The following is a 144179-nucleotide window of genomic DNA, read 5'->3' on the forward strand; positions in this document are numbered from 1 at the left end:
TGATTTTGGCTCAGGTCATGATCTCAGGGTTGTGAGATCAAGCCCCACCCCGGGCTCCACACTGAGCACAGAGTCTGCTTAAGATTCTCTTCTCCCCTCCCAACCACTCTCTCCCTCTGTGGTGTGCATACGTGCACTCACACACGCGCTCTCTCTAAAAAAAAAATAAAAAATTTAAACATAAAAGAACTAAAGTAGCCAAAAAAATACAGACACGGGTTTGTATAATCTGAGAGATGGAAAGAAAAGAAATCTAAAAGTGATAGAAGAAAACAAGGAGGATTGCACCTGGGTGACTCAGTCGGTTGAGCGTTGGAAGTCTTGACTTTGGCTCAGGTCATGATCTTAGGGTCCTGGGATGAAGCCCCACATCGGGCTCCCCGCTCACTAGGGAGTCTTCTTGTTTTTTTCTCCCTCTGTCTCTACCCCTGCTCTCTCTCTCTCTTAAATAAATCTTGAAAAAAACAAAAGAAATACACAAACACGCCATAAAGTTACACATAAGTAGCAAAATTAAAAACATACTGATGATAATAACCATAATGTGTGAAGGGCTTCTGAACATAGAAAAGACAAATATAAAGTAAAAGTACTCGCATTTATGAATCAAATATGAATACACTAGCAAAAATATGACCATCCTCTTAGGTCAGCTTAAACATAAACATCTAGAGAATTTACCATCATTGGGGATTGGTAAATGCAGCATTTTTGTGTCTATTTAAAATGCCCATGACTGTCAACTTCCAAATCCCCGTCCTAATAATGCAGAAATACTCTTTCAGATTCAAGATGTATGAGAGAATGTGTGAGTGTGGAAGCATGTGTGGGTGTGTGAGAGAGATCGGGAGAGTATGTATCTAACTGCTAATGAATTTGCTCATGGTCTCTCTCCTCCACTGGAAGCAGGGACCCTGTTGTTCCATTCACACCCTGGTCCCCAGCACCAGGGATGGTTGGTGCCTGGCACATGGCAGTGTTCAAATATGTGAACGAGTGACTCTCAGGCAGATGCAAATTTTAAAAAACTGGGGTTATGTTCTTAACCTGTGATATGCATTGGGGTCAATGTATGAATGATACAGAAGGTCTGATTCATGATGATGTCCATGCCACTCCCACAGATGTAGTAAATTTCTGAAGTTGAAATACATAAAGCAAAAGTGGAAGAAGTTCAAGAATACGTTGTCTTAAGGAAAATGAGAGTGAGAACCTGGACTACACTGTTCTCAGTCTTTGACAGGTCAAATGAGAGGGACAAAAGGATCTTCAGGGGGGCGCCTGGGTGGCTCAGTGGGTTAAAGCCTTTGCCTTCGGCTCGGGTCATGGTCTCAGGGTCCTGGGATTGAACCCCGCGTTGGGCTCTCTGCTCAGCAGGGAGCCTGCTTCCCCCTCTCTCTCTGCCTGCCTCTCTGCCTACTTGTGGTCTCTGTCTGTCAAATAAATTAAAAAAAGAGAGAGAGAGAGAGAGAGAGAGAGAGAGCTTCAGAATCAGCAGACATCAGATTCTCGCCTCAGGACCTATGAAATTCCCCTGTTCCACACGGTGGGGCCTGTGATTACACAAAGTTTATTTTTAAAATGCAGGGCCTAGGGGTGCCTGGGTGACTCAGTGGGTTAAAGCCTCTGCCTTCAGCTCAGGTCGTGATCTCAGGGTCCTGGGATCGAGCCCCGCATCGGGCTCTCTGCTCGACGGAGAGCCTGCTTCCTCCTCTCTCTCTCTCTGCCTACTTGTGATCTTTGTCTGTCAAATAAATAAATAAAATCTTAAAAAAAAAAAAATTCAGGGCCTGGAAGTGAAACAAATAAGGCTTCCATCAAGGATTAACCTCTGCCAACAAGCAGTTCTGGGCTCCTTAAGAAGTTAAGAACATGAGAAGCATGGAGCCCCCAAACCTGGGAGAAGAGAAGGAAGTGTTTTGTGATTAGACAAGAAAGGATGAAAATAAATGAACTAACTATTCAATCAAAAACTGGAAAAAAAAAACAATAAAATAAAGTCAAGAAAAACACAAAAGGAGCTCCTGGACACCCAGTGAAAGGGCCACAGATTAGAGAAAAGAACTGGAGTAGAATTTTCCATGCAGGGAATGGTTCACCAGGAAAGATAAAAAGGACTTAAATTTTGACAATGCTAATCAAGAAACAGAAGAGAAAACGCTGGTGATTGGGGAAAGGGGGGATGAGTGGCATTTCCACACAGTCTTCGCCCTGTCCCTGCTCTGTCTGCAGGCCTGGCTCAGGGGCATCAGTAGGGAGAGAGAGCGCGGTCTGTGCTCTATCCTGGAAATTGAGAACATGCAAACTTGAGAGCTGTGGGTGGCCGTTTTCCAGAAGGGTGTGGAGGGAGCCGTTCTGCCCAGAGACTGCACCAGGTGTGGAGACTGTGGGGGAGAGACAGAAACAGATGGGCGGTCATGATGTGGCTCAGAGCGACCCCAGTCAGTGGCTACTTCCAGAGGCAGAACTGTTCCTCCCCATCCTTGTGCTCTCTGATCCCCACTCTGACCTTATGTCAGGATATAATTTACAAAAGATCCGATAGCACAACAACAATAAAAAGAACAAAGATTTTTTTTAACTCCCAATTAACGTAAGAACAAGGAAGATGCTAAAAGTGGTTCCAGGTGCATTTGAGGGACCAGGTATTTTAGGCAAATTTTAATAAAAGAATGAAGGTGGGATTGCAGGTTTAGACAGTTACCTGGTTAATTTCCTTCTGGGCCATGCCCAGACCACCTGCAGTGATTTTTTTCCCCACCAGCCAGTAATTATTTGTGTGTCTAACTGAGAAACATCTCTAAGTTCACATCTAACCCATGCAGAGCTATAAGAAAAGCTTGCCCGCCAAGGTCAACAGAAAGGCAGTCAGAGGTGTTAGCACTGCACTGCACTGAGCAGACCAGCAAACCCCTTTCATCCATTTTCAACTCTGGGGTAGCTTTTGTGGTGCTGAAAAAGAAATCTCCCCTTTAATCTTATCTGAGAGGAATTTGGGTGCTGGGAGCCTATAGGTCTGGCAGGACAGAAGGGGATCCAGCCGTCAGGGCAGCCAGGCACGGAAGACTGGGTGACCCCTGAACCCCCAGGCTGCCAAAGGAGCTCTGCGGGAAGGTTTTCGGACAGAGAGCAGTGGTTTCTAGTTCATCATAAATTACCCAAAGAAATTATCCCTTGACTCGTGTAGTTTGAAGTTGGCTTTGTCACGAGGGCCGGCTCAGAAGTATAGCTGACCCTTGAACAACACGGGGGTTAAGGGCTCTGACCCTCACGCAAGTGAATATCCGTGTATAACTTGTGACTCCCCCCAGAACCGAACTGCTAATTGCCTACTGTTGGCTGGAAGCCTTTACTGATGACACACAGTCGATTAACACACAGCGTGTGTGTTAGATGTATTATATACTATATTCTGACGATAAAGTCAGCTGCAGAAAAGAACATCATAGAGAAGAGAAAATACATTCACAGAACTGTATGGAAAAAAATCCGAGCCCAAGTGGACCCATGCTGTTCAAACCCGTGGTATTCGTTGTCCGAGGGACAACTGTGTACCTGTGCTCTCGAAGACCGCCCTGCGAGACCTCGCCGGCTCCAACACACGCACGGAAATGAGTTCTGCACATACGGCGGTCGCGATGTTACCGTGTCCCAGAGATCTTCATAATCACAGATGTTACCGTGACTTACGGAGAGAACAGGAATGCCATCTGCGAACTAGGAGCGATAATTTCTGGGAAAACAAACGAGAAAAAGATGCGTCTGTGTTTTCCGAGATGATCTCTGACCGTCACAGCCGGTGTGATGACATCGTGCACCACAGACACTGTCTCCGGGGAAACTGGGCATTCGGGGACGCTTGCAGTTATTAAAGCTGCTTAACAAACGAGCCCCAAATGCAGTGCTTAAAAGCAATGATGACTTACTCTTTCTCATATAGTTCCAGGGGTGGGCTGGGTGCAGCTGGGGGATTCTTCCATTGGTCTCACCTGGGGATGCTCACGTGATGGTAGTTCCCTGGCAGCTGGAGGGTTCCCGACGGTCTTCTTAGGCCTCTGAGGCCTCAGTGTTTGCTGTCAGTCAGAGCTCCGGTCCTGTGTCACTTGGGGGTCTAGGAATTTCTTGCTTCGCTGGCAAAAGGAGCCTCCCAAGAGTCGGAAGAGGAAACTTCAAGACATCTTCCCACCAAGCCTCAAACTGACTGCATTCCATTACCCAAATTTGCAAAGCCCGCCTACATCTCAAGGGTGAGAAAATAGGCCCCGCCTCTTGATGGGAGGAGCCAAACGTCATATTCAAAAGAAGGCGTGGCCTCAGAGAGGCAGGTGGATTCCCTGGGGGCCTTACCTGTCTCATCCACTCTAAGACCACACGGTAAAATTGCTGCTGTTCCTAAGGTTCAAAATGGAACAGGCATTAGGCACTTATGCTACTTACTTGATTCAGACAGGGCCACACATATGGGAGGATTTTAATAAACATCGACTGTACAGAACCAGACTGAATGAATGACCCCAAATGAGTGTTTCTTCTTGTTTTGTAACCTTCAGAACCTTACCTTTCACTGTCTCAATGGACCACAAGCCCTGGAAAAGGTATTTAAAGGAGTGGGTAAAACCCTTTGCGGAATTTTTCATTCTACTTAATTTTAACAAATAGTATATATCTCAGCTAATGAATATTTCAGTCTTTCACATATGAACCAAAAATGTAATTATGGATTTGATTTTCCCAGCATTTGCTGCCTGCAGTAGTCAGTGATCACAAATCGCATTAAATGAAAAGTGAACTCCATTATAGTATCTGCAAAATGGAGCTTAATAAGTTCTGTAATTATGGGGCAAATCTATGCAAATTGCAATTTTTATTAGGCAATTTTCCATCTTCATCTAGGCTCTAATAGTCTATTAGACTGGTGGCAGTTCAGTGCTTTTATTAAGGAAGTTCTTTAACTTCTTTTCTGTTTGGTTCCTTATAATGAAGAAATTGCATTTTGGGGTAAAATGGTCACAGGCCTGATTTACTTATCTTTTCATCTTACTACAAATAAGAAACTGAATTCTCTGTTAATTATTCAGCTAAAACTCTATAGAACCTATTTCTGCCCATCTTACATATAGACTAAGAACTTAAGAGAATTTTATGCAAAAAAACAAAAAAAAAACAAAAACCCAACTTACAGTCAAGGACTTTTCCACTTATTGTTCCATGTTGGGATGTTGGCCAAAAGAAAAGGAGTCAATTTCAAAATCTTACCAGGTCAGTTTTTCTTCCTTTTCATCACTAAAGGGGTGAAAGCTGATGATGATGAAGCTATAAATCCTTTTCTAAACTGGGAATTCAAAGTTGACACATAAAATTAACCATCATGCTACCCTTTTCTGTCCCACTTTATGGTTGTGCTATGATTTTATGATACATCAGGCCCAGTAATTCTATGTCTAACAAATCATCAGGTTTTACTGTCATATGTTTAAAAAATTTTTGCCGTATGTTTTACAATCACGATTTGATAAAAAGAAAATGGCCCTGTGTCACTAAGTGTTAGGAAAAAGCCTTGTGGAAGTTTTTTCCAGATGGCTTTGGTATTTCTATAGGCAGGATGAGGTAGCTTTGCTCCATGCACCGTCTGTGATTTACAGCTTGAACCTGGTCTAGAAACAGAGGATGTGGCGGATGGTGCCCCCAGTGGGTCACCCTCAATGCAGCAGAATTCACCTGACTGGGCACAGGGACATGCATACTTTTGGTTTACCTTTCAGAGGGCTTTGTGCCAGGGGCTGATATCTCTGTAGCACTTTAGGCCTTCGGTGTAACAATCTTGTTCAACAGATGACTTTGTATGCCTGGCATCACAGCCTTGCAGAAGGTGCCAACAACCTCTCCCTTGGTGGGGCAGGTGCTCCCAAGGAAATGGTGATCTGGGCTTCCTTGGGATCGGGGATGCAAGAGAATTACTTAATTCACCAGTATCCATATTCTTCCCTCTCATGAGCTACGTCTCTTGGCAGCTTTTATTTCCTCTTTCCTCTCCTGTTAAGATCATAGGGAACATTAATTTGTTAATTGAGACTTAACTGTGCATTAGTATCTTTGTCCAGTAATGCATTCACTATTTTTCAGATGGTCTAAAATTTCACCAAACATTTAAAAAGAGATAATACCAATTTTCAACAGTCTTTTTCAGAATAGAGAAGGAGTGGGAACACTTCGTAATTTGTCCTGTGAGGCCAGCATTAACTTAATATCAAAAGCAGTTGAGACATCACAATGCAGGAAAAATAAAGGCCAGCAGCTCTCATGCTTAGAGATGCAAAAATCCATAAAAAAGTTAGCAAATCAAATTCAGTGATAAATTAAAAAATATTACACACCACAAGCAAGTGGGGGTTATTCTAGGTATGCAAGGCTGGTTCTGTGTTTGAAAGTAAATCCATGTTATTTACCATATCAACAGTCTAAAGAAAAAAAAATCATGTGATCATGTTCACTGATGCAAAAAAAGCATTTGACAAAATCTAACACCCACTCATGATCAAAATTTTCAGCAAACTAGGAATAGAGGGAGAACTACACAACCTAATGAAAGACATCTATAAAAAAAAAAAAACCCTACAGATAATATGATATTTGTGACACTGGAGAGATTGGGCACTTTCCTTTTAAAACTGAGAATAAAGCAAGAAGTGATTTTTCCATCACTTCTATTCAACAGCATATTAGAAGTCCTAGCTAGGGTCACCTGGGTGGCGCAATTGGTTGAGCATCTGGCTTTGGCTCAGGTCATGATCCCGGGGTCCTGGGATTGAGCCCCATCTTGGGCTCCCTACTCAGCGAGGACCCTGCTTCTCCTTCTCCCTTTGCTCCCCCAGCTCATGCTGTCTCTCTCTGTGTCAAATAAATAAACAAAGTCTTTAAAAAAAAAAAAAAAAAGAAGTCCCAGCTAGTACTGTGACACCAAAACAAAGTATATAGATTGGAAAGGAAGATAGAAGATCATCTTTATTCACAGATGATATGATTGTCTATGTGAAAAATCCTACAGAATTTACAAAAAACAAAACAAAGCAACATAGACTTAACATACCATTTAGCAGTCATGCTCCCAGGTATCTATCTGACTGACTCAAAAACTTATGTTCACACCGAGACTTGTATACTAATATTTATAGCATTTGTAATCATAATCACCTAAAACAGGAAGCAAGCCAAAAGGAATACTCTTTTTAAAAATTTTTTCTTATTTTGTTATTTTGTTATTATTTATTTTTTTTTAAAAGATTTTATTTATTTATTTGACAGACAGAGATCATAAGTAGGCAGAGAGGCAGGCAGAGAGAGAAGGGGGAAGCAGGCTCCCTGCTGAGCAGAGAGCCCGATGCAGGGCTCGATCCCAGGACCCTGAGATCATGACCTGAGCCAAAGGCAGAGGCTTTAACCCACTGAGCCACCCAGGCGCCCCAAGTTATTTTTTATTTTTAAGTAGGTGCCATGTGTGGTGCCCGGATGTGGGGCTTGAACTCACAAGCCTGAGATCAAGACCCGTGCTGAGATCAGGAGTTGAATGCTTCACCGACTGTCCCTGACCCACGTGCCCCCGAATGGAATACTTTCTATTCACCAATACAAAGGAGGGGAGCATCAAGCCACACAAAGCTTCGGAGGAAAAGGCACAGACTATATGATCCCAGCTGGAGGATGTTCTGAAAAAGACAAAATGGTAAGAAAGGAGAGCAGGTCCATGGCTGCCGGGCTTTGAGCTGGGTTTGAACAGGCGAAGGGCAAGGGATGGTTGAGAGTGTCAGGGTGTACTGTGTGGCACTGTAATGGTGGAGGTGGGTATGTGACACTGTGCATTTGCTAAAAACCACCGGGTAAAGGTTTCTGTGTCCTTTGAAAGTTGAAAAGCACAGGTTTAGCATGACCCATTGTAAGGACCTATTTAGCCAGAGGCATCCATCCGTTAAACAAAAACCTTGTTTAACCCTTAAACTGTCCCTGCTCCCCTTTTCCCAGGGGACTTACTTAAAAACAAGTCTCGGGAACCAGCCCCAGGTACCAAAGCCCAGATACGAGGGTGGGTCCGGCCAGGTGGAGATATCCATCAGTGGGGGGTTGCATACTGTCTCCCTAGCTACCAAGGAGTATGGGTCCTGCCCTTTGGGAGCCTTTTGGGCACCAATTCTGACCAAGGTGATAGGCTGGTTCAAATGTCTACTATAGGGTAAATTGTAATTCAATTGGTCACTTATGTGTGGCCTAACATGATGGTGAAGTTTCCTCTGTGTGTTACAATCTCATTGGCCACCTGTGCGTGGCCAGGCCCAACCGCATGGCCTTTGCCCTTAAAAGCCAGTCTGTGAAACAGAGAAGGGTCGCCCTCTCTTGTAAGAGGTGCGTCCCTGAACGTTCAGTTTGATTCTTGATGCTTGGCGTGAAATAAAGTTTTGCTTGACCTTTGCTTTGTATCAGTCTTGCTACTTTAATCACGGACCCATTATTGGGGGACATATCACCATCCCCTCAGGGCCCTTCGCTCCTCTTTTGTGGCCCCGGGACAGAGGGAGAGTGGCTCTGCTCAGCAGTCGGCTATCACGTCCCTCTGATCTCTGCCACCACCACCCCCAGTGTGGGTCCCAGGCACATCACCGACAAGGACCCCCTCCGTCACTCTGTGTCTAAGCCATTGCGCGCTTCTTAGACCTCTGACACAGGGGGAAGCTGGTGGCCATGTAAGAAGTCCAGCAACTCGGGGACCACCTGTGGGAAAGCCCAAATCAGGCATGTGGAGGGGGCCCTCGGAGAGAGAGGCTCCCCACCAGCCCCTCGCTGTCGCAGCCATCCTGGCCTGGGGGCCAGATGTGGGAGTGAAGAAGCTCTCACGCTGAGCCAGCTGTGGACATCCCTTCTTGCAGCAGCGGAGCTGGAGAAACTGAGCTGAGCTCCATCAGCCCGCGGACTGGAAGACGTCATCATAAATTGTTGTTCTTTGCTCTTAAGCCTGCTGCAGATAACCAGGCCAGAGCTGCACGACTTTCCCTTGTTCTGGGGACTCCTGCTTCCCCTAAAGTTGCTTTGCGTCTCCCAGGGAGAAAAAGGCTGAAATATTGGAGAACAGTAGCAAAGATCTGCAGGCAGCCTTCCCAAGTCAAGGCAGACGGTCCCTCCAGCCCACTCCTCGTCCCCTCACCTGCTCTCCAGCAGTGAAGGAGTGAGCAGATCGGTCCTTGTCTGGGGCCGATAGCTTGTTCTTCCCCTCTCTTTCTCAGGGAAGAATGAAAACAGTGCTCAGGTTTAAAAAGCTGAAAATTAAAAATTAAACAGTGCTCAGGTTATTGGGAAAGAATGGTGATTACGTTCTGCTTTCTCAGGCAGGTGCAGTTAGAATCACCTGCTCAGTGAGGACCAGAAAGGAATCAGCACGCAGTTACATATTGATATTACAAAATCGGGGATGGGGAGTGCAGATTAAAAATGAATCTTTGAGGGATGCCTGGGTGGCTCAGTGGGTTAAGCCTCTGCCTTCAGCTCAGGTCATGATCTCGGGGTCCTGGGATCGAGCCCCACATCGGGCTCTCTGCTCGGCGGGGACCCTGCTTCCCCCACCCCACTTGCCTGTCTGCCTGCTTGTGATCTCTTTCTCTCTCTCTGTCAAATAAATAAATAAAACCTTAAAAAAAAAAAAAAGAATGCATCCTTGAGGGGCGCCTAGGTGGCTCAGTCAGTGAGGCATCTGCCTTTGGCTCAGGTCATGATATCTCTCTCTCTCCACACCTCCCACCCCCTGCTCGTGCTCTCTCTCTCAAAGAATAAATAAAAAGTCTTTTTTTAAAAAAAAATATTTATTTGACAGACAGATCACAAGTAGGCAGAGAGGCAGGCACAGAGAGAGAGAGGAGGAAGCAGGCTCCCTGCCGAGCAGAGAGCCCGATGTGGGACTTGATCCCAGGACCCTGAGATCATGACCTGAGCCGAAAGCAGAGGCTTAACCCACTGAGCCATGCAGGCGCCCAATAAATAAAAAGTCTTAAAGAAAAAAGATTGCACCCTTGAACAGGAATTAGATCAGACGACTGAAGAAACAATTAGATAAAACTTCCCCAGACCCTCAAGGGAATCCCACAAGGCACACATGCCCGTGAAGCACAAGTTCGAACAAGAGACAGAAAAATAGAAGAGTGTCAAACAACAGAAAGAGAAGGAAAGCAGGTGTCGGAGAATGAGTGGAGGGGAAAAAGCTTTAGAAAACGGAAACCACCTGTGAAGCATGTGGGGATGATATGAGTGTCCCTGCCCCAGAGATGTGGGGGAAACCTAGCGAGAGCAGGGGGCTCAGGCGGAGAAAGTGGGAGAGGGTGGTGGGTGTGAAGCTGGTTTGATGACGCAACACACCGCTCGTTTTCCCGAAAAGAACAGGACAGATGTGACCAAGCTACCTTGCAGATGAAATGGAAGGTCTTCTACACTACAAGGATTCTCTCCCGGTAATGAGACAAATCAGGATAAAGCCATCAGGCCCAGTACAAACACTGCAAGCATCAGGGCAGAGTAAGGTCAGCTTGGCTACAGACTTTCCTCCCAAACTCAAGTTGCCAAAAGATAATAGAACAGTTATTTGCAGAGGGTGGTGGTGGGGGGGGAGGGAAGCCCCCGAGCCAGGAACTCCCAAATGCTTCTTAAATTACATGCTTGAGTTGATGGAATACATATTAGAAGAAGGATCAAAATGAAGAAGTTATGAAGATGAGGAATGAAGGTTGTTGTGAGCTCGAATAGAAATAAACAAAATTATTAGGTTAAAATGACTGACAATCATGGCCATAAACCAGCATCTACTTATTAAAATGTTGTTATTTTTACATTAGGTGGCTTATGCAAGAAATCTAAAAGATCACAGAATTCCTGGCTGGTGCCCACAGAAGTAATGGAAGGGGAGAGAATGGGAAAGAATCCTGGCTTCTTCGCTTTTCCTATAAGGGGAATGTCTTGGTCTGTTAGGCTGTTAGAGCAAAATACCACAGACTGGGTGGTTTTAAAACAACAGACATTTTTTTTTTTTTTTTTTTTTGGTCACAGTTCTGGGGGCTGGAAATCAAGGTGAGGGTGCCAGCAAGGTTGGGTGAAGGCTCTCTTCTCCCCATGTCCTCACATGGTGGAAGGGGCTGGGGAGCCTCGGGGAGGTTCTTTGATAAGGACCCTAATACCGCTCTTTGGGGTTCCACCTTCTTGACCTAATCACCTCCCAAAGTTCTCATCTCCTAATACCATGACCCTCGGGGGTTAGGATTGCAACACGAATCCAGGAGGACATGTACCTTCATGCCTTCGCAGGAAGTCAAGAGATATTAGTTGATTTTTTTGGAAAAGATTTTATTTATTTATTTGACATGGAGATAGAGGAAGCAAGCACAAGCAGGGATGGGGGGCGGCAGAGGGAAAGGAAGAAGGACTGAGCAAGCAGAGGGCCCTACGTGGGGCTCGATCCCAGGAACCTGAGATCATGCCCTGAGCTGAAGGCAGAGGCTTAACCCTCTGAGCTACCCAGGCGCCCCAATAATAGTTGACTTGTAAAGCTAATAAAATGCTTTGATGCGTTTATACCAACCTCTTATTTTATTTTATTTTTTGAAGATTTTATTTATTTATTTGAGAGAGAGACAGTGAGAGAGAGCATGAGCGAGGAGAAGGTCAGAGGGAGAAGCAGACTCCCCATGGAGCTGGGAGCCTGATGCGGGACCCGATCCCGGGACTCCGGGATCATGACCTGAGCCGAAGGCAGTCATCCAACCAACTGAGCCACCCAGGCGTCCCCCAACCTCTTATTTTAGATGATCACAGAATTTAAGAAATCCTTTCCATGTAGGCATAAATAATGTAACATAATCACTTCCCCATCTTCATATGCATTTCTGCACGTGGACGGACTGATCTTGAGAGGGGTCAGTTGCCCCTGTCTGCTGCTGTCTCACCCTCTCTCCTGTGTTCCCTGTAGGTCTTCTTCACACATTTCAGTGCTATGTTATTTGGTGCATAAAAGTGCACGGTGGTTATCTTCACTGTGGGCTATAATCCTTATCATTGTGATTTGATCCTCTTACTCCTCTAGTGCTCTTTGCCTGTGAGTTAAATATCTGATAACCTTTTTGCCACACCTGTGCTTTCTTTTGTTTGCGTTTGCCCTGTATGTTTTCTCCCCCACTGTATGTTTTTATGTGCCCATTTGTTTTCAACTCTGTGCTATTCTTTACTTTGGAATGTGTCTCATACAAATAGCATAGAGCTGGATTTAGGTTTTTTTCTAAACTTAAAAAACTAAAAAACTTAAAAAAACTTTTAAAAAATCTTTTTAAAAGATTTTATTTATTTATTTGACAGAGAGAGATCACAAGTAGGCACAGAGGCAGGCAGAGAGAGAGGGGGAAGCAGGCTCCCTGCAGAGCAGAGGGGCTTGATCCTGGGACCCTGAGATCACGACCTGAGCCGAAGGCAGAGGCTTTAACCCACTGAGCCACCCAGGCGCCCCTGGATTTAGTTTTTAGACCCAATTTTGGATCTGTTTCACCTACCAGACTAATTTTTTGCCTTTTCATTTATCAGAAGAATCAACAAGACCAGAGGGACAAAGTAATGGTATAGAACAGACACATAATTTGGACCAAATATACGATAAAGGTAGCTTTTCAGGGCCATGCAGTTGAAAAGCCACTGTGTATGTAAAAAAATAAGTTGGATCCTCACCTTTTTTCTTAGCCAAAATAAATTCCAGACAGATTTTTAAAAATTGTAAGAAGCACTGACGAATGGCCAATAAATATAAAAGGATGTGTAATTATAGAAGTTAAAGAAATTCAGGGACCCCTGGGTGGCTCAGTGGGTTAAGCCTCTGCCTTCTGCTCAGGTTGTGATCTCAGGGTTCTGGGATCGAGTCCCGCTTCCTGCTCTCTGCTCAGTGGGGAGCCTGCTTCCTCCTCTCTCTCTCTGCCTGCCTCTCTGCCTACTTGTAATCTCTGTCAAATAAATAAAGTCTTTTAAAAAATAAATTCAAATGAAAGCAAGGAGATCATTTATTTGTAACCAATTATCAAGGAATAAAAAGACTTATTATAGCAAGTGCTGGCAAGGACACAAGGAATTGGGGTCCTCGGGTCCTGCTGTGGGGTTTGTGCTTTGGTACTGTGCTCAAGGTTAGTATTACGATACATTTTTTAAAGTACTGATGTATTCTATTTTTTTATTTATTTTTAAAAAATGATTTTATTTGGGGTGCTTGGGTGGCTCAGTGGGTCGAGACCTCTGCCTTCGGCTCGGGTCATGGTCCCAGGGTCCTGGGATCGAGCCCTGCATTGGGCTCTCTGCTCGGCGGGAAGCCTGCTTCCTCCTCCTCTCTCTCTCTGCCTGCCTCTCTGCCTGCTTGTGATCTCTGTCTGTCAAATAAATGAATAAATCTTTTAAAAAAAAGATTTTATTTATCAGAAGGGGAGAGAGTGAGAGCACAAGCAGGGGGAGCGGCAGGCAGAGAGAAAAGTGAGGAGCCCCACGTGGGGCTCAATCCCAGGACCCCAGGATCATAACCTGAACTGAAGGCAGACACTTAACTGACTGAGCCACCAGGTACCCCAAGTACTTACATATTTTAAAAGCATCAGTAACTTTTTAAAAGTAGAAAGCAATTTTACTTTTAGGATCATCCTCTTGACATAGTCAATCAAACTCAAAAGAACAAACTTTTCAAGCATTATCTGCACTAGCAAAAGCATTAGAAAAACGGAAAAGCATCAGTAGGGCACTGGTTAACTAGATTGTGGTATAGCTACCATTTAGATGGCAAGGGACAGAATTCCAGCTTGAAGAAACCTTAGAAGGAAAGGGTTCTCCAGCCTCTGGGCATCCTTCAGAGGGGCTGGAAATGGAGTACGAACGCTGCTAGGATTCCCTCACCCCACCTCCTCCTCGGTGCAGGCTGGCTCTGTCTTCTCTGGCTTGCTTCCCTTGGAGGAGAACGTGGGCTCAGCCAGCAACGAAGGGCTACGTGTGGGGCCATCCTCAAAAAAATACTTCCTGGTTTGGATCCAGAAGCTCCATTTCCAGGTCTACCCACGCCAGCGTGTACGACGTGTTTGCATGCATTTTCCCCTGCAGGCAGTACAGCAGTGCGGCAGGGTTCCCTGCGTGAGTGGAAGCTTTCTGACAGCCAAGGGCAGGCATGTTCCAGCAGCGCCCCAGCGGCCTGTGAGACCCCCTCTGCCAGAGGTGCAAGGGTCCGACTGACTCATCCCGGGTGAAAACAACAGCGGGAAAAAGCAGTAGGGAATGAATGGTGATTCCAGTGACACATCTGTTCCCTCTAAGGCTAAAATGTGCTTCTCGTAATAAACATCTTCCCCCTTCTAGGTTGCAAGTTTAACTTAGAATTTTTACTGTAGGGGCACCTGGGTGACTCAGTGGTTAGGGCCTCTGCCTTCGGCTCGGGTCATGATTTCAGGGTCCTGGGATTGAGTCCCGCGTCAGGCTCTCTGCTCAGCGGGGAGCCTGCCTTCTCCTCCCGTCTCTCTGCCTGCCTCTCTGCCTACTTGTGATCTGTCTGTCAAATAAATTTAAAAAGAAATCTTAAAAAAAAAAAAAGAATTTTTACTGTCATTTGAACCTTTAAAGGTGAAGATGTCCTGCAAAGGCCGGGCAGTATAATGGTTGGGAGAAAACTCTGGGGCCAGGCTTGATGCAGAACCCCATTCTAGCACGTACTTCCTAGGGGACCTTGAACACATGAATGGGTTGAATTTTTCTCATCTGAAAATGGGGTTTATAACAGTACCTTTGTCATAGGGGTGTAGTGAGGATTAAATCAATGACTCTGTGTACAGTGCTTTGAGGGCTTCGTGGCAAATTAATGATGCCATGTGAATGTTAAATGCAGTAAATACACTAGAGAGGGGGAAAAGGGTCAGGGCCTGAGAGCCCTACATTTCCCCCCTGCTGGAGGGTTTGTTGGTTGCCGTGAGCCTGTGACTGTTCTATCTTTATATACTGGGAGCGAAGCAATAACTTTGCAGGTTGGATAGAGAACCTGGTGTGTAGTTCCTGATTCTCTTGATGGAGACAATGAGTACTTTGACCCAATTTAGAAATTCCCGTGCACCACGCATAGGTTCTGGTCTTTAAGCCTGGTGATGCCATGACTGGACGGAGCGTTTGGATTCTTCCCCTTGGGGGCAGTCATGTATTGCTTGTTGGGAAGAATGGCGTTCTAAATACTTAGTGACAAGAAACTGTGAGGATCTTTAAGGACATTTGCCAATATTTCCTCTTCTCCCACTTTCCAGGTTCGCTGCAAGGGTGCACTTTGGCGCCCCCTGGTGGCCGGTTGGGGCCATGCGCCTATTGTGGCCAATGAGTTGTGAGCAGAAGAAACATGTATTGCTTACAGCCAGAGCATTTATTTATTAATTTTTTAAAATTTATTTATTTATTTGACAGAGGAGAGACACAGCGAGAGAGGGAACACCAGCATGGGGAGGAGGAGGGGGAGAAGCAGGTTTCCTGCTGAGCTGGGTGCCCAATGCAGGGCTTGATCCTAGGACCTTGGGATCATGACCTGAGCTGAAGGCAGCCACTTAACAACTGAGCCACCCAGGTTCTCCTAGGCCAGAGCACTTAATGATGGGTGTAAGCCCCTCAAAAACCATCTCAACCTTCTGTCAAAGTGACCAGACACATCCGTGCAGGCTGTGTTCCATCAACCAGTCTAGGAAGGAGGACAGCAGGATGGAAAGCCCTAGTCAACCTGCTGGTTATGTAACAAGAAGTGGAACTACTCATTCGTTGCTTTAAGTCCCTGAGATTGTAGAGTTGTTTGCTTCTGCAGCAGAATCAACTCTGTCCTGCAGACACAGAAATTGTGAAGGGGACATTGAACTTGTATAAAATTACCTTGCTCTCCATTACCCTGTTTGGGGGCCAAAACTCTTGCCAGAGCAGAATTAGCACCGGGCTGAATGCACCTGTGGTTACTCAGAAGGTGGGTCATGATTGATTGGTGGACATGTTTTTTTAGCATTTTTTTTTATGCTAGAGATTTGCTTCCATTAAACCTATAAGGTCTCTGCTTAGCTATTATTAGAACATAAATTTGGATAGAAGGCTTGGTGGTGTCAGGAATGTAAAAGTTGGTAACTTAGAGGCATTGCATTTTGAAGACATTTGGACAGCTCCCATTTGGGTCTTCCAGCAAAAGAGTCGCAAGAAGAGCTGGGGGGGAGAGCAAGAAAAGCAGGTGTGATGAGTCTAAAATGCTGCTGGTGTCTCCCCGAGGGGACCCCAGCCATCTCAGTATTTACATGATCAGTGTTGGAGGGGGACAGATGCTCTTAACACATCAATGTCCAATGACGGGTTTCTTAGAGACTAGAGAAGGAGCCCACTAAGTCATGGTGTAGTCAGTTGTTGGGTGTGGAGCAGGCCGAGTTCAAAGTCATCAATTTTCATCATGACGCCTCTCAGTTGCTCTCCACAATGTTCCTTTGCCTGCTATGTCCTACCTTCTTAAAGGCTTCATGGTGTAAATTGATGCTCTTCTTTGATGTTGATTTTTTTTTTTTTAAAGATTTTATTTATTTATTTGACAGAGAGAAATCACAAGTAGTCGGAGAGGCAGGCAGAGAGAGAGAGACACGGAAGCAGGCTCCCTGCTGAGCAGAGAGCCCGATGCGGGACTCGATCCCAGGACCCTGAGATCATGACCTGAGCCGAAGGCAGCGGCTTAACCCACTGAGCCACCCAGGCGCCCTTTGATGTTGATTTTTAATAAAGATGGTGTTCCCAAGAGCAGTGAAAGTTGGGAGAAGAAGCCGGAGGGGCGGCCTGATCAGACTCATATTTAGGAATGACTCCATGTTGTGGAGGATGGATGGTGGGCCCAGGAGTAGGTGTGGTGGGACTCTAGGGGAGAGGTGATAATAGCTTGGATTATTCGGTTGTGGCAAAGAGGGAGAAGTGGGCAGACACCAGAGATGCAGAGGCAGGAAAATGACTTCTGGGTGCATTGGCTCCTGGGAACAAGCATAGTCATAAGGTGTCTGACTTGAGCAACATTTGGAGGGAGGTGCTGGATGTAGTGAGTTGCATGAGACCCGTGAATGTGACCATATTTGGTCTTTGCAGTTATAATCAAGTTATGATTTTGAGACGGGATCCTCCTGGATTTTTCCAAGTCCTTCTAAAAGAAAAACAGAGGGAGATTTGAGACATGTACGGAGAAGAGCAGAAAGCCATGTGACAGTGGAAGGTATGCAGAGGCAAGCCAAGAACACCTGGAGCCATGTGCAGTGGGAAGATACAAGGAAGAACTCTCTCCTGGATCTAGCCTCCAGAGGGAGGCTTGATTTCAGACTTCTGTTCTCTGAAATATGTGAGAAAATAAATTCCCATTGTTTTGACCTACCAAGTTTGTGGTAATTTAGAGAACACTGAACAAGGAACAGGTTAATAGAGGAAATAATGAACTTGGTCTTGGAAGTGTTGAACTTGAACTGCCTTCGGGACATCATGGAAGCGATGTCAAATGGGCCAGTAGGTGCACAAGTCTGGGCTGGAGAAGTCGGTTTCTGAGTCATGTGCATTTAGATGGTACTGGAAGCGGGGCTGTGGAAGATCACCAAGGGATAGGAAAACACAGAGTGAGAAGGGACATCCTGGGAGGCCCTCAAGGCCCGAAGGACTCCAACATTTAAAGCGGTGAGGAGCAGAAAATATGCCTACACAAGAGCTAGAGAAGGGGAGGCCAGGGGAGTAAGAAGCGCCAGGCCTGCTCTGTCTTACAAAATAAGGGGAGAGGGCATTTCAGAAAGGATGCAGTGGTACCAGTGTTTAAAATGAAGAGAACATAGGATGAAAAGTGTTCACTAGACCCTAGGAAGTCTTGGTGACACCAGCAAGACTTGCTCTTTTAGTCAAGTAAGGCTGCCATCTTGGAGAGTATGGAAAGTAACAACTGGCAGCTCCTTGGGGGAGGGCATTTGGACCATTAAGTAAAGGAGTGAAATAGATAAATGTTGGCGACAGAGGAGGGCATTTGGACCATTAAGTAAAGGAGTGAAATAGATAAATGTTGGTGAAATAGATAAATGTGCCTCAAACCAAAATGTTGGTTTGAGTTTTGGTTAGTTTGTTTCTGTGAGACGAGTCATGAGGACACAGAAAGGCTGATAGAGAAGGTCCAGTTGAAAGGAGAGTCTGACTATGTTAGAAGAAGGGAGAACCTAGCATCCCGAGAAGAAGGATCAAGAGTGAAACCAAACTTCAGGGAAGGAAGGGCAGCTCCTGCTGCAGGAGGAGAGGACCGGAGGTTAGTGCGATGAATGAAGGGAAGATGAGAACGTTCTATTTTCTCGTTTGTGGGACCGGAAGTGGAGTGTGGGAGGCAGCCTCTAGGATGGCCCCCATGATGTCTCCTGGTGTTCGTGTGCTTGTCTAATTCCTCCCTTGAGTGTGGGCTGCACCTAGTGATTTGCCCTCACCAACGACAGTACAGCGGATAACGAGGACCACTTGGGACATTAGATAATTTATGAGGCCTGGAGGCGTGGAGGACTTTGTCCCCTGCATGTGCTTTTGAGGAAAGCCAGCGGCCACGTCGCCAGCTGTCCTGTGGAAAGGCTCACAAGGTGAAGAAGTGGGGGAGGCCTCTCGCCAGCAAGGAGCACAACATTGCTGACAACCACGGGGTCGAGTGTGGACGAGGACCCTACCCCAGAAGAGGTGGGCGACTGTGGACCCCAACCACTTGGCTGAAACCTAAAGAGACCTCGAGCCAGGGGCATCCAACTAATCCAGGCCTGGATTCCTGAACAGAAACTAGGAGATTATAGATGCTTTTTATGGGTTAGTCTCTCAGTTTTGGGGCAATTTGTGATACAGCCATAAATAACTAATACACGGTTTTATCTCCTGAGAGTGAGTGTAGGATGGGGGAGGGGGCTAGAAGTTTCAAAGGGGGAGATTTTGGGAGGTGCCCGGCTGGCTCAGTCAATAGAGTTTGCGACTCTTGATCTCAGGTTGTGAGTTTGAGCCCCATGTTGGGGGTGGAGTTTACTTAAAATAAAATAAAATAAAATAAAATTTTTTAAAGAGGGGAGATTTGAAATGGTCATTGTGCAAGGTGAGACAGAGTGTAACACAATAGGATTTCTGGGCTGCAGCAAGAGCCCCTATGAGCTTAGCAATTACAACTTTAGGGCAGAGCCATATGGCAGATATAATGGGTTACTATTATTAAATTTTTTTAAAGATTTTATTGATTTATGTGACAGAGATCACAAGTAGGCAGAGAGGCAGACAGAGAAAGAGAGAGGGAAGTAGGCTCCCCACTGAGCAGAGAGCCCGATGCAGGGCTCGATCCCAGAGCCCTGAGATCACGACCCAAGCTGAATGGAAACTTTCCTTATGTGCTGGCGGGTCGTGGGGAGTATAGCCCGCCTCCCCCCCTTAATCTTGCATGACATCTTCAGGGACATTTCTTCATTCTGCACATTCGCTGAGAACCTATTATGTGCCAGACCCTCTTTATCCCTCAACAAGTATGGTTGAGAGTCTAACTCTGCCAGGCATTCCAGACACGATTGCAGCACGTGGGGCACAGAAAATAAATGAGTAAACGGGATGGTAATGATGACTCAAAAGAAAAGCAAAGGGTGCTGACCCTGGGCAGGAGACCTGCGTCAGTGAGCAGGCACTGTCTGAGCAGATCTGGGTGTGGGGTGGGAAAGAGTCGTGCAGGTGAGTGTGAAGGGTCTGGCATGTGGAAATGCTCTCGGATGGGAGCGTGCATGGAATGTTCCGGGAGTGGCCAGTGCTCGGGGAAGTCAGGTTTCCTTTGTGCTAACAGCTTCAAAGCGCTTCAAAGTGGTCATGAAGTAAGAGGCAGGGCGGGGGGGGGGGGGGGGGGAAGTGTCTATTAATAATAGTAATAATAGTAGTAATAATAATAATCATAGATGGTTCGGCCACATCAGCGGTAAACACTGTATGCCATGGTGTAAAAAGAATAATCACACGAGCCAAACTCCCTTTTAAGAAGTGTCAAAATTGCGTTAATCACAGCAATAAATATTTATTAGGTGCTTAGTCCGTGTCTGGCACTATTCTAGGAGCTTTAAATTATTAACTAATTTAATCCTTTCCAAAACCTTATGGGATGAGACTATTGATTTAATCTGTTTGCAGTGCAGGAAACTGAGACACAGATAATGGGCCAAGGTCACACTGCTGGTAAGAGATGACGCTAGGCGGAAACCTTCATCACTGCGCTGCCTTCCTCCAAATCTCTTGGAATAACAGAAAATATTAGCAAATAATGTGCATTATAACTTAAGTTTAATGGAGTGCATGATAGATGTGAAGGGAAAATTAATTTCAAATATCCTTATGTAACAAGTACCATTAGGTTCTTGGCAGTCAGAAAAGAAAGCAGCTTAGGTTTTATAGACAACACACTGCGTGTTTTGGGTTAGAATTCCTAACATACCACATATACCGAGTTTGCATATTAACCTAAAATATTGGGCTATTAATAGGCTAAGGATTTATGCGGAAACCTCAGCTGCTAATATGCTGAATCCTTGAAAATATTGCCAATCTGGAAGAACTCAAACGGGGCACGGGTGGCGGTAATTCTTCATGTTTTATCGTTTTTGCTGTTATCTATCAAGTTCTCTGCATCGTATTCTCTTTATTAGTTTTGAGCTCAGTCTGTTCAAGACTGATTTTCATGTAATGAACCTTTAAAAAACAGCTTTACTTTTTATTTTTTATTTTTTTTAAGGTTTTATTTATTTATCTGACAGGCAGAGATCACAAGTAGGCAGAGAGGCAGGCAGAGAGAGAGAGAGGAGGAAGCAGGCTCCCTGCTGAGCAGAGAGCCCAATGCGGGGGTCGATCCCAGGACCCCGAGATCATGACCCAAGCTGAAGGCAGCGGCTTAACCCACTGAGCCACCCAGGCACCCCCAGGCTTTACTTTTTAGAGTGGTTTTAGGTTCACGGTGAAATTGAACAGAAAGCACAGCGATTTCCCACATGTCCCCCCTCCCCCGGTGGCTCCCACCCTAGCTTCCTCCACTGTCAGCGTCCCCCACGTTTGGTACAACCGGTGAGCCCGCACCACACGTCATCGTCACCCCAAGTCCACCGTTTGCGTCAGGGTTCAGTCTTGGGGTTGCGCATCTGTGAGTTTTGACAAATGTGGGATGACAAGCAGCCACCGTAACGTGCCCGCAGAGAACATCCTCTGCGTTCTGCCTACGCACCCTTCCTTCCTGCCTACTTTCTGGCAAACACCGGTCCTTTTACTCTTTCCATAATTCCACCTTTCCCAGAATGTCACATGGCTGGAATCCTACATCGGGTGGTCTTTTCAGGCTGGCTCTCTTCCCTGAGTCAGATGCAGGGCTGTTCCTCCACGTCCCTCCATGTCTTCTGTAGACTCCACAGCCCAGTGCTTTCCAGCACTGAATAAGAGTCTGTTACCTGGGTGGACCGCGCTGTATTTCTCTTGCCTGCTTCCAGGTTTTGGCAATGCTGAATAATGCTGCTCCAGAAGTCCCTGGGCAGGGTTTTGCGTGGGCATCCATGGTCAGCACATCTGGGTAACCCCCGGGGAGCACGTTCGCAGGGTCACATGGACTGTGACATAGAGAGCGAGGCCCACTTCTGAGGGACACCCCTGCTTTAGGAGCAGGATGCCGGTCTCCCCACCCTGCCTTCCCTGGTGTGGAACCTCTGCCACTTCAGCAGGGCCTGGAGTGGTTTGCGTGCCATCCCGAGGCAGAGCCTCCGCCCTCTTGGCCTCACTTGCCTTGAACTTGGCTTCCACAGCAGGCAGCTGGGGCTAGAGGGTGAGGCTTGCTGGGGAGCTGCCCCCTCCCGGAGAGACCCTGCAGCAGCTATGGGGAGCGGGGGAGCAGGAGCCCTGTGTTCTTGGCCACACCGGCCTGCAGTGGCCTTGGCCTTCCTGACCTGGGAGGCAAAAAGTGGGGAACAGGCTGTGGCTCCAATGCCAAGTTTCAATACATTTTCTCGAAGAAATGTGCCCTTAAGATAATTTCCTTAAGAGAGAGATCAGACTTTACGTGGTTGGTATTAAAAAAATAATCTTCCCATTGATGCTTGTTTCACTGAGGAGCAGGTCTGCAGAATTTCTCATGCTGCCACTGTTGGAGTGGAACTCTCTGGAGAGGCTTTTAAAATAATAAATTAAAGTATATCAAGACATTAATTCTTCGGGTACCTGGGTGGCTCAGTTGGTTAAGTGTCTGCCTTCAGCTCAGGTCATGATTCCCAGTCTGCTTCTCTCTCTCCCTCTGCCCATCCCCCTGCTTGTGCTCTCTCTCTCTCTCTCTCTGTCAAATAAATAAATAAAATCTTAAAAAAAAACAAACCCTAATTCTTAAAGTAAGGTAAATAAAACTATCTTTGTATCTCTATATCTATCTATCTAATCTATCAATTATCTATTGAGAGGGAAAAGAGAAATTCCTTTAAGGTTTACAATATGCATCTTTATACCTTCAAATAATACCATGTCACTTCAGGTGAACTAGAAAAACCTTACAACAGGTGGAGACATGGGTCTCTATGAAAACACCATGAGAAAGAGCAGGTAAGAGAACATGTTCTGACAGTGTAGGAAGACTACAACTAAACATAACAAGAAGGGGAAGAAAAGAAAAAGTCAAATATGATCCCTGATTGTTGGCCAGACGACAGGTGAGAACTAATATCTATCTTTAAAACTGAGGCACCACACAGTGAAAGTTCAATGAGTTTTTTTCATTTCTGCCTAATAAAGAGCACCAAAGGTACACATACAAAGGTAACCAGTGGAACCAAACACGAGTTTTCCTAAATATTAAAAAATAATTTTAGAGAGAAGTTGACATATCACATAACAAAACACAGTAAATATGCTACACACAGTAATTGTAACACAACAGGAGAAACAAACATCAATCAATAAATGTTAATTAGCTTAATTTGAGTAAACAGCTGTTAAAAAGAATGAATAAAATCTCTCTGAGAAGATACGGAATAACTTCTAGACTATACTGTTAAGCAAAAAAGAAAAGTGCAAAAGAATATATATTCATTTTGTGTAAGGAAAAATGGACAGTAAGAAAACATACACACATCTGCTGATTTATGAGAGAAGAAGCAAAGAAAGGATAAACCAGAAACTAAAAAAATGGCTTATGTACAGGGGAGCAGAGTGGGATGGAAGGGAAATGGAGGGACTGACTTGATTGTTTTGACTTTTAGAATCACATTAATGTTCTAAATTCTGAATAATTAGAATGACAACCATAGCGAAGTGGTGGAGGTAGAATTAATTCAAGTGATATTTGAACATAGTACTTGGAGTACATACCCCCACACCAAAAAAAAAAAAAAAAAAAAAAAGAAAAGAAAAAAAGAAAGAAGATATAATAGAAGAAATGCAAACAAATACTGAACTCTTTTGAGTAGGTTTGATTTTCACAGTGATTTAGAAGTATAGCAGTTCTGAAACTATTTTGTGTGACTTTCTTTTTAAAAAGGTTTTTTTAAAAAGATTTTATTTTTTTATTAACGTGACAGAGAGAGGGAGATCACAAGTAGGCAGAGAGACAGGCAGAGAGAGAGGGGGAAGCAGCCTCCCCGCTGAGCAGAGAGCCCGACGTGGGACTCGATCTCAGGACCCTGAGATCATGACCTGAGCCGAAGGCAGAGGCTTAACCCACTGAGCCACTCAGGTGCCCTAAAAAAGTTTTTAAAGTAATCTCTACACCTAATGTGGGGCTCAAATTCATGACCCTGAGATCAAGAGTCATATGCCCTCCCAACTGAGTCCCTATTTTGTGTGATTTTGAATTGATAGTATGGAGAGCCATAGTTCTCAGTGTGGAAATAGGGTGAAATAAAGATGGACTTTTTATTGAGAGAAGGCAAGGAAGAACATTGTGGAGTTGGATTGGAATTGGCTGTATCAGCACAAACTTATGTGTGTGCATATGTGTATGTGTACATGCATGTATGTATCCATGTAGACAGATATATATAAATTTTCTTGTGCTCACATGTGTATGTGTGTATGTGTGTGTGTGAATTTCCCCCCCAAAATCCTAGAAGCCCATGACACTTAATAGCAATGAGCACATCTAGCATCCAGATTCTGGTGTCTGAATAGTATTTCCCACTAGAATGACCAGGGCTCCTTGGAGAAATGGTTGATTTCAGGGCTGCGAGGAAATAGACAAAATAAGCATGGGAGGACGGGAGGACTTGTACCAGAAATGAGGGGGCATGTAAAACACACACACACACATACACACACGAGCCAGCTTGACAGACTCCCAGTATTCAAATCTGGAAGAACAGGAACATTGAAATAAAAAGATCAGTGATGGGTGGTAGATTTAGTAGGAGGACTAGGACTGATGAACAACAGGGTTTTTGATCTCAAAATACCCTTCCACACACTACTTACTACGGATCCTTTTGTAATTAATAACTATATAGTAAGCAATTGGGCAACACCTTAATTAAGTGATAAAAATCAGTATCACCTAAAAGGGAAAACATGGATTTCACACAACTCCAGATGGGATAGATAACCTGAGAAGGACAACATCGCTGTGTATTAGCAATGGATTTACCCCAAAGTATCTATCCATGACTGTATTAACATCTAAACAGACTGAACACTCCTATTAAAAGGAAAAAAAATGGTCAGAATGGAGATTCCCTCCAACTCTATGTTTATAAGAGGCACATCGTAACTATAGGAATATAGAAAAGTTCCAAGAAGGGTAGGAATATATATACCATGCAGACTACTGGTATGGCTCTGCCATTATCAGACAAAGCAAGCGAGCGCTATAAGCACTACGAAGACATTATGTATTTATTTTTATTTATTTATTTATTAAAGAAACGAATCTCTTTAACATGGCATTTCACAATGTTAAAGAGATTCGTCTCTTTCAAAGACTCTCTAAATTCATCTCTAAAGAGATTCCTCTCTTAATGCTGTTAAGTTACAGCAATTCTAAATCTAAATGTATCCAATAGCATTTTTTCAAGACATAGAAAGCAATTGAACAGGACCAAACCAAGAAATATATGAATCCTGGAAGGGGAGGTGAACCACGAGAGACTATGGACTCTGAAAAATAATCTGAGGGGTTTGAAGGGCCGGGGGGCGGGAGGTTGGGGGAACCAGGTGGTGGGTATTAGAGAGGGCACGGATTGCATGGAGCACTGGGTGTGGTGAAAAAACAATGAATACTGTTATGCTGAAAATAAATAAATAAATGAATGAATAAAAAAATAAAAGAAATATATGAATCCACAATCACAATAGAAGATTCCAATATGTTTCTCAACAACTGACAAGTCATAAAGAAATAATTATATATGTCAAAAATATGAACAAAATTAAACGTGGCTTAATTAGTAAATATTGGGGCAGTGCCCCCCCAATAATGACATAGTAGATATTCTATTGATATCTATATTGATATCCACTACTATGAAGTGGATATATAGGCTGTCAGTAGCGGCTTTTTTTTCCCGTTGACTTGAATGCCTGGACGATTTTGGAGTGGAGTTTTCATGGTCCTACAACCTTCTTGGGATGTGTAGGGGGTCAGTTTCTTCAGCTGGCAGCAGGAAAGGAAAGTTAGCTTGGCAGGCATCATGGTCCATGGTCCCATCCCGTTTCTCTCTCTGGGAGGAGTTGACTGACTGTAGTTCACTGAGTGTTTTTTAATCCAGTGAGCCTGATCTCAGCTGCACACTCCGACGCAATGAGCCTTTATGACACACACTGAGCGTCCACTGGGAGCTTGAAGATGAAAAATAAATAGCCCCTACCCTTACGAAGGTCACAGCACAGTGAGAAGGGTAGAAACCTCGATCATTAACTAGAATTTGGGGTGACAAGTGCCATGGGAACCCTGTGGAAAAGGTGTTATGTGAATAAAGACCATTAAAAAAATTTTTTTAAAGAGGTGTTATGTGAATAAAGACCATTAAAAAAATTTTTTTAAAGATTTTATTTATTCATTTGACAGACAGAGATCACAAGTAGGCAGAGAGGCAGGCAGAGAGAGAGGAGGAAGCAGACTCTCTGCTGAGCAGAGCGCCCGATGCGGGGCTCGATCCCTGGACCCTGGGATCATGACCTGAGCCGAAAGCAGAGGCTTTAACCCACTGAGCCACCCAGGTGCCCCTGCATAAAGACCATTTTAAAAAGATGTCTGCCGGGACGCCTGGGTGGCTCAGTTGGTTGGACGACTGCCTTCGGCTCAGGTCATGATCCTGGAGTCCCGGGATGGAGTACCGCATCGGGCTCCCAGCTCCATGGGGAGTCTGCTTCTCCCTCTGACCTTCTCCTCGCTCATGCTCTCTCTCTCACTGTCTCTCTCTCAAGTGAATAAATAAAATCTTTAAAAAAAAAAAAAGATGTCTGCCTCAGGAAATCCAGACTTGGGAGAACTCCCTGCCTTCACTAGAGTGTCTTCATCAGGGATCATTTGGTTATGAAGAGTGAACGCTCATGCTAGCTCAAGTCAAAGAAGTAACTTATTGGAAAGGTAACGGGGGTGCGTCATGGAAATCCAAGAAGAGTGAGTGCAGGTAGTATGTTAATACTAACTGCAGTGGAGTAGCGACGTGGGCAGAGAGACCCACTTCCTGGACACGCCATTGATCACGCATCTCAAATTTACCATGGCCGCCCCCTGACACTGTACTCCTGTTCCTGTAAAAGGCCCATTCCTCCTCAGTGTGTGAGGTCAGGAGAAGCGAAATTGTGGCATGACAACACACAGTCCTGAATCTCAGTGACTTAAAGCAACGGAGGCTTAATTTTTCAACTGCGTGTCAGATGCAAGGCGAAGGAAGCTCGGTTCCAAGCTGCCCTTATTCCAGGACCCGGGGAGAGAGAGAATCTTCAGGATTTGGGGCTGGCAGTTAAATGATCTGACCCAGAAGGGACACATCTCATTGGTCACTAGTTAGTCATAAGGCCACACTCAACCAAAAGGAGGACAGGAGGAAGAGAGAGCCAGAAATATTTGTTGAACCCCAATAATGACTACCACACCAGTCAGTCTTCTTCATCTCAAGAAAAGGCACTACCATCATATACCCTGTTACCCAAGTTTAAAAACATCTAAGTGTTACCCTTGATCTCTCTTTCCCTTATTCCCGATGTATAATCCACCAGCAAGTTCTATCAACCCTACTTCTCTTCATTCTCCACCACTACCGTTCTGCTCCCCAGACCGGAACCTTTCACGGGGAGGACGAAAATACCCCTGATTCCGGTCTTCCCACCTCCGATCTTACCCTCTGCACACCCAAGTCTCATTTCCACACTGCATCGGTGGTAGGCTGCATCTAGCCCCCAACCCCAGTATCCACTTCCTAATCTCCAAAACTTGTGGATAGGCCATGTTACTTGGGAGAAGGGTCTCTGCAAATCTGAGGAAGGCTACAAACCTGGAGACAGGGAGATCATCCCGTGTTGGCTGGTGGGTCCAGTCCTAATGCTGCACACGCCCTTCAAAGTGGAGAATGTTTCCCAGGCGTAGTCGTGAAGGTGTGGTGGAGAGAGGTGCAGCGGGGTGGGGACTCCGTGGGCTGTCGCTGGTCTGAGATGGAGGGGGCTGTGCACAAGGATCCCAGGGACACTTCTAGGAGCTAAGGCGGTGCGGGGGAGGGGGGGGTGTTCCTGGCTGGGAGCCGGCAAAGACATGAGAACTTTCATTCCACAAACACATAGAACTGAATTCTGCCCGCAACCTGAATCAGGCTGGAAGTGGACTCATCCCTAGAGCCCTCGGGGCGGGGGCGGGGAGGGGGGTAGGGGGTGGGGAGGGCATGGCGTGGGGTGGGGAGGAGGGTGGCGCTGCTGGCTTTCCTCCTCCTGAGACTCTGGGCAGAGAAAGAGCTGAGCTGTGCTGACTTCTGAGTACAAGACAGCGAGACAATAATGTTTTAAGCACGGGGGTTTTTAGTATTTGATAAGGCAGCATTAGAAAACAAACACAGGATCATTGACACATTTTTGGAAACATGAATTAGATAATGTCATTACTCTGCTCAAAATCCTCTAGTGGTTTTGTTTTTTTTTTTTTTTTTTTTTTTTGTTTTTTAAATCACATTTGGAGTAAAATTCAACCTGTTTACTGAGGCACATGTGGTCTGGCCTGTTCTTTCTCTCTCTCTCTCTCTTTTTTTTTTTAAATCAACATATAATGTATTCTTTGTTTCAGGGGTATAGGCCCCGTGTTCTTATTTCTGGCCCTCAGTTACTCCACGCTTCTCGCACCCACCAGCAGCCTCTCTTCCCTCCAATCTTACCCCAGATGTGTCCTGTCAGTCAAATCAGAGCCTAAATGCCTTTCTGAGCACTTAAAACCGAATAACCACGCGGTTATACACCATCACAGCCTGTTATTTTATTTCTCTTCAAACATTCGGCATTTTCTTACATGTTGATCTGTTGTCTGAATCCTCTGCTAAAATTGTAAGTTCAATGAGACTATGGACCTTGTCTGTCAGGTACACTGATAGACCAGTGCCCATAGGTCTCAAGAGATACTGAGTGAATGGATTCAGTCGGTGGGCTGTGAGATTAAGCCTCACCCAAAGGCCTAAAAAAAATGGTGAAATGCACTACCAGATCCTTTTATGATTTACCAGTTTGAGTTAGGTATTTTGCAACTCCCAACATGAAAATTCTTAATGGCTATATCCCTTGTTTTCTCTTATAGGAGGGTGTTTTTTTGTTTTTTTTTTTTGTTTGTTTTTTTTTTTTTTTTTAGCTCTAAAGCATGTCATCATAATATTTTTATTCAAGATAATGATAAATCTGTATTTATATCTGAGGCCTATATCCTTGTGTCCTATCCTTAGGTGTTCAGTAAGTTATCACAGAAGGAATCACTGACCCCAGTGATGACATAGGGAAGGCTGTGGTCATAAAGTTAATCCACCAGGCTCTTACACATACTCAGATTCTTTTTTTTTTTTTTTTAAAGGCTTGCTTATTTATTTATTTGAGAGAATCTGAAGGAGACTGTCTGCAGACTGTGGAGCCCGACACAGAGTTCAGTCTCACCACCCTGAGATCATGACCTGAATCGAAATCGAGAGTCGGATGCTTAACAGACTGAGCCACCAGATACTCAGATTCTGAAATATACTGCATTAAAAAAACAAAAACCCTGCCCACAAAGACAGCAAAATAACTGGGCAGCAGGTCCCCTATAATGGTCTTGTCTATTTGTACTATACCATTAATTATCAATAATCCCAAAGTACCTCCCTAGCTAGGGAGAATCTAGTGTGAGAGCAGGTGTTGCAAAAAAAAAAAATAATTAATGGCAGTGAATCTAAATGAGCACAATTTATGTAAATAATCTTAATAGCCATGATAAGAGAGATAATTGTTTACAGGTGTCATTTCCTGGGGAAGAAAATCCACCTTTTCTTGCAGGAGAAAGTGCTACTAGTTTCATTAAATGTATGAGCCCTAATTAGCACACTGCTGCTCTAAGTGCTGTGTTAGTCCTGAAATCATTTTCTTTATTCTTTTCTATCTTAAGCAGATCCATACACAGTCAGATACTTCTACTTTCTGTATATGTTTATCTTGGCAAAGCTTTGACATTTATCTTCACCAACAATAATGTCTTCCAAAACACATGCAATCAGCAGCCTTTCTTAGACTGTCCACGACTTTTTCTCCTCTCTCCTATACATACATGCAGAGAAAGACACAGCTCTCCTTGTGATGTAAATATATACCTGAAAGATTACTAAGAAGCTGGTTTCCTTATGAACTACTCTTGTTAATATCCTTCTAAGCCCATACAGGGTTTTAATCATTTTTTAAAGATCTTTTCTACAGCAAGAATAGTTCCCATAAAATTACTAAGGGCTCTTCAGTATCTGACTCATATAACTTTGCTCTTCAGAATATTCTCCTTGACATTCTAATTTTGATGATGACTGATGGCAATGATGATAATATCCTACGACTTCCACGTATTGTACTTACCATGTGCAAAGTACTGGGCCTCGTGTTTTAAATGTTCTCTTGTTTAATCCCCTCAATGGGGGGTCCCTGGGTGGCTCAGTCATTAAGCATCTGCCTTCCGCTCAGGTCATGATCCCGGGTCCTGGGATAGAGCCCTGAGTTGGGCTCCTACTCAGTGGAGAGCCTGCTTCTCCCTTTCCCTCTGCCTGCCACTCTGCTTACTTGTGCCCTCTCTGTCAAATAAATAAATAAGAAATCTTTAAAAAAATCCCCTCAGTGACTCCATAGATTATTATTGTGCTTCCATTTACAAAACAAGAAACTGAAGCTAAGTAGCTTGCCCAAAGTCATGTAGATCCATTGTCTTTCCTTCCCTTGTGGGACTTGAGTTACAACTCTAGGATAAAGGGACATGTTTCCATCTGTTCCCCCCAGGTCTTAGTCTGGATACCTTCTTCTAACCTATCATCCAGTTGATCAATTCTCTCTTCAGTTGTATCTAATTTGTGATTTAACCTGAGTTACTGAGTACTTCATTTATTACACTTTTTGGTTCTCGTTATTTCCGTGTTTTCTTTTTCATAGTTTTCAGTTCACCTAAATTCTCCATCTTGTCATTTAATGTCTTAAATATAAATAAGCACAGTTACTCTAAAGTCCATGTTTTACATTCTATTATCTGATTGGACTGTGGCTATTTCTATTTCAATTCTGTTTCAGTCTTTTTTTTTTTTATTGAGTGCTATACATTATATATTTGGAAATGTAGAGATACTTTGAGGCCATGGATTAGGTTATCATCCTTCATAGCAGATTTACGTTTGCTTTGGACAGGCAGTTAGGATAACAGCCTCTCCTCCTCAGATTAAGGTATAGCCTTTCTTGTGTCTCATTTCAGTGGCTAGGGAGGTTCACCATAATCTCTCCATGTTGACTGGACCACAACTCCAGTGTCTCCTCAGCACCGTGTAACCTCTGAAGCCCCTGTTCCGCTCTCTGCCATTTACCGGATATCCTCTGGTAAGCCACACACATGTGCTTAGTCAAAGACCCAAAGGGAACTTCTCAGGTTTCTTTCTCAGCAACACCCTCCTCTCTGGTGCCCTATCCCTCCAACTCCTACCAAATCCTAGCCACCCTAGCTATGAATTCCAATCCATTTCTTTCAGTAAGTCTGCCACTGTGTGAGCTCCATTTCCCTGTGCCATGGTTTCAAAGACTCCAAGGAGGAAGGGTAGGGTGAGATTGGGACTCTCCTTGTGTGCTTTCCTTCTCTTAAGGTTTATAGTCCTGGGTTAAGTGCTACCCAATAGTTTTGGCTAGACCCTGGTTTTCTTTTTAACCTATCAGTGGTAGGCAGTATCCTAAGATGGCCCCCAACTATCACCCCCTCATGAACATGCTCTGTATAATCCTCTCCACTTGGGTGTCAGTGGGCCCTGTGCGTAGGATGGTTATGATCATCATAATGTAATGATGATGTGGAAAAGGTGGACTTTCCACTCTGTGGAAAAGGTGAAGGGACTTTGTGGATGATATAATTCAGGTCCTAAGTCAGTAGGTTATTTTGAGTTAATGAAAATGGAAAATTATCATGGAGGGGCCTGACTCACTCAAGTGAAAAGCCTTAAAAGAGGAACTGGACCTTCCTGGAGAGATGCTCTCCTGCTGGCCTTGCAGAGGCAAACGGACATGTTGTAAAGTGTGAGTGGAGATGAGTGGCTTCCAGGAGATAAAGGGCTTCTGCAGCCACAAGTAATTTGATTCTGTGACTGATTTATTGTTTGCCTCAGAATTGTGTACATTAGTTCATATAATTCTTTTACCAGTTCTGATTCTAGTATTATGTCTTCTTTTACATCCTTAAATGATGTATTTTTGCCCTAAGTCAGATTTTTCCAGGTGTTTCTTTTAAAAAGAACTAGCTTTAAAACACCAGCTCTTTCTGGGATTTGTCCTTTCTACTATTTCCCTAGTTGGTTGATTTCAGTTCTTTTAAATTTTAATCTTCCTAGTTTCCTGATTTGTTGATTCTAATTTCTTTTTCATGATGAAAAATTCCAAACTAGCTTTAAACCAGAGCAACTCAATCTTGTTTGGCCTGTATGCCCCCCAAAACTCATTTTGATGTAAATAAACCCTGTCGTTATAATTCCATCTGCAAATATTTGAATAGAGGCATACCTCATTTTATTGCACTTTGTTTGCAGATATTGCTTTTTTTTTTTTTTTTTTTTTTTTAAACAAATTGAAGGTTTGTGGCAAGCCTGCACTGAGAAATTCTTTTGGCACATTTTTTTCAACAGCATTTGCTCACTTTGTGTCTCTATGTCACATTTTGATAATTCTTGCAATATTAAACTTTTATTACAAATATTTTTTCAAGATTTTATTTATTTGAGAAAGCAGACATGAGTGGGGGGAGGGGCAGATGGAGAAGCACACCACCCAGGCACCCCCCACCCCCACCCCAGTGAACAGGGAGCCCAACACTGGACTCCATCCCAGGACCCTGGGATCATGACCCGAGCTGAAGGCAGACACTTAACTGACTGAGCCACCCAGTGGCTTTATTATTGTTGTTGTTGTTGTTTTTAAGATTTTATTTATTTATTTGACAGACAGAGATCACACATAGGCAGAGAGGCAGAGAGAGAGGAAGGGAAGCTGGCTCCCTGCTGAGCAGAGGGCCTGACTTGGGGCTTGAACCCAGGACCCTGGGATCATGACCTGAGCTGAAGGCAGATGCTTAACTGACTGAGCCACCCAGGAGCCTTATTATATTTTTTATGATGACCTGTGATCAGTGATTAAAACTTGCTGAAAGCTCAGATGTACATTGCTTTTTTTTTTAACATAATACTTTTGCACACTTAGGACTACAGTATGATGTAAATTTAACATTTACATGCATGAGGAAACTAACAAAATCATCTGACTTACTTTATTGCAATGTTTGCTTTATTGTGGTGGTCTGGAACCCAGTCTACAATATCTCCAAGGTACGCCTATATAAATTCTAAAACAGGAGGACTTTAAAAAAATAATAAGTCTATATCACACCTAAGAATGTGTAATAATTCTTCAATATCGTCACTGTTCAAAGGGTTTACTAGAGTAGAGCTGGGGGACAGGCCAGAGCCAAGTTCAAGATGCCATCCTCCCAGAATACTCCTTGCTGTAATGGTTTGGTTTTCAAACACTAAGAAATACATTTTATGTGGCACCTCAGTTCAATCATGCCTACACGTATGACGAACTACGACTGCACAAAACAATACTTAGTTCCCCATATGGGCTGTCCCCTTCCCCTTCTCCTTTCCCTTTCTTTCTCCCAGTCTTCTTATGTTGGCTGCAACCCACTACACTGATTTCACATTACACTATAGTTCTATTATTTGCACTTCAAAAACCATACTATAAAGCCAACTTCTGAGTATTAAATTAGCTGAAAAAGTCTGAGATGAGTTTTGATGCCACTTTTGAAAGAAGGGGCAGAGAAACAGCATTTCGTCTTCTGTGTGCCTGGTGTCACATGCCAAACCATTCCCTGTTCAGTTCATTCCCATCCTGAGCCTTTCATTTATCTGTACTGTTTGTAACTCTTCCTATGCTAGAGACCATTTCAGCTCAAGAGCTTAAGAGCTTTCTAAGAGTCAGCACGAAATATCTGAGACCCCACAGCCAGTTTCTTCTATTTGGATGTACACTGGTCTCTCTGTTTCTGCTTGGAATTTCAGTATCTGCTTTGAACAATGTAACAGTCAAATACACTTATGTACAAGCTCTTACCAAAATGTGGACTACCACCCATCTTCCTGAATTACTGAAGACTGAGAATTAATCATCAAATAGAAACAACTCCAAAGGTGAAAACAAATAGCATTTACCTCTTTGAGGATAAATTCTGCTGATAGCAGCCTTCTCTTTAGAAATACAAACTATAATCTGAGGTTCAAGTGAAACAAGTAATGAGCTATCAAACCAAATTCCATGAAAAAATAAACTCCTACGCCATTAGCAAGTCCAGCCAAGACCTTGGCCTATCTATCTTGAAGGACTAGCCTCCACGTAGCATGTATTTAATACACTTTAGGAACTGGTTCCTTGGTTTCTGACCTTCAAAGAAAGGAAAGACACTCATCTTGTGTACTTTAAAAGAGCTTTATTTAGTATATAATCTCCGTACAGTTCAGTACAACAAACTATAAAAGCTCTTTGTAAGATTTTACCCAGAGGATGTTAAATACAGAAAGTCAATTGCCAGTTGCCACAAGAAAGCAAGCCGCTCTCACCTTGAAAGTTTTTTCCAACAACAGATAAGCACTCTCTTCTGGGCCAAAAGGTTGTCATATATAAAGCATTTGGGAGCATATTAACCAAGATACATGATCTGAGAATGTTTTAATGTCTTCCTATTAATTCCAAGGTTTAAATGAAATTTTAAAAATGGAGTATTTCTATGTTAACTCAGGTAGGTTTTTGCCAAAGATTAACTAAAATTGGTACATCTTAGACAAAGTTCCCGTGGAATCAGAATACACATTTTTAGTTAATTGTGAAGAAAAGATGCAGACCAGAGGAAGTATCTACATCTGCCCTCGCCCTACCTCACACACGCGCACACATGCACGCACATCCACACACACACCCCTAGCTGACCTCACAAAGTTCAAGAAAATAATCTCTAAGTGGACAACAGATGGCCTAGATAACACCTAATTATGCTCCTGGCTCATATATCTGAAATGAATCCCTATTTCTTAAGTCTGTAATAAAAGACTAACTGAAACCTTTCAACTGTAGTAGAAACTCTATTAGCCACTGTGATCACTATCAGTCATTTAATGAAATCATTTAATGAAGTAAGTAGATTCAAGTAGGGAATCATAACTTTAAATGTATAATTGTCCATTCATTTGCTAATCTTCTGCTGCGAAGCCAAGGTCTTTCCTTTGCAATGAGGGTTCAATGGTTCCAGTTCTATGCTTGCATAAATCCTACTAGTAATATGATGGTACATTTTAATACCTCTGGTCAGTCTAGATATTTTTAAAGGTGGAGTGAGTAGTTCAACCTATGAAGCAATCAAAGCTCAGAAATTTTCTTGAATTTTATGTTTTTCCAGTATTTTAGAATTTTCTCAACCACGCCTAATTTATTTAAAAGCAATTTTTAGTAGCCACTCAACCTTTATCAAACCTGACCAAAGCATTCCAGTTAATGTTCACAGAAACCGCTTTTTGCAGCCCTATTTCCTAGGTTTGTGTTGAACTGTGTCCTCACAACCAAGAGAACTGGCACAGAGCAGTTGGCACGGGCACAGAGCACACAGGAGGGAGCCCGGGCAGGAGGGGACACAGGGAGCGGCCTGGTCAGTCAGCTCACAGGAGGGAGGGAGACTGCGGGGAATGTGGTGAGTCATGTAAGCAGAGGACTGTTAAGAGCACTTATTGTACTTCGAGGTTCTTCTGAATGCTAACTCTGAAGCAAAATCAAGTGGTTATTCTAACCATAAAAAAACCCAAAACCAGCCACAATTTGAGGCTATTACCAAATATGACCACAGCCACAGAGATCTGTGTGGTGGGGAGCAAAGGCCCCGGGTGGTGCGCTCTGGCTTGGTGGCAGGCCAGGAGTCAGTCACTCTTCCTCTTTCCTCCCGTGGACTCCAACAAGAAGGTCATAAAAGAGAAACTGATGAGCACGAAGAATGTTTAACATGATTTGTTGACAGACCTGGTCATCAGAAAAGAAAAATGCTCTACATGGTCACAGTGTCTTGTAAAGAGTGTATGCATGGATTCTGTCTTGCAAGACTTTGTTGTTGTTGTTGTTGTTGTTTTTTTTTGGCACTTTATATTTTTCACTGAAGACTCAACACTCAATGTCTTGGCAACAGTGGCACCTAAACTAGGAGAGAAAGACTCCTGTGTGCCATCAAGGCGGAGATGATCAGCATACAAATTTAAGTACATGTTTCTTATACTGAGGCTCCGTATACTCAAATGCTTAGACTAGTGCATCTAGAAATAGTTGAAATAAAATGTAAATCTATCAAGAAGGTAATAGAGGACTTGAAAAACAAAACTATGTGGTCTAACATGTACCTTACATGTGCTTCATTTCAACTAAGAGTAAGGCACTCGCTGAAGGATAAACTGACCCATGCTGTCAGCCACACCAGGCATGCATCATTACTGGCTTAATTACAGTTTTAGCACTGATTAAAGTGTTTTATTATTGTATTATCCTAAACTGCAGTGGTCTCCAACCTTATTACAGGATACAGGAAAGACATAATTCAGGAGTTTCAGCTGTATAATCTAGTAACCTAGCCAGTGTCAATTTTTTTTTTTTAATTTAAATAAGTTTTGATAAAAAAGCCGAGTATCCTGGAGTCCAACATGACAGTGTAATATTTCTTTTTGAATACTGTTTATTAAGTAGTAACTGAATGTGAAATAATTTGAACATGTGATATATCTATTTTGATGTCTAGGGTAATACACTTCCCTACAGCTGCAAGGAGAAACCTTTACATCATTTCCAACTGGCAAGAACAGGGGAGAAAGTTAATTTCATTAGCCATCTTGATTTAATTAAATGTGCAATATGCTTTTATCAGCAACTTTTACATGTCCCCCCTCATTAGAAATTAATTATAAAAGCAATTATCAAAAAATTTTTGAACAGGTATACATGATCCTCTTTGTTGTCTACAAATAAGCATGACTTAGAGGCACTTGGTTACCTTTTAGTAAGAAAAGGAATCACACTACCCAGGTCCTCACAGTAAGATTGGAGACCACAAATCAAACTGGTATGAAAATGCTCTCTGCCAAAAATATTGTATTAGTGAATTAGTAAGATAGAACATTTTAAAAATATTCAGACTTTGCAAGGTTCTAGGCTGTAAAAAATACAAAGTTTAAAAACAAAAAGTTTAGAAAATATTGCAAACCCAGTAAATTTAAATGAGTAAGAAATGAAGAAAAATTTTCTTACTTGCAGGATAGGCTAGACAGTATCAATAGATTTTAAAATAACACTAAACAGTAACAAAATCTGCATGGCTACATCACATTTCTGCTCCTTTCATGACTTACAATAAGGAATTTGTCACACTTTTCTATATCCAGCATTAAAACATGCACCCGCATGCACGTACACACGTACACACACACACACAACACATATACTGAAGTGCTAAACTTTACATTTCAGACAGTACACAACAAAAAGTTTTAGATATATACAAAGACCCAACATGATTTAAAAAAAAAAATTAAAAGCATGACAGTTGGAAAACATAAAATTTTTAGGTGAAATAGGACGATAAGGAGCTTTTTAAAAAGCCACCCACTGGCCTTCACTAGTGAAACAACACTAAAGAATTTAATTATGCATCCCCTTAATTCGATTCTACCCTGTCTGAAGTCAATTAACAGTATTTCAATCCTGAACAGCTTCTGGATTTCTACTATGATGTGTGGCTGTTCAGGCCACCGTGGCCCACTTAGTGTTCTCCCTAGCAATGAGATTCTAGACCACTCCTAGGAAGTTGAGAACGTTTAGGCTAAAGAACATTAATGAAACAAGATAAAAAAGACAGAAGCTTGTGTAAGTAACTTTCAAGGACGGTAATGCTTGTGTAAACATCTCTACAACTTACTCATATCACAGCTTTGTGGTACAGGCTACAGGCTACCTAACGACATATGAAATGTTACTGCTGAGTTTCATTAGGATGGACTTCACGTATCAAAAATAGAGGCGGAACAGAGAGCTTGGTTACTTGTTTCTCGATAGCTTGTAAACGTGGAATGTTTTGTTCTGAAACACTCTGGTGAAGTATGCTGTGTAGGACGGCAGGTTCCTCTTTATCTCTTCACAGAAGCGAGGGTGTCCTGCAAGTTTCAAATCAGGATCGTTCTCTCCTGGGCCATCCATCATCTAAAGCCAAAACAAAACCAAATACAATTTGGGGGCAAAAATCATATTTATAGGAGTCAAGAGAAGTAGGAGTAGGTGTCGGGTTTCTTTGAGAGTGATATGTTAGGTGAACGTAAATTCTATTATTTCAATGTCGGTGGCTACTGAAAGATCATCGGGTCCACCTCTTCCCCTTGGGAAGTATAAATCAAAGCTCAGGAGGGGAGCTGGGTATCACAGGATGATCACCTTTAACGGCAAAGCTAGAAGTAGAACCTGGATCTCCTTGTTCTTAGGAACGTACCACACTGTTGCTCTCACAAAAATGAAGTACAGAGAAGAATGACTATGACCAGAAGAAGTCCTCCAACTCATTAGATGGCCTAGTTGGAAAAAATTTATACACGGATCAAAATTTAAATGCAGGTCTTTGGTCTGTTATACTCTGAACTGAAGATCATTAGGGACAGTTACTTTCCTTGGGCAAATATTTGAATCTCACGTTCTCGTTCCTCCAGGTTTACTGAGGCGTAACTGGTGAATCAGACTGTGCACAGTTAAGGGACACAACCTGATGGTCTGATACACGTATTCATGGTGAGATGATCACCACAGTCAAGTTGAGGAACACATCGTGCTGGTCAAAGGACACACCGGCAGTTATTGGCCAACTGAGTCCCGCGCCTCTAACGTACAGCACAGGGACGACAGGTAAGAGCCCTAGAACCACACGCTTGAAACTTGCCATGAGAGTAGATCTCAGGTGTTCTGAATCTCCAATTCTGTACAATCAACTGTTTTTGTTTTTTTGAGATTTAGGCCAGGTATATCATTTTTTTCCCATTCACTTTTTTAAAGTATCTGTCAGCTTTTATACCAAATAGTTACAGCACACGTCACCTCTTAAAGGGAGGAAATCTTCTGCTTGTGCTAATCTGAGAGCTGGCATAGCTCCAAGAACATTTTCCTCAGGAGGAGGAGGGAGAGATAGTTTGCTCTGCTCTGGAGTGGAGGCTTGGCTACAGAAAGCCATCTTTGTGGCATTGTGCCCGTGGACAAAGGAGACAATGACAGGAGCAGCGGCTGGAATGGAGCCCTGCTGTCCCAGTCCCACGCACGTGCCAGCCAAAACGCTGCTTTGGAGCGTAGGTTTTTAAAAGGTTGAGGTTTTGGTTTTCATTTTAACAGCAAAGCCTTAAAGAATGGGCTTTCTGCAGAACCTCGGGTCACAAATCAGCTAAAGACAGAGCTGCTCTATTTGACAGGAGGTTGGAGCCTGAAGCCCCCTCATCTGTCCCCTCACCAGCCCTCACGGCCGTCACTGAAGTGCCAGAGCCTGGAGTCCCACAGGGCGCGGTGAAGCTGGGTACTCGGTTCATTACCTCGTTCTGTCATGTACAGAGGTGCGGATCGGACCTCCATCTCCAGAAGCCCCACCCAGGACAAGGGGACAGGCTTACATGCCCATTGGCGATGTCCAGCAGGTCCCGCAGCCGGCAGCCTCGCTGGTGCCTTCGTTCGTAGCAGATGCTGTCTTCCAGAATGACGTAGTCAGCGCCAAAGGACCTCAGGAGGGCATGCACGTCCTCTGGGGACCTCTTCGCATAAATCTGATAAACCTGCAAGACGAGACAAGAGGGGAACAGGAAGAAATACCACTCAACTGCCAGGAAGCTACTGGAGGGGGATCTGACGTGGCAGCGTCCCACAGGGGTTGAGTCGAAGACCCAGACACTCTTCCCACGCGGCACCTCACTCATCCGCAGGCCTGCGGTGTGGGCTTGCCGGAAGAACGCGGCCATTACTCAGCCTTGCGAGAAGGAAGGGTGCTGAATGCATCTGGATTTAAACACTCAAGCGACAGGGATCTAGAACGTGTCACTGGGAGTTACCGATCGCAGGTGCCAACTTGAAGGCTGCTTCCCGGAGGAAAGCACGCGGTGGAGTAAGACACGCTCTCTACCTTTAAAAAGATCTTTGGACGAGAGGGGCCACTGGACATGATGGCACGGGCTGGGGTAACTACGCCTGTAAGGAGCGCCGGCCTGCGGCCACCGCAGCTGGGGAGAAGGACCACCAGAGGTCCGGGGCCAGGCTGCTCCCTGCTTGAGCAGCAGGAGGCCCCACACTTCTCTCTCTTGTCCTTCCTGGAGCGAGAGCAACTTGCGGCACGCAGCGGCGGTTCAGCGGGAGCGCGTCCTTCCTGCTCATCACCAGCGTCACATCCCTCGTGCGAAGACACAGATGGCGTGCGCCCCGCGTTCTGCGACTTGGCATGGGAAGAGGCTAGGTGTCTTAAGTGTGTGAGAGGTAGGGCTGCTGACTCCCTTCCCACACACTGATTTCTAATGACATGTCTGTGACTGAGGAGACAGGGCGCCGAGGGCCAGGGAGCTGCACGGATGGGTGCTCCGCCCTGCTGGGGAGGGGTCTGCCTCTGCTGCCAACATTGCGGGGCCCTCCTTGCCAGAGTTCAGCAGCGGCCTCATGCTGACAGTGTTCCTGGGACTTGAAGGTCACAGCCGCAGAAGGGCACCAGGACCTTCAGGATGTCAGTTTTGTGAGAGAACAACCCTGGGTCCCCAGACACAGGTGGGGTCCTGGAGGTGGTGGCGTGCAGGAGCCCTGTGACGTGCCCCGGCTTCTCCGCCCCTCCCCTGAGGCCCAGCCACACAGGCCACTTCCCCACTGAACTCTGGGTCTGGGAGCCAGGGACCCTCCCTGCTTCCTCCAACTAACCTGGGGTGATCTCAAGCACTTGCACCAACTGAAAAATTCCCATTTTAGTAGGAGTCTAGGTTCAGATATTCTCATAAAATCCAGGGGATTTAGTAAAAATCATGAGCTTTTAGGCTAGCTAAATCTCAGGCAAAAATAAGACTTTTCAGCAAATTTTCAGCTACTAAGATAGAAGTGATGGATAAAAAAACATTAAAAAGTTGGAAGCCACCGCTGGGAAGACTGAGGGAAACAGGTGGCCTCCTGCAGCGCTGACTGGAACGTGACTGGTGCCGTCTGTCCAGACAGTGACTTAGGACCGTCTGTCTCACTCAGAGACGGACGCCCATGCTCTCCGCCCCGGTACGTCCACCTCTGAGAACCTGATGTGCAGAGCGATACGTATGCACGTTTACCATCAGGAACATTGTTTATAAAATTGCCAACGACAGGCAAACAACCCCAACTGTTAAATAAAATATGCTACATCTGCATAACACAATTTCTGTAGGTTTAAAAACAAGAAAGCTGTTAATATACTGATCTGGAATGAGGGTAAAATACAAGAACCAAAAAAACCAAGATGCTGTGTGTGACTTGTCCATAAAGGGGTGGGGGAAGCATATGAATATGGGGTGTGTGTGTGTATGTGTGTGTACACATTTGTATACGCATAAAATCCCCATGGAAAGATATACAACAAACCAGTAATACTATCGTCTCCTGTGAGAGGAGCCAGCCACTGGCGGAGGGCTGGGGTGTAGACTTTTCACCAAGAAGACTTTGGTTTATTCTGAAGTTTGAACTGTGCGGCCGTATTACCAATTAATGCGCGCGTGCGCGTGCACACACACACACACACAAAATGGTCCAAAAAATAAGTGACCAGGGTGCCCTCACTCCTTTTCCTTCCCTCTCTGAGTCAAGAGCTGAGAGCTTTGCTCTCAAATATTCTTTCTGGTACTTTGCAAGCTGTTTTTCTTCTGTGATTCCTCTAACCAAGAGGAACGTATCTGGATGCCTCTAGTGGACGTGGGGCAGGGCAAACCCTAGACTCCGGAGCTGCCATCCCCGGGGGCTTCAGGTCCTACTCGCCCTGAGCAGCTACAAGGGAAGAAAGGCCGCCAGGCCCTCACCGCTTTGGTCCGCTCCCTCAGGCTGTTGTCTTCGTAGTGCGGGTGGTTGGTCAAGGTCCTTCCGGTGCACAGCTTGACTCCTGCCAGCAGCTGCATGCTCCCAGCAAACACGGCCTTCCGGGGAGTGTTAGAGCTGGAAGATTTCAAGAGTCTGAATTAACCTCCTGGCTAAGATCTCCTCACAACAACGAACACAACATCACACTCCCAGAACCATGGGGCTGCTGCTTCAGAAATGGCTGAGACTTCAGGGAAAATGCAGGAGGCCCCCTGGCATTTGCGCTCAAACTGTTTTACGGAACTTCTCCTATCTGTTTTTGACAACAGTTGGGAGACTTCTCATTCACTGTTTTGCTGGCTTTACTCTTAAAACAAATGGTCTTAAGATGTGGCCATCTCCTGGCTGGAAATCTTCCAGGCTAAATCCCATAATCTTGTCCTGCTCTGGCCCGCGAGGGGCAGATTCTGACAAAAAAGAATTTAGAAGACTTCGTGTTTTGTATTAAACTTAACGAAAGGGCTGCCAAGAGTGAAACAAATCAGAAGGCCAGAAACTGCAGCTGACTGTAAGTCAATTCCAACTTGTTTTTGTTTAAGACCACAAAAAAGATCACAGATATTATGAAAAATTACTTTCCAGGAAAAAAAAAATAGAATTCATAAAAAGAAAAGAACACAGAGGATTCTGAAAAAGCTAGTAATTTATTACTCAATACGGGGATATGCACAATTTCTGATGTGGAAACACAAGTATTTCCTTAGTCCCAGATGAATGCCTAAGGAACGCGGGTGCTCTCACATTATTAAATCATGACCTCGCTCGCCATGTGCCACCGAGCTGCAGCTCTCGGCATCCCTGTGGGATGTGAGGGACAAGGGTGGAGACTGAAGGAAAAGACTCCCTGGCTACAGTAAGAGCATTTTTCCTTCCCCCCCGGAAACGAAGAATCTTAGTAGTTGATTTTAATTCCATATTTTTGGGAACCTGGGAGTCCCTTTGCAAATGAACAAGGTGTCAGTTTATTGTGAAGGACATGTGTGCCCTTCTACAGATCCTCCTCGACACGGCGTGTCCTCAGAGGCCCCCTGAGAACACCATGGGCCACATGTGTTCTTCCAGTGCTAAGAGGATCCTTGGTCTGCCAGGGAGAGTTAAAAGATGGAGAGTTTTGAGAAGGAGTCTAACTGAACTTACTAAAACTCAACATGCTCTGTAGAAAGGCCATCCTCCTCAGCATTTTTGGAGATCAGGGCAGAAACTTACTGTGGCGCTACGTTTCTAAGAGAGGCCACCATCAAATTCCCCTATGGCACAAGGATGGTCATGTACATCGGCATAATGCTAAGACTATGGTATGACTGTCATCCAGCAATGGCCTTAGGGTGCCTATGGGTAAGATACCCTACAGTTCAAGTCACAAATAATATACTTGAAGACCTCAGGATCCTTTTTCTAACAATGACACTCTCAGTCAGCTGGATTTCAAGGAGCTTTCTCAATGATGACACAACTCACACCAGAGCCTAAGGTGTGGATTCTGAGAGAAAACAGTTTCCAGTGCGGTTGGCCGTGCTGGGTAGGTTGTGAGCATTCTAACTAGCAGACCCGGGTGAGCTCAAGAGCAAACGGATATTTACTCTGTCCTTTGAACTGGCAATTTACAGGGAATTCTTGACATCTGCCCCATGGAGTCAGGGGGACACGAGGGTTTCAATGACAACACGTGAAGGTGTAGTGCTCCTTAGCGGGAAGTTTTACAAATACTTAATTTAACTCAATGGGCACTTCCTAAACACTTGGTCTGGGCCGCCCTCATCAGCGCATGCCAGAACTGCCAAGGAGAGTTAGCGCGGGCAAATACTAATTCAAGAAAATGTCAACGTTTTCCCTTCTCCCACCCACAGTCTTTCGTTTTGTATGCTCCTAACTGGCTTAAATGATTCCACCACAATAAATAATGCGATAATGCCACATACTAAATAATGCCCCAAAGTGGCTGTCTTTGGGGCTCACTGGCCTGAACAGATGTAGACTGCCGGAAGGAGTGAAGCCTGGTCTCCCCGTCTGGCGGAGCATGCGGTAGCGGTGAAAGCTAACCGTGGCTGCGCTATCCTGGTTTCTACGGTCTATCTGCCTAGAGGGTCCCTCGCTGGCCTTTCTGCGCAAGTGATAAACCAGGCGGCTGAGCTGAGAGCAGCCATTCAGATCTTCAGACTGCCTTCGCATCCCCATTTTGGATTAGAACAGGAGTCCCCATCAGGGCGATGCACAGAGCTGTTTCTAGCATTTACCTGTTTTATAACTGCGGCGGACATGGATGACTACTGTCTATTCATGGCTCAAGACCAAGGTCTCATCTTCCTCCCTGACTCTGATCATACTACTTGGATGACTCACACAGTTCACAAAGTTTTCAAATGTCCAGAGTCCTGAACTGCTTGCTGGGGAGTCACAAAGTTATTCTTTATTCAGTCAAACCATAGCACTGATAGCCTACTGTGTGCTGGGCTCACTAGTGGGGCGCCTGGGTGGCTCAGTGGGTTAAAGCCTCTGCCTTTGCCTCAGGTCATGATCCCAGGATCCTGGGATCGAGCCCCGCATCGGGCTCTCTGCTCAGCAGGGAGCCTGCTTCCTCCTCTCTCTCTCTGCCTGCCTCTCTGCCTACTTGTGATCTCTGTCTGTCAAATAAATAAATAAAATCTTAAAAAAAAAAAAAGGCAGCTCACTAGCTAATAAGCAAGCAGAGCCTGACGCAGCTCCCACTATGGGCAAGCACTTCCAAATAAAGAAGGGTTAGTCTGGCATGTATTTACTAGTGCTTTCTGTGGGCCTTTAGCTATCCTGGAAACAAGACACACCAGACAAGGTCCAACCATGGCAAATCTTGCCTCTCTCCTCTGGGAGCTCTAAGAGCACCTGAGTGTCCCCTCCCCCACAGCGGGTGCAGACCCTGGGAGAGCTGGGTGATGGGTCCCATGGCTGCTGAGAGGCCTTGAGGGAAAAATGAAATAAGCTGTACTCATTTGCGATGTGTTTTAATGTTTGGCCTCATTCAAAGAGTCAGAAAGTTTAAAAGTAATGTGATCTGTTTCAACTGTTGGTTCAACAATCTTCTGGATTGTTACCAGTCTTTCCCTAAGGTCCTTGGTTTCATTTTAAAGTAGCAAAATACAAGTATCCTAATGCCTATAAAATGAACCAGAAAGAATACTTCTTTGAAAACTACTGACTTCCAAGCATAGCAGAGATGATGTTTATTCGCTTTCTTCTGCTGACTTCGTTTTATATGCTAGCCCCGTGCTAAATCTGGGACATTTCACTGCTACTTTAAATATTTAAGTTTACCCGTAAAGCAAATGCAAAGTAAAACAAACAAGCTAAGTGGAACAAAATGAAAAAAAATCACACATTTTCTGAACTTTAAGAAAACCCTAGATACACTATGTTTTATATTTTCTGTGGTAAACTTAGCAGGCAAAGGGGAAAGGCATCCTTTGTCCTTAACTTAAAATATGCAGTATGGCAGGTGTAATGCTGGCCAGTCTTCCTTCTCAGATACTTCCGCTCACACGGTCTGTGGTCTGTGTCTAAAATAGCTAATGTGCTTTTAACCACTGAATGACACTTCTCTATTATAGAAAAACAAAGCAATTTTTGCCAATGTTTGAACAAATGATGTATAAAATGAAAAGATAATTTGTTTTTATAGCTCTCTGCCAAGCTCTATAGCAGGCTGCCCAACCTGCAAACAATTTATTCTGTAAGAAATGTCACTAAATAATGACAAGGACTCACAGGTCAAACGGATTTACATTACATAATTTAAATGTCATTCCAGGAAGACCTGATGGCATTTCGAACAAATAATCTCATTTATTTTTGAAGCTCTAAGCTTCAACAAGTTAATTACTGTTGAACTAATGGGTAAACTGAGCATTATAATATAATGTGTGAACATTTGCTTTATCTACACTTCAAAAATTTATAGAATTATGCAAATACCACAAAATGATTCATTAAATATAAAAGAGGCTTATAGGCATTTAAGGTCTGAACTTAACCTTCATCATATTTAAAATATCCGGTAATTCCTTCTGTTTTGATAAAATGCTAAGGAAGTTTGGGCCATTTTCTTTGTCCTATTGAGAAAATATCGTATATGTGGGCTTCATCACTGAAGAGGCTGCTGCTAGTGAAAAATCTTCTAAAGCAAAAAAAAAAAAAAAAAAAAAAAAAAAAATCTTCTAAAGCCCTATAGTTAAAATGTCACATCTCAAAATATTCAAATCTGTTAGAAGTGTCTTAATTGCACAACGTCAGAGAAGAATTTCAGGAACCAAGTCTGAAACATTCAGAGGTCACAAAGGAACGAGGTATGAAGCCTGCCGTTGTGGAGTTTGGCCCCATGTGCTTCTTAGTCACACAGAAAGCCCAACAAGGCTCCGGGCTCACTGAAAGTGATACCAGAACGTGAAAAAAACAAAAACAAAAACAAACCCTCAAAATACCAAAAACCCAACATACCAGGTTTTTAGTCTTTGTATTTTGGAAACATCAGCAAAAAGGAGTTAATATGAACATGGGCAATCAAATCTGGGGGGAGCAACAGGCGACCTGCCAGGGAAGGTTCTGGGGCTGGCTGAGACAACATATCCTCACTGATTAACGAGGCACTGGATCTCAAAGTGTTCTTAATTTTATACTTAAATTTAAATCTCTACTCTAGGGGTGCCGGGGTGGCTTAGTCGGTTGAGTGTCTGACTCCTGATTTCAGCTCAGGTCATGATCTCAGGGTCAGGAGATGGAGCCCTGTGTCAGGCTCCACACCCAGCATGGAGCCTAGGATTCTCTCTCTCCTTCTGCCCCTCTTCCCACCTCTTTCTTTCCCTCTTAAAAAAAAAAAAAAAGGCCACCCATTTGCACGTTCATCATCATGTCCTATATATATATAGCTGGTGCTCAGTAATGAGCTGCTCTATTGTACTCATAAGTATATGAGCTCAGAGAGAACTCCATGTATCAAGGCATTCAATATTTTCACAGAAATCGAATCCCTCTGGGATGGCCCCTCTGCTGTTAAGAAGTGGTATCCTAAGAAGTGGTATCCGAATGCCCTTTATCTTCCACGGAGGACATCTGGTTAGCTGATAGAAAGTCATACCCGAGCCCCTCCAAAAGAAAAGAATGAAGTCTTGCTGAGATGATGGAACCTTTCAATTTACCCTCCAGCCCCGAGAAGCCCAAGTGAACAATGGGCAAGACCTAATCTCCCAATGGACGCTCAGGGTCCCTGGCGCACAAGAGCGATGTCTAAGGCAGGTGTTACAGTGGGTCTGCCCCAGTGCTAAGCACGCAAAGCAGAGGCTAGGACATGGTGGGTGAACTTCCTCCTAACGCTTCCTGAGGGAGGTGCCCTGCGCTGTCATGGACGGTCACTGGAGGTTCGCCTACAGTTTCTGCAGGTCACTGTTTCTCATCCTGACTCATCTTCAAGGGCAGCCATCCTGGGATGGAGGGTGCCTCCCTGCCCCCGTATGCGCTGGCCGAAGAGGGGCACGGCCAGTACCGAGGCGGCTGGCTGAGAACAGCAGCACACCGGGTGGAGAGGGGGAGGCACTCCTTCCTCACTGACAAGGCTGGGTCCCCACGGAAGGCCTGGGGGCTGCCCTGAGACAATGTCAGACTTTCAGACACATGCCACGTATCCTCAGGCCCGTTCTCCAGCCCAGCTCCACCCTACTCGTGTCACAGGCACATGTGACCGATAAAAGTACTAAGATGAAAGCTGAAGGTCATATTTTATATTTCAAAAGCAGAAGAAATCTGGGTGAGTAAAAAGAATATTAAATATATTCCCTTGTGTTTGGAATGGAAGGCGACAGACCAGAGCTGATTTAAATGTTGATTTAAACAAATACATTTTGTGTCTAAATAGACCCTATCCTGGCATATATTCATCATCACTTAGCTTATTTCGCGAACATGCCCAGCAGCTATATTTTGCAAAAACAATAATTTGGATTTGAAGAATTTTAAGAGGAAAACAAGCAGGAGTAGATCACAACAGAACCAACATTTTGGAACAATACAAAGCTTTCCAATTGCTGAGGATTTTTTAAAAAGTAAAAAGAAAATGTCTCCATACAGAGGGAGGACCACGTTAATGAGAGGAGAAAGCACAGAACAAAGATCGCTTTCCCAAATGAGAGAAATAGCAGACTAGCAGACAGTCTTCTTTATACCTGGGATATATCTCTCATCCACAATTTTTCAGAACCAGAAATGTCACTTTAAATAATCTTCTGTGAGGACAGGCATGGAAATAGAGGCTCTCTGGTGAGCACACCCAGGCCGACACTGTCAAACACAACCAGGGATCTGCTAGGATGTATGCTGACTGACACTACGACTCATTCCCCTACGACTGGGGAGTGGAGGTGGGCTGCTTACAGCAACGACTGAGGTAGATCTGCCAGAGCTGCCGGCTTTGGGATTCTACCAGAAAGCAGGTGCCCTGCACATTTGTATTGACAGTACAATTTCAAAACCAGAAAATATCAGCCTCACCTTCAGATGTATGTGTCATAAATTTCCAGCTGACTATAGTTAATGCAAAAGTAATTAGCTTTTCTTTATACGAATAACCCTCTTTCCCCATACACAATAAATACTGAAGGAATTATTTACTCTACAATTGTCTGCCATGATTTAAAGTTAAATAAATATATAAAGACAAAGCCTGCTTTGAAATCTCAGCACAGGAAATATATGAAAAATTATACTCCCTGCATCTAGTCAGAGCCAGTCCGACATTGGGACCAAATCCACGTATATATTTTAGACATAAATCTCTATAAAAGCCACGTATTGCACTCAAGAGACCCACACTATCAAACATTTACCATCTCTTAATACACACGCGGTGCTAAACTGTACCGGTTAGCCAACATCAGTCACGAGCAAGTGCCAATATGGCTGCTAAAATTCTAAGGGACGGAGACGGTACAGCAGATGCCTTCGGAGTCACATAAGATCTGTGACATCTATTTACATGTGAGGAATTACACTGCTGCTTTTTGGTTATAAAGCAGGGAGTACAGCAGTACGGGGCACAGGAATACTGCTCTGGGTAGAAAAGTTTCTTTGTGCTGGTGGGAGACCGGTCTCCCTAAACAGAGTTGGTCCTGACGCTGAATGCTGAGGCAAAGCAGCAGAGCGCAGGCACTGGTAAGACCCGATACAGTTCCAAACAACCATGACGTTCCAGAGGGAAGCCTTTGTAGTTTCAGTTTCCTTTAGCTCTAGGCTTGGGTAGTATGCTTAGTTAAAATGCAAGGTACAAGGAGCTAGTAGGACTCTAACTGTGGTTTACAGTGTCATTTTTACATGATTAGCAAGGAAGGAATACTTCCTTGGGTCAGTAATCACAGAAAATTGGGATGGTATTAAAATGAAAGAAATGATCAAGGTGAAATTGGCTGAGAGTATAAAGCTTTCCTTCCATTATCCTCCAGCTGTTTTCCTCTCCGTGTGGGTTTTCCCCCTTCTTTGTGAGACTGTGGTTAGAGAGAATATTTCTTGGATGGAAAGGAATTATTTCCAAATACAGAGTTTTAAAGAAAAACTTGAAAATGAATGTATCTTCACAATTAGATTCAGAAAAAAGGAAACACCAGGTGAGGTCTACAGTGACTCTTAAAAGGCACTTTACATTTTAAAGGTTAAAAAAAATCCTCTTACTTAATCCAGTTCATCAGCTCCACTGTGTCTGGATCATAGAATTCTCTCAACTCGGAGAGTTCATCCATCATTCCTGGCCAGAACTGAAATTAAAAACAAAACAAAAACAAAAACAAAATCCACCCCCGCACCCACAACTATCGCTAAGATTCAAACGAAAGAGGAGAAACTGCGTAGAACTTGGGAGCTACATGGATAGGACGACAGCAGCAGGAGAACGACCTCATTTCCACCATCCGCCCTCCTGGCATCAGGCGAGCCAAAGTCTGACACCAGTTCCCCAAATGGTCTTGAGCCCAAGCTGATCAGGGTGGGAGGGGTCCTCAACTTTTTAAAAAGAGCTTTTATTTTACTCTAGTGAAAATGCTGTCGTATGTGACGCTCAAATCTAGGCCAACGTTAATTTGGAGAGGACAGGAATGGCAGCCACCAGGAAGCTCACAGGGTGTCAGACACTAACTTCGGTCGTGCCATCTACCCTTCGAGACGGAAAGTGCCCTCCCAAGACAGCACGGCTGTGGAGCTGCGAACATGCTCTGGAACACAGAATCTCCTTCACCCCCACAGCTACCCAGGGAGAAAGTGGACCCAAAAGGCGCCATCTCTCCTGCTGTTCACTTTATTTTACTCTTCTGCAGATGCTGGCTCGGAGAGATGACTTGACCAGGTCACAAAGGGGCAGAGCTACCGCTAGAAACCTGACTCCACATCCAGCTCCCTCCTCACTGGGATTACAGCATCTGCACTGGAAATTTGGACAAATGCCCTGATGTGTTTTAATGTAACTGCGGGTACAATGGGAGAGAAGAGTATTGGAAAGTAGGACTCTCCAGGAAAATCTGGTGCACCTGAATATTCTATTTATGCCACTGTGGCCTCCTACTCAACTTGAGTTAGTTAAGGTGATGCAGAGAAAGTGTAAACGTCCCACTCCGAGCTCCACGGCTTTTCTAACATAACTGCCTGCTTAATTCAACAGTTAATTACATGTTCACTGCTGTATCAAATGATGATTGGCTAAGAAGCCTTGATCATCTATATACACCCTAGGGTGAACAGCAGAATTCCTATGTTGGAAGAAGGCCACTGACAATGGGTCTGTGCTTCATTAATGTGGAGAATGTAGTAACTGTACTTCAGAACCACTAAGTGGAACCAGAGTGGTACCCGACTGGTTGGGGGCTGGGCGCCAGCCCTGTCACTTTATCTTGTCATCTCATCTTCAGCCATTTTTAGTGCTCCTTCTCATCTTGTCCCCTGGGTATGTGAACAAGGAAAACTGCTGGTGACAGAAAACCAGGTATCAGCACTACCGGTTCCAAGTTTTAGAAGAGATGTAATCATAGTGATTCCATGATACCTATGTAATATTTCAGTTGTCCCTATTAATTTCGATAATCAACAGAATGCCAACTTTTTAATGATATGTCCTCATTCCTTTAGTATAAAACACATATCGAAATATATGAATTCAATGGGTATTGCATATTTTGCTAGCTTGGAAGTTGCTGCTGTTAATTCTGAAAATGTTCAAATCTAGTAACACTGTCTTATGATAAACTTTTTAAACATGATAAACGTGAAAATAAGTGTTGGATCACTAACTGTTCCTTCTAAATGGTATTTCAGCAATGCCAATAAGTTCATCAACACGAGGGTAGTAATTTTATTAAACTCCTGGTTTTAGAGTGAAGTGCATGCTTTTCCCTTTTAAAAAGGACTGTCCTAAAGAGACATACAGCAAAACTGCTAGGAACGAGAAAATCTGAACTCCTCATTACAATTGCTCCATGAACCTCAAAGTCAGGCTTTGAAATCCAGTTTATTTTACTTATAGGTAAATCTTCAACAGCTGTTTTCCAGTTTCCTCAGTTTCAGGGTACTTCTTAATATATGTAATACCTCTATTGTCTTTGTGATTTCACATTTTGAGAGGCTGGAATATCGAGACTGCTTTGTGTAGTGAAAGCTGGACTTTCTCCTGAAGTCCAGGCCTGAGGAGGATGGAGAAGGGCCGAGAAGAGCTGCGCTAATGCTAGGCTAATCTCTGGAGGGATTCTTCTGAGTTACTCTCTTACTCAAAGAATGTCTGTGTAGATTTCCTGGAAATGATGGGTTCTTTTGGTGCTATCACTTTTTTTTTTTTTTTTTTTTTTAATAGTAATGATTTTCAAGAGGGGTGGCTGGAGGGATTTGGCTCCATGCCAAGGGGAGGCTTCCCAATGTCTGGAGATTTTTGATTGTCAGGACTGGAGGGAGGTGCTGTTGGCAACAAGGGAGTAGAAAGCAGAGTTGTTGCTAAACATCCTGTAACACACAGGTCAGCTACGACAAGGAATTACCTAGCCAGAGTGTCAACAGCGCCAACGCGGAGAAGCCCAGTTCTCTGCATTAGCCCCACCTAGAGGGCCGAGGACACACACATTTCTGGACTCGACTCCCAGAGCTTCTGATTCAGGAGGTCTGGTTTGGAGTGGGACCCAAACATCTGTGTTTATGACAAGTTCCCAAGTGATGCTGACGCTGCTTCTCTGGGGACCACACTTTGGGAAACAGTGCTGTACCGTGTAGTTTATTTCTCCTACACTCTCCTTCCTCAATTTTACCAAGAACAAGAGACTTAAGTCCTCAAATAGCTGTAAAAAAAAAAAAATCAGTAAAATTCCAAATACATAGCTGACACTTAAGAACTCAGCCTACGCACAGAGTGACTGTAGGAAAGAGACCGTCATAGTGTGCGTACATCGTTAGCGGGAGCCAAGAAGCACAGTGAGCTCAATCTTTCCTGTGAGGAGGGTGTTTTGTCACTCAGAGGCAATGTGGAGAGGTCAAGCTACCTCCTTCGTTATTAAACATACACTCTGTTTAGTCTTTAGTCATTGCTTTCCAGAGCTTTGGAAGAAGTTTCATTTATTTACATGAGAGCTATAAAATTCCCAGAGGCCAGGTGGAAGAAATAACCTATTTCTATGTTTTCCAGTATTGGAGTTAGCACAGCGCTCTGCCTGCAACAGTAGATGCTTTGATAGATAGGAACACGATAGAGCATAAATTTTTGAAATATTTACAGTAGAATCATCCAATATAGTGATGAGCAAACATGATTTTTAGCCTAAAACGTTTGGCTTCAGATAAAATCTTATGTGAAAGTATAAGCAAATAAAACCAAACGCTGAGCTGCTCTAGCTGACCCTCTCCTTGGGTGAACCCCTGTAGCACCCCCTTCCCCCAGCCCAAGTGAGGGGCTATACACAGTAGAGTAGGACATCTATTGTTCTAACATAAAACCAAATTTGAAGGAAAAAATATGAACTTAAAAAAATACGTCAGATTTTTTAAAAAGAGGGTAAAAGCTCAACCAGATAGCAAGAGTCTGGGCTCCCTGCCCAGGTACAGATTCAAGCCTCTAAATTTCAAAGATGTGACAAAAGGATCACCAAATAGCCTGACTGGTGACTCCTTGTCTCTTGAGGAGCATTCTCAAAACGAAGCACAGTTAAAGTTATTTCAGAAATCAGTCACCTGAGAATACGAAGTTCATGATTTCCTACTCAAACTGAAGGACAGCTCATGAGGCTAATCTGGGACCATATATACCCAGCCTCTCACAAAGATGATTTTAAGCATCTAATGAAATATGTAGGTTAAAGTAAGATGCATTTTAGGATCTCTTACTCTCTATAAGGCGGGTAACAGGGAAAAATTATTTTTCTACTTTATTCACCTCAGCATAGGTCTGAAAACACCTTTCTTTTCAGAATTTGCATCAGCTTAATAGTAAGTCAGAATCAAAATTAATTAGAAAAATTAAACTGTAGTTGTTTTTGCTATAATATTTTTACTTGTTAAATACTATTTGGGAAACAGATCAGTTTTCTTATCAATGCCAAGTGCCTTCATGAGAAGCAAAGGAGGTATTTGTAACCTCTGCAAATCATTCCATTTGCCAATAACAGACAGAGTACACTGAGTCAAAGCAATTATTCCGCTAGATTAATGATGGAAAGAATGAGGAAAATCAGTCTTACCTTGTAGCACAGATACAGCAGTATTAATATCGGTACTGAATATCGCATTATACATATCTATATAAGAAAGACATTATTTAGATCACAGGTATTTTTGCCTTACAGTTTTGCTTTGTAAACACATAACTTCTTTCTTTTTAAAACAACAAAAATGTCCTTTAATGGAGCATGAGGCTCCAATTTGCCCAACAACTAAGTCAATGTTAGGGTCCGATCACTCATGAGATACTCATAGCTTCTACCATATTGCCGCCTGTGAATATTTAGGGGAGAACAACTCAAAACTACATATTGTCATATTGTCATAACTGTACTTATTGTCATAACTGTACACTTATATATGCTCTAAGTATAATTTATAATGATAATAATAGTGATAGCTCCGGATAATGGGGTTATTGATGAGTTTTAATTTTCCTTGTATGCTTACAGTACTTCCAAATTCAGTATAATGAGCATATCTAAGTTACGGTTTGGGAAAAAAACAAATGATTTAAAAAATAAAATTAAGATTCAGAATAAAATTATTTAAAAAATAACTCCTTACAAAATCATAAGGTGTCAGGGCACCTGGATGGCTCGGTTGGTTAAGTGTCCGATTCTTGATTTCGGCTCAGGTCATGATCTCAGGGCGGTGAGCTTGGGCCCTGCGTTGGGCTCTGCCCGGGGCATGGAGTCTGCTTAAGATTCTCTCTCTCCCTCTCCTTTTGCCCCTCCCCCTTCCCCTGCTTGCACTGGGCCCCCCCAAAATAAAATAAAATAAAAAATCATAATGTGTCAGTTATCTATTTTCAGCAGTCTCTGTTTCATCAGACTGGGGAACAGGCAACTACTGAAAACAATAGGAACTGGCATGAAAGAAATCCTAAAACTCATAAAAATGAAAATGAAATAGCAAAGGGACAGCACTGACCCTCTTTGGGTTATAAAGACGGATCGACCTCAGGAGTAACTCCCATATCTCGGGGCTGCATAAGCCAAACGATGCGAACACACACATGTGTGACGTCCAGAGGTACTTCATTCTGGAAAGACAGAGACAGGAGAGGTGGACCCATGCCAACTGTGGACAGACCCGCAGTGTGACGCAGCTGTGCCGTCTGTGGGAGGAAAGTCTGACTGAGGCTGTGTGGGGACCGTCTGCCGAAGGGTTAGTTATGAATTTCATTGCCTTTTGAGAAAATCATATAAGTAAAAATGGAGGATTATTAGTAATGAGGAAAAGACTGGTTACTAATAATATTTAATACTAGAGAAGATGGTAAACAAGGATCTTTTTATGGGAACCATAATTATCAGTGAAGAGGACTGTGAGTACCTAAGCTGCATTGCTAAAGCATGTCAGGTAAAGAGTGATCGAACAAAAAAAATCAATCCAGCAAACAGGTAAAAAAAAAATACCTCATTGTACTCAATGCCAAGAATCCAAACAGAATGGTATGTATTAGGTTGTAAGCGGTTTCTGGTTTCAGGAGGATCGTGCACTTCCCCATCTGACCCGGGGGTTGTTGGCTTGTAGAATCACTGAATAAAACAGCACACATACAAAATTGAAGCTGGATACATCATTTTAAGTTAGTTAAATCTTTTTTAAAGATACCAGAAACTTATGCCTTCATGTATTTAGAAATGTGTTACTGCTCTAAGATAAAACGAATCAACATATATCAAAATTCTGAATTTGTGAGGATAAAACTGTTATAATGCATTAATAACTAGAATACAACAAATTTCATTTTGAGTAAAAATTTAGAATGCTTTAACCCTTTAAATTAAAAGGAAGTAGAAAAAATTCTTTTGGGATCACTTAAATTACAAGATTTCTTTAGAGATATTTCATGAGTTACTAGCATTTTACAAGTTTTTACAAATAAGAAAAGAGAAAAACAAATCCATAAACATGGAAATCAGTTCCCTTCTGAACAAATGATCACATTTTAGCCAACCAATACCCATTAAAGATCTCTAACATGATTTTTTTAATCAAATTTGGCTACATTAGAATAATTAACCCAGAAAATGAATAATAATTCTTTATCATGTCAACACTCAATTCATATTCTATTTTCCATTAATGCCACTGCTTTTTTCAGGTGGTTTCTTTGAATTAGGACCCACGGCTTTCACGCTGCATTTCATCAATGTCTCTTTAAATTATTTTCAATCAATACAAGTGCCCTCCACTTGGAGGTCGTTTTTTGGCAGAAGGAAATGTATCATTTGTCCTGTAACTACTCCCACCTTCTGGATTTGGCTGATTGTCTCCTTGTGGAGGTGTTGAATACATTTCTCTATTCCCATGCTCCTTATAAACTTGAAATTAGATCTAGAGGTTAATTATTAGAGCCAAGTTCATTTATTGTGGCAAGAACACTGCACGGGGGATATGCTGTACTCTAAACTCATCACACTGGGGAAGAGCGCACTGTCCTATCTCATTGTCTGAACCTTAGAGACTCTGAGATGGGCGAGTGAGTTCGGCCATTGTACCTTCTGCTGTCAAGGGGATACGGAAACAGCAGGAAGGGCTGCCAGTTTAATATAAAACCAGTACCTTTACAAGGCCCCACTTACCCTTCATAAAATCCAATAGACCTGGGTATGTATGATGCTTTCAGGCTACTAGAGAACTCTTCTTTCCTAGAAATCCTTTCACCACCCTACATTCCCATGAAAATCAAACTGATATACTCGGGGAATTTTCACCACTGGTAATAACCTTTACTTAGATGTTCTATATCACAACCCAAACTCTGGCTTCTATGTTGCTACTGAAAGAGTGCTCCAGACAAGGAGAACATATGTTCTCATCTCCCCTTGATACCTGAGAGAATTTTGCAACACCTCTCCCCATCTCCCCCGCCAAGCTGGAAAGCTCGAATCAGTCCCGTGAACAGAGCCCCTGAGTTAATCCCCTCACCGTCCTACCCTTTACACAAATGCAGATGTGTCGGGTAAACATAGTAGTATCATCCTTCCTAGTACTAAAATGATAGAAATACTCTGGATACTTGGCATTGATAAAATATCCTTAAAATGACTTAACAGTTATTTAATATTAAGATACTATAATTCTTACATCACTTTAATGAGCTTTACTTTAATGCTTTTCTTGTAATAAGGTTCTGATACCCCTACCTGGTAGATGAGGATGCTCTAAAATCTTTACCTACAATCATACAGCAAGTCGGCTTGCAGAGACGGCTCATAGATTCACACTGAGCACGGCAGACATTTTCACAAAAGACTGCAGGCCAACTGAACTTCCTGCTTTGCATGCAGTCTAGAGTCCTGTCGACACCTGGCGTGTCTGGAATAATATTAAATTACACTGTCTAGAATAATTTCCATCTATTTTCACAGGGCTAAATTTTATCTTGGGCAAGATATTGGGCTAAGAACACTTCTGAAAGATACTAAAATAGGTTATAGTCAATGAAGTATTTTCATGGTTCAATGTGGCTTCACTCTTAATAATCATAAAACATCTCAACTGATCTGGACTCGTGCTAATGCCCTTTCCCAGCACAGCTCTCTGGTGGCTGCGAATCACAGCTCACCAGCACCTTAATTGGCAAGATAACTACAGAGAAAAGGGCTTCCTTCTGAGCTTCATTAAGTTTTCACAAATGACAGTAGCTTCAATTTCTTACACTTAATTTTCTTTCAATTTAACATGGGTAGTAAATGCAAAAACCTCCATCAGCTTTGTAGCCAGGTATTCTACAAGCTTTAAAAAAGTCTTTATACTCCCTCACTCTTTCTTTTAGCAGATGAGTAGACATGTTCAGCCTTTTAGACACAGTCAATTATTACTGAAGACTTTGGCAGATGCTAACAGTTACAGTCCACTCCCCTTTTACAAGCCCCTGAGCAAGATGCAACAAAACACACAAGAGTTAACTCTTGATATTTCATGAGCAATAACAAAGGCAGCTAGAAGAAAGGTAGAAAAACAACAGGAAATTAATAACGAGAACAAAGCAGAGACTCTGAGTCAGTAACAACACCAGCGAATGACAGCTAAAATCTACAAAATATTCTAGGAGAGAGGCAGCATTCTAAGTACTATTATTTTAACTTATTTACTCCCCACAAAACCCCGCAGAGTAAGTCCCCTGGGTATCCCCATTCCATAATAAGGGCAAGAGAGAACTGCTCAAAGAGGACCTTGTTCCCAGACCAGTCTCTACTGCATTGCCTTTTTGCTGTCTCTTATCTGGTCAACCCTTACATACTCGTGTGGGGTCCACTCTAATCTGATTATGATCCCCCTTTGAGCTGAACCATACTACCCTGTCTGAGGTCTGATATTTTGAACTTCAACTTTTTTCTGCCATTTTTCTCCAACACAGATCAAGTTCATTAAAGCATGGGAGAGGTTGCTGAAACATGCCGTACCTGAGATTATGGAAGGCAACAGCTAAGGCTGCCATCACTGTGATGGACAGAACAAATATGTAAGCATAAAAGAGGAGAGTATCTGAAAGCCTTCCGAAGGTATTGAAAGGTAAGAGGCCAAACGCTTCTTCACACAGGTATAGATTTGCATCAAAATCTCTAGGGAACAAACGAAAAGAAAGCAAAGTATTAAATTCAGTACAAGACAAGTAAACTACACTTTTTTCCTCAAAATGAACCTGGATTTTATAGTTGAAGGCATAATGATAACTTAAGTTTTAAAGTCCCTGCTGATTCGATATAAAAAAGCAAACATAAATTTTAAATTCAGTCATACCTTGTTGCTCCAAACCCAAATTTTGCCTTCAGAAATTTAAATATGTGTTCGTCTGACTTCAGATCAAGAATTTTCTATCAGGGAGGGAGAAAATGAAAATTGTTATGAGTGCCTTATGCATGGTTTCCTGATAATTTCCCACTGAATACACATATTCAGTGTCCAGTTTCACAGGATTGTGTGCACATGTGTTTATAAAATCAGCAAATATTCTCAATAGTTGTTAGAAGTGAGGGATTCTTTTTTTTAAAGACTGTATTTATTTGACAGAGAGACATAGCAAGAGAGAGGGAACACAAGTAGGGGAGTGGAAGAGGGAGAAGCAGGCTTCTTGCTGAGCAGAGAGCTCAATGCAGGGCTCTATCCCAGGACCCTGGGATCATGACCTGAGCTGAAGGCAGAGGCCTAACCCACTGAGCCACCCAGGTATCCCAGAAGTGAGGAATTCTAACAGGAGAACTTTCAAGCTCCCTCTGTTCCTTTTGTTCTTTTTTGTAAAGCAGAATCATTTTTTCAAACCATCTTAACGTGTTAGTTCAACATGTAAAATAGATAAAAGATGAGCTTCTTTGGTCTCAGGGAGAGGGAGAGGGCTGAAGCCCGGCAGAGTACAAATGTTTTGATCAGAAAACCAGTAATATGATGATCTAAAACCTCAAACAAATACAGAGCCCACAGGGCCTGTCTGGCTTAGGGGTTTCTGACTGCAGACACAACTGACAGAAGACTCAGCCACACAAAGACAATGGAGGCCCCCGTGGTGGCCTCCGCGGGAACTGACAAATGCCAGTGCACATCATTAGTGATTATAACTCATATAATTTTATTTTTACTATATGGCTTATAAAAATCCATCGGCCATAGATGGATAAAGAAGTTTTTTACCCATAGATGGGTAAAGATGGGTTTAAAAAACCCATAGATGGGTTTTTTTTTTACCATAGATGGGTAAAGAAGTTTTTCCTTCTGTCAGAAGGAAAATGAAGATAGAAAAGAAAAGATGAATCTGAGAAGTGAGGTTAGTACCTAAAATATATTCGCTAGAGATGAGCCACAAATTTGGGCTTACACATTAAACTAGCAAATGCAGATGGAGATAAAAGCACAGGTTCTAAGATTAAAACAAACCAATTGCTCAAAAGAGATCCTAACACTCCTAGAACTGAGACTGAAGAGAAATTTTCCCCATGGCTACAGTAAAAACAGCAGGAGTCTTAAAGAAGATTTTTTCTAATTCCTCTCATTGTACATAGTTGGCAAGACATCAAGTACAATTCAATAGATGTTATTCTTCGGGAAGTCAAGAATCAATGGTCTGGGCAGGCAGCTCTCTCCTGACTTAATCCAGGCACAGATCACTGAGTATCTAGAGTGGGGGAATGGATGAACTGCGTATCTTTCAGCCAATCCTTCAGAAATGCTGATTGCTCTGCACAAATAAGCTTTTGATAAGTACTGAACTCTGGGGTTTAAGAACAGAGTGACAAGGACCCAGAGTGGAAGTGTTTAATGCGGCTGGATGAGTAAGAGTCTTTGATAGTCAACAGACAGGAAGAGGGACTGCCATTCTCCTATGGAAGAGAAGGAGTCTGTCATGTACATGCAGATGTCTCCTGTCCTGAAACCAGCCTTCTAGGAGGGGCAGAATCATCTTAATAAATCACTGTGCTTCGGATAGTACAGTTAGTTTATTTATCTCCTTTTTCTCAAAGTAAGCTTCACACTAAATGTGGGGCTCAAACTGACGACCCTGAGACCAAAAGTCGCATGCTTCACCAATTGAGCCAGCCAGATGCCCTGCCAGTTTATTTAATTTGACCCAATAAAAAATCACGTCATCTGTTTTTGGTACCACAGTGCAAGAAAATGCTCTCTTCAAAAGCAGAATTTTTTAAATTTAGAGAAACACTTAATGCTTTTAAAGTTGAGCTTTTACAAAAAGTTTAATAACTCAGAAAGTGAGTTCAAGCTAGGACATATTATTATTTTTTTTTTTTAAAGATTTTATTTATTTATTTGACAGACAGAGATCACAAGTACGCAGAGAGGCAGGCAGAGAGAGAGAGAGAGAGAGAGGGAAGCAGGCTTCCTGCAGAGCAAGGAGCCCGATGTGGGGCTCGATCCCAGGACGCTGAGATCATGACCCGAGCCGAAGGCAGCAGCCCAAACCACTGAGCCACCCAGGCGCCCCCAAGCTAGGACATATTAAAGAGTGAATTGGGATGCCTGGGTGGCTCAGTTGGTTAAAGAGTGAATAGGGGCGCCTGTGGCTTAGTCTATTAAGCTTTGGCTCAGGACATAATCTCAAGGTCATTGGATCAAGTCCCATGTCAGGCTCTGTGCTCAGCGGGGAATACGCTTCTCCCTCTCCCTCTGCTCCTACCCACCTCCACTCATGCTCCCTCTCTTAAATAAATGGATAAAAAAAATCTTTAACAAAGAGTAAACAGAAGTCAGTGACTAAAATCAAGAAAACAACAGTTATGAAACAAAGTTAAAGCTGAGCTTGTTACAAGTAAAACTGGAAATTCTGTAGTAATGTAAATTAAAGGTCATTTTATTAACTTACCTTAATAATATTGTTGAGGAAAAGTGTCAAACATAAAACTGCAAATAAATGTAACAACAGTTTCCCAAGCCTATTTAGGAAGTTTCCAGTCTTCAGATTTTTCTAGAAATTAAAACAGTTGAGTTTTAATCCTTACGTTACTTCATAAACATTTAAGATGAGATTACTTCAGGATTTAAAACATTAGATCATGCAACATAGAGAATATATGTGGAAAATAGAACCTAATTTTTATGAGGTTACAATGTCTTAATATTTGTACATTTCTAACATAAGAGTAAATGAATTCCTTAATAAAAAGCTTCCAGGAGCACCTGGGTGGCTCAGTCAGTTAAGCTGCTGCCTTTGGCCCAGGTCATGATCCCAGGGTTCTGGGACTGAGCCCCGCATGGGCTCCTTGCTCAGCCGGGAGCCTGCTTCCTCCTCTCCTCTCCACTTGAGCTCTCTCTCTCCCTATCTCTGTCTTTCTGTCTCTCAAATAAATAAATAAGATCTTAAAAAAAATAAAGTGCCTCCTTAATTATTTCACTTAAAAAAATTAATAATAATAAGCTTCCTAAGATCAGAAAACTGTCCTTGTCTTTCTTTCTCTTTTTAAGACCTTTGCAACCAGAGTATGGAGTCTGCCAGAAGGTACTCAAGATACACTGAATGAACAAATCTTGCGATCACTGACCCATTAATTCATGTAGCACAGACACAGCCATAACCCAATTAAAGACCTATCTGTATAAAAAAGGGTAAATTGTGCTCTTTGATATATAATGGTTTTCTTACAACCCTTAGATAACTTTACAGATTATCAAATATAATATCTAATGAGTTAAATTGCATGATGTTTATTTATAATTAAAGTTAGGATGAATGAGAACTACTGTTTCAGATAATCAACTAAAGCCTGTTTAAAAGTCATTGTGACAGCTTGGCCATGACAGCTCTCACTCCAAAGAGAAAGGATTTATTCTTCCCAAAGCAGAAAGTAAAACAGCTTCTTGATATAAAAGTGGTTATGAGAAATGTTTCTCATATGCTCATGAGAAAGAAAGCAGGCTTTATGACACTATATGAAGAGAAACAACGGACTCTTAATTAAATCCCATGTAACTTTAAGAAATCTGAATTACTGAATAAAGCCAAAAGATCAGGCCAATGTTTTCAAACGTGACACCCTAGGAAAGGTCCCCATACTTCTAAATTTAAGTCCTGTGATTCTCGAGATTCTGAGTGAATTTTAATTCACTTACAAACCAACAGCATGATACGGATGGGGTGAAGAGCCGCGCGGCTCCATCACTAATACGGTGCTGCCAACTTAAAAGACACCGCGACGAACACCCTCCCCCCCCAAGCAATAGCTTCTTCTTACTCTTGAATTCATACACAATAAAATTTAAAGATTTTTGCTCTTTTATTTCAACTTTCTATCAATGGCATTCAAATAAACATCTTTGGCTAATCCCTGAACTAAGATTCCAATTCTCTAAGAAAAGAAACATGTCAAAACGAAGGGATGGCACAGCAGAAAGCTACAAAACAGAAATGCTTTCCCATGCATGTTTAAAAGACACCTAAAAAATGACCTCAGTGCTTTTCAGAGGGAATGTGGTCAGACATTTTCCTTTGTGTGCTGTATGAAAATAAGGCCCAACTACCCACAGAATTTAAAAAAAAAAAAAAGGACACAAATATGTCCTACCTGAAGTTTTCTTGCAATTAATACTGAAAGGTTGAAACTGATAAGCAGCGATCCGAGAATCATAGAATTAAAAAACTGGAGGATGCAGACCAGGAGCAAGCCTGTCACCTGGATGCCATACAGCCACGTCGCCTGCAACAAGGGAGATGAGATGGTGAACTAAATACATGGGTTTATCAAGAGACCAGCACATGCTGACACGCTGGCTGGATACATTTCGAATCACAAACAACACAGGGGGCTTCAAGCAGTTCAGTCTAAAAGCAAGTCCCCCAAACCGAATCATTTACATCCTGTATTTATCTTTGAATTATACAGAACTTAAAATCTTGTAGTATTAATTAAGAAGAGAACAAACGGATAATAGGAAGTACAGGTAGCAAACAATGGCATAAACATATTCTGGAAACGGGCAAATGCAATCTGCAGCCTTCCATTTTCTCCAGAATTCTTTTATAGTTACTGTCTACAGTACTTCTTCATATTCTGTGATTTCTGAATGTTCCGCACTGCAGGCCTGTGTCCTTTATTGCTGCATTTCCTGTGTGTGTGCTGACTTAGATTAGATGGACAATTCCTCCCAGAGTGAGGCCTTTGACTCCCTGCCTCCTGGGTCTGGAGCGGGCAGCATAGTGCCGAGGTCAAGAACGTAAGCCCTGAGGTCACCGGCACCTGTGCTAGCTATAGCGCTGATTCTGATGCAAACCAGCTGTGGGGCCTTGACAGGCTGGCTGGGGTTCATGCAGAACAGGGGTGATGACACCTTCTTCAGAGCTGCCGTATCAGCCTGGCATAAGGACTGGATGCAGTGATGTTTTAAAATGCCTAGCACATAATGAGCTCTCACTAAAGACAGCTCTTGGTGTAGAAGAACTGCTGACAGGTTGATATTGACAGATGCAAAACTCAACCAACTTCAACACAGAAAATATGCCACAAAGAAAAAATGACAGCCTCTAATAAACAGCTGATACATTTTTTCCTTTTTAAAAGATTTATATATTTACTCGAGAGAGAGAGAGAACACAGGAGTGTTAAGCGAGGGGTCTGGGGAGAGGGTGAGGGAGAGAGAGAATCCCAGGCAGACTCTCCACTGAGCGCGGAGGTGGCTCGATCTCAAGACCCCGGGACCATGACTTGAGCCAAAATCAAGCATTGGACACCTAACTGAATGAGCCACCCAGGTGCCCCAAGACTTGATACTTCCTCTCCTCTTTGAAATTGGACAATTCCATACTCTTATTCGCTTATGAAATATTCTGCTCCTATCAGCAAATCAGATTTCCTCATAGTTTTGTTTTCTTCGCCTCAAAGGAAACAAATCTCTTTCTAGCACCTAAAGGCCTGGCCTGCCACAGTTCAGTGCTTTTGGTTGGTGTTAACAGAAACTTGGAATTTAGGATTCTAAAGATACAATACTTTATTGTAGGAGACTTAGAAAATCCAGGAAAACATAAAAAGAAATAGTAATTGATGGAAAGGTGGGCTCTAAAATCAAAATCTAACACCATTACCTACAGAAATAATATTGATTTCATAGTGGTGTGTGATATTTCATGTAACATTTTACTTATTTCACATTACATTGTATCATTTTCTCACGTCAAGGACTATTCTGTGAAAACTTAATTTTAAATGGCTACGTAACATTCTACTAGATGCCATGATTTGTCTGCCAGTGGCTCATTTGTTTCCAGCTTCTTATTATTGTTGAAATTAATGTTACGAACATCTTCTTAAAAAAATTCTCAGATCATGGTATCTGGTTACACTCATCTACCCTTATCTGCCAGGGATGTGTTCCCAGAGCCCCAGTGGATGTCTGAAACCATGGAGAGTACTGAGCCCTGTACACAGCATACGTATCTACGACACAGTTTCATTTATAAATGAGGCACGGTAAGAGACTAACAACAATAACCAATAATAGAACAATTATAGCCATATACTGTACAAAGTTTATGTGAAGGTGGTCTCTCTCAAAATATCTCTTATACTGGACACCCTTCTTGTGATGATGGGACATGGTAAAAGAGCCAGGTGAGGAGACGGAGGTGGGTGCGAGAGGCGTGGGGACAGTGTTGGGCTACTACCGACGGTCTGTCAGAAGGCGGATTATCTGCTGCTCACCGGGGTTGACTGCACAGAACTGGAGCCGCAGATGAGGTGAGGGTGGGGTGGGGACTACTGTCACTCCTTAACTCATTCCTTGTTGTACCCTAGCACCCACGACAACACCCACTAAAACAGTGTCACCTGATAAATATGGGAGGAACAAATGACAGATTCCTAGAAGTACAATTACTGGTTAGTGAAGACACTGCTTTTTTTTTTTAATACATTCATTGAGATATAATTCATATAGCACAAAATTTACCTATCTAAATTCATGATTTTAGTGTTAACAGAGTTGTGCAAATATCACCAGAATCTAATTTTAAGATATCTTCATCATCTCTGCAACATCCCGCCGGCTGATGGGCACTGGGCGGGTTCCACTTTCTGGCCACTATGAATCATGCTGCTACAAACATCCATGTACAAATTCTTACATGGCTATGTTTTCATTTTTCGTGGGTGTGTACGTGGCAGTGGAATTGCTGGATCACATGGTAACTCTATGTTTAACACGTGAGGAGATGCTAAATTGTTTTCCAAACTGGCTGTGCCATTCTGTAGTCCCACCAGCAATATATGAGAGCTCCAAAGTCTTCACCTCCTTGCCAACATTTGTTATCATCTGTCTTTGCTGTTGTTTTTAGAGTTTAGCCATCTGAGTTCGGGGTGGGGGGTGTGTGTGGGGGAAGGTAATGGTATCTTATTTTGGTTTTGTGTTTCCCTAATGAGTAATGAGGCTGAGCATCTTTTCATGTGCTTGTTGGACATTTGCATTTGTTCTCTGGAGACATGCCTATCCAATCATCTGCCCATATTTTATTGTTGAGAGAGTTGTAAGAGTTCTTTATATATTCTGGAACTGCCTTATCAGATATAGGATTTGCAAATATTCTCTCCAATTTTGTGAGTTGTCTTTTCACATTGATGGTATATTTTGAAGCACAAAAGTTTTAAATTTTGATGAAGTCCAACTCATTTATTTTTAATTTAGTCATTTGTGCTTTTGGTTCTGGAACCTTATAAAAAGGATTGGTCTACTCCAAGGTCATGAAAAATTATTCCTGTCTTCTAAATGTTTTATAGTTAAAAAATTAATGTTTTATAGTTTTAGCTCTTACAACTAAATCTCTGATCTATTTTGAGTTAATTATTGTGTATGGTGAGAGAGAGGAGTCCAACTTCATTCTTTCACATGTAGCTATCTAGTTATCCCAGCACCATTTGTTGAAAAGATTATTCTTTCTCCATAATTATCTTGGCACCCTTGCTGAAAATCAAATTGACTGTTTATTTCTGAAGATTTATTTCTGGTCTCTCAATTTTATTCCATTGATTTGTGTCCATCCTTCTACTAGTATCACACTGTCTTGATTACTATAGCTTGGAAGTAAGTTCTGAAGTTGGAAAGTGTGAGTCTTCCAACTTTATTCCTCTTTTTCATGATTGTTTCAGCTATTCTGGGTCCCTTGAGTTTCCACGTGAATTTTAAGATCAGCTTGTCAAGTTCTGCAAAAAATTCACCTGGGATTCTGAGAGGAAGCGTGTTGAATCTGTACAATAATTTACCATAATTTGCCATCTTAAACAACAGTGAGTCTTCCAATCCATAAATATGCAATCTTTCCAATTTATGTGGGTCTTTAAAACTTTCAGTGTTTTGTAGTTTAGAGTATAAACATAAGCACTTCTTTTGTTCAGTTTATTCCTAAGTGTTGGATTCTTTTTGATGTTTTTCCTTCTAGGAACTATTTTTTGCTTTCCTATTGGGTGTAAATATTTTTCTTACTGATTTGTAGGACCTCTTTAAGGATAACAAATCACTCATGAATACATCTTAAAAAGATAAAACAATTTTTTGTCTGCCTTTCTGAAGGATGGTCTTTCTTGGTGTTGCCCGTTCCTTTTATATCAAGTAGGCATAATTCTAGAGAAAAGAACAGTTAAGTCACAACAAGATCACATAGTTCTTATAAATGTAATGATATCCTAGGTTCGTAAGAAACATTGTTGGTAAACAGCCAGAATGTAAAATTGAGCAGTACTGTGTATTAGAAAGTCTAGATTATCAGTGGTAGATCTGATGTTTGACAGTAGCTCAGCTTCTTGATTCTGTAAGTTCCTATCTTTTGTGAAATCTGGGACGTTTTCAAATATTCCTTTGAAAAGTACATTTTTTAAAATCATTTTTTAAAATTAATTTATTTTCAGAAAAACAGTATTCATTATTTTTTCACCACACCCAGTGCTCCATGCAATCCATGCCCTCCATAATACCCACCACCTGGTACCCCAACCTCCCACACACCCGCCACTTCAAACCCCTCAGAAAAGTACTTTTTCAAATACATTTTTCAGCCTCATGCTCTTTCTCTCCTTTAGGGATTCTGATTGTAAGAATATATTAGAGTTTTTGTTTAGTACTACAGGTCCCTGAGGCTCTGTCTCTCCCCGCCCCCCTGCCCAGCTATTTTCTCTTGTTCAAATGAGGTAATTTCTAACTTGTTCTAGCTTCCAGTTCACTGGCTCTTTTTTCTGGCCACTCCATTCTCCTGCTGAGCCCATCTACTGGGGTTTTAATTGTCATTATTAGAGATTTTCAGCTCTAAAATTTCCGTTTGCTCCTTATTTTTCTATTTTTCCTTTGTTTCAAGTGTGTCTGTAATTGCTCGATGAAAATTTGTTATGGCTGCTTTAAATACCTCTTCAGGTAATGCAAGTTCTGTGTGTGTCGGGTGTTGGCATCTGTTGACTGTCTCTTTTCACTCAAGAGAGATTTTGCTTGTTCTTAGTATAAGAAGTAATCTTCAATTGCATTGTACTATGTCATGGGGCTCTGGATCTTTTAAAATCTCTGTGTCGGCAGGTCTCCTCTGAGCCCACACTAGTGCTATGCCAGTGGGGGAAGAAGGAGGCTGCTTTCTTATTTCCAGATGGGGTTAGAAGTCTAGGTTTTTCTCTTGGCCTCCATTGACTTTTGGGAGACAGGGGAGAAGGGGGTTCCATTGCTGGGACACAGGGAAAGTTCAGGCTCCCTACGAGGCTCTGGCTGAGAAGGGAAGGAACGCCTCATTAAACTGCACTTCCCGTGGCCTTCACTGACACTGTGTGTGTGTGGGGGGGGGGGCGGGTGGAAGGGAGAGAGGGAGGCTTGTTACTTCTGAATGGTGGTTAAAAGCCCGGTTCCCCGTTGATCTCTTCTGACACCATCCTGTCCCGAAGGGGATGGGATATCTCACGACCCCTGGATGAGGGCCGAAGGTTCTCCATGCGGCCTGCACTGATGCTTCTGGGAGAAGGCAGCCTTCGGACACAGCCCTGGCAGAAAGCGAGTGGCCTGCTGCAGCTGGTGAGGGTGGAAGTGTGGCTTCCCCGCCGGCCTTTTGCTGATGGACGTGGGAGTGAAGCTGCAGCTCTTTCTGTGCTGTTTGGCTGAAATACTGCAGTTATGACCAAACGTTTCCTTTCTTGCTAGAGAAACACTGCCTCCCTTTTCCCGATCCTTTTGGCTTTTCTTGGGGCTTCTGCCTGACTTCATTGGTGTCTCCTGGTTGCTGACTTTTCCAGCACCTACTCTGGGATATTTGAGGCAGAAAGAAAATCCTAGGGCCTCACTGCCGCATCCTTCCTGTAGCTGCCAGGGCTCTAAGCAGCCTATTTTCATTCCTTCCCCACCCCAAGTCATCTTCTGTGCGTTTTATATACACTGTCCAGGGCTTTTAGTTGCACTAAGTGGGAGGAACTAGGACAAGTGCATTCCCTCCGTCTGGTCTGGAACCAAATGGGGTACTCTAAAATTTCCTCTTATGTGTCTTGCTGTTTTCACAACAGGTTAATAAAACTTCATTAGCCTTCATATTCTTTAATGGAGCCAAAGTATATGACTTCTACCATCTACTATTCTCTCTATATTTAAATGGCCTAGACACATTCCTGAGTGAAACCTGAGCTTTTTTTTTTTTTTAAGATTTTTTATTTATTTGACATACAGAGATCACAAGTAGGCAGAGAGGCAGGCAGAGAGAGAGAGAGAGGAGGAAGCAGGCTCCCTGGCTGAGCAGAGAGCCCGATGCGGGGCTCAATCCCAGGACCCTGGGATCATGACCTGAGCCGAAGGCAGAGGCCCCAACCCACTGAGCCACCCAGGCGCCCCGAAACCTGAGCTTTTGATGGTAAGAGATTTTCCATTCTCCAGGAAAAGATGAAATGTACCAAAGAGGATACAGCTTCTTGTCAGCACATTGGACTCTGAATATGCATTACCTTTCTCTATACCAACTATTCTGACTTTCCCATCTGACGTGATCAGAGGTCAGTGATTCCAGTTTATGAAGAGAACAAAGGCCCCAAGAAGTTACATCACTTTAAAGACCTAGCTATTTTCATACTCAGTAGTGGCAGCTTGGTTGTACAACTCAGGATTCTTTCATTACTGTGCCGCTCCTCCTCCAATTCTGATACCTACAGCTACTACCACTAACATCAACATAGTTTCAACTATGAAAGTTTAACGAAGTAAAGAACTAAATATGATGTAAATTACCTGTACTCTTCTTTAGGTTTGTGGTGTGTGTGCCAAAACAGTATCTTTTATTGTTTTCTATTTTAAAAGAAAACGGTAAAAGTAATCCATGAAAAAGTCAAAAGAGTTGAAGGACAACAGGAACTTAGAACATCAAGCTCATCAATCACGGTCAGGTGACTGCTAATATTTTGATGTCTATCTTCTCGGAAACCTTTCTCACTTTTTCTGTATGTGTTTTATTTTTATTTTTTTAAAAGATTGTATTTATTTATTTGAGAGGTAGAGAGAGAGCACAAGCAGGGAAGAAGCAGAGGGAGAAGGATAAGCAGACTCCATCCTGAGGGCAGAGCCCAGTGCAAGGCATGATCCCACGACCCCGAGATCATGGCCTGAGCCGAAATCAAGAGTTGGCCACTTAACCGACAGAGCCACCCAAGTGCCTCATATGTATTTTATTTTAAAAAAGAGAGGGGGAAAATAATGGTCACATGATACTGTTATACTGCTGTACCATATTTACTTCACAATACTCCACTGCTACTGACTAAGGTTGTTTCCAGCCAGCTTTTTTTTATTACAGTAAATGAACTAAAAACTAAAATAAACCTGTTTGATTACTTCCTTAGTCTAAATTTCTAGAGATGAGAGTGTCAGTGAAAGGGAAAACACATTTCTAGGCTTTTCTGTGAAATTACACTGCAGAAAAACTTTATACAGTTGTTTTCAAAATGGCACAACATATTTATTTTTTTATGTGACAACATACAGAGTTCCTTTGAAAGTGCTTGCTAGAAAGGGGGGAAATGCGCTATTACATACAAAGAGAGAAAGGGAGACCAACTGGCTCAGGAGAGCAGGCCGTGGAGAAACGCAGCTTACACGTCACCATGACCAAAGTCCAAAGGGTTACAAAACAGGAAAAGCCAATATGAACAGACTCCACTTCATTTGTGCATGAGGATTTCTGAGGCACCCGGAGCTCTGTTACCATTATTTAGTATTATATATATGACTGACTGACACACACACACACACACACACACACACACACACACACTCTTTCCTCTGCTCTATCTACTTGCTTTCCTCCCTGTATTTTACCGTCATATCCTCCCCCAACACACCATCCAAATTCTACTCTTCTCATTTGTGGCCCAGCTCAAGTCTCCCACCTTTGTGAAACCTTTCTAGCCTACAAAGAACCTTCTTTGACTTCTAGTGCTTCTTATTACTACAGATTAACCTCTCTAGACATATAGACCTTTAACTGTTAGCTGCCCAAATGTTTACTTCCCATCAGCACACACACGACATCTCCTACAGGTGGCGAGTCTCTGTCATGCCTCTCCAGTCCCTGGGAAGAGGGACAAGGAATACTTGCTGTCAGTCTTTCCTGTTTCCTAATTCAGACTCAGCCAGTCTCTAAAGATTGCTGCATCTCTCTCTCTTTTTTTAATAAAGATTTTTATTTATTTATTTGACAGATAGAGATCACAAGCAGGCAGAGAGGCAGGCAGAGAGAGAGGCAGGGAAGAAGGCTCCCTGCTGAGCAGAGAGCCCGATGCGGGGCTTGATCCCAGGACCCTGGGATCATGACCTGAGCCAAAGGCAGAGGCTTTAACCCACTGAGTCACCCAGGCGCCCTTGCTGCATCAATTTTGAAAGGAATAAATGTATGCAACTCTTTAATATTACACTATCTTGCCTCCTTAGAATTAGAAATAATATTTTATGATATTGGGAAATACTTAAGTTACTGTTACTTTAGAATAGTAACAATGAAGAACTTTTAAAACATCCACAATACATTAAAAAACATTTCTGCACATGAGAAACACCTTGCCATAAAGTGACAGCAGCACACACGGGTGTCACACACTGTGAGACAAACAACAGCTTCCTTAAAATGGCACCGTCCCATGTGTGGCCTCTGGACAAGCAATAGGGATTCCCATCTCAAGCCTGATAGATGTTATTATGAAAATTTTATGAAGTACCAAAGAAAGGTGTACTATTCCCATTGATTTCCTTGAAGGACAAAGGCAGTACACAGTAAGACATTTTACAAGAGCTAGCTTGTATTTTAAAATTTAAGACAGCTCTGTAAAGGACAACTGATCTAAGACATTTCTGTTTAAGATAAACCCATCTTTTAATGTAGAATAAACAGAATAAAAGTTAAGATGGCCAAACTAGGCTGCACAGGTTACTCCACTTCAATTGACCCCAGTGTATGTACACTGTAACTCAGAAGCAGCTTCGACCTGACTGTTAAGCATGTGCACATTCTGAACCCCCCGCCCCACCGTGTGACGGAAACCGCTAAAGAGCGCTGCCTTGAACAAGAGAAAAGGGCGCGGCTTACCTTCACGGCTGGCAGCATGTCCAAGGAGTCCAGCGTGAACAGCACTAATGCCTGCATCAGCATCATAAATTGATTAAATTGCCATGTCAGACTAAAGAGAAAAGTTGATATGAAAATGGCAAGAAGTGTCAGCCTCTGTAAAAAGAAAACCTTCATGTAATTTCCATGTCTCTAGTCGTAAAGAGCCCTGCAGACAAGTTCCCTCAAGGGCAGCTAATATCTCTACAAACCAAACAGAGAGACCATGAACTGCTGCTCTGAAAACCCCTGCATTTGTTATTGAAGCTCTAACTATCCTAAGGTGACACCGGGCACATAAATATGCACGTAAGGTGTGTCTACTCTGCAGCACCTGGGAGCTGAGGATGCGCCAAGTCACATCTCCAGGGCCGTGGCTTAAGGATTCTGACAGTTCTGCAGAAATTGTGTGTGGCTTCACTGCAACTATTTGAGGACAGGTAATGTAGAGTACGTTTTTAACATCAAAAATGAAAACATTTTCTTTGCAAAGTAGGAAAGAGCTCAGAAAAGGAAAACTTCATTTAACTCAAGTTTAAAAAACTGGTCATGGAGTAAGAATGACTCACACGCGACGGGACACCACGCACATCACATTCTCTGAAACTTCTTCAACAAAACTGGAGAAATTAAAAAAATATATAAAGTACCATAAAAACTTACCTCAGAGAGAGGCTGTAAGTTTGGTCGCAGAAAATACGTGATTGCCGCTATCTGAATTGCAAAGAATGGCAGAGCCCAATTCTCCCTCAGCGGGATGGTAAACTCGACTCTTGTGGTATCTATTCTGCACAGAGAAAACACAAATGGCCACAGGAATAATTTTTACTGTAATTACCTAAAAAGATTTCCTAAAGTGAAAGACGTAGGGCATTAAACACTTACGATTCTGGTTGTTACTTCTCAGCTGTTATGATTTGTCCTTACCGTCAGCGTCCCTGTACCGTCAAGTGGCACTAAGAAAATTTAAGAACACCGTTCACAGGAACACAGCTAGCTAAGGGGTAGAACTGGGCTCCAAGCCATGGCAGGGTGACGCCAAAACCCAGAAATATACACTCATGCCTCACTGCTTTGAACTTTTATTTCCCTCGAAGTTCGTTAGTGCAAATTTGGCGGCGTGTCTCATTCTCCCTCTATTTCTTTGGTGTTTAAATCTGAATCTTAAATTTGTCAGTGGGAATAATTTGTAAAAGCTTCTTGTCCCTCTGGAATGTGAACCACCAGATGGTAAGTATAGCTAAGTTTCCACCTTTGTACACCCAGAACCAAGAAGCATCCCTGCACGGACTAGGCATACAGCAAATGTCTTCTCTCTCCTCCTGATAGAACAACAAATTTGACTTTCAATTACCCTTAGCAAGAATACTACGTTAAAATGTTAAGAGGTAGCATAACAGTGTTTTCAAGCTGTGTTTGAATTCTGATGGAGAATAATCTGGAGCGTGTGTGTGTGTGTATAACGTATGTGTGTGTATGTATATATGTGTATATACACGTATATATATACATGTGTATATACATACACATATACACATACACAACTTAACCTATTAAGCTTTAATTTCCTCATCTCTCTGGAGCACCTGGGTGGCTCAGTGGGTTAAGCTCAGGTCATGATCTCAGGGTCCTGGGATGGAGCCCCTCAGCGGGATCCCTGCTCAGCGAGGAGTCTGTTTCTCCCTTTCCCCTTGCCCCTCCCTGCTGTTTACATTTGCTTTCTCTCAAATAAATAAATAAAATCTTGTATTAAAAAAAATTCATCATCTCTAAAATGATCATAGTATCTGTCCTGTAGGATGGTTAAAAGAATATAGATAAAGCATTTTGTGAAGTGGTTAACATAAAATAAGCACTCAATAAGGTTATAAAAAGAAGTAATTTGCTTAGGATTATAAAATAAAATCAATATTAGAACTTGGCGCTGAAGTTTGAAAACTCCTACTGAATACTGGTGTTGCTACTGCAGGTCAAGCAATAATTTGTGTATCTTGACTACGTTTTTTTTAAAAAATGCTACTTCGGGTGTCTGGGTGGTTCAGTTGGTTAAACGTCTGCCTTTGGCTCAGGTCACAATCCCAGGGTTCTGGGTTCAAGCCCTGTGTTGAGCTCTTTGCTCAGTGGGCAGCCTGTTTCTCCTCCCTCTGCCCTTCCCCCTCTTGTGTTCTCTCTCTCTCTCAAATAAATCAATAAAATCTTTTAAAAAAATGCTTTCATGGGGCGCCTGGGTGGCTCAGTGGGTTGAGGCCTCTACCTTTGGCTCAGGTCGTGGTCTCAGGGTCCTGGGATCAAGCCCCGAGTCAGGTTCTCTGCTCGGCAGGGAGCCTGCTTCCCCCTTCTCTCTCTCTGCCTGCCTCTCTGCCTTCTTGTGATCTCTATCTGTCAAATAAATAAATTTTTAAAAAATCTTAAAAAAAAAACAAAAATAAAAAATGCTTTCATGCTCTGGTATCTAGAATAACAGATATTAACTAAATAATATAAGAACTTGCTTACATTTGTACAGTGCTTAATGCTTTGCTAGTTATAAGCCACTAAAACCCTATCAAGATTGATAGTAAAGATACTATTAAACGTCTTTAAGAGAGGAGGTAGGTGGCCAGAGAAATAATGATCACACATCCAACTGGTAATAGGACTAGACTTATCACGATGATTCTCTTGACCTGTCATTTAATGTTCTCTTCCTCAGCTGGAAATATATATCTAAGTAGGACTTTCTACCTTGCTAGATAAGACAAGTAAACACCACTAGGGAAACCAAAGAGAAAATACTCCCATACAAACCAGTGTGGCTGAGTAACTTCCTCTGACCTGGAAATCAAGTACCTTTGTTTTCACTTCCATCTTAGGAAGGGAGAAGGGATACTGATTGCAACTTACCTATTGGTGACGTACCAGAATGCTGCTAGAAGCCCCGACAGCCACGTCCCACTAAGGAGCCAGCTGGTTGTGTACAGGGCCGTGACATAGATCGCCTGCAGTCCAAACAAGGTGTAAATATAAAAATAAACTGGCTCTAAATATTTCTGGAAAAAGGAACAATAAAAAATATTTGTTATGGAACCCTCATTAGATTTTCATTGTCACTTAAAAAATACGACAGCTGGCTGGCTCAGTCACTAAGAAGGTGTGACTCTTAATCCAGGGCCGAGAGTTAAAGCCCCACCTTGGATGGGGGGCCTACTTACCCAAACAAACAAACAAACAAACAAAACGAAACCAAAAATTATGAGAGTGGAAATTTAATATTCAGCAACTGGATATTAATTACAAGCACTAAGCCTACATCAGTCCTTTCTGGGCAAAAGTGTGCTGGCGGCCTTTCTTCTCACTAGCAGAGTGGGAGAGGGAAGGAAGGCCTGGAGGACTCTGGCTTCATTCTTTAGACAAGCTACACATCTAACTGTGTCCACATGAAGTGGTCACTGTGATTGGCTAATTTCCAATTTTTTAATTTAAAGATAAGGGACAAGTGATTACATGCTTCTCAATGAAAATATATATCAGCTTCTAGACTGCATGCATGATTATTAGCCAGGGTGCATCTATATGTAAAAATAAAAAAATCTTATAAAAACATATATGAAGAGCAAAGTTCACACCATATCTGGAGAAAATTAGGATTTTTGTTGCTTTCCTACCATGCCAGTGGAAAATCAGATTACATATGTGAAAGTCGCAATTTAAAACAGCAGATTTTGACTTTTGTGTGGTATCAACAATTCAATGTCACAGAACACAACATACCTGTATTGGTAGGACTCTATATAAAATACTGAGAAAAACTTCTTGGTAAATATTCATTCGTTGAAGAAGGTTAATTGTCCTCATAGACTCAGTTTTGTTATCATATATTAAGCCATGAAAACCTAAGGTTGGTATTTGAAAGATCAGGAAAAAAGAATTACAATCATAAATTATAAATTACTCAAGACTTTTCCTAGATTCTTTAGTGTGTGTGTGTGCCAGAGAATGTGCTAGGCGTTGGGGATGTGATAGCAAACAAAAACCACCCTCCCACCCTCAAGCAGCTTGCTGTATATTAGAGGGACATTCACATGTTTACTTGAATACAGGTAAACTATAACTTGTGTGAGGACAATAACAGCAAAAAAACCCCATAGGTTCTTTTACAGAAATTTAGGCCAGGAGGATTTTATACCCTCACTCTGCCCTTCCTGCCATGAGACCTATAGTACTTCTTTGGGGACTATAAGCAGCCTATGGGTTTGGCCATTGACTTGCTGTGACCAATGCCATGTGAGAGGATGTGACGTCTTTTCAGAAAAGATGACACGTGTCTCCACCAGCAATGTGGCTATTTACCTTTGTCATGACAACAGCAGGTTCCAAATAGGGGCGGGATAATAAAAGTAAGAAATAAACCCGTTGTTATAGAGTTTCGTGGCTACACTGAGGTTATTTGCTGCTGTAACCAAGCTAACTGATTCACAGAATGTTCGAAGAGATGGTTCACAGAAGAGAACATGCATACAGTCCCAATACATATGAAAAGATGCTCAACCTTGCACCTACAGAAAGTGCAAATTAGAACTATGCTGAGATACCATTTCTCACCTACCAGCTTGGAAGAAAATTAAGAAGTCTGACAACATCCTCTATTTTATAGTCCTTATGAAATTAACAGATTCAGGTAATGCTCACTGATGGTGCTAACCCATTAGGTGCAAGACTAACTGAGAACTTATTAACAGACCAGTCTCAACCCTACAAGAGATCGTACCCGTCAAGTGCCCCCACCTCTGTCGGACAAATGAATTGTGTTTTCAACAAAAAAATTACAAGAAAAGAAGATAGAAGAAAATCTATAGATTAAAAGAAACAGAGAGGGCTTTGGCTGGCTCAGTCAGTACAGCAAGCAACTCTTGATCTTGGAGTTGGGAGTTCGAGCCCCATGTGGGTGTAGAAATTACTTAAAAATAAAATCTAAAAAAAAAAGAGAGAGAGACAGAGCAAATGATTGCAATGCTTGGACTTTATCTGAATCTCAAAAACTATATTAAAACTCTGGAAGACAATCATAAAAATGAGGAACACTGACTAGATATTTGACAGTAAGAGATCTCCTAATTGTGCTTTAAATGTGATAATAGCAATGTGGTTATATTTAGAAAAGGGGCTGCCATCCTTTACATAAATATACTGGTATGTCTACAAATGCAGAAATATGCTGTCTTGGGAGTTTCTCCAAAATCATTCGGTTTGAAAACGGGGTATAGAGAGGGGACAGGATAGGTTAGAAGTTGGTAACTGTGGAAGCTGGTGAGAGACATATGAAAATGTCCAGAGAATTCTCTACCCTTTTATATGTTTGAAATTTTCTAGAAGGAAGATCTTAACAAACGACTTAGAGGAAATGAAACAGATGAAGCACTGAGATAATAATGGTGATAATTCGAAAGAAAATACCCGAATGAGATTTCTCATCTTTAAGAGCAGTGTTTCTCAACTTTAACACTACTTGTATTTTGACATTTGAGGCTTGATAATTCCTTGTTGCTGAGACATTGTAGGATGGTTAGCAACATCCCTCCCCTCTGCCCATTCTAGTAGCACAATCGTCCCCAACCCACCCCAGCTGGGATGACCCACAACGCATCTCGATGTTTCAGGTGTCCCCGAGAGAGACAACTGTTCCTCAGTAAGACCCACTGCTTTAGAGGATGCTAAAGAAGCAAATCACAATTTTGAGAACTCACGGACTCACTGTTCTCAGTAGTTATGTTCCATAAAGTTGCAGTGAACACTGAATTAGCAGGGTTATGTTCTTATGAGCCTCTGGTCATGCATTTTCATCAACTGATCAACACATGGCCTTGATTTATGTGTTTCTGTTTAAAGACACCTTCTTCAATATATATGAGCGATTCATTAACACTGAACACATGCCAATAGCACTAATGCATGCCTGAACAGAGCTTATCTAACACGCATGTTTTCTCTGTATGCCCTCTTCACGGCCTGCTGCTGTACTTGGGAACTCCAGACAGCACGTTAGCACTATGCCAGGGGCCATTTCAAACCACAGAATCACCAAAAAACCCCAGAAAAATGCAAAAAGCATGGCCCTAAGTAGACTGTGAAAAGGACACTGCAGAAGGAGAGCTGAAAGGAGACAGCAGTCATCACCTCATTCCACCTCGGCTGGGAACATGCAAGCCAGGTGACTAAGTGTTCTCGCTGCTCTGCACATGCCCGTGAATGCCTGCCAGAGCCCCATAAGTGTGGATTCTGGGGTTACAAAGAGGTTCGAGTAAGTGAATTTGCAAATATGGACTCCATGAATAACAAGGATCAACTGCATAGGGAAAGAAAATCAACACCTAACCTGCCTTTGTTGTATAAACTGGACCTCAGGGTCATCAAACAGTTGATGAGAAAAAGGCTTCTTAAATAACAGAGTTCCAGCTAACAAACACAAGGGGAATGCAGAAGGTCACATTTGTAACTACTGAAATGACAGATATAGGCAATAAGCATCAATGGCTGCTAAAACCATTAAGTGAAAGGCTGATGGGTAATAACCTTATTATGGGGGATCCTGGCTATCTACACAGGAACCAACTGACTGATACTTCGGGCGCAAAAAGAAAGACAACCAACATTTCATACATCACCCATGAAGGATTCTTGCCAAAAATGTATCCAAATCCAAGCAAAGCCCAGCAAAGGACACGGTGAGTAGGAGAGTTCCCTTCCGGGGCTTCAATGAGTAATAGTGGCTGAGCTGTAAACCACTCACCAACAGCGAAAATGTAGAAAAATGGTAATTGCAAAATAAAGGACCGAATGGGGACACCGGGGACAAGAAGGACCCCTGTACTTCTGGTCTTCTCACCAAAATGCCTCGCCTCCTGTTTTTAGACAATACTCCTTTCACTTGCAAAGACCTCTTCCAAAATGACTATGGGAAAAAAAAAAAACCCAGGAGCAAAACCAAGAAATTGCAAACAGATGAGTTTTGGGACGGAGTAGAGCTGAGCAGAGGAGAGTTATGTTAGGTATTACAGAACTCCTTCCAGAGCCAAACACTGGTTACTTGAGCAGGGAAAAAGTACATGAGTTTAAGTTAAAAAAAAAAAAAAGCACGCAAGTTCTAGAAAGCATTTATAAAATGCTTTAGTGCACAAGTAGGTTTGGCTGAAATACTGCAAAGGAAGGAGGAGATCCCCATAAAGCTATTAGTTGTAATTACCTTGCATGAGGGTTGGAGCCTGTAGCATTTGCTTGTAGTAGGAGTAATACAGCCCACATTCTGTTCTGAATGAGATTTCTCGCTCCACTTCCTGAAATAAAGTTAGGTCTACTGGGTTTACATGACCTAGTTTTTTGTTTTTTGTTTAAATTCTATTGTTATGGCAGAAACAGGATCCAAAACTACAACTTAAAAGGAAAAAAAATAAACCTTTCAAAATATAGTCTTAAGAAATCTTGGCAAACCAAAACAATAGAAGACTGGTAAATGTTGAAGCTGGGTGGGAGTTACAGGAGTTTATTATATGAGTCTTTCTACTTTTGTGACTGTTTAAAACTTTCCATTAACAAACCATTTTACAAAATAGAGATAACTAGTTCCATTTACACTGACGTGTCACAGTTACCATTTTTCTTTTATTTCACACAAATTAAAACTTAAAAAACACACGACCAATCTTATGGAATACTAGGGAGAATCAAAATAGGCACAGTATAAAAAAACCTCCCAAATGAAAAGAACTATAATTTCATTAGACACCTACCTAAAAGCTAACAATATTATATAATATTAATAACTTCCTATTTATTCTCAGAATATAAGATAGCCTGAATAAAAAGGGGCAGACCTTTTACATGTGAATTTTAGTTTGCCAAGTGTCACCCTGGTGGAAAGATGCTCATGTAGGCAAATACATACAATAGTAAACTGCTTTTAAATAAGTATTCAATTTTAGAAGAACTGAAAATTGAAAGTGACAGCTATTAGTCAATTTGGTTGTAAGATGCTTTTATAAAATGTGAAATTTAAATCATTAACAAACTCTGGAGGCAACTGGTGGTAAGGATGGGATGGGGAAGACATTCTGGAAAAATCATATTAATATTCTTAGATACTGTATTTCACATACTTACATATATATCTAGATCTCTCTCTCTCCACCATAATAGTATAAACGAAAGAAAATGGTAATTTGTCGTTACAGACCCTTTTACACCAGTGTCTAAGAAGTCAGGTCCTAGAATCTGGCACACATGGTCTAAAGCGTATTTCCATCTCTGTTTTTCCTACCATAGCAGATCCCGATTCCACAAACCCAACCTTAACAGTGGAGGATGCTAAACATGAAACATGGCGTGTTCTAACGAATCAGCTTCTTTGAACACACCTTTGGTTTTCTTCCCCTACCTCCGACGACTTTTCAACTGTAATAAACATTTCATGAAAAGAACCACTCATGCTACTTATCTTCAGGCCTGAAATTATTTCATGTATCTCTTCTACCCTTTAAATATTTCTCCTGTTGTCTGAAAAACTATTATAAATTGATTCATGAATAAAGCATTGAAGAAGTACTCAGTTACCTGAGTACATCCAATTACTGACCTTGAGAAACAAACTTATGTTTTACCCTTGTTCACTCTTTTTTAAAAAACTGGGAGGGAGGGGCAGAGTAGCAAATCTTATATAATGAGCTTCCTTCCATAGAAAACAGGTTCATCTCGGGGAAAGCAAACATGGAAAAAAGGCCCAGTCAGATTCTGAAATTTACTTTCATTAGCACACTTGCTCTATAAAAAGGACAATATACAATGATGGCGCTCTCTTAGCTTTTGCCTATGCTACTGATTTGTATCTCTTTCACAGCAGTAAAGGCAATTCTTAGCAGTCATATCAACATTCATCTTTAATTTTTGAGAAAAACTGTTCTATTGCTTTTCTTAACAGAAAACTAGACTGGTATCACTTGTTTCTATAATATTCACACTCCTACTTGGTCAAGGAGCCACCGAGGCTGTGAATTAATGTTAACTGAGCAAATGTTAGCTTTTGTTCATGCAAGTAAGGGAAAAACAAAAAACAAAAAACCATTAAGTCTAATTACATTCCTTTTCTTCTCCCCAGCTGCTTCATGTGTTCAGAGTACGGCTGTCTTCAATGGAATATTCTAATGTCAAACCGATATCCCCAAATCAAACTGGAGAGGCAGATCAATCATTTACATGAAGGGGGCTTCATAGCCAACACGGTTCTAAGGATAAAAGAAGACTGACCTTATAAAGATGGGGCGGAAAAAAAGAAAAAACCCCACTGCTCACAGTACAAAGGTAGAAAGCTTTTGTGCTCCACCCCTCTCTTTATATATACCCAGAATGTATAAAGAACTGAGGGGGTCCTAATTAGTAAAAAAGCATTCAAACATGATTAATTGGTAATCTTGGCACCAGCTGTATGGAACCAAATGCTAGACTTTATTAGACAGACACTTGCAAGTTTTACATCTGCTTCATGCTAAGAGAACATCTGCTTTACTCATTCAAACACTTTTCCAGTTTTACAGCAATTTATACTTTGCCTGCCGGATTGTGCTAGTGAAAATGTACACCAAGAGAAGCTACCCTCTGAAGAATGCAAAATGAACAAATACTTCATATTTTAATTTGCATCGGTTCCACAGGGAAAGCAATGTCGGGAGAATGAAAGGATCTTTTCTGAAGACAATGACAGAAAGAAATAGAAAGATGAAAGCACTGTATTTTTAAGGAACCGTACAGCTAACACCATTTAAGTAGTAGTTTATATTGTAATTTAACAAAAGTATTCAAAGGAAAAGCATTAAAAAATGTTCATACTTAATCTGAATTCCCTAGAAATACTCGAAATGTAACAACCCCTTTTAGACAAATGACACCAAATCTGCCAAAGGAAACCTCTCGTTAGTTTTTTAAAAATCTCGTGAAAGTAACTTTTGTTTACAGAAACTGCACCCAAAATGACGAGGCCGCTGGTAGTGGGGAAGCCAGGGAAAGATGAACTTCATACAAGTCATCTGTTTCAGAATTAGATAACAAATCATCTCACCAAGAAATAGTAGCTCACGATAAAGACAGCTGTTCTTGAAGTTTTGCACTGGGAATCATGCCCTTAGCAAATATATTTATGGCACATACATGGTTGATGGTCTGGTTCGATTCCTGTCCATCTGTTGGAATGGAACAATTCCTGCCCTGGAATTGATGAATGCCTTGATGTGTGATAGCTGCCAAGCAGGGTGTGGGAGGTTAGATGGCTGCTGTGGGGACCAGCACCCGCGGGGCTCGCACAGAAGCCACCACCAAGTCCTCGGGAGCACCTGAAGTCACCGCTTCGCGGACTTGCCCTGATTAGTCTAAAGAGCCCTTGCTGAGCAGGTGCATTCATTCAGTGGGAAAAGTAGCAAATTCTGTAGTATCAAGCCAATATGACAGAAAGAGTGGAAAATACCAGTCTAAGAAAGGATTGTACAAACTTGGTAAAAATTGAGTGACAGGAGTGCTTTTTTAGCCAAATGAGAATGATCTTTCCTTATCACTCAACATTTATTTGCTGGGAGAAACCAAGGTATAAAACCTCAGTCCTTGATCCCGAGAGGTTTATGTCTCCATGAGGAAAGAATAATGCATTTTTTAAAAAGGAAAATGACAGCTCAAGGAAGGGTATCAATTAGAGAGAAGGAAGAGCCTTTTGCCTGAACTATTAACCCAACCCCCATCACATTCTGTGTTTCTCATCAGTCTCTTTTTTGCTCTATCTTCCTCATTCATTCATTCATTCAACAAACAGCTACTGACCAACAAGTGACAAGCATTCACCTGTTGAGAAATTCAGCTGGGAACAAAAGGGGACACAAATATCTGTCTTCACAGGATTTTTAATCTAGAGCAGAGGGAAGCATTTCCTTGCTTAGTAAACAAGTCCAGTATAAGAAGTAAAGCAGAGAAGGGGGTGGCTAGGGCGGGGCGGTGCTGTGGTCCTGCAGATGCATGAGGAAGGCCGCACCCGTGAAGGGACAATTGCAGAGATGAGGTGAGGCGGTGAGCCATGTGCAGAAGACCCTGCCAACCAGGCAGGACAGCCAAATACACCTTGAAGAATAATGAGGAAGGCAGTGTGGTCTGAGTTGGAGGGAGGAAGGAAGGTCAGGGGCGGCAGTGCAGAGCGGTCTGAGAGGTGACGTGGGGTCAAACACCCGGTCCTGGCAGGTGACAAGGACTCTAAGCTTGCACTCTGAGCTAGGTGTGTGTGAGGGGAGCTGGGAGGGGGGAGGTCAGGAGGGGAGTGTCAGACATGCTGAGCTGGACTGCGAAGGATTCTGAGTGGGGAGGGAGCTGCTGTAATGAATCCAGGTGGGGATAAAGGTTGTGGGAGGTGATTACATTCTAGATAGATACTGTCAAAGGAAACCTGATAGGACTTCCTGAGGCTGTAAGGTGGGACTTGAGAACCAGGACTGTGCGAGGGCAGAAGCCCAAGCCCCTGAGGGAGGAAGCTGCAAATTACAGAGAGGGAGATACCAGGAGAAACACGTGAGGGCAGGGACGGTCATGTGGCTGATGTTGCACCTGTTGAGTCTGAAATGCCCACCGGACATCCAAACTCAGGTGGCCAAGTCAGAAGCTGTACATGCAAGTCTGGAGTTCAGGGGAGAGGTCTGAGCAGGGACAGACGTTTGGGAGCCATCAGCACAGAGATGTATGTAAAGCTATGGATAAGACTGTTCTTAGAAATGAGAGCGGACGGAAAAACAGAGCCAAGTCCTGGGTTCCCTGCCAACAAGAAGTCAGAAGGCTGAGGAGGAGCCTGTCAAGGAGCCAAACGATCAGCTGGAGAGGTAGGAGGAGATCCGGGAGAACCCGTGTCCCAGAGCCAGGAAAACTGCTGAAAGCCCAAGGAAAACGAGGACTGAGACAGGACCACTAAACCGAACAGCCTGGAGGGCCACAGTGGCTTGAACCAGAATCTTTCAAGAGCAGGGCCAAGGCCGAAGCCTGACTGGAGTGGGTTCAAGAGAGACAGCGGGAGGAGAGGAACAGAGACCACGGGCTCACAGATTTGTGGGGGAGGCTGGGTGTGAAGATGAGCAGGAACGGTGGGGCAGCAGCTGGAAGAGAAAGTGGGGCTCCAACAGCCTCCCTCACTCCCCGCATGGGAGAAGGCAGGAGAGACCTGACAGCTGGAGTGAGGGAATCCAGGAGAGGCGAGGGAGAGGGCCTTACACCTGTGTGGGGACAAGTCCGCATCCAGGGACGACATCCGGGCAGAGGCGGGGTGGAAGCATGTGGAAGGTCTTTTCAGCTCGCCTCTCCTTTCTCAGCTGGGAACACGCTACCTCCGAACATGCAGGCCGGCATACTGGGTGTTTGCGGCTGAAGGACTCCCTGACCTCCCCCTTGTCTCTTGTGAAAGCGGTACCCCTTGTCCCTGGAGGAAAGAACATCCTTATCTCCAGAGACGGAGGGACAGGGCAGGCGTCTGAACCAACAGGCCTTCCTATAAGTTCGCCTTGGTTCACTACCCCTATCTCATACCTTTTGGTCCTATTATATCTTTTCCATGACTTCCTACTCTTAGTCAAATCGAGCATAAAAATGCTCAGGTTTAACCCTTTCTTCAGGTCTTCATTTCCTTATGAAGGTGCTAGTGTCACGTAGAACTTGTATTAAGTGAATCTGGCTGCTCTTCTCTTGTTAGTCTGTCTTTTGTCAGTTCAGTGAACAGGACCCCAGCCAGAGTACCTAGGAGGGCAGGGGGCCCCCCTCGACAGTGAAACAGGAAGCAATGCAACAGCTGACAGTCAAGTACTGGGGGAGAAAGGAGGGAAGAAAAAGTTCATCATCCCAGGAGAGCTTGGGGGTGGGGAGTACATGGACAAAGGAAGTGGAAGAGGACCGCCAGGGAACTTTTTAAAAAGGCACATTTGAGGTTTTCCTTCCTTATTAATTTCAATTTGAGAAATTTAAAAAATATTTTGGTATCTCTATATTTAATTTTGGATTCAGTCCCAGCTACTTACTGAGTTTTCCTACTGCTCGTAATAATTTTTCAGATTGGGGCGCCCGCGTGGCTCAGTGGGTTAAAGCCTCTGCCTTCGGCTCCCCTCATGATCCCAGGGTCCTGGGATCGAGCCCCGCATCGGGCTCTCTGCTCGGCAGGGAGCCTGCCCCCCCCCCAACCTCTCTGCCTGCTTCTCTGCCTACTTGTGATCTCTGTCTGTCAAATAAATAAATAAAATCTTTAAAAAAATTTTTTCAAGATTATTCTCTTGTGGTTTCCAGGTATATAATGACACAATCTGCAAATAATGTCACCTTCTTCCCACCTGTTGGTATTTTTTATTTCTCATGTTTCTGTTGCTGGCCCCTCCAAAGAAATGTTAAACAGTATGAACAGATCGCTTTGGCTTGGAATATGCTTCAATGTCATGATGCCACCAGACACACGTGCTGACTTAATTAAAATGAAAAATTTCGTTTCTCAGTTCCTCAACACACTTGGCTAATGGCTAGAGTATTAATTCAGCACGAAGAACTTTTCATTATTATACGAAATATATATCTACTAGATAGCACTGTTCTAGTGTTTCCCTAATGGGTAAGGTCTTAGCATTTGGTCTGAGATGTACGCATGCTATATTAAAAAAAAAAAATGCATCTATTTTCTTAAGTTTTACTGAGCTAGAATTCGAATACTATATACTTCACCCATTTACAGTATACAATTCAATGGCTTTGCATCCCTAGCATCAATTTTAGACTATTTCACTGCCCCTAAAAAGAAACACCAAATCCCTGGCTGTCACTCTGCAAATCCCTCACGCCTTCCTAATCTAATTTCTGTCTCTTTAGATTGGTTATCCTGGACATTTCGTTTTAATGAAATGATACAATACGTGCTTTGTGCCTGATTTCTTTCATTTAGCATGTTTTCAAGGCTCCTCTACTGTATTATTAATTCACTAAAAAATTGCCAAACAATATTCCATTCCATGAATATGCCACATTTTACTTATCCATTCATCCATTAGTGGACATTAGATTTGTGTCCTCTTTTTGGCTATTATGAAAAATGCTGCCATGAATATTCATGTACCAGTTTTTGTGGGGACATATTTTCATTTTTCTTGGGTATTTTCTTTGGAGTGGAATTGCTGAATTGTACAATAACTACGTTTCACTGTCTGAGGGCCTGCCAGACCCTTTACGAAAGCGTTTGCACCATTTTACATTCCCCCCAGCATTGTAGAAGGGTTCCAATTTCTCCACGCCCTTGTCAACACTTATTACATGTCTTCTTATTAAAGCCCTGCTAGTGGATGTGAGGTGTTACCTCATTGTGGCTTTGATTAGAATTTTCCTGACAGGCTAATGATGTTGAGAATCTTTTCATGAGCTTTTTGCCCATTTGTAGATCATCTCTGGAAAAATGTCTATTTCAAGTTCTATGCTCATTAAAAAAATTGAACTCTATTTTTACTATTGAGTTATTATGGTTCTTTGTAGATTGCAGACTCAAATCTCTTACCAGGAATATGATTTGTAAATATTTTCTCCTATTCTAAGTGGAGTCTTTTTGTTTTCTTGACCATATGCCTGGAGCACAAAACTTTCTAATTTTGAAGAGGTCCAATATAATTATTTTTCCTCTAGCACAAGCTTTGGGTGTTGTATCCAGGATGGCTTAGCCTAACCCAAGGCCATGATAATTTATTCATGCCTTTTTTTTTTTTTAGAAGTTTCATAGTTACTTTTAAGTCTCTGATCCACTTTGAGTTAATCTGTGTGTATGTAGGAGGAAGGGGCCCAATTTCCTTGTTTTGCTCATGAATATCTAATTGTCCCCAGGTCATTTGTTGCAGACTATTCTTTCTTCATTTAATTATCTTGGTATCTTTGTTGAAAATCAACTGACCAGAAATGTAAGGGTTTATTTCTGGACTCTCAATTCTGTTTCATCTCTCTTCCTGCCAGTGCTCACTGTCCCGATTACTGTACTCTTAGAATAAGTTTTGAAATCAGGGAGTGTAAGTCCTTCAACTTTGTTCTTCTTTTTCAAAACTGCTTTGGCTATTCTGGGTCCTTTCAGTTTCCATATAAATTTTAGGATCAGCTTGTCAATTTCTGCAAAAACATCCACCTGGGATTTTGAGAGCGATCATTTTGAATCTGGACACCAACTCCATCTTAACCAGACTGTCTTCCAATTCATGAACATGATTTTAGCTTTAGACTTGTTTTGCTCAATTTATTCTTAAGTACCGTATTCTTTAGTTGCTATTGTAAAATGAAGCTATTTTCTTTCTTTTTAAAGAGGTTTTATTTGAGATGATGCTATTTTCTTAATTTCATTTTTGGCCTGCTCATTGCTACTGCATATGAATACAATCCGTTTTTGTGTATCAATCTTGTATCCTGCAACCCTGATAAACCGACTTATTAGTTCTAATAGTTCTTTTTGGTGAATTCTATGTAGAAGATAATATTATTATAAACAGAGACAGTTTTACTTCTTCCTTTCCAATTTGGAGGCCTTTTGTTTTATTTTATTGCCTAATTTCCCTGACTAGGACCTCTAGTATAATGTTGAATAGAAGTAGCTAGAACAGACATCTTTGTCTTGTTCCTAATATGAGGGGAAAGCTTTCAATTTATCACCAGTGTGATTTTTGGCAGATGCCCTTTAGGAGGCTGAAGTTCTCTTCTATTTCCAGTCTGCTATGGAGAGTTGTTAAATTCTACCAAATGCTTTTTCTATGTTTTTTGAGACAATCATATGATTTTTGTCTTTTATTCCAGTGATGTAATGGGCTCATCTGGTCTATTCTTAATTTGAAGTTACATATGTTACAAGGAAATAATAGATTTTTTCAAATACCTTTTTTTTTTTTTTTTGCATCTTGTCAAGTTCTGAGATAGCAAACAAGTATATTACTAGATTTCCAAACAATTTCCTTTAGTTTCTTGGCATAAAAATGACTTTTTCGTGGTGCATTTTATTTCTGATATGCAACTAGATTCTCTTGATATTAATTAGAATTTTTGGTTCAAGATACGTAAGTGGGATTAGTCTCTGAGCTTTGTTTTTTTAATTATTATCTAGATTATATACAATTGATTCTCACTATTTGCAGATTTCTGGTTCGCCCATCTGCCTACTAGCTAAAATTTGTAACCACCAAATTGACAGCATTAACACTTGCTGTGTTTTTGCAGTAAGGTGCAGACCAGTGAAAGTGTGCTCTGCCTCTTGCTCCAGCTCTCAGACAGAAACGATCAGAAGAGGAATACAGTAAGGGGCAGTGAGTGCAAACGGTGACCGCAGCTATGAGCCCTCATGGATGGAGCTGGAATCCAGCTCTGGTACCTGTTAGTGGGGTAGCCCTGGCAAGTCATTTGACCCTCCAGAACCTCATTCTCTCTTTTATAAAATAAAGAAAATAGAAACTACCAGGAAGTGCTTTTAGAATTTAAGACCTATGTGTGTGTCTCACTCACACACACACAACACATTTCCCCAGGAGCAATGGTTCAGTATTCTCTTACTCAGCATTCTCAGTGACTCTTAGAACGGAACTGCTGGGGATTAAGGAAAGCTGACTGTGGTTATATTCTGATCCTCAGTCTCAGTGTGTTACATCTGATTTATAAAAATAATTTGGAAGTTTTCTTTCTCTTTGGTGTTCTAAAATGGCTGAAATAGTACTGGAATATTTTATTTGGTAAAACTCCTCCATAAAATCAACGGGGTTGGCTGTTTGGGGAGGTGTAGGACGGGTAGCTCATTACCAAGTTTTCTCTGCTACACCTGTAAAAATAATAATATGTTTTGGGGCCCGTTTTGGTAATTTATATTCCAGAAAATCATGTTTCATCCATTCATCTAATTTGCACTGAATCAAAAAGAACAGACTTTTGGTGCTTTCCTATTTCATGGTCTACGGTTATTTCTCTGCTGCCACATTTCATGATCTCTGTAATTACTTGTCTGTTATTTCTTAATTTGGGTACTTGTACTTCCTACCTACCTCATCCTTATCCTTATTTTTCACTCCCCAAATAACCATTCATTATTTTCCTATTTCCCAATTGATCAATTTCTCCTTTTACTTTTATCCTTCCTTCTATTTCTAGATTTTTACTTTCCAACTTCATAAGCGGAATACTTTTGTTTGTTTATTCATTTTTATTTCCTAATATAATATTTAAAGCTACAAATTCTTCTGAATACTGCTTTAGCTGTATTCCCTAGTCCTGAAATACGGTTTTTGTCACCTTCTAGATTTCATTTATAATTTCTGTAAATTCAGTTTTAATTTCCTGTGACCAAAATGTTAGGAAATATTTTTAGATTTCTAGAAAGTGACTTTTTCTTTTTAGTTATCTTGTTTTTATTTAAATGAATGAATGAATGAAAAGAGTATAATGTTGAATCTGTGACCATTATCCCCAGAGTCAAGAAGAAGCCAAGACTATGCACTATCATACTGCGATAAGGAAATAATGCCTATAGTTTTGGATCTGAGATTTTCTCTATGGCTTAACATATCAACATTTTAGTTAATGCTCTGTGGATATTTGAAAAAAAAAATACATTCTGTCTTTAGATATTTATAGATTAAAACCCTTATTATTGGGGCACCTGGGTGGCTCAGTGGGTTAAGCCACTGCCTTCGGCTCGGGTCATAATCTCAGGGTCCTGGGATCAAGTCCCGCATCAGGCTCTCTGCTCAGCAGGGAGCCTGCTTCCCTCTCTCTCTCTCTCTCTCTGCCTGCCTCTCTGCCTACTGTGATCTCTCTCTGTCAAATAAATAAATAAAATCTTTAAAAAAAACCAAAACCCTTATTATTTTCCCTAGGCCTTCTATATTCTTATTTTTGACCACTTGCTTTTTATGAACTGAGAAAGAATTAAAACCCAGCATTAATGTGTTTCTCTGTTTCTTCTTGTATTTCCGGTGCTTTTTGCTTTATAAATATTGGTAAGTTATCTGATACATGGATAGTCCTATCTGTGGCTGGCATCTTCATCACTGAAAAACTGCCCTTCTTCACTTCATTTAACACTTTCTGTCTAAGACTTTCTTTCCCCCTTATGGGGAAATAGTTCAACAAATCCTTATCTACCTTTGGTCTAATCCTTCTAAGGAACTCTGTTCTGTGAGAATCTTATGAATATAGTAAGTGATTTGGATTTTGCTTTATGATACAGTTTTTATCAAGTGAATAAAGCAGACAGACTTATACAAAAATATTTTGGCATATTTGTGTTAATACATGTTGTATCAGATTTTTTTGTTACTCTTTAGAACAAATCCTTTATGATATGGTCTGTGTCTGAGGGGTGTGTGTGTGTGTGTGTGTGTCTTTTAATTTGGAAGGTTTGTTTTTGTTCTAGGAGCTACCTTTATAAATTTGAAGGATAACTTAATTCTCTATTTCTACGGATAGTATCTATTGTGTTCCTATATAACAAGTAATGATAATCTGATGAAATTTATAGTTCTTCCCTGCCCCATTTTACTTGATATTTTTCTTAGAATTTTCTTTTACAAAAACACTATACATCTATCTCTTGACTATTTAAAGAAGGCTCCACACCCAGTATGGAGCCCAACATGGGGCTTGAACTCGCCACCCTGAGATCAGGACCCGAGATGAGATCAAGAGCTGAACATTTAGCTGCTTGAGCCACCCACGTGCTTCTGGACTTCTCATTTTGAAATGAAACCTGACTTCTATTAAAAAAAAAAAAAAAGATGGATTCCTCCACCATCTTCTACCTTTTCTTTTCTTTCCTCTTCTAACTCATTATTACATTGTTATTCTGTTACTGTTTCATAGTTATAACACTGCTAGGTGTTACACGTTGTTTCCATCATATTATTTTGTTCTACAACTATTTAGTGCTAGTTCCACAGTTAAATATGTTTGCACCTCAAGGCAGTCTTTCTGCCATGGTTTTTGCCTTTTCTCTCTCAGCTGGATAAAGTTTTCTCTCTACCAGTTTCTTCAGGTGTTCTTAAAAAAATATATTTCTCAGAATCAGGGCAATTTGTATAATGCTTTTATACATGATAGAATGACTGGATTAAAATATATAAAGCACGGGGCGCCTTGGTGGCTCACTGGGTTGGGACCTCTGCCTTCGGCTAGGGTCATGGTCCCGGGGTCCTGGGATCGAGCCCCGCATCGGGCTCTCTGCTCGGAGGGGAGTCTGCTTCCCCCTCTCTCTGTCTCTGCCTGCTTCGCTGCCCGCTTGTGATCTCTCTCTGTCAAATAAATAAAATCTTAAAAAAAAAAAAAGGGGGATAAACAATACGGAGTTTCCTCAAAAAATTTAAAATATATATATATAAATAAAGCACATTCGCTTATGTGAGTCTTGCGTGGGATCATTCCAGGCCTTTAAGCATTAAATGTTACCATGGAAAAGTTGGAAGCCACACTGACTTCTCTTGCAGGTAAAGGGATCTTTTGTTAGGATGTCCAGGGGTTTCTTACTATTGAAGCCCAGCAATTTCACAGAACTATATCCTGCTAATGACTTTTCTAGGCCAAGTTTTCCTGGGGCCCATTGTGCCCTGTCAATTTGTAGATTCAAATCATCTTTCATTTTTCAAAGGTTTTCTTGAATTACGTCTTTAAACACGATTCTCCCTTGTTTCACTGCTTTGGTTCTCTTCTGTTGGGACAAATTATGCATGTTTGCTGTTGTCTTACTCAGATTCTCTCCACTATTTTAACTGTATTAATTTCATTTTGTTTTCTTTTCTTTCTTCTTTTTTTTTTTTTTTTTAAGATTTTATTTATTTATTTGACAGACAGATCACAAGTAGGCAGAGAGGCAGGCGAGAGAGAGAAGGAAGCAGGCTCCAGGCTGAGCAGAGAGCCCGATGCGGGGCTAAATTCCAGGACCCTGAGATCATGACCTGCACCAAAGGCAGAGGCTTAACCCACTGAGCCACCCAGGCGTCCCCATTTTGTTTTCTTTTATCAGGGCAACCAATTCCTATTCTGTGCCTTCTGCAGACTCTAATCTTGTGTGTTTTGCTTCCAAGATTGTTGTGATTTCTGTTATGGTTTTATCTTTTAATTCGACTTCTTGCCTAAGTTCTGCCAGCTCATCTTTCATTTCCTCTTGTTACCTTCCTGTAAGTCCTTGAGGACGGTCTATACCTTCTTACAGTCCTGCTTTGAATTCATCTTCCACGGTGGTAAATGCTTATTATGTTAGTTTTTAATGTGAGTACCTTTTTTAGTTTGGTCAGTTTTCAGACCTTTGCTAGGAATTGTTTCTGGTGACTATTCTTCATCTTATCATCTGTTCCTGTTTTTCTCTTCCTTCTCTTCTTGCAGCTTCACTGTACAGATCCTGTGCTAGTTCCTTTCTGGTTGTGAGCCATTTCTTAACTTGGCCAGTTCTTATCAAACCAGCAGGAAGTTTATGTGGGGGACAGGCCGGGGCCACCGGTCAGGCCAGCAAGAATTCTCCTTGTGATACGGCGTTGTTTACAAGAGCGAGGCCTTTATTCTTTTCCTCATTTTAGCCAACCAAGATTGGCAGCCTCAGAGCTATTCAACACACAGTTTTCTCTCCTTATCCTGGTCTTCTTAAACAGTACTTTTACAAAAATGGCTTGTCCCTGTGATCACTGCCTTTGGCCTGCCTAGCTTACTTCTCTTTCATACCGGAAGATCTCCAGGAAAGCTCCCACCATTACCGCTCGCATCCGGCCCCCTGGTTCTCCTTCAGAGACCTCAGTCTCAGCCCTCAGGGTGTGCCGGCAGCCTCGGAGAAGTGGGCTTTGGTGACTTCCTCTGACACCTGCAGCTCTGAGAGTCCTCTCCCGGTACCTTTCCACGCTCCTCTGAGTTTCACTGGGTTTGGTGGCCCTCCCTCACACACTGGTCTAGATCATAGGCCTTTCTTAGTTTCATCAAGGATAGAAAATGCCTATCTGCTTTTCAGTTTCCTTAACTGCTTTGAGGTAATTCTAAAAAGGTGAAGGAACCGACATCTTTACACTACCACTTTGAAACAAGAAGTAATGAGCAATTTGAGGGGTTTAACTGCACCATTAGGAACAATCTACCCCAAATCAGGGAGCATAGAAATAAGAAAATAACTAAGAGTATTAAATATAAAAAAATATTAAATTATATAAACATAATAATCGTGCAAGTTCATATACATATGTAACTTTATATATGGGAAAAGCATATGATGTAACATCAGATAAATCTGTTTATTAGAAGTATACTGGAGGGGCATCTGGGTGGCTCAGTCAATTAAGCATCTGACTTATTTCAGCTCAGGTTTTGATCTCAGAGTCATGAGTCATAAATATGTGAAATATATGCAAATACAGGATGAAGCATGGAAGAGAAATACAAAAACTGGGTTTTGTTAAGGGTTATGAATACTGAGTAATGTTTTTGATTTAAAGTTTTTGTTGTCACGGTATAGTTTGTAAGAAGTAACACAACACGTGTTCAAAAAATAAAAAGAGTCACACTATATATATTTTTACGCTAGCATCTACTAAACACAAGTCACTAAAAAAGCACTGACTAGCTCCCTACTTGCCAGGACTAACTATATCCTATCTCTGAAGGCAAGTTCCAAAAGCTGTGTCCCTCTGCTCTAGTTCCCGCCCAGATCTTTTATAGCAGCTGTTGTCCCCATCTCCCCTCTCTCTTCCTTATAATGCTTCCCTCACCTGTACAGGTCAAGCCAGTCTAAACAGATCACTGTTACTCCGCGCTGATGATGGGCTGGGCACCGTAAGGGTAGACAGCAAGTAAGAGCATTGGCTTTGAACCCTTTTAGTGTGTTTTGTTTATAAGAAAGGGCAGCAGAAAAGCACATTGCATTTAAAGGTCAATTTAGAGTTAAAAGGTTTGGGCTTTGCAGACAGTCAGATTAAATAAAATGTTTAAATTTTACCTATAACAGTGCTAAGCACACAGCAGACATTTAATAAGAGGGGGAGGGCACCTGAGTGGCTCAGTTGGTTAAGTGTCTGCCTTTGGCTCAGGTCATGATTTTGGGGTCCTGGGATGGAGCCCCGCATCAGGCTCCCTGCTCAGCAGGGAATCCGTTTCTCCCTCTTCCTTTGCCCTTAACCCTACCTCATGCTCTGTCTCTTGATCTCTCTCGCTCTCAAATAAAAATAAATCTTAAAAAAAATAATAAAATTATAAAAGAAATAATGAAATCTCAACATTTGCAATGACGTGGAAGGAGCTAGAGAGTGTAACAGTGAGCAAAATAAGTCAGTCAGAGAAAGACAAATACCCTATGATTTCAGTCATATGAATTTAAGAAACAAAACAAATGATCATGGGGGGAAAGAGGCAAACCAAGAAACGGACTCTTAACTGTAGAGAACAAACTGGCAGTGGCTGGGGGTTTGGGGAAGTAGGCGACAGGGATTAAGGAGGGCGCTTATTGTGACAAGCACTGGGTGACATATAAAAGTGATGAATCACTCAACTGTACACCTGAAACTAATATTACACTGTATGTCAACTGGAATTTAAATAAAAACTAAAAATAAACTAAAAAATATTGTAAGAAAGGATAGTATATATACATTTTCCACGACCATTTAAACCAACATCTTCAACTTTCCAGTTGTTCTTTGGTCCAGAGTTCCCACATTCAAATACTAACATTGTTAGGATTAGTAACTAACATTTAAAGCATCATTCTGAATGCATAAACTCAATGTGTGATTTGTTTCTTTTAGAAACAATGTTTTTACTCTCTGAATAATTACAACTAATTCAAAGTGTTCAGAGAGAATCAAAGTATTTTCATAAAAAATAACCTAGCAATTTTGGTAAGTTATAACCCATAAGGATAAAAAGAAAACAGCTTTACACTTCTCAAATATTCCCATAATCCACCAATATGAAAATGGTATAAATTAAGGAGTAAATTTCCGAAGGCGTATACTCTGAAAACGAGCTTTCCCTTTGGCTGAGTAATGTCTCTGATCGCTAATGGCTATCATTTTCATTGGTTTATTCACAGAAAATGTATACACATTTTAAAACTAAATAAAATGTAAAATTTAGTTCCTCAGCTGCAGTAGCCACATTTCAAGTGTTTAACAGCTACATTTGGCTAGTGGTTGCTGCACTGAACGGTGCAGAAATAGATCATTTCCTTCACTGCAGAAAGTTTCTTGGACAGCACTGGGTTTACATAATCTAAGAGGAAAGATAAACCAAGTGCCTATGCAGAGGTATCATCAGGTCTGAGAAGTAGTTGAAACATCTGAGGACTCCTCTTATGATGGGGGGGGGGAATTCTGTGCTACAAGCTATTGCTTGAATAAAGAGAAAAAAATGCCACAAGACTGAGCTCAATTGTACGTTTCAGGGGACGGGGGTGTTGGTGGAAAGAAACCTGTTAGATTCGAGGATGTTCCTGTTTTATAGCTGCTCCCAGATGGTATCTGAGGCACAGACAGAAACTAGCCTCGGGTCTCTTTCTCACTCTGAACACTCCTCAAACATTCTTGCCCACACAACTACAAGCTGGTAATATGAAAATGTCCATTTCCAACACAGATGGGTCTCCTGCCTCCAGATCCATGAATCCAGCTCCCTTTACTCCATCTCTCTCCTTGGACTGTTTCAAAAGTGACTCATAACGTATCCAAACAAGGATGTATCATTTGCTGTCTCGCTGTCCCCTGCAAAGAATTTGGCTGGCCTCTGTCCCCAGTTCTTGGGAAGTAGCCAGTAAATCTGCAAATTTCCCAAGTGAGAACAGTGTCTTTGTTCATGGTGGGTTCCTCAGGACGACATCTGACGACTCTGTTCTAAGGAGATGACTCAGGATGGGGGCTGACCAAGCCAGAAAGACCAGCTGTGTGATTAGAGGATTGGGGCTTGGAGCCAGCTGATATTGGCCCAACCCCCAGGAGGAGAGCGGGATTAGAGCTTGAATTCAACACTGTGGCCAAGGACTCCATCAATCATACCTACATAATGGAAGTCCAGTCAAAGCTCTGGACACAGGAGCTCAGGTAAGCTTCCTTGCTTGGCAAAACTCAACACATTATACCTCTCAATGTGCCTGGAAGACAATGTGTCCTAACCCCACAGGGAAAGGACAACGGAAAGCCCGAGTTTGGGATCCTTTTTCAATGATCTCTGCCTTTGGCTGGTTCTGATTTATATCCATCATAATAAAACTGTAATAAATGTAAGGCTCTCTTGAGTTCTGTGAGGCATTTTAGTGAATTACTGAACCTGAGAGGGGTGGGTATCCCCAAATTAATAGTCTACTTGTGGTCAGAAGTGAGGGTAGTCTGAGGACCCCCAAACCTTTCAGTGGTCGTCGAAAGTGAGGGCAGTTTTGTGGCAGACTCTGTGCCCTTAACTTGTCAAGTTCAGCTTAACTCTAGGTAGGTGGTGACAGAAGTTCTTTTGCACTCCAGATCTGTTCCTCCCACAGGGTTCATTATCACAGTGAACAGCATACCCACCCATCTATTTGGCTGCTAATGGCAGAAAGCAGATGATCACCGACGATTCTTCCTTCTCAATCACCAACCACATAAATGATGAATTGCTACACCCTTTCTGAGTTCTGACTCTGTCCACTTCTCTCCAACAGGATCCGGTCTTTGCTTCTCTGGTTCCATTCTCCTCTTTGCTCATAAAATTCTGGCCCCATGTGCCTTCTCTCTGATACTAAACTTGACCAGTTTCATCCTACCCGAGGGCCTTTTCACTTGTTGTTCCCTCTGCTTTTGACTGGTTCCTAGGATTTAAGTGTTGATGTAGGTCTTATCTTCAAAATTATCTGCTTTCCCTCCCAGTTTCATAACTATGTCCCACATAACTATGTCACCCACTCCCAATAACTATGTCATCACCAGCCTGTCTGGTTTCCCCTACAATACCATTTTTTGTTAGTTTCTTTTTCCCCTCTCCCCATCAGAATTAGGTTCCTCATCGGATTCAAAGGCTATACTCTCAGGGCCTAGTTCCATGTCTAGTGCACAGAAAACATGCATTTACTGACATTCAGATAGTAATGAATCCACTGAATTGGATTTTCTTGGCGGTTTCCTCTCACTTTAGTGCTATCCTCCTCAAACCCACTCTTCATACTGTAGCTGGAGCCATCTTTCCCAAACAAGATGATGACACTGCTGTTCCTTTGTGACATGGCCTCTGTTTACCACCCCAGTACATTCTCTCCCCATGTGCTCCCTAGCCAGGCTGAACTGCTGCCAGCACCTGAATGCTCTCAATGCTCTTGCTTCTCAAAGTTCCTGTACATGTCCCTTCTCTAGGACTTTCGTCTTTCCTCCCTAGTTTGTCTGGTTAACCCTTCTCATCCTTCAGGTCTCCTTAACCATTACTTCCCTGACCTTCCACAACTGGGGCAGGCTCCCCCTGCTCTGTGCTCCCACAATACTCTATCCTACTCCAACAATGTACTGATTTTGGATGGGCTGTCACGGTCTGCCTACTTGCCTATACTCTCAAGAGCATAAACTCTCTGAAGGCAGGGGCCTGGCTTCAGTTGGCAGTATTGCTACAGCTGACCACGGTGCTGGCTGGCAAACCACAGGTGCTCAACACATCTTACAGAATTAACATGTTACACTGGAGCATCTGCTGGCAAATTCATTAGTCTTTGTTACTCTTGCCATGTTCTCTACTGTGTTTAGATCAGTGCTACTACAGAAGCGGTGCTCAATAAATACTAGGTAAAAGTATAATGCCTTCTTTAACCTGGAGAGATTTCAGAGACAGATTAAGGGTGCTCAAGTTTCGTAATGATGGAGGTGTATTTATTTAAGGTTATTAGCAAGGCCACTTAAAAACTCTGAGGAGCTAAAATTACAATTTGAAAATAAGTTATGTGATCCCTTTCAACATCTTGTCCCTACTACAGAGCTACTAGCACTTAACTTCAGCCATATGCCCACACAAGTATATTTCAGTCTTTATTCAAAATACTTGTGTGGATAAAAAAGTATTATATTGTGTAGTTCTAAGAAATCTACTTGTAAGCACTCCATTTTAAAGAAATAAAGGTGAGTAAAATATTTCTTCACAAGAAAAACTCCCCACTATCCCGGAAGGAGAATTACTTTTTGTACCATGATAATTTGTATGAAGGTATACACACACATACACATACACCTATACAGTAATATGACAGGTTTTAAAAATAAACATACTAGAAGTTATTCCTATAAATTAAATTTGTCATTCAAAGTAGTCTCCTTTGGAGACTCATTCCAACAATGGAATCAAAGCTCAACATATTTTGGAAAGCTCTTTGAGAACTATTTTAGATTCTGCAAAGACTTTTTTGAATATCCAGACAGATGATAAATATTTGACCTTTTCAAAGTGAATTTTACCTTTACCAGCAACTAGGCATTAGAAGCCATAGTAAAAAAGGTCAAAGAGCACAACATTTTGGATCAAAAACAAAAGATATTTAGATGAAAAATACTGTGCTCGCTTTAGCAGCACATATACTGGATGAAAAATACTGGCAATGTGTAAATTTCCTTGCATAAGTGATACACTGGTTCTGAAAACAATGACAAATTAAAAGATACTTAGAAATGTTTAAAAAGGGAACAAAGAGAACAAGGATTGGGGTTTAAGATGGCACAGACCCTCCTGAGAACGCGATGAAAATTACGGCTCCTTTCCTCAGAAAAATATGGGCTCCCCTGTCCTCTCACCACTGCATTTATGCTTAGAAAGGTATGAAACACTGAGGTCATCTATGGCCCTATGGTTTGGAGCACTCGCTTTTGATTTCTCTTCTATTTTACTGTACCCAATAGAAAAAAAAAGTTTCTACTGTGACCCCATTTGTACATACATATATATATAACAGATTAAATATTATGTATATCTATTAATTATATAACAGTATAAAATTAATAGTTACATAAATAATTCTCAGCCCTAGTGTATTTGTCATAGTACTCTCTTGCATCTTTCTTTAACTAGAAAAACATTACTCATGATTTGACTGGGCCAATTTCACAATGTACAGGTTGAAAAAACACTGGTTTAGAGTAACCACCGTGTAACTGGAGAAAGTTAATGAAACTGAGAAAAATCACTGATGACAAAAACTCTGATGCCCTTTTAAACTAACGAAGTCTCTTTACGCTAGAGTCAAGCTTTTTAAGAGATTAGATTCTTTATGGCAAAGCTGCGTTATTTTGGTCATTCATGTACATGGTAAACTACTGGAGACACTGACGAGTAAACCACACAGGGATCATAGGAAACTCATACCTTAATATTAGAAAACCACAAATCGTTCTCATGTAAAGTGGCCAGGTAGACAGACGTTAAAAGTCCGATGCAAAGGGCAATGGTTCCACCAACCGTGAATGACAGAAGCTTCCACAACCTTCTAATGGTATAACCTTTTAGAAAAACAAAACGAACAGTGAAGTCAGTAAAGAATGCAGCATTGACTAGTTCTACTTCAGCCTAGCAGGTATGCTAAGCTCCGCTGCCTGTCGCTGCCGCCGAAGCTTCCCCTATTCCCAGCAGACACTTAGGGGTTCCTTTCTGTGATTCAGGAGACCTGTTTTCATACTTTATCGCAGTTTTTACCTAACTCTATCTAACTGTTCACTTGTCCATTTTGCCAGATAGCATGAGTTTTCAGAGGACAAGCACCTTATCTTATTCATCTTAATAACTAGGGTCTCTGTCTGGCATAGCTTAATAACTATAATTTACCTATGAAATTTGGAGGAGTAAATGGGTTACATGTCTAGGATATAAAAAGTCTTTGAGACAGTCTACAGATAATTTGTGGTTTATTCATTAAAAACTACCAAAAACCTTGACAACTTAAAATCCAAAAACCCATCAGGGGAGAAAAATCCATTACAACTCAAGTTAGAGGACACTTAAACTAGGAAAATATATTTATAGCACATATAAGAAAGTTTAAGTAACCTGAATACGAGATGGACACTTTCAGGATTTAAAAAATGAGTATTTCAATTGGAAACAGATTAAACATATGAGTAGGCAAAGCACAAAAGAAAAAATGGCCAATAATAGACAAGAATATTCACATTCCTCAGTATTAAAGAAATGCGAATCAGGGCACCTGAGTGGCTCAGTAGCTTGAGCCTCTGATTTTCAGCTCAGGTTATAATCCTAGGGTTTTGAGACTGAGCCCTGCATTGGGCTCTGTGCTGGCCCCTGAGCCTGCTTCTCTTTCCCCCTCTCCCTCTGACCCCCTCACTCCCTGGCCCACATTCTCTTTCTCTCTAAAAAAAAAAACAGAAAAAAGAAAGAAAGAAAGGAAGAAAGAAAGAAATGCGTATCAAAACGATAAGCTGTAACTTTTTAGATGCTGGTCAATTTGATAGCTTAAAAATGCTAACCCTGTTTTAATAAGGGTACAAAAAAGAGTATTTTTCTTCTTCTTCTTCTTTTTTTTTTTCCCAGTATGGAATGCTTCACAAATTTGCGTGTCATCCTTGTGCAGGGGCCATGCTAATCTTCTCTGTATTGTTCCAATTTTAATATACGTGCTGCCGAAGTGAGCACCAAAAGAGTATTTTTTTTCTTTTTTTAAAAAAAATTTATTTATTTATTTATTTATTTATTTGACAGAGAGAGAGAGATCACAAGTAGGCAGAGAAGCAGGCAGAGAGAGAGAGAGAGAGAGAGGGAAGCAGGCTCCCTGCCGAGAAGACAGCCCGATTCGGGACTCGATTCCAGGACCCCTGAGATCATGACCTGAGCCGAAGGCAAGGGTTTAACCCACTGAGTAACCCAGGTGTCCCCAAAAGAGTATTTTTCAAACATAGCTGGTGGGAAAGTAACTTGGTAACTCTCTGGAATGCAATAAGGCAATAACTAGTAAAAAAAACTACCAAAATGAGAATACAATTTGACCAATAATTTGAAATCCAGGCATATACAATGTTTGTATACAAACAAATGTTTGGCCACAGTATATTTCTTATAGTTCTGTTTATCTAAGTAAAAGGTTAAAAAACATCTAAACACTCAACAATGAATGAGTTAAATAAACTATGCTATGGCCACACAATGACGATGTTGGTAACATTTTAAACTACATTGACTGACTTAAGATATGTTCGTAACATAAAAGAAGAAATGTAGCAAGTTATAAAACAGCTAGGATCTCAATTTTGTAAAACCACATATGAATGCTTGCATTTATATCCCTGCAGAGACATTCGGACAGCAAGATCAAATTTCATGGGTGGCATTCTCAGGATCAATTTGTTTGTGGGAGGATTTTCTTTTCTCTTTTCTTTTCTTTTTTTGCTTTTCTTTAGTTTTCAGGGTTTTTTTCCTGACACAAATAAATACTGCTTCAATAAAATGAAGAATCCTCAAAATTATGTTTTATTTTATTTTTTTAAAGGATTTTATTTACTTATTTGACAGAGAGAGATCACAAGTAAGCAGAGAGCCTGGCAGAGAGAGGAGGAAGCAGGCTCCCTGCTGAGCAGAGAGCCCGATGTGGGGTTTGATCCCAGGACACTGGGATCATGACCTGAGCCGAAGGCAGAGGCTTTAACCCACTGAGCCACCCAGGTGCCCCTCAAAATTATGTTTTAATATAAAAAAGAGAACTTGGGGCAGTCAGTTAAGCATCTGCCTTCAGCTCAGGTCATGACTCCAGAGTTCTAGTATCTAGACCTGAGTCGACTCCCTGCTCAGCAGCAGGCCTGCTTCTCCCTCTCCTCCTCCCTGCTCATTCTCGTGCGCACTCTCTCCCAAATTAAAAAAAAAAAAAAAAAAAAGAAATAAAGAAAAAAAGAAAAACAACTTTAAAAAATAAATAAAATAATAAACAAAAAAGCAAACTTGAAGTAACATTGTTTAAGCCTTAAAAAGTATGCTGTCTTGTCCAAAATTGCTAATAGCAGAGTTGGATGGAATGACTTCTCGATATAGATTAATTTTATTTTATAAAACTGTTCCCTCAAATTACTTTACTAGTTCTGGCTGATAAGAATGAACATAGCTGCCATTAATATAAATTCTGTCAGATATCCAAAATGGTTGACAGACATGGAATTCTTCATGCTTATTTTTAAAAACCTTGAGCATGCTTAGTTAAGAAAGCAAATATGGAGTCAGGAAGTTGGTAATTAATATCACTTGATGTACAGCTTAGAATCTTCAGCATTATATAAACAACTCACCCAATTTTGACTGTCCACCCTCCCAAAACCAAAGGAGAAAATTTCAGGAATTCATATAAAGAATAAAAAGAAGTTTGATTCATTTTCAATACCTTCATGAAATGAGAAAGTCTCCCAAGGTAAGGCTGTGCAGAGCGAACAGCACACACAAACCAGAAAATTTAGAAACAGACTAAAATCTGAACCGTGGGGGAAAGTATTACTTTAGGAAATCAAAGATTGGCAAAACCAGAACCTACTGAACAGAAAGCTGAGAAACAATGGGTTTTAATCAGAGCTCTTTCACCTTGTATCTGATAATAACTATAAAGCCGGTATTATAAAAGTACAATCAAATCATTTGTCGAACTAAAACATCAGGGTATTAGAACAAGTCTCCCCAACTGTCAGGTCTCACCAAATTCTTATTCTATCGGAGAGTGATATTTTAATATGCAGAAAATAAAAGCAATCCCAAATGGTGCTTTAATTTAAATCACCTACCAGATGGCAATTTATTTCCCAACTTCACATTTGCTTCTTGTGCTGCATAATCCTCAGAAACTTCTGTGGTTTTCACTCCTTTTCTTTGCCTGATGGATATCATGGTGTCAAAGACTTACATGCATTGTTCTTCCAACCACTCCTACAAACGACAGAAAAGTAAACTGCCTGTCCGTATGCCAGTACCCTCTCCCCAACACACCCTGTGCTCATCTGTGCTTAAGTGACTTGAAGCCTTATCCCTGGCTTAGCATGCCCTCCCACTTTCCCATCAAATCTTAACCAGCCTTCAAAGTTACTGTCAAGACACAACACCAATATTTACTTAATACATGCTGTCAAGAGTTAAGAATACAGGTGGGCATCCTAGACCAGCCCCTGCCCTTCTTGCAAGAAGGCTTCCTGGCTGTGCCTGTGCCAGCTGCTGCTGCTGCTGCTGTTGTCTCCATCCTGAGCCACTGCAGTTACCTTGCAATTGGTCACCTAATTATGCAGTTTTAGATTATGTCCTACAGTTCCCTACCACGCGAGGAGGCATTCAGTAGTAAATTTGTTGAGAGCCGGATTCCGAAGAAGTGACATATTGTTTGGTCTCAGGTACCTGAATTTTAATACCGGTGTTCTTTAAAAACAATTCACACTGGAAGCTTTAGGAACACGCCTCAGTGGTGATGGCAGCGGGGGTGTGCCAATCAGGGCAGCTGCTATCCCAGGGAGCAAAAGTGGGAGTAAAGGCAGGGTGCAGAAGCCTGGTTTGGAAGCAGCGAGTGGGAGGCGAGGGAGTGGTGGCAGTGAGTAAGCTGGCTACAGTCCTCCGGAACATCTTGCTTCCCTCTTCTGAATAATGAACAGCGTTTTACTAATTACTACGAAATATGACCAGATGCCGGGCACCATTGTTTGGGCAGTTTACCAATTCCTAAAGGTAAACAACTTGCTTTATAGAAGGAACCAACCAACCAACCAACCAACCAAAATCATACAATTTATTCGTTCGTTCATTCATACAAAAAAAAAAAAAAAAAAAGTGAGACGCAAAAACAGTTAAGTACACACAATGAAAATGGAGAACCTGGAGCGGCGAGGGAGGAAAAAAGAGTGTAGGCAGAAAGTCGTACTGGGGTCGATGGGCTCGTTTCCCACTCTATCCTGGAATCCTGCCCTTTCTAAGGGCTCGGGAAGGAGTTGTAAATATCCCAGAGCCGATACACTCTAACAAGTTAAGACAGAAGGGCCACAGACACTGACGCGCCAACTCGGGGTCGGGCAACCGCGATAACCGCACGAACTACGAAACAAAAGTTTCCCCACCCAAGGAAAGGGAATGCCATCTCCAGCACGGGAACGGAGAGAGAAGCGACGCTTGCCCTCCACTCCGAAGGGCCAGCGCGCGGGGAGCGTCCCGGGCGCTGCAGGGCACGTCCCCCAGCTTCCCGCCGCACCCCAGCCCACAGCACCGGGTGTCCCCAGCAGACGCCGAGGGGCCGGCGGCGGCCGCCCAAGTTCGCTCCGGCTGGGCACCGTGGCGCGGCCGCGGCCGCCGGCACCGACCAGGCCCGCGAGGCCGGAGCGAGAAGTGGCCCGCGAACGCGGCCCCGCCCTCTGCAAACTTCCTCACTCCCGCCCCGCCGCCCCCGGCCCCGCAGTTCGCGCGGACCAGCGGGCGCCGCGTCCCCTAGCCGGGCGCCCCCAGACGCCCCGCGGCCCGGGCCGCGCCCCCCGACTGCACAGCGCGGCGGGACGGCCCGCGGGCTCCCGGTGGTCGCGGCGCATTCGGCGGGACGCCGGACTCCCCGCGCGGCCCGCCGCCGAAGCCTCGCGCCCGCGTGTCCCCTCGCGCCGCCCGCGGCCCGACACGCAGTCACAGACCTGCGGCCTCAGCCGTCCTGGCGCGCGGCTCCGGGCGGGGAAGGAGGCCGGCCGGCCAGGGGGCGCCTAGGGGCGCGGGGGCGGGGCCGCACAACAGCCTGCAACGCGTCGTGGGGACAGAGAGGACCGGGCAGCGGCCACCGGGGCAGCGGCGGAGCTTTGCGCGACGCCCGAGAAATGGGGAACCGGGCGCGGGGGTGGGGGGGCGTCCGCGGCCGCGAGGAAGGGGCGCGCCAGGGAGGCCGGGCCGCCGCGGCCGCACCCATAGGTCCCGGGAGCCGTCCGTCAGCGCGAGCCCCCGCCCCTACCCGGAGCGCCCCGCCCCGTCTCGTGCGCCGCCGGCCGGAAGGAAGCAGCGCATTTCCGCTCGCCGCTCCGGCCCCGCCCCCGCGTTCTCACGACGCTGCGACCCGGGGTTGCTGACACTGAGGCTCTGAGGTTGCTTTCGGCCCCACAGACTCCCGACGGCCCCGGGGCAGAGCGAGAGGCAGCGGCTCAGGGAGAGGAGGAGCCCGGCTCCGAGGAAGGGTGGCTCCAGGGCTGAGAGTGGGGCGCGCCTTGGCGCCGCGGAAACCTCTTGCTGGCGCGCGTGGCCGCCTGTCCCCCACCCCAGGGCAGATGGGTGCGGGGGGCGCGCTGAGGGCCGGGCGGACCGAAGCAGGGCGACCCCTCGAGACTCTCCCCGCCTCCCGCGTCGGTGGGCCCGGTGCGCCCCCTCCGTGGGTCTCGGCCGCCCCCACCAGGCCCTGGAGGCCCCTGGCGTGTGCTGGGACCGCGTCTCGTGACTGCCAGTGAGACCGCCTGGAGATGCCTTCGCCTCGCCCTAGACTCCCCCCTAGTGTTGGGGTGGGGGCGGCGCGCTCGATCCGTAATTTCGCCTTCAAGGAAGGATATGCTTGCCTTGCTCTCCAAACTAGAGCGTAAGCCTTTTTTGAGGGCAGGTACTGTGCTTTTTCCTGGGTATCTTTCTTGTGGATCACCCTGCGAGGAGCGGTAGATGAAGCCTTTTCTCAGCAGATGCTCAAGCCACATGTTTAATTGATTTTTCTTAAGGAATGGTCTGGTCTTCTGGGTTCTCCACCTGTGCAAAGACTGTCCATCTGTCTCCTTCCAGTACGAAATTACTTCATCCAGGAAGCCTTTCCTGGTCACCCCTGTTGGGTATTTTCTCCTCCCTGGGTCTGTTGCTTTTAATAACAGGCGCACAGTCTGTGCAAATGGATTGAGGTATCTGCTGGGTGGCTTGAATAAAAATTAGTCTCAGCTGTCTTTTCAGATGGCCTTTGTCATGTTTTAACTTGATCGTTGGTGTCTTTGATGTTAGGGATTTGAGAGCAGGGCTTATATTTGTAATCCACCTCTTTCGTGTTCAGGTGCCTTACGTAAAACACATTTGGGTGCTTAATAAATACAGAGGGGAATTGAGTCCTCTTTAAATAAAATTTTCCCCTTTTTGTGCCGTAGGGTTTTGTCTAAAACTGTGTCCCTCTGGGGAAGAATGTGTCTGTGGTGCAATGTACATCCCGAGTAAAGGAAGTAGTGCTCATTAGCAGCTGCTTGGTTTAATACCAGGAAATGGCTTTACCAGCAAGATAAAGCCTTGAGACCTGTAAAAAGTAGGCACCCACTGCTGAGAGTTAAGTCTTCAGAATGATGATACTTCAAATAAGAAGGCATCCTTCGCTGGGATACAGTAACCATGAGAGTGATGGATAGCAAGTAGTAGGCCCCGCCCTCGGTGAGCTCTGGTCAGGGACTGACTGCAGTGGTGCACAGGGATATCTCTTGTTAGTGTTGTTTTGAGATCCAAATGGATTTCGCTATGTTGTGGCCAGCAGTAGGTAAGCGGTGGTCCTCTAGAAGGGTGCAGTTCAAACTGTGGTCTTTGGGGACCCATGGCATCACTATCACCATTGCCAGGGAGGTTGTTAGAAATGCAAATTAGATCCTACCCCAGACCTACTGAATCATAATCTGTAGGGGTGAAGTTTTAAGAACTTCATGTGCGTCTGTGCTCAGTCAAGTTGGAGAGCCACAGCGTAGCCTTGCTATTCCAAATGTCTGTGGTCGGGGAGTACCAGTATCACCCGGGACTTTCTTAGAAACAGGATCTCTGGCCCTCTCCAACACCTACCGAGCCAGAATCTGTGTTTTCATATAATCCCCAGGTTATTTGTATGTAGGTCACACTTTGAGAAGCACCACACCAGAAATCATCAATGCTGTTTACATCCTTCCCAGAAAGGGAGGAAGCTGTCTGTCTCTATGGTCTTTTTCTTAGTTGCTGTACAATGTTTGTTCAGTTTTAAATTGCTTGGCTTAGTAGTATGACCACTCTTGATCACCGCTATCTTCATGTCAGTAGCCTCTCCTGGTGTTCTGCCATCTACCTTTCTGGCCTTCTTGAAATTTTCAGTCTCTTGTAAACTCTTCCTTTTAAAAGCAACGCTTCTCTGGCTCATGGCTCCCTGTTTCCACTGATATCCTGATGGCTCATGAGTTTTTAATGCCCAGGCATAGCTCCTGACCTCCAGGTCCCATGTGGCCAATGCCTATTCGACATTTCCAGATGTGCAAGCATCTCCAACCCAACTTGTTAAAAAAAAGAAACTTTTTCTAACCCCCAAACCTGTTTTTCGTCCCTTGCGCCTAATCACCTAATTGTTCAAGTCAAGACCCTAGGAGCCAAACGTGGTTTCTCCAGTGTCATGTAATCCATATGTCTAAATAGTGAGTCCTTTGGACTTGACCCTAAATATCTCTAAACTTGCCTGACTTTTCTCCCCTTCTATTGCCAAGTTACCCTTTCCTTGTCAGGATCATTTTAACGGCCTCTTAGCTGATGGCTTCACCTGCATCCCTGCCCCAACCTCCATCCCTGCCCTGTGTCCTTGTCTGCCCAGTCCACCCTCCATGTAATAACCAGAGCGGTCTTCTTAAAACAGAGCTCCGCTGGTGACTTTGTGGCTTTATATAAAAATCAAGCTCCTTAGACACAGTTACAATGATGGCCATGAGTCAGTTTCCATTTACCTGTCCAGCCTCATCTCTGCATCCTTTTTGTAAACTTCAGGGGTTTTGCGGGTGTCTCCTTGTACTGTCTTTGTCTGACTTCCCTGCTATTCAGTCTTTGAATTTCAGCTTCCATGATCCTTGCTGCCTAGTATTTATACCCTCGTAGACTCCCTTCATACTGAACCCTCGCTGTTCTGTGTGATCGATAGGGTATGGTGGAAATGACTTGTAGGGCTTAAAAGACATCCCAATTTCAGCCTTAGCCTCTCTTGGATTGCTCACTTCAGGGCCCCCAACCACCATGTTGCAAGGGCACTCAAACAGCCAGTGGAGAAGGCCACCTGGGCAGCAGCTGGCCTCTGGCCCAGCGCTAGCTTCGAGGGGGGAGGTCAGCCAACTCCGGGTCAGCCTTCAGATAACTGCAACCTCATGAGAGATCCCGAGCTGGAAATGCCCATCTGTGCCACTCCCGAATACCTCACCGGAAACAATAAGGATTATACATGTTTATTGTGGTTTTGAGTTTGGGGGTAATTTTGTTACACGATGATAGGTAATCAGTCCGTTAGTATTCCTCTGTGTGGTTTTATTTAACTCTTCCCCTCTGATTGGACATTTAGGTTATTTCTAGCTTTATCCTATTACAAGCAATGCTGTAGAGACTATCTTTATAGTTTTGTAATTCTTTAGGACATATTTCAGGAAACAGAATTGCTAGAAGTCGTATTTTAAATGATGATACACACTGGCAAACGACATTCCAAAAAGGTTAATGATTCCATTACTCTACACTTCCATGGATGTGTATCACAGTGTTGATTTCTTCACGCCCTTGCCAACAATGGATACTTTGAATCTTGGCCAATCTTCTGCGACAGATGAGGGATCACTTAACATGCTCTGTGTGAGGCGGAGACAGTGGGGTTAGGGGTTTATTGGCTGTTTGCGTTTCTTTTTCTAGGATTTGTGTTTTTTGTGTTCTTTGACCGGTCATTGATTCAATGTTGACACAAGGGATTATTCCCAGATTACAGATATCAGCCTTTAGTTTTATGCCCTGCAGATGTTTCCTCATTCTCGAATGCCTCGCCAGGTGTCTTGCTACCTAGCAATTTTCCATTTTTATGTTGTCAAATCTGTCACCTTTCCTTTATAGTTTCTGGGTTTTTCCATCATGCTAGGAAAACTTTTCCCATTGCAAGATGATAAAATTTTAAAAATAGTTTCTTATAATTTTTAGAAATGTGGCATCTTTTTAATACGGGGTGAGATGGGGATCTGACATAATTTCTTTCTAGCTGGTTGGTTGACTGCTTCATCATTATTCTTAATCTACTGCTTTCTTAATCTACTGTCACCTCCTAATCCCATATGTCTATGGCCTGTTTGTTAACTCACTTCACTATGTTTAAGTGACTTAAAAAAGGAATTCTGTTGAAAAGTTCAACATATTCACAATTACTGTTTCTTTATAGAAAGCTTTGATAATTGCAAGAACAAGTGCCCCTTTATTATACTTCTTTTAAACATGTCTTGGTAAGTTTTTCGTATTTACTCACTCAGAGGAACTTTATAATCATTTATCAGTTTTTTCTTTCCTTTTTTTTTTTTTTTTTGTTTTTTTTTTTTCCCCCCCCCCTTCCAAATTTTTATTTAAATTCTAGTTAATGTATAGTGCAATATTGGTTTCAGGAGTAGAATTGAGTGATTTATCACTTCCATACAACACCTGGTGCTCATCATAAGTGTCTTCCTTTTTTTTTTTTTTTTTTTTTAAAGATTTTATTTATTTATTTGTCAGAGAGAGAGCAAGCGAGAGCGAGCACAGGCAGACAGAGTGGCAGGCAGAGTCAGAGGGAGAAGCAGGCTCCCTGCGGAGCAAGGAGCCCGATGTGGGACTCGATCCCAGGACGCCGGGATCATGACCTGAGCCGAAGGCAGCTGTTTAACCACTGAGCCACCCAGGCGTCCCCATAAGTGTCTTCCTTAATACCCATCACCTACTTAGCCCATCTCCCCAACCCCTTCCCCTCCAGCAACCCTCAAGTTTGTTCTCCATAGTTAAGAGTCTGTTTTCTGGTTTGTGTGTGTGTTTCTCTCTCTTTTTTCCTTGCTCCTATGTTCATCTGTTTTGTTTTGTTTTTTTAATTCCACCTGTGAGTGAAGTCATGTGGTATTTGTCTTTCTCTGACTTATTTCACTAAGCACAATACCGTCTAGATCCAGCCACGTTGTTGCAAATGGCAAAATTTCATTCTTTTTGATGGCTTGAGTGTTATTTTACTCTGTGTGTGTGTGTGTGTATCACATCTTCTTTATCCATTCATCAGTCAGTGGACACTTGGGCTCCTTCCATAATTTGGCTGTTAATGCTGCTGTAAACATCACAGTGCATGTACCTCTTTGAATCTGTATTTTTGTATCCTTTGGTAATTACCTAGCAGTGCAATCACTGGATCACAGTGATTTATTTCTAGCTCTGTTTTTAACTTCTTGAGGAACCTCCATACTGTTTTCCACAGTGGCTGCACCAGTTTGCATTCCTACCAACATGTAAGAGGGTTCCCCTTTCTCCGCATCCTCGCCAACATCTGTCATTTCCTGACTTGTTAATTTTAGCCATTCTGATGGTGTGAGGTGGTGTCTCACTGGTTTTGATTTGTATTTCCCTAATGATGAGTGATGTTGAGCATCTTTTCACGTGCCCGTTGGCCATCTGGATGTCTTTTATGGAAAAATCTCTGTTCATGTCTTCTGCCCATTTCTTAACTGGATTGTTTTTCTTTCTTTAAAAAAAAAGTAAAGATTTTGTATATTTATTTGTCAGAGAGAGAGAATGTGAGCAAGCACAAGTAGGGGGAGCAGCAGACAGAGGGAGAAGCAGACTCCTTGCTGAGCAAGGAGCAGGATGTGAGACTCGATCCCAGGACTCCAGGATCATGACCTGAGCTGAAGGCAGATGCTTAACCAGCTGAACCACCCAGGTGCCCCTGGATTGTTTTTTGGGTGTTGAGTTTGATAAGTTCTTCATAGATTTTGGAAGTGTGAAGTCAGATACTGGAAGTACCCTTTACCAGATATGTCATTTGCAAATACTTTTCCTATTCCGTAGGCCCCTTTTTAGTTTTGTTGAATGTTTCCTTTGCTTTGCGGAAGCTTCTTCTCTTGATGAAGTTCCAATAGTTCATTTTTTGCTTTTGTTTCCCTTGCCTCGGGCAGCGTGTCCAGTAAGAAGTTACTATGGCCAAAGTCAGAGAGGTGGCTGCCTGTATTCTCAGATTTTGATGATTTTCCTATGTCATATTTAGGTCTTTCATCCCTTTTGAGTTTATTTTTGTGTATAGTGTATGAGAACAGCCCGGTTTCATTCTGCACTTCTTCCAGTTTTCCCAGCACCGTTTATTGCAAAGACTTATCTTTTCTTCCCCTGGACATTCTTTCCTGCTTTGTCGAAAATTAGTTGACCATAGAGTTGTGGGTCCATTATTCTGTTCCATTGGTCTGTGTGTCTGTTTTTATGCCAGGACCATACTGTCTTGATGACGACAGCTTTGTAATAGAGCTTGAAGTCCTGAATCATGATGCCTCCTGCTTTGCTTTTCTTATTCAGAATTGCTTTGGTTATTCTGGGTTTTTTGTAGTTCCACGCAAATTTTAGGATTGTTTGTTCTGTCAAAAACGCAGCTGGTATTTTGGTAGGGATTGTATTAAATGTGTAGATTGCTTTGGGTAGCATAGACTAAAATTTTAACAGTGTTTGTTCTTCCAATCCATGAGCATGGAATGTTTTTCCATTCTTTTGGGTCCTCTTCCATTTCTTTCATGTTCTGTAGTTTTTAGAATACAGATCTTTTACCTCTTTGATTCTGTTTATTCCTAGTATCTTCCTGGTTTGGGTGCGGTTGTACTTGGGAACATCCCCTTGGTTTCTTCTTCTGCTGCTTCCTTACTGGTTATTTACAAATTTTCAACAAAGAATCCATGGAGGTTTTTACTGGCATCGTATAAAATGCATAGAAACGTTTGGGTGAAGTGAGATCTTTCTGATGCTGGGTATACTTTTATAGGAACGTGTATTCAGGTGAGGACAGTTTGGCCAACCACCTGTGTTCTTCTAACCGTGCTTTCATCCAATTCCTGTTTTTCTACAAGCGTTGACTTTTCAGGTGTCTTTTTTTTTTTTTTTAATATTTTATTTATTCACCTGACAGAAATCACAAGTAGGCGGAGAGGTAGGCAGAGAGAGAGAGAGAGAGAGAGCGAGCAGGAAGCAGGCTCCCCGCTGAGCAGAGAGCCCGATGCGGGACTCGATCCCAGAACTCTGGGATCATGACCTGAGCCGAAGGCCTTAGGCCGAAGGCCTTAACCCACTTAACCTGCAGGTGCCCCTCAGGTGTCTTGATAAAAGAGCAGACTTTTTACTCTCAGACCTTTATTGGATAAAAATTATAGACACATACATATATTTAGCTAAAGTAAATATAAATGGAAATCCTAGTATTTTCTGCCTGGATGCCAACGGATTGTTCTATACATTCCTTGTGTAAGACCCATACACGATTCTGCGGCAACAGGCCATGCCTAAAGCCCTCCTCTGGGCCCAGCTCGGCGTGCTTCCTTTTAGGGAAGATGTGCCAAGTCCAAGGGAATGCTTCCTCACTGCTTACAAATCGTTACAGAGCTGCACAGAATTGACTATACTCGAGGCCTTCCCTTTAAGACATTTGTCCACAGAGGGGCGCCTGGGTGGCTAGGTTGGTTAAGCCTCTGACTCTTGATTTCAGCTCAGGTTGTGATCTCAGGGTCATGGGATCAAGCCACAGGACAGGTGCCTTGCTGGACCTGGAACCTGCTTATGATTCTCTTCTTTCCCTCTTCCTCCACTCCCTACCCCTGCTATGCACTCATATGGCACTCTCTCTCTCTCTCTAAAAAAAAAAAAAAAAGATATTTGTCAGTATATGGTTCCTTTCCTGTGAGATTCTTTAGAAAAGCATTATGAAATATTGTTAGTATTGATTTTTTTTCTGCCTTTGATCAACTTTGTAATAACTAGATTTGTAGTGTTTAAACAGTGAAATTCAGGGGCACCTGACTGGCTCAGTTGGTAGAGCATGGGACTCTTGATCTCGGGGTTGTGAAATCAAGCCCCATGTTGGATATGGAGCCTCCCTAAAATAAAAAATAAAATAGAGAAATTCACAGGCAGATCAGCATTGGTGCACAATTACTGACTCTTTCTTTCTTTTTTTTTTTTTTTAAGATTTTATTTATTTATTTGACAGAGAGAGAGAGAGATCACAAGTAGGCAGAGAGGCAGGTGGGGTGGGGGGCGGTGAAGCAGGCTCCCCGCTGAACAGAGACCCCAATGCGGGGTTTGATCCCAGGGTCCAGAGACCATGACCTGAGCCAAAGGCAGAGGCTTAACCCACTGAGCCACCCAGGCACCCACAATTACTGACTCTTAACATTAACAGTACTTCAGCATTACCAATTTTGTTTCATTATCCTCCTTCATACCTGCTACTCCTACCTCTCCTGTCTCTTCTTCCCACCTACACCTTCTTTTTCCATTTCCATGGCTAGAAGAACTGTTGTACTTCTCTATTTCAAATGAGGACATGAATAGTCAAGTTATTCAATTAAAGCAGATGGTGGTTCTTTATCATACAAGCTTTTTGCCAAATGTGACGATTCCTCGATGTTGGCTGTTCTGGTCCACAGACCAGTGGCCCTGGCTGGCCTTCCCAGTTTGTTCCTTTGGACTGCTCAAATGTCACTCCCTGCAACAGGCATAATACAACAGGTGTCTGAACTCCTAGAAGTACACATTTCCTACCAACGGATGCCAAAGCGTATTGTCTGGCTTGGGAGTTTTTCCGTAGGAAGAAGTAGGACTTTGAGCCAGAAATATATATGTTTCTAACACTCTCAAACTAAGTTATTTTATCCTGCCTTCAATCATGGCTAACCTAGCATGGGGCTGGATTTTTTCACTAACACTAAGTGTTCCTCAGCAGCCCTCCTGAGTCCACCCATGAATCTCAGTAAGCCAGCGGGAGGGACTCCTTCTGTGGAAAATTCGCAGGTATGGCCGCAGCTCTCCAGACCTGCCAGCCAGGGCTCACCGGACCCCAGCAGCCGTGTGGAGTGTGAACTGGGTGTATTCAGCACTGTAGGGATCCCCGCACGATGAGGGAGCAGATGCAGCCATCTCGGAGAGGTTTTTATTCAAAATCTCTTGAGGACCTTTTGAATTTTCAGTCTGGATACCAGAAAACCGCTTGCAGTGGTATCCTACTCTCCTGGCAATGGTATCCTACTCTCCCGGCAATGATCGCCAACCAGGTCATTTATCTAGAAGCCTGGCTGAGGATTCAGTATTAAACAGGGTACGGCTTAGCTGCCCGAAGCCTCACCTCAAAAACAGTGGCTTCCGGAAGACGTTTATTTCTGTCATGGAGGCAGCCCAGCTCCACAGTCTCAGGGACCCCGGGTCTGTGTCAGGGCTCTGCTCTCCCCAGGATGTCACACTCGTTACTGTAGTCAGCTCTTCACCACAGTCACAAAACAGACAGCAGGAAACCAAAGGGAAGGGGAGGGAGCTCAACCCAGTAGTTTCATGTCACTTCTGCTCATACCCCATTAACCTTCCTTTGGTCACACGGCCTTGCCTAAGCCACAAGGAAGATTGGGAAGCCGGCTAGCCACGTGCGCCCTTCTAGAAACCCTCCCACCGTGGGAGAGAGTGGGTGTTGGGGAACACGTGAGAGCGTCTGCCACAGCTCACACGGGAGGTACTTTCTTCCGAGGGGCGAGGTTGAACTGTGCTGTGTCATTAGTTTCGTCTCTGCGGATCACAAACTCCAGGAGCACCAGCAGTACAGAATCCCTTTCTATAGTAGAGTGTGGGAATGGTTCACAACCGTGAAACAGACCCAGAGCAATTCACAGTTTACGTATGTTGTGAAGGGTCCCAACTCAAGCCAAAACATTATCGAACTGGCTACTAACTGAGGATTCCCTAGCTGTCAGTACCCCCCACCAACAACCCTGGCTTTATGGAAGCGTGTACATTTCTTTCTTTTTTTTTTTTTTAAACTGGAAATTTATCTTAGATGCGACGTGTCTACAATATTCTAGGTACTGAGAGATAGGTTTGCCTTTTTTGGTATCGGTTAAGGGATAGGATATTTTGAGTATCCTTCCCCAAAACACAAGCCAGCATGGTTCTTAGGTTAGTTTCTAAGGTTGTAGCAAGAATCTTTGCTACCAGCATTTATAAGGCCAAGTTTAATCTCCAATGCCCTCACAGTTAATGCGCCAAACGAAACAACCACCGTCGAGCTCCTCGATGGCCAGGCCCTCTCGTTGCCTAGTCACTAACCTTCCCAACTGCCCTGCGAGCTCTGAGTAGTACCTTCTGTTCTACTGATGAAGAAATGGGCTCAGGAAAGGTGGAATGTCTTGCTCAAGGTCACATGGCTGGGAAGCCAGTTCTGTCCCGAGCTGAGTCAGGACTTGACCAAGTGTTTTATGGACAGTCTCGTTTGACCCATGGGTCTCTGTGAGGCCGGTATTAGACTGGTGGCCCAACATTTCACAAAACAGAAGAAAGAGCCGAACTTCTAAAAGATTAGAGAGGGTCCAGCCAGGCCGTGTTCCAAACCGGTGGTAGCTGCAGTGCCCCCGGCGCCCGGTGTGCGGCTCAGGTGGGCTGTCTCCCCAACATTTCTCCCCAGTTTCAGATGGGAACGTGGTGCCTGCTTTCCCATGGGGAAGAGTCACACTTAGTTTTTTTCCTGCTATTTCGAAGTTTAGTTTTAAACATTGTCGGGCTGTATGGCTGCTTCATCAGCATTTGCTCACCAGGATTCAAAGTGACTCCAGCTGGGCACAGGTTCTGAAGAGCCTTATTTTAGATTTTTTGTCCTATACGGTGATACTCCACATGGACTCCAGTATCAGCATTCTAGAAAGACACCACCTCATCACCTGTGTTCTGCTTCACACTGGAGAAGGCCTGAAACAATGAAGGTAACCTTGAAACCACTGGTTTACTTAATTAAGACTGGTTGGGGTTTTTTTGGTACCATGTTAGCTATAGAAGATCAGACATAAATACAGCTTAAGATTTGAACCACGTCCTGCTGTACTTTTTCTCAAGCCTGAAATAGAATTTTCTAACACCTTTTGTGGTTGGAAATGCTGAATTTAAATAGGACTGCAGATATAAACAAAAAGAGCAAGATGTGGATTGATGTGCCTATTTCAGTAGAGTGCAGCCACATTATTTCTGAAATACAGATACAAAAATTGACAAACTGACAAGTGGGAAATACAGAAATCTGGAGATGTGCACTGTAGTGACAATAGGCCTTTAAATAACGCTATTAGGTACTAATAAAAGACCTGAGAAACGAGTAACTTATGTTGTCGAGGGTCTCTCCAGGTCATAGTTTTTAAGAATAATAAAAACCCCATTTCATCATTATTCGTACCAGTGGCAATGACACAGATAAGTTTTCATTTCATTTTTCTTTTTAACAAAGGATAAAGCTGAGAAATCAGATGAGGTAACTAGGTGAGTCTGAGCTTGTGGTCAAGGATTCATTTTCTTCTGATTTGTGGAAGTCAGACTCCATCTATCCAACGTGCAATGTCCTTTCCAAACAAAGGACCCAGGTACCTCAGTATTACCATGGAAGTCCCTGGCTTACGTTTAGTTTTGTAACGTGTTAAGCAATGGTGCCTTCACTAACTGGTCGAAGTGACAATTGGTGTGAATGTGGTTGAGTTAGGAAGCCAAAAGACAGCAACATTTGGTAATTTAGTTACGAAATGGTAAGAATTTATATTAGATGCCTAAAATCAAACTCTTTAATTCAAAGGAAGATCTACTATCTACTTTTGTAAGGCAAACAAGTGAAGTGGTGATTACCCATTACTGGAAAAAACACTCAAGGAGACAAGAAAAACTGAGTAGGTCAGAATCTTATACTTAGGGTTTGTGTAGGAAAATGCAGCACCACAACATGAGGTCCAGTCCCCAGTCCAATACATGGACTGGGTCTTGCTGCGCAGGTGGGACTCCGGAAATTGATCATGAACCTTACTTACAGTCATTTGGATTTTAAGCTATAAACCCAAACACACTACCTAAGCAAGCCTGTCCTATGGCATCGATTAGAAACTTTTCTAGGAAACTACAGGGCTGAAAATGTCCGTTTTACATTTTGGTGGCTAATGTGGAAGACATCTAGGAAGGAAAGGACTCTTCACTCTGCCAGTTAGGTCAACAGACCGACACTAAAGCAAGCCACAACCTCCTTGAATGTGGCATTAGGCTTGGACAAGCTGTTCTCCTTCACCAAGAGGCACATCAAACACTCTCAATTCTGGATCCTGGATTCCTCTGTCATCTGTCGGCAGGGTGAGGGGCTCAGCTCCAGCGGTTACCCAGTTACCAGGCACAGTGGTCAACCGTGCGGGTGGAACAGCCAGGCCGGTTGAAGCGCCCAGGCCGCCGAGAGGGTGAAGCAGGCAGCGGACGGGCAACACTGTCAGGCCGTTGGGAGAAAACAAGGCAGGACTTTTTATAGCAGCATTATTTAGTTTCTTATTTAATCGTGCACTGTTATTTTAAACAAATTGTGTGTGGCTCTAAATAGCAGAGATGATGAAATAGGTTAAAGTCATAAATTATGGATAAGGGCTGTGGAAGAACAGGAAGACTTTATAAAAATTACAGAGGGAGAAATAATAATGATTTAGCTAGAAAACAGTGCTATAAAAAGCTTTCTCTATAAAAAGGTTTTTTTCCCTTTTTTCTTTCTGGTAGTTTTAAAGCACAGGTCATACCATTGTTCCAGCTCAGAGGTCAGCCAACTTTTTCTCTGGAACTATTTATTGTCTGACAAATGGTACGTAATTTGGGCTTCGTGGGCCATACGGTCTCTGTCTCAACTCCTGGACGCCCCTGTTGGACATTGAACATAGTCATGTGCCAGTGGAAACCAACGGGTGTGGCTTTACTCTAGTCACAAACACAAGTGGTAGGCCAGAACAGAAGCCAGAGTGTAGTTTGGTTCAATAGACCAGCACAGTCCAACAGGAAAATGATGTTGGCCACATGTGGAATTTAAAATCTTCTGATAGCTACATTAGAGAAGTAAAATCAGGTAAAATTATTTTAATAGTCTATTTTATTTAAACCCAAGTGTCATTTCAACATGTGCTATAAAAGCTATTAGTAACACTTTACCGAGGTGCCTGGGTGGCTCAGTTGTTAAGCATCTGCCTTTGGCTTAGGTGATGATCCCAGAATCCTGGGATCGAGTCCCACGTCTGGCTCCCTGTTCCGCAGGAAGCCTGCTTCTCTCTCTCCCACTGCCCCTACTTCTGTTCCCTCTCTGTGTCTTTGCCAAATGAGTAAATAAAATTTTTTTAAAATATTTTATTTATTTATTTGACAGAGAGAAATCACAAGTAGACGGAGAGGCAGGCAGAGAGAGAGAGAGAGAGAGAGAAGCCGGCTCCCTGCTGAGCAGAGAGCCCGATGCGGGACCCGATCCCAGGACCCTGAAATCATGACCTGAGCCGAAGGCAGCGGCTTAACCCACTGAGCCACCTAGGCGCCCTAAGTAAATAAAATCTTAAAAAAAACCACACTACCTTTTTTGTACTAAGTTTTCAAAACTGTGTGTACTGTACACTCACAGCACACTTGTCAGGTCTCAGCTGCTTGAAAGCCACACGTGGTTCGTGGCTACCAACCTGCAGTATTAACGTTCTGGAACTTCTATGCTGGGCTTTCCATAACCAGTGTGGTTTGATGACAAAGTACTGGCATTTGCTTCTTACAAAATAGGGGATGGGATTACATTGCTGCAAGGGATAAAGAACAAGATTACAGCTACTGAGAAGAAGTATGTGGCCTCAGACACTTTAAGCTGAGCTGGCCTAGGATGTTGGGGCACAAATGGGTAAATGAGAGCAATGACAGAGTTGGATGATGTTAGTGTCACGTGTCAGTGCAACAAACAAATCTAGTTAAAAAAAAAAAAGCTGTGATATAGACCACAAAATCATCAAGGTGTAAATATACCACTGTAGATTTTGGCCTTCAGTAAAAAAATGCTGATTGTTATTAACATAGCTGGTCTTCAGCACTGTCACTATCAGAATTGAAGGTGTCTAAAAATGATTGGGAAGATAAAAATGGAAAACCGTGTAGCAGGAAAGAAAAAGAGCTTCAAAAGTAGACTGAATTTTTATAATGATTAAAATGATCTAAGTGCTTTTCCAATTATTTTTGTATAACAGGGTTTAATGCTCGTTGATAATTTACCAAGTTCCCAAAGGGTAATCTTAAGCCATAATCGTAAGCTTAAGCCTTGAGAAGTTCTTCAGTATTTAAACCTAACTTTCCAAGTTATCAAATCAACATTTCTAGGATAAAAATGGATAGAACCTTTTGGTAAGAAAACGTAGAGGCAAGTGTTTTTAACAAAAAATTTATTACCAAAATACAATATTAAAGTCAATACATGACAAACTCCTGTAAAGCAAAATAAATTATTCTAACATTGTACAGTATTTCCAAAGGTAGTTAAAGAAGCACTATAGACCTTGCTTCACTGTTTGTGGAACAGATGAACTGTTCTACCATGAACACAGTCCTAGAGTTTTAGGCTTTAAGGCATGCAGCTTGATGTGCAGGATAATTTTACAAAATGCAAATCATCCTATTTTAATAAGATACAGTGTCGGAATTAACTGTAGTCTTTACATGTCAGTGTTCCAGAAATTTTTAGACTTTGGCTATAGAAGCAATGCCATAGTGTTACACAATACTCATTTCTTAAAAAAATACATGTATTCATGTCCATGAATATCAAACTCAAATTTCTATTAAATATATTTTATAGAATATTACTTAGAGCACCTTGCTGTACAATAAAAAAAGATTAAATAAGTGTCTATGAAAACTAAAAATATAATAAGTCTCAATAGAGAAGCCTGCTTGTCTTTGTCAAGCCAAGTACATTGTGGGAAGATACAATGTAAACATGGGTGCCCACCATCTGCTTTGTGAGAAACGACAGAAAATAAAGAAGCCACCAATAACTACCTCAAATAGGATGAGAGATCTAGAACAAAGGCTTCCATCAGTGCCCATACACTGCACCGGACACAGAACTAAAGTCTACAGGCAGGGCACTGGGAGAACAGTGGGGCCGCCCACCACCTTCTGGGTTATTAGAGGAGGAGAAAAATGCTGGCCCCCTGGAAAGTATTACTTGTAATCATCAGAATGCATCATCTTGTCCCCTTTCCACCTTTGCCTCATATCTAGTACATTTCTTTTAAAAACTATTTTTACTATCAAATCTTAGAACTCCAAAGTGGAAAACAAATACTATGAGCTTTATTATGGCAAAAGATCTACTACAAGTAAAATGTTATTCCTATAAGGAGAATTCCTGCTGATTATTGAAATAGCTATCTCTTCTACAATTAAAATTGCATACTTAGCCTTCATTATTACTTTTAGAAATGTTCAATTGTTTGTAGTAGAGACACTGTTCACTTAAGGCTTGCCACAAAATGCTAACAGGAAGGTACAGAACACCCATGGCATATAGGTCCTCCTATCGTCCCGGGGAAAGCGTGTGAGGATATTCTAGGCTAGAATCGGATGAATGTGAAAGATTTTGAACTTCTGGATTAATTTTTTCTCCATGAGTTAGGTAAATTACAAATCCATGATTCCAAATGGAAAATTTAAGTAACAATCAATGGAAGTGGTTTAGGGAACTGAAATTTAGAAAGTCACTATTGATGTTTTTGGGATTTTGGGGGGTTATTAATATTTTCCAAATGATTACATGAAATAAAAACCAAGGAAACGTTATAAAACAAAATCTGGCTACTAAGGTGGTTAATTTTCAGAGTAGGTGGTAAAAATGGAACCACTTAAAATACTTAAATTTGAAATGAAATATAATTGTATTTTAATTCTGAAAACATGAGAAAATATAAATCCACATGCAGTGAATTTGGGTAATATAATTTAGTATATATATAAGTTCATTTTATCTTTTTAAAAACCACCTATCAGAAATGAAGTAACTCTCATAAATAAGTTAAAGCTACCTAAATCAAACAGCTGCAAAGTTAGGATCAATTCTGTTTAAATATCATCAACATGAGATTATAAAAAAATTTAAACAATGTTTCAAGATGGCCTGGCCCCACTTGAGTAGTTCCTGATATGACTTTAAAAACATTCATTCATTCAACCCATACCTGGAGTTTGGGAATTCTTTCCTAAAGGTGTCTACAGAGTACTCCACTCAAGAAATTGTTTTCAGTGTGTTCTAAGGTTATCACAGTCACAGCCTCAGCACTAGAAGGTGTTAGAAATCAAGTTCAGGAAGAGCACCATGAAGATGGTGCACTGCGTGGTGCACCCGCCTTTTGACTTGTGCGCAGAATTTACTTTGACAAAACAACACAAAAATAAATGATCAGCACTACCAAAGCGAAAACAAAACACCCCTGTTCTCTTCACTTCGAACACACTATACTAAAACGGTGTAACTGATGAGAAGCTTACATGTATCCTGCGGCGAGTTTTAGAGCAAAAGCACTGGTCGTTGGTCTTCCACATGTCCTACTGCCCACTGACAGAATGGAATATCCGAGCTGGGAGAAACCCTGTGGACTTGCCAAATGTTTGTTATTAAAAGTTTTATAAACAACCTGAATTTTTACTAGAGTGTAGCCACATCTGATTATACCTCTCGTGCTAAGTACAACTAGATTAATAAGCTTCCGGAAGAGTCAGATCTCCTCATTTTAAGAGGATTCTGAATTTCACCACTCTTCCCCCAAATGATTTTTACTTAAGAGTTCCAAGTACTTCCAAGGTCTAATGATCAAATGCAGCTTTTCATACTTTGTTGCCTGAATAGACCTTTGTGATACCACACTTGGTCTGGTTTGGGAAAGAGGACTACAGAGCCCGTGTAGGTACGGAGAAAACGGCGGTGTTCTGTCAGGCACTTTGAAAAGAGCCTTTGGGAATGTGCTGCGCTAAAGGAGTTCCCATTTTCACGAACCTTCTCATTTGGTTTGAGGCTGGTGGGAACTCACCTATTTTCTCCTTTGCTCACAAGAAATTCCCTGTAAATTTAAGACAGTAAGTTACGTCTTAAATGCCTACTTATACTCTGGATTTGGATTCAGAGGTTTCTTTAAGAAGTAATGTTTCTTAAAAAAAAAAAAAAAAAAAAAAAAGAGAAGTACTGTATCTTAGATTGAGCATAGGATTAATTCCTATCAATTTGGGGGAAGATTTAGGTAGATCATTTCAAAGCCCTCTGGTGATCTTTTCCTTGTTGACTCTGTTGGTGACAGTGAAAACCCCTCAAGAGAGCAGCTTCCCACCGCCCCCAAGAGGCCTGTCCCTCTAGAGCTGGCACGTCCAAGTTCAGAAGGAAGAAGAAAAACAACTCTGCTTAAGATTGTGACACTTCTACAACAAGTTTTAGCATAGTTCCAGAAAAGCTCTTTCTTAATTCTTTTGCTTGCATTTCTACACTATGATAAGCTTTGAATAATAAATACACTCAATACTCAGAAGAGGTAACAGGGTTAACACAGGGTTATGTCTTTGCTTCATGCTCAAACCACTTCCCCTCACTCAGAATATTTAAATATCATTAGCGTGTATCCACTTGGAATTTTATTACACTGCAAATTTGGTTCTGAAGTCACATGCGTCTCCTCAAAAAAACCAAAAACCAAAACCCAAATACCACACCAACTACTTCTTCTGTGTCTAGTAAGTTACTTCAGTTACTTGATAGCGCAAAGGGGAAACCGTGGTTTAAAGGATTTCTCTTCTACCGTGTTCCTCTTCAAGACATTGTTCAATCTAATTTGTGTTTAAAGTGGTGCCGTGGTCCTTATTTAGGATGATGTTTACAATCTCACCTTCATGCTCTTTCATATGATCCAAGAGATTTTCTTTGCTGGTAGATTCGAAGCCACAGATACAACAACAGAAGAGTAAGACACAATACTCCATGCCAGGAGGCGCCAGACTGGAGTTTTTTTCTAAACTATATGAGGTATTACTTGTAGGGCTCAGTTTCTCATTGTCGTTGGAAGCGACGACTTCGGCAGGAGCCTGGGAAATCAGCTCTGAGGATGATATCAAATTTTCCGAACTTCCAGTGACAGGATCGGCTCTTTCCTCGCTGCTGTTTAAGAGCGTCTTTGCAGGGGATCTCCCCAGAACTCTTAAAAACAAAACACAACACACCAAACGCTGAGCTGGTTATACTGTAAGACTAGCAGGTTTAGGGACGCCTGGGTGGCTCAGTGGGTTAAGCCGCTGCTTTCGGCTCAGGTCATGATCTCAGGGTACTGGGATCGAGTCCCACATCGGGCTCTCTGCTCAGCAGGGAGCCTGCTTCCTCCTCTCTCTCTCTGCCTGCCTCTCTGCCTACTTGTAATCTCTCTCTGTCAAATAAATAAATAAAATCTTTAATTAAAAAAAAAAAAAAGACTAGCAGGTTTAACTTTCACTTTAGCTTACATACAACAGGGAAAGGGGGAGGATCAGGTACCTGCCGCTCTGTGAAATGGCGTCATTGATGGCCTTGTTCACTTGTTCGTAGTTGTAATTTTGGTCACTTGCATGCTTCCACATGTGAGACTTCAAAGACGGAGGATGGCTGCACACATACCCACACAGAGAGCATCTGAAAGACACATGTGAGAGACAGAACGATCCCGTGACATCACTCGAAGAATTATAGTGATTCTGTAACAGTTATGAAATTCCTTCTCTGGAAGCCTTATGAGACATCCTATCTCCCTAAACCTAAGACATTACTGATTGTAAGAGACGTATTGATTTCGGAGGCTAAAGTGTCCTAGAAGAGATATCTGAGAATCAATAAAATTAAGTGTTTTCTGTTATAAAAAATTTATTAGCATCATGACAAACATCCCAGATTACTTTGGCTATTACAGTTATTTGGAAAGATTTCTAATATAGTAAAATACAACATCTTTGCTCTAAATTACTTAAATAACTACACAAAGAAAGAAAAATACATAAAATCAATACTCTATACCACTCTATTTTTTAAGAAAGTAAAAAGGGGGCACCTGGATGGCTCAGTTGGCCAAACGTCTGCCTTTGGCACAGGTCATGATCCCAAAGTCCTAGGATCGAGCCCAGCATCAGGCTCCTTGCTCAGTGGGGAGTCTATTTGTCCCTCTCCCTCAACCCCTTCCCCCCGCTCATGCTCTCTCTCCAAAAAAAAAAATCTTTAAAAAAAAAAAAAAAAAAAAAGAAAGACTGTGAAAAGGAATTAAATAACTTTAACATGAACTCTGCTTATTTACAGATCCACAGAAAATGGAAGTAGTCCTTAAAAGCATCAGCAATTTAGATTTCATAAATAAAACTGTTAATTAGTAATTAAAAAAAATTTCTATTCAAAATAACATTTGTTTCACATAACTGGTTATACTTGGTAAAATCTGAACAGAGTGAAGTATTTAAAAAAAAGTAAAAAAAAATAGACTTTTTGGGAATAAATTCTTTTAGCACTTTTAGGTTTATCCCTTTTCCCCTGCATCCAGTTCTCCCTCTTAGTAACATCTTGCATCAGTGTGAAGTACCAGTTAGAAATAGTGAACCAAAATGGATACACCATTATTAACAGCTGACTGTTCACTGCTGGTGTTACACAGTTCTGTCACAGTTCTGTGACAATGCATAATGTCACGTATCCACCATGACAAATCCTAAAGGATAATTTCCCGGCCTGAAACATCCCCTGTGCTCTATGTATTCAGCCCTCCCACCCTCTTAATCCCTGTCACTGAGTCTTTTGCTGTCTCCATAGTTTTGCCTTTTCTAGAATGACACAGTTGGAATCATACAGAATGTGGGCCTAAGGACTGGTTTCTTTCATGAAGCCATATGTAGTTAAAGTTCCTTCATGTGTTTTCATGCCTGAGAGTTCTTATCACCAAATAATAGTCCACTGTCCAGATGCACCATAATTTGTTTATCCATTCACCTTCTAAAGGATACCTGGGCTGCTTCTGTATTTCGGTGATCATGAATAAAGTTGCTGTAAACATACATGGGCAGCTTTTTCGATGGATATGAATTTTCATCTTTTGGGTAAATACCTATGAACACAACTGCTGGAGTGGATGGTAAAATTATGTTTATTTTTTATTTCATTTTTATTTTTCAAGATTTTATTTTTAATTAATCTCTATACCGAACGTGGGGCCTGAACTCCCAACCCTGAGACCAAGAGTCGCATGTTCTATGGAAGGACCCAGCCAGGTGCCCTGCAAATACAGTTTGTAAAAGAAATTTTTGTTGAATACTTCAGCAGAAGCCTAACAAATCAGCTAACTTAGCTGAACTCTTCACAACAATAAGAGACATGCTCACTAATAATGAAACACAAAGAAAACAAAAGGGCACAAGTAAATACAATTAAACAGGCAAGGTCTGAACTCTCCCTCTAACCTGCCTTCAACTTTATGACAGAAGCAGCAGTATTAGCTTTTATTACACGTCCTGAGGCATCAGGTCCAAGGCCAGTGAAGGGCCTTCTACCTCAGGAAACACTAGGCCATTTAAAGGCAATAAACGTGCAATTCCTGGAAGAACTTCCATAAATTCAAACATAAAAAAGATGTCCAATTTTCATTAATAAGCAGAAAAATGCATCATGCCCACAAGCCTGACAGGTGAGTAAGTCTGATAATGCCATTTTTGTAGAGATGTGAAGAAATGGAAATGTCTGTAAGAACAAGCACTCTGGAGAGTAATTCTTTGAAGAATGAAGAGGGGCACATATCTGTGACCATGTAGTACAGATGTAGTATAGATGTAGTATAACAAGAATAAAGATATTCTTGTTTTCACCAGGGCACATATGCAAGAATCATCATCACTGTAGCCATGACGAGTTTAAAAAAAAAAAAAAAGGATGCAACTCACAGCCACTGTTTTCCCACAAGAAAATGGAAATAAAATGGTTTATCTTCTTCCTTCCTTTCTTTTTAAAGATTTTACTTATTTATGTGGCAAAGAGAGACACAGCAAGAGAGGAACACAAGCAGGGGGGGTGGCAGACTGAGAAAGAAGCAGGATCCCCGAGAAAGGAGCCCGATGTGGGGCTCGATCCCAGGACCCCAGGATCATGACCTGAGTCGAAGGCAGACGCTTAATGACTGAGCCATCCAGGTGCCCCCAAATGGTTTATTTTCATATAAAGGAACATTATACTCTGCCTAAAATGAAAGAACTAGATGTATACTTATCACTATGAACCAATGTCAATAATGATCAATGAAAAGAAAAAGTAACAAAAAGATTTGTTTAGTATATCATTTAAATAAATTGTGAAAATACCAAAACCAGTATATATTAATATATACATATAAGTGTACACACACACACACAGTCTTGAAAAAATGTTAGGAAATGATACATATTAGTATCAGGACAATGGGAAGGAAGGGAAGAAGTTTTAGCTGTCCCTGTTTTACTTCTTCAAAATGTGGTAAGATGTTTGAAAGGTTTTAGTATTTAAAATATTTTAAAACTGTTATCCCAATCTCTTTAAGACTTTATAGCTTGCATAATAATTTTATGATTGGCCATTTTATTTTGCCTACATATATATATATATATATATACACACACATACATATATATATATACACACACATACATATCTCTATATATCTGGGATGCAGTACTTTTCTCTTTTTAAGTGGCCTCCACACCAGAGCCCAACAAGGGGCTTGAACTCACAGCCCTAAGATCAAGACCTGAGCTGAAAAGAAGAGTTGGACACTTAACTGACTGAGCCACCCAGGCACCCCATGAGTGCAGTACTTTTCTGACACATTCCAATAAATCTGTTTCACTAATGTCTAGAAAAGGGCTGGCAGCTGGTGATCACTCCCATCTCCATGCCATTAAGCTCAGCGTCCATGTCTGACTATACTTGCTACACTGTGGGGTTAAGTGTGCTTTGGTACAGTCCCTGGACTGGTCCCTTGAAAGGAGAGACTGCCCTGCACCACTGTGGCCTGGCACCCAGGTCTACTACACTGAGCAAGTGGGAGTGAAACAGCCAAGGCCAAGAGATGCCCACTCATTCCCATCAGAACTTTCACCAAGCACAATGCCTCAATGGATGTCAAACACTGCCATAGTAATTTATAATATACACACCTTTATAATTGTACTAGAAAAGGGGGAAATATACATAAACTTCTGACTCTTCAGATTACTTGTCTCCTTGTATGGATTAAGACTCTTGCCCTGAAACCTCACTGGAAAACTCTGTACCCAGATGAACAGCAGAATGCTGCACGTCAAAGCATCCTCTGAATGAAAAGTCAGTCTTATCCAATGAGAACTTTATACTTCGAGAAAAATGGGCCAAAAAGAAATGTCAGAAATTGCAAACTTATCCCACTGGAGCATCTCCAATATTACTCAAATCTTTTAAAAATAAGAGCAGTGAATTATTCAGTTAAAGAATAGATTTTTTTTTTTAAAGCAAACGAACTTTAGAATAGTTTTAGAGTTTTACAAAAAAGTTGAGTTCTTCCTATTGTTAACATCTTTTACTGCTGAAGTATATCTATCATAAATAAGAAGCCAAAGTTGATACATTATTATTATTAACTAAAGTTCATACTGTATTCAGATTTCCTTGGTTTTCTCCTTTTTCTACTCCAGAATCCTATCTAGGATACCATGTTACATTCCTATCTAGGATACCATGTGACATTTAGTCATCATATATCCTCTGATCTTCCAGACTTTAATAGTTTCTCAGACTTTGAAGAATACTGGTCAGATATTTTGTAGAATGTCCCTCAATTTGGGTTTGTCTGATGTCTTTGTCATGTTTAGGGTAGGGTAATGGGCTTGCTGGGGGAGGAAAACCAAGGGGTATAGTGCTATTCTCATCACATAATACTGTCACAACATGAACAATGTTGGTGCTGACCTTGAGGTCAAGTTTCTCCACAGGAAAGCTAGGCTTTATCTCCTTTCCACCCTGCACACTTAGGAATCAAAGTCACAACGTGCAGCCCACACCTCACTTAAAAGAGTGGGAATTATAGTCTACCTCCTGACAGCAGAGTTATCTATGTAAAATCACTGGGAATTTTGCACAGGAGCTTTCCCTATTCTCATCCATTTATTTATTCAATCATTAATGTCAGTATGGACTGCTGCATATTTTATAGTCTGGGATATAATTCAATACTACATTACTTATTTTACTGCTGAAATCAGTGGGGGCTCCTCCAACTGGCTCCCATGTCCTGCTGACATACTCCCATTGTTTTGTCTGTTGAGCACGTCCCTTACTTTTTGGCACTACAATCTGCTCCAGGCTTACTTATCTACCTATGTGGATCAGTCATTTCTCTAAGCCATTTGTCTTTTTCCTTTTATTGGTATTAGAAACCAAGATTTGGGTGTTCAATTTCCCCCCCTTTTTTTAGACTTACTTATTTTAGAAAGAGAGTGAGCTTGCATGGTGGAGCAGAGGGTGCAGACGGAGAGGGAGAATCCAAGCAGACTCCCCACTGAGCATGGGGCCCGATGCGGGGCTCCATCTTAACAACCCTGAGATCATGACCTTAGCTGAAATCAAGAGTTGGATGCTTAACTGAAAGAGACACTCAGGCGCCCCTGAATTGCTTTATTTTTATAAATAACTTATTTCCTGACTTCAAAAATTCACTGTGGAAAATTAGAAATACGCCAAAGTATACAAAGAAAACAAAAATCACTTATAGCTTAACCACTAGATGTAACCAGTATTATTTTGATGTGTGCTTCCAAATCTTTTTTTTTTTTAAAGATTTTATTTATTTATTTGACTGACAGATTACAACTGACACAACTGACTGACAGAGAGGCAGGCAGAGAGAGAGAGAAGGGAGGAAGCAGGCTCCCCGCTGAGCAGAGAGCCCGCCGTGGGGCCCGATCCCAGGACGCTGGGATCATGACCTGAGCTGAAGGCAGAGGCTTTAACCCACTGAGCCACCCAGGCGCCCCTGTGCTTCCCAATCTTAAGATAGTTTATAAAATTGGAATCATGCAGATTAACTGTTTTGTTAATATTCCTCAATATGACTTAAATTTTCTATGATAAAATATTTATGGCTGCCCACAATTCCATTCCTGATGAAACTGATGAAATTCGATCCATAATTCCCTATCAAGTTATGCAAAACATGTAATTCTAAAAACTGACAATCAAACAACAACATCAACAACAACAAAAAACCAACAAAACAAAACAAACAAACAAAAAAAACCCCTGACAATCATGACCTTCTGGTTTCAGGTCCAGCCCCTAAGAAGATTTGACAGTAACTGATGACTTGCTGGCTGTTAGACCCGAGTATAAGAGTTAAAAACATGGAGGGACACAATCACAGGGGACCCTCCATACGTTTTTGAATTTAACTCCTGGAGTTCTATCAGGCTCTTAGTGAATGTTGGAGAAAAATCCTTCTATGTCTTGGCAGGTGGAGAGTTAAAAGAACCACTTCAAAATATGCCATATCATTCGGTCCTTAACATGGTCCAACTCTAGGACAAATGCTTTAACCAGATCCTCACCTGCTGGAGTTTACCGAAGCACCAGTGGCCTGAGGGAAGGCAAATACCCAACTGCAGCTCACTCCAGCTATCTTGTCCCACAAAGATGGGGACTGAGAAGCACATGTGAAGTTCTGTCCGGAGGCACAGACTCACTACACAACTAACACCCAATCACAGGACTATAGAATGCATCCCCTTGCCCCACATAGTACCTATTTACAGCACTGCTGTTTACCTAGCTCATCACGCCTGGCTATCAAGAAAAAAATGACAAAATTTAATACTAAGAGATAAAAACTGAAGCTTAAAGAGACACAGCAAGCGTCAGAACAAGACTGACATATGGTGGGACATTGGAATGATTTGTGACTTACACAACTGGTGATTTACACAACTATGATTAATATGCTGAGAGTGCTAGTAAGCACAATACTCAGTGTGCAATAACAGATGGGTAGTGAAAGCAGAGAGATAAAAAGTCTAATAACAAAGAACCAAAAACACGCACAAAAACCTGGAGATAAAAAATATGTTGCAATAATGAAGAATGCCTTTAAGGGGCTTATTAGTAGACGGGACATGACTGAGGAAAGAATTTCTGAGCTTAATGATATCTCAGTAGAAATCTCCAAAATTGGAAAGCAAAGAGAAAAGACACTGGAAAAAACAAACAAAAATATACAACCAAAAAAGGTGTAACATGCATGTAACAGGAATAGAGAGAATAAAAGAAAGAAATAGAGGAAATATTTTTAAACAATAATAACTGAGAATTTCCCCAAATTAATGTCAGACACCAAACTGCAAGTCTAAGAAGCTCAGAGAATACCAAGCAGAATAAACGGCAGAAGAACTACATGTAGGCATATTATTTTTGAACTATAAAAAATAAAAGAAAAAAATTACAAAAGAAGCCAGAGGGAAAAAATACTTTAACTATAAAAGAGTGAAGGTAAGAATTTTATCTGACTTCTCAGAAATCAGACAAACAAGAGAATGGAGTGAAATACTTCAAGTATTGAGGGAAAAAAACAACCAACCTAGAATTCTGTAGCCAGAAAAATTTTTCTTCAAAAGTAAATCAAGGCTATCTTAGACAGACAAAAAAACTGAAGCACTTTGCTGCCAGCAGACCAGCAAGAAATTGTCTTACAAGAAATGTTAACATTTACAAGTATTTCTCCAGAAAGAAGGCAAATGATATAGGCCAGAAATGTGGATGTACATAAGGAAAGAAAGAGAATATTTAACAAACCCTCATTTTTCTTATTCTTAATTGATCTAATAACAATTTGCTCAAAATAATATCAATAATGTACCTGATTATATATGCTTATGTATGTGTACACACACACACACCATTATGTATAAATGAAATTAATGACAGAAATGATACAAGGATGGGAGAGAAGAATTAGATTATTATTAGGATTTTTAAAGATTTTATTTATTTATTTGACAGAGAGAGAGAGACAGTGAGAGAAGGAACACAAGCAGGGGGAGTGGATCCCAGGACCCTGGGATCATGACCTGTGCTGTAGGCAGATGCTTAACGACTGAGTCACCCAGGTGCCCAGGATTAGGATTATTTTATTATACGGTACTTGTATTCCCCATGAAGTTGGTGTGATGTTATCTGAATGTGGATCTGGATTAGTTGTAAATGTATATTGCAATGTCTAGGGAAACCACTACTAAAAAGTAAAAAAAAGTAGTGTAACTGATAAGCTAAAAAAGAAAAGAAAATGAAATCATACCACATCTTCAATCAAAAACACAAATGGCAGAGAAAGAGCAAAAGAAAAAACAAGAACAAAGAACAAAGGCAACAAACAGAAAATAGTAACAAATACGGTAAATATAAATTCAGTGATAGCAACAATAATTTTGAACAGCAGTGGTCTAACAATACCAATTACAAGACAGAGGTAGTTGGGAGTGGGTTAAAGACAAGAATCAACCACATGTTGTCCATAAAAAACCCATTTTAACTACAAATACACACAGAGATGAAAAGTAGCTGGATGGAGATACATACACCACACTAATATAATTATAAGAAAGCAAGAGTCCTCTATTCATTTTAGACAAGGCTGACTTCAGAGTAAAGGAAAGTGATCATGATTTGAGGAAAAAGAGGGGTACTACATAATGATAAAGGGGTCAATTCTCCAAGACAGATGGCCGTTAATATGGTGTGCCAAACAAAAGATGAAACTATATGAGGCAAAAACTGATAGAACTGCAAGGAGGAACAGATGAACCCACTATTGTAGTGGAAGACTTAAGCAGCACCTATCACAGATCGGCAGACATCACTGAATTCAGTACCACCACTTATCAGCTGGGTATAACTGACATCTATAGACTACTTCACCCAACAGCGGCAGAATACAAATTCTCAAACTCACATGGAATATTCACCCAGACACACCACACCTTTGGCCATAACACCCCTGAACAAATTTAACAGAAGATAAACCATGCTGTCAAACCACAATGGAATTAAGGTAAAATAACAAAAATAGTGGAAAATCTCAAAATATTTGGATATTAAACAACACACTTAGAGTGAACAAAATGGTATAGTATTTTGAAATAAAGAAAAAGCAACTATCAAAATGTGTGGAATCCAGCAAAAGCAATGCTTGGAGGGAAATTGACAACACTGAATGCACAGATTAGAAAAAAAAAAATCTAAAACAATCATTTAAGTTTTCACTTTAGGAAACTAGGGGAAAAAATTAAGAGCATACTAAACCCAAATAGGTAGGAAAAAAAAAGACAGGAAAAAGATCTAGAATAGCCAACAAATAATGAAGGAGAACCAAGCTGAAGAAGGGACACTGTACAACCATGGAATCAGTTAAGAGATCAGTGGTCACTAGGAGTTTGGAGTGTGTGTGTGTGTGAGTGTGTGTGTGTGTGTGTGTTGTGGAGGCGTTGACCAGTAGGGGGAGCACAGGGGATTTTTAGGGCTATGAAACTACTCTGTGTGATACTGTTATTACTGTAATGGTAGATACATGTCATTATACATTTGTTCAAACACACAGAATGTCCACCAAGAGTGAACCCGAAAGTAAACTATGGACTTTGGATGATAATGATTTGTCACTGCAGGTTCATCAGCTGTAAGGAATATACGCCTCTGGCGGATAATACTGATAATGAAAGAGGCTATAAATGTGTGGAACAGGGAGTATATGGGAAGTCTTTGTACTTCTGCTCGATATTACAATGAACCTAAACTGCTCTAAAAAATAAAGACTCAGTCTTTAAAAAGACTGACAGCCCTATATTAAGAATTTTAGGCACTTAAAGCTTTTTTTTTTTTTTTAAAGAGGATTTCATTTATTTATTTGACAGAGATCACAAGTAGGCAGAGAGAGAGAGAGAGAGAGAGAGAGAGAGAGAGGAGGAAGCAGGCTCTCCACTGAGCAGAGAGCCTGACTCGGGACTCGATCCCAGAACCCTGAGATCATGACCCGAGCTGAAGGCAGAGTCTTAACCACTGAGCCACCCAGGCGTCCCATAGGCACTTAAAGCTTTTGATACAAAAAGTCACTTGAGAACATTGCCTGTAAACTCTAATATTTGTACCAGTAAGTGTTCATTCTTTTAGAAGATACTTAGAGTAGAAATTAGGGAAAGAAATGAAGTATTGATGTTCTTTTCAAAGGACTACTGGGTCCTATGTTTAAAGTCAACAGAAAATAGCTAGTTTCTTTGTATTCAAATTAGCTTAGGCCTTAAAGTTTCAGAGTTTTTAAAAAAGTTGTTCAAAGTCTTTCTACAAAGTTAGAATCACACTGATACAGAAACCTGGCAAGTACAATTGAAAAAAAAAAACAGCTACATACCAAATCTCAGTTACGGATATCAACACAGATTATTCTGAATAGAATGCTAGCAAAGATTCCCACAGTGCATTGAAAGAATAATATACCATGACGAAGGGAGGCTTATTCCAAGAATACAGAGAACTCAGTATTAGGAAATTTATAATTATCATTCACCATTTGAAAGGATCAAAAGAGAAGTCACATTTTCCTTGTTGTTGCTGAGATTTAATCTAAAGAAATTCAACAACCATTTAAACAAAATTTTTTACTACAGAAATCTTTTTTTTCCCCCCCGAGAAAGAGTATGCTTGTGTGTATTGGGGGCCAAGGGAGGAGGACAGAGAGAATCCCAAGCAGGCTCCATACCCTGCGCAGGGCCTGATACAGAGCGTGCGACCCTGAAATCATGACCTAAGCCTAAATCGAGAATTGGACGCTTAACCAACTGAGCCACCCAGAAGCCCCCTCAATATCTTTTAATATGAATAAGTCCTTAAAATCTTTAAGAGTGGAAGAGAGAGAGAGAGTGCATGTGCAAGAGCAGTGTATGGAATGACTAAGCCCTAATCCTAGGAGCATCAACCTTAGGTTGGTAGCGATTTTCTGAAGGGACACAGACAATGGTAAATATTCACAGAAAGATCCAAACATAAGAAAAGTGGGAAAATGTTGTTTAACTGGTAAATAAGGTTAAGCACTTATTAAAATAATTTTCAACTGATTAGAGGAGAAGGATACTATAGGAGAACCCCAACTTTGAAGTTTGGTATAGGCAGCTTACACTTATTTCTACCTTTTTAAAGAACAGGTTTCCTTTAGCTAAAGCACTATTTCCCCACTTTCCATTCCCTCTGCATTCTTCCTCTACAATTCCATGGAGGAAACCAAATTCTCCCAGTTTACAAAAAAGAGACTGAACTATTATTATACTATCACCTTGTTTTATTCACTTTGCTTACCATACACTTATTTTTCTGAAATTCCGTTTTTTACTTATTGTCTATCTTCTTTCATGAAGGTATTGTTAACATAAAAAAAAAAATAAAGCTGCCAGTTATTTATCAGGGAAAAAACTGGGTTTATTCAGGAATAACAGAGAATTGCAATCTGGGGCAAACAAACTTTGGCAAAACCAAGTCTTCTGAACAAAGAATAGGGATGCCCTATCACAGAGGAAAGCACGAGTTAGGAAGACTGTCATAAATAAAAAATCCACTGGGGTAAAGTGGGAACTAGAAGCATAGTGGGTTTTCAGTGGCGGAGCTGTGACGATCTGTCACTGCCTGTGCTAGCTGGGTGGTGGTGAGGAGGTAAACCTTTCTTTCTCCTGCTGGGAGAGTAAAGTAGTATCCACCTGCAAGGTCCCTGTCTTCCTGTGGGGTCTGCAACTGACAATGAGTGGTAGGGCCCGAGAGCACCCCCTGCTGAACCTGCAACTCCATTCTAGAGAAGTTTCCCTTTACTTACCTTCACAGTATAAATGCCATGAGACAGAAAATGCACAGGTGACCCTATACCAACCTGACCAAAATACATGCAGTACCGCAACAAAATATGTTTTGAAACAGAGGGCTATCTATGTCTAACAGATCATTTCTAACCATGTTACCAGCAGACCATCAACATCCCTATTTTCCAATTACTCCATATACTGGCAGAAAAAACAAACAAACCCAAAAAGCAAAGCAAAAAACCCTACTGACACAGTAACAGCAGCAGCACACTTACATGACATCACTTAGCACAATTTTGTTTTGCTTTTTTAGTGGACCTACCTGATGCTCTGATGACAATCTCCTTTGGTACCTCAGTTATTCCAATCTATCAAGGCAAAGTGTATGTGCAATATTCGGAAACAATAAGCACCCTAACAGATCAATTGCTGGTGCAGCCTCTGAATAAGGCTGGACCAAAGCTTTGGAATACCAGAAAGAACCCTATTATTCCGTAGGCCAATAAAGTCACATCCACATTTGTATGAAAAATGAGATTTCTTCCCAGTGCAAGAAAGCTACACTGAAACCTGTGATATCATGATTTCCAGTAAGAAATATATATTTGGGGTACGCCTAGGGGTGGCAGTCGGTTAAGTGTCTGCCTTTGGCTCAGGTCATGATCCCAAGGTCCTGGGACTGAGTCCCACATAGGGCTCCTTGCTCAGCAGGAGGGACCTGCTTCTGCCACTGCCTGCTGTTCTCCCTGCTTGTGCTCCTCTCTTCATCTCTCTCTCTGACAAATAAATGAATAAGCAATCTTGAAAAAGGGGGGAAAAAAAAAGATATATTTAGTCTTTGTCCCCATTCCTAGCAGAGTTCCAAAACTTTGGGAAGTCAAGTAGGAGAGGAATCCGATGTCTTTTGTTATGTTAACGATGTAATCTTCGGACCCCCTCAAGGTAACCTAAGGATGGGGGCTGGTTGTCAGAGGAGCCAAGAATGGGACTGGAAGGTGGAAGGTTGGAACGTTCAGTCTCCCCTTCCCGGAGGAGAGGGGCTGGACTAAGTAATGAAGCCTCCATAAAACCCAAAAGGATGTTCTGAGAGCTTCTGAGTTGGTGACCACATGAAAGTGCTGGGAGAGTGGTGCCCAGAGAGGAAATGGAAGAAGCTCTGTCCCTCTGGGGCCTTGCCCTGTGAACTTCCTCATCTGCCTGCTCATCTGTATCCTTTATATCCTTCAAAAGAAACTGGTAAACGTAAGTAAACTGGTTTCCTGAGTTTTGTGAGCTGGTCTAGCAAACCTCTGATTTATGGTCAGTTGGTTAGGAGCACAGGTGACGAGGAAGTGGGGACAGTCTTGTGGAATGGAGCCCCTCACCAGTGAGACCTGAGGCTATCTCCAGGATTCAATTTGTAAGACCCGTGGCCCAGTCAGTGTCCGCTGAGAACTGAGTTAATTGCTTGATGGTGTAGAAAAACACACATGGCTTCTCATAATTTGGCTAAAAAACTGAAAAAACAAAAACAAAAACAAAAAACCCACAAAACCAAAACAAAACAAAACCCAAAGACTGAATTTTTCCATAGGCTTTCTCTTATTATTCATGGGTCAGTTACCAAGAAAATAAGAATGTGGTTCAAACACCCTCTTTCCCTGGCCTTGGACTGTACTCGGACCTTACTCCAGGTCTGATTCAATTAGAAACAGCTGCCTTGAGGGATTAGGTAGAAGAAAGCAGAACTTGGGGACGTTCTACAAGATCTGAAAAGACCTGAGTAGGATTTGAATACGCACAAAAAGATGTCGATAAAAATTCTGCAGTAGGGTTTGTCTTACCACATTTGTTTCCTATGTTTTCAAAGAAATAAATAACTAAGGTTCAGAAAAGTGGCCACTTTAAATTTTGTGAAGAACCCAAGAAATCTTTATGCCACTGTGAAAAACAAACTTCTTTGCTACATCCCTTCAATACAAAACATACTGTTTTCCTTCAAATTAAACTGTTCTGTTTCCTTAAAAGAAATTCAAGTTTTTCAAAGGCTTGAGCTTTTCCCCAAGCCAAGAAAATTGACTGAAATTCAACATGCCTTCATATTGAGACTGAAGAAGTCTGTAACTAATGGAAGTGATGGTCTGTGACTTCCAAGGGGAGTTCATAGAAGTAAGTAATAGTGCCTGCCTACTGGTAATCTAAGCATTCACTCTGGGGCACTGGCACAGCTGGGATGTCCTCATGGAGAAATCGTGCATATGTTCCTGCAGAAAGCCCTGGCCGAGGCCCTCGCCAACAGCTAGTAGCAACCACCAGCCTGGGGAGGGAGTCTTCAGATGGGGTCACCTCCAGCCTTCAAGTCTGTGCTAAGGCCCCAGACCTTCTGGAACAGAGACAAGCCATTTCTGTAGTGCCCTTTCTGAATCCCTGAGCATAATAAAACTGCTGCTGTTTTATACCACTAAATTGGGGTGGTTTGGCATGCAGTGGTGGTAGGCATCACTAAGAGTTTTCTGGCATACCTGAGACAGGCAAATTTTAATTCACCCAGTTCCTGTTTGCACATCTATGAAATTGGGACAGTAATATTTCTAAGTATGGGGCCATTATAAGGCATAAAAGTAAGCTCACACCTGGGTGGCTCAGTGGGTTAAGCCGCTGCCTTTGGCTCAGGTCATGATCTCGGGTTCCTGGGATCGAGTCCCGCATCGGGCTCTCTGCTCAGCAGGGAGCCTGCTTCCCTCTCTCTCTAGCTGCCTCTCTGTCTACTTGGGATTTCTCTCTGTCAAATTAATAAATGGAATCTTTAAAAAAAAAAAAAAAGTGAGCTCACAAAAATAAAGTGCTTAGCACACTGCTTGGCCCATGTTAAAAAAAAATGTTGACGGTTATTATAATTTCTAATATTTTTATAGTTGTAGAAAAACCAAACTTTATTCAATGACTGACTATAAGGAGAGGCAGCCTTGTCATTCCAAAATGTCATTTCCACTGCTTAAAACATTCCTGGATTTCGGGCGCCTGGGTGACTCAGTCAGTTAAGTGTCTGCCTTTGCCTCAGGTCATGATCCCCACATCAGGCTCTCTCTGCTCAGCGGGGAGCCTACTTCTCCCTCTCCCTATGCCCCTAATCCAGCTTGTACTCCCTCACTCTCTGTCTCTCAAATAAATAAAAAATAAAAAATATCTTTAAAAAAAAAAACCAAACTTTCCTGGATTTCATTTAAAAAGTATTTTTCTTTTAGTTTTAGTGTCATATTAGAAAACTAGGCTCATTAATACAAAAATACAGTATTTTAGATTCAGCTGATGTGCATCCCCGAAAATCAGAATCATTATCCTATGAGCACACATTTTTACTTCTAATTTATGTACCTCACAAGGCTATTTCAAAAACACCAATATCAGTTTCAGAGTATAAAGACCCGTAAGTCCTAACTACAAAGAAAAAGATTAATAAATTTGACTATATTAAAGATAGAAATTTGTCAAAAATGGTGGCTCAGTGGGTTAAGCCGCTGCCTTCGGCTCGGGTCATGATCCCAGAGTCCTGGGATCGGGTCCGCGTCGGGCTCTCTGCTCGGCGGGGAGCCTGCCCCCCCACCCCGCTTGTGATTTCTCTCTCTGTCAAATAAATAAAAAAAAAAAAATCACTGTGAATAGAAAGATAAGCCACAGTTTAGAAGAGATAAGCAATATGCGCAACAGACAAAGAACCTGTATTCTGAACACAGAACTGCTACAAACCAGTAAGAAAAATGGCAAATAATCCAATAAAGAAACAGACAATAGCACACAAATGAAAAGATACTCAACCTCACAAATCATTAGGGAAATGCAAATTAGAACCAGAACAACATACCTCTCCACACTTACCAGAATGATCAAAATTAAAGAGTGACAATACAAAGTGTTGGTGAGAATATGAACTCATACAGTCGCTGTACATTTTAGATAATTGCTGAGCATCTACGAAGGCAGAATGTATATCTGTGCCTTATTACCCAGATACTCTGTTCCTAGGCATAAACCCAATGAAAATGGCCTTGTTTCATATATACACTGAGAAACACATAAAAGAATGTTCAGGGCACCTGGGCAACTCAGTTGGTTAAGTGTCTGCCTTTGGCTCAGGTCATGTCCTGGGGCTCTAGGGATGAAGCCCTGCATCAGGCTCCTTGCTCAGTGGGAAGTCTGTTTCTTCCTCTCCATCTGCTCTTGCCCCTGGTTCATGCTCAATCTCAAATAAATTAAGAAAATCTTGTATATTTAAAATAGAATGCTCAAAAGGCATTATCTGCAATAAAGGGGAAATAGGGCAATAATCCAAACATCTACCATTAGTAGAAGAAATGAATGAATGGCTAACCTTACAACGGAATACCACACAGCAATGAAAAGGAATGCATTAGTACCACATTAAATTATACATAGTGATGATGAATAAAAAAAGCCAGATATAAAAGAACGTACATTGGGGCGATGGGCTGGTTCAGCTGAAAAAATCTTGAGGAGTTCCAGCCCCATGCTGGGTGTAGAGCTTATTTTTAAAAACTTAAAAAAAAAAATAGATGTACTACATGATTTCATTTCTGTTAAGTTCAAAGAAGGGCAAAACTAATTTCTGATGTTAAAGGTCAAATGGATGCCTAGGTTGGTCTGTCAGTTACAGCATCTGACTTTTGCTATCAGCTCAGGTCTTGATCTTACAGAGTTGTTGAGTTCAAGCCATGTGCTGGGGTCCACTCAAGTCAAGAGAGTTAGGGGGTAGAGGCTAAGGGAGAAACGAGGAGAAAGGTAGTCAGTGCCTGGAAGGCCCCAAGAAGAGGGTGCTGCAGAGGAGCTGGCAATGGCTTATTTCTTGGTCTGAATAGTTATAAGAAGAAGTTTAATTTGTGACCCAACCATCAAGCTGTACACTTCAAGTTTATGCAATTTTCAGGATGTGCACTACCTTAAATTAAAAAGTATTAAAAATTTTAAAGAGAGAAAGACCATCAACCAAATGCAATGTTTGGACCTTGTTTAGCTGCTGATTTGAACAAACTTACTTTGAAAGTATATCTGAAACATTTAGGGGAAATATTGGGTATTTCTGGCCTCGGTATTAAAACAGGACTCTTAAAAAATTCAACATTCCTATCTGGGCAGCAATTCTTCTTAAGGAGGAAAAAAGCATAGTAATTCCACTATATGTTTATTTTCAAAACACAACTTACAGAACCAGAGCCATTTCACAGATGAGAAAAACTATCAGTCAACATTTACTGAGCACCTAATACACTCCAGGCAGTGTACCAAGTACTTTAGTCCAAAGCCCGTGTCTTCTTTGTCATGTTGCCTCTCCTACCTCTTGCCATGCCATGATGTAGTTTCAAAACATAAGGACTAATACAAGTGTGTTTATTTTTTAATTTTAATTTTTAATTTTATGGGGGAGGAAGGGCAGTTGGAGAAGGAATTCCATGCCCAGTGCACAGCCTAACATGGAGCTCTGTCTCACAACCCTGAGATTGTGACCAAGATTGTGACAGCCACTGTGCTCCATGCCTAGTGAGTGCACAGCCCAATGTGGAGTTCTATCTTACAACCCTGAGATCGTGACCAAGCTGAAATTAAGCATCAGATGCTTAAAAGACTGAGTCACACAGGTGCCCTTCAAGTGTCTTTCCAAGGGAGAATTGGTTCAGTGTTAGACAGCGAGAAGGGAACTTGGTAATTTGAGGAAAATGTGTTGTCATCCCATCTTCCATCTCTCGCCAGTCACAAAAGTAATATTGGGGGATGTGAACCAGGAGGAATTCTACAACTGTAATGTTAAAATTAAGAGGATAATCTATTCTTTGAAAATCCTGAATGGAGCCCTTTAACTGTGGGGTCAATGTTATAAACATCAGGTATATGGTTTACATGGAAATTCCTTTAAAAAAATTTTTTTTTAAGATTTTATTTATTAATTTGACAGATGGAGATCACAAGTAGGCAGAGAGGCAGGCAGAGAGAGAGAGAGAAGGAAGCTGGCTCCCTGCTGAGCAGAGAGCCTGATGTGGGGCTTGATCCCAGGACCCTGGGATCATGACCTGAGCCAAAGGCAGAGGCTTTAACCCACTGAGCCACCCAGGTGCCCCTACATGGAAATTCCTTAATGAAGCACTGAAAAACAAAGTTTGTTCCATTTGGTAATGCAACATTTGGGATGGGATGATGCCTTTTTCATCTTTCTGTGTCCTCACACAGGAATGGCAAATAGCTCTCTTCCTTCTGTGACAGGGACAGAGTTTCTGAGATGACCCTCAAAGCAAAGGAGCAGGAGAAGAAAACCAGCTCCTTTGATGTCCCAGGAAATATGGTGGGCGTTTAATACAACTGGCCTCAGTCAGTACTCACAAAGCTTTATGAGCAAGGCAGTATTCTCCTGATTCATATGGGAAAGCAGGCTTACCTTGTAAAAACATCCACAATGTCACCCAGCTGGGCACAGGTGTGTAGCCTAGGCCTGAGACTCAAAAGCATGAGTGCTGCACAAGACACTGGGTTGCCTCTAAGGCAACACAGCACAGGGATCTCAGCTGTGACATTTCTACTTGGGAGTAGCATCTCTCTTGTAAAAGAAATAAGCTATGCCTGTCTATCTAGAAATAGGATTACTCTTTGTTTCTAAAATGAGAGGTCAATAGCATTTCTGGGGAGGGGGTTAGGGGAGGTGATGTTACACAATGAATCCGTGACAGAGGACGAGGATAGAAACTGGGCCCAATGAATATTACTTAATGGGTGCTTACTTTGTGACAGGATGTTGCATATGGTATTGAATTTAGTTTTCATGCCTGCCCTGTAAAGCAGGTGCCTTAATTATCCTCATTTTAGAAAATACAGGACCAAGCATAATAGGGTTAAATAGTTTCCCCAACGTAATATGTGCCATTAAGTCAGAGAGCTCAGATTCAATCGCAGGACTATCTGCCCCTGGAACCAGGCTCTTCTTAACTAGTACATGAAGCGGATGGCCCAGATCACACAAATGAGTTCTGTGAAGGACTGGAATGGAAGCATAAAAAGGAAAGGTTTGTGCAAAGAACAGTTACACATACTGCAGAACACCCATTATATAACAGGCACATTAAAACACCAACGCACCTGTTCTGCCCTTGTGCAAAGACTAGAAGTTGCGCAACAAGGCACTCAAACTCCATGAAAAATTCATCATTGCTCCTGGTAAGCGTGTTTCTTAACAAAAAGTAGGTATATGGCACGGATTCTGAGAAAAGCAGCCCAAACTCTGACCAGTAAGTGTATAAGGTGGCAAAACTGAATGAAGCATACATGCAACTGGCTAGAAAGACTACAGTGATTATTCGGGTTAAATGAGACTTCAAGAATGCGATGCTAACTAGCTTGAATCAAGCAATATTGACAAGGAAGAGGAAGTCCTAGAAGCTTACTGGAATACACTGTGTTAATTCACAATCCCATGTGGATTTAAAGTATCTACAGAAAGTCAAAAAAAGAGTCCCAAGATTTGACTGTTTAAAAATAAGACTTTTGATAATCAGAGAAAGACAACTATCATATGATCTCCCTGATATGAGGAAGTGGAGATGCAACATGGGGGGTTAAGGGGGTAGGAGAAGAATAAATGAAACAAGATGGGATTGGGAGGGAGACAAACCATAAGTGACTCTTAATCTCACAAAACAAACTGAGGGTTGCTGGGAGGAGGAAGGTTGGGAGAAGGGGGGTGGGGCTATGGACACTGGGGAGGGTATGTGCTATGGTGAGTGCTGTGAAGTGTGTAAACCTGGCGATTCACAGACCTCTACCCTTGGGGATAAAAATATATTATGTGTTTATAAAAAACAAAATAAAAAAAATAAGACTTTTGAGAAAATGTTCATAATTACAGGGAGCGGGACATAAGACATATGTCTCCTAAGACATAAGCACTCAGGCTAAACCCAGTGACCAAGTATAGTGTGAATAATCCTGAAAAGTAACAAATGGATGCCACTTTCTTGTAAGAGGAGGAGGATTCTCATAGTACATTGCCCATTGGTAGGAAGACCCTAGGACAATCACAACCAACCCTAGGAATCTGTGAATATCTTAAGAACATAAGAAAACATAAACTCTAGGACACCAAAAACTATCAAAGTTCTTTTTTAAGCTCTAAGACTAATCTACTCAGGTAGATGTGAAGACTCCTCTAGAGAGCCAGAATCTTTTTTTTTTTTTTTTTAAGATTTTATTTATTCGACAGACAGAGATCACAAGTAGGCAGAAAGGAAGGCCGAGAGAGAGGAGGAAGGAGGAAGCAGGCTCCCTGCTGAGCAAAGAGCCCGATGTGGGGCTCGATCCCAGGACCCCGGGATCATGACCCGAGCTGAAGGCAGAGGCTTTAACCCACTGAGCCACCCAGGCGCCCCATAGAGCCAGAATCTTTCATAAACTTATCATAACTGTCTATTTGAGAGTTCACTTATTTATTGTTTATCTACAAATTTCATGAAAGAGGTATAATAACCTTTTGATCATGACTATACTCTAATAGCCCAGCACAGCTCCTGGAATGTAGTATTGCTCAATAAATACTTCTCAATGAATCTAATTCTAGATCCAAAGAATGTTATTTTATTCTTGCCTGGATCACATGAATTTGGCACAGGATATCATTACATTTAAAAATAAAGATACCCAAAATATAAAGGCAAAACTTTCTCCTCTTATCAGATGAACCAGTGTCCCGTTTCCATCATGTTCTTCTAAATGCTTCCTAGTAACAATCATAAATGATACACGCTAAGTACCGATTACTGCTCATCTATAATTTCTGGCATGAAGTTGTTGATAATGGTTAATGGCCTTCATTGTATTCTGGGGAAAAATCTTTCTTAGGGATCCTAGTTTTAAAAATGTTTGAAATAAAAACACAATGAGATAAGGCCAAACACCTTCCATAGAGCTATGAGACTTGGCAAATGAATATACTAAGGACTGATTATAAATAAATAAATAAGAACGATTATAAATAAGTTTGCAAATGTTATACTATAACATCAAATAATGGCATTTTCAGGCACAGTCTGTCAGGTTTTCATTTAGCTACTAATACAGTGGGCAAGTTTCCCACACACTGTGTCATACCTATATAAAAAACTGGGGAGAGAAGTTAAAATGTGAAACAGGTTTTGATAAGCCATTGAAAAAGATCACGCCCATGGCCTAGCACAAGTAGTCACGGTGAAGGTCTCAGCTTTGAGTAGGATCCTGATACTCCATTGTGGCTTCAAGTGGAACAGATTGCCTTGGGACAGGGGGACCTTCTGCAAAAATGTCTATACTTTTAGCACACGAACAACATGCAGCTTATTCTCAAGAGCTGAAGTGTACTTAGGAAATAATGATTTCTATCTTTCTATCTTGATCACCTGAGAACGTCTTTATTTCCTGAAAACAAGTATTAGAATTGGCTTTTGTGGAAAATCAAGTAACAAAATTAAATGATAGCTTAATTTTCAAAAAAAAAAAAAATCCTCTTTCATAGGGAATTTTATTGCTTTTAAGTTTTAAGCATCTTTTGTTGGAATATGGAGCAGTTAAACCTCCAAATTACCGAAATGTACTCAAAGCACTGAAGATTACTATGGTAATTTATACCCACATGAAACTGAGAACATCAAACTGACAGATGTAGATACCTTCCTCTATTTCAACTAGATGAAATGCTGTTGTCCTAAGACAAAAGCTTAAAGTTCATATTTCTTAACAAACTAGACAACACTCACCAGTAGTGAGTTTCTTTGTACCTACCTTGTGTTTCATAACAGGTGTTATGAATCTTTAATTCTATTTTTTTCTTTACTGTAAAATATTCTAATACAAGCATTAAAACTTGAGGATCATCACACTTACCTGT

The 144179-nt window shown here is 42.0% G+C and overlaps 2 protein-coding genes and 1 non-coding gene across 6 annotated transcripts in view; all 3 read right to left on the bottom strand.

The window, feature by feature from the left end:
* Nucleotides 1-34223: 34223 nt before the first annotated feature.
* Nucleotides 34224-104498, bottom strand: DPY19L3 (dpy-19 like C-mannosyltransferase 3). Of its 2 annotated transcripts, XM_059381347.1 has the most exons (19): nucleotides 104272-104498; nucleotides 102403-102544; nucleotides 99002-99135; nucleotides 78882-78972; nucleotides 75413-75534; nucleotides 74546-74691; nucleotides 72326-72449; nucleotides 71645-71779; nucleotides 62640-62771; nucleotides 60944-61045; nucleotides 58375-58448; nucleotides 58038-58196; nucleotides 55038-55160; nucleotides 54550-54661; nucleotides 53637-53693; nucleotides 49609-49691; nucleotides 41868-42000; nucleotides 39474-39632; nucleotides 34224-38034 (listed from the first exon to the last, which is right to left on the bottom strand). In XM_059381347.1, exons 2-19 carry the CDS (start codon nucleotides 102503-102505, stop codon nucleotides 37873-37875), a joined length of 2151 nt encoding a protein of 716 aa, XP_059237330.1. In that variant the 5' UTR covers nucleotides 102506-102544; nucleotides 104272-104498; the 3' UTR covers nucleotides 34224-37872. The 2 variants fall into 2 exon arrangements, with proteins under 2 accessions (XP_059237330.1, XP_059237331.1); XM_059381348.1 differs by lacking the exons at nucleotides 78882-78972; nucleotides 102403-102544; nucleotides 104272-104498 and having other exon boundaries at nucleotides 99002-99089.
* LOC132006278 (U6 spliceosomal RNA) lies at nucleotides 100176-100282 on the bottom strand. The gene has a single exon (XR_009401044.1). It is a non-coding gene; the product is annotated as a U6 spliceosomal RNA (small nuclear RNA).
* Nucleotides 104499-118786: 14288 nt separating the features above from the next.
* ZNF507 (zinc finger protein 507) overlaps nucleotides 118787-144179 on the bottom strand; it is a 40215-nt gene continuing 14822 nt past the window's right edge. For all 3 annotated transcript variants that reach the window (XM_059381449.1, XM_059381448.1, XM_059381447.1), the window contains 3 exons: nucleotides 144176-144179; nucleotides 122928-123062; nucleotides 118787-122597 (listed from right to left, as the gene is read on the bottom strand). The exon at nucleotides 144176-144179 is cut by the window's right edge and continues 111 nt beyond it. In XM_059381449.1, coding sequence (XP_059237432.1) covers nucleotides 122231-122597; nucleotides 122928-123062; nucleotides 144176-144179 — 506 coding nt within the window. In that variant the 3' untranslated portion in view covers nucleotides 118787-122230. The remainder of the gene's footprint in view (nucleotides 122598-122927; nucleotides 123063-144175) is intronic.

The sequence above is a fragment of the Mustela nigripes genome, chromosome 17 (assembly GCF_022355385.1).
Source record: "Mustela nigripes isolate SB6536 chromosome 17, MUSNIG.SB6536, whole genome shotgun sequence".
Classification (NCBI taxonomy): domain Eukaryota; kingdom Metazoa; phylum Chordata; class Mammalia; order Carnivora; family Mustelidae; genus Mustela; species Mustela nigripes.

Excerpts from the sequence above, each read along its gene's own strand:
- DPY19L3 (XM_059381347.1), bottom strand. The coding sequence starts at position 102,505 with ATGATATCCATCAGGCAAAGAAAAGGAGTGAAAACCACAGAAGTTTCT. Across the intron at positions 58,197-58,374 it reads TTTGGGTTTGGAGCAACAAG|AGATTTTGATGCAAATCTAT; the intron begins GTATGACTGAAT and ends TTTGTTCCCTAG. Across the intron at positions 49,692-53,636 it reads TGCTGTATCTGTGCTACAAG|TTCTGGCCAGGAATGATGGA; the intron begins GTAAGACTGATT and ends TTTTAATTTCAG.